Source organism: Hermetia illucens, chromosome 1 (genome assembly GCF_905115235.1).
Source record: "Hermetia illucens chromosome 1, iHerIll2.2.curated.20191125, whole genome shotgun sequence".
Taxonomy (NCBI): domain Eukaryota; kingdom Metazoa; phylum Arthropoda; class Insecta; order Diptera; family Stratiomyidae; genus Hermetia; species Hermetia illucens.
Genome location: NC_051849.1, coordinates 2,120,414 through 2,250,955, shown reverse-complemented (window position 1 = coordinate 2,250,955; position 130,542 = coordinate 2,120,414). Strand labels below are relative to the sequence as shown.

General features: G+C 42.0%; 5 protein-coding genes across 6 annotated transcripts; 3 read left to right on the top strand and 2 right to left on the bottom strand.

Annotated features, from left to right (window-relative positions):
* Window positions 1-14,748: 14,748 nt before the first annotated feature.
* On the bottom strand, window positions 14,749-35,627 carry LOC119647014 (augmin complex subunit dgt3). Its single transcript, XM_038047752.1, has 10 exons — window positions 35,472-35,627; window positions 35,273-35,412; window positions 23,511-23,699; window positions 23,281-23,458; window positions 23,110-23,220; window positions 17,334-17,407; window positions 17,154-17,270; window positions 16,549-17,094; window positions 16,283-16,460; window positions 14,749-14,957 (listed from the first exon to the last, which is right to left on the bottom strand). Exons 1-10 carry the CDS (start codon window positions 35,487-35,489, stop codon window positions 14,796-14,798), a joined length of 1,713 nt encoding a protein of 570 aa, XP_037903680.1. The 5' UTR covers window positions 35,490-35,627; the 3' UTR covers window positions 14,749-14,795.
* Window positions 35,628-35,887: 260 nt separating this feature from the next.
* On the top strand, window positions 35,888-36,783 carry LOC119657902 (vacuolar protein sorting-associated protein 55 homolog). 2 transcript variants are annotated; one of them, XM_038065062.1, is made up of 3 exons: window positions 35,888-36,008; window positions 36,150-36,402; window positions 36,467-36,783. In XM_038065062.1, the coding sequence occupies exons 2-3, from the start codon at window positions 36,184-36,186 to the stop codon at window positions 36,581-36,583; spliced, it is 336 nt and encodes a 111-aa protein (XP_037920990.1). In that variant the 5' UTR covers window positions 35,888-36,008; window positions 36,150-36,183; the 3' UTR covers window positions 36,584-36,783. The 2 variants fall into 2 exon arrangements, with proteins under 2 accessions (XP_037920990.1, XP_037920997.1); XM_038065069.1 differs by having other exon boundaries at window positions 35,975-36,088.
* Window positions 36,784-46,301: 9,518 nt separating this feature from the next.
* On the bottom strand, window positions 46,302-53,617 carry LOC119647069 (transmembrane protein 18). The gene is made up of 4 exons (XM_038047827.1): window positions 53,402-53,617; window positions 53,223-53,340; window positions 46,688-46,836; window positions 46,302-46,605 (listed from the first exon to the last, which is right to left on the bottom strand). Exons 1-4 carry the CDS (start codon window positions 53,462-53,464, stop codon window positions 46,489-46,491), a joined length of 447 nt encoding a protein of 148 aa, XP_037903755.1. The 5' UTR covers window positions 53,465-53,617; the 3' UTR covers window positions 46,302-46,488.
* A 124-nt stretch (window positions 53,618-53,741) lies between these two features.
* On the top strand, window positions 53,742-61,814 carry LOC119647068. The gene is made up of 2 exons (XM_038047825.1): window positions 53,742-54,383; window positions 61,213-61,814. Exons 1-2 carry the CDS (start codon window positions 54,036-54,038, stop codon window positions 61,711-61,713), a joined length of 849 nt encoding a protein of 282 aa, XP_037903753.1. The 5' UTR covers window positions 53,742-54,035; the 3' UTR covers window positions 61,714-61,814.
* Window positions 61,815-73,441: 11,627 nt separating this feature from the next.
* Window positions 73,442-125,718, top strand: LOC119647288 (ornithine decarboxylase antizyme). The gene is given in 5 exon segments (XM_038048191.1): window positions 73,442-73,693; window positions 123,421-123,565; window positions 123,567-123,618; window positions 123,690-123,913; window positions 124,073-125,718. Coding segments are annotated over 5 exon segments (735 nt in total). The 5' UTR covers window positions 73,442-73,667; the 3' UTR covers window positions 124,361-125,718.
* The last annotated feature ends 4,824 nt before the right edge of the window (window positions 125,719-130,542 follow it).

Sequence of the window (130,542 nt, the reverse complement as noted above, 5' to 3'; positions counted from 1 at the left end):
TTGGAAGTACCTGGTTTGCGCGGAAAGCGGTTCACAAACATACGTGGGCCTCTCCAGACGGGACCACTTTCAACCAAATTGACCACGTGTTGATCGAACGCCGCCACCTCTAAGCCTTGATGAATGTCAGAACATATAGGGGGGCCAATATAGACTCGGATCACTATCTCGTTGGCATGGTGTTCCGAGCTCGAATAACAATACCACCTAGAATTCCCTCTGACAATCAGGTGACAGTTAGCACTGAAGCCATCCACAACACAGCCCTCCGCGACACCTATAAGAGGGAAATGGATGCCGCAATAACCGCAGTCAACAGAGGACCTGGAGATGAAGCATCAACAGATGATCTTCACAATCACCTGAAGAACGTTATCATTGATACGGTCACAAAGATACTTGGCCCCAGCCGCAAAAAAAGTCGGAACGGCTGATTTGACGATGAATGTAAGCTAGCAACGGAACGGAAGAATACCGCATACCGAGTAATGTTGCATTCTCAAAGAACGCGGGCACACGCAGAGACTTACCACGAACTCCGTCGAGCGGAGAAGCGACTTCACAGACGGAAAAAGGAAGCCTGGGAGAACCAAGAAGTCTGTGAACTCGAAAAGTACAGGGAGCAACCGCACCAGAAGCGGAAGTTTTACCAACAAGTCAGCAGGATGAAGCCTTATAGGCAAATCTGATTTCCGACAGAATGGGCATATTGGAGCGATGGGTTGAGTACTTTGATGAGCTACTCGGCGAGTTGGAGGTCCCGCCAACTGAAGACGACGGACAAATACTGCCACCACCAAGTATAGGAGAAACGGTCCGTGCAATTCATCGGCTTAAAAATCATAAGTCGCCAGGAGCCGATGGAATTACAGCCGAATTGGTCAAATATGGAGGCGACCAATTACACCAAGTGATTCATCACCTTGTGCTCAAGGTTTTGGACAGCGAATCAATGCCTGACGATTGGTAACGAGGCATTATCTGTCTCATACATAAAAAGGGAGATATCACACAGTGCAGCAATTATAGAGGTATCACATTGCTGAGTATCATCTATAAGATATTCTCCACTATCTTGTTAGGCCGGATAGCCCCATACGCCCAAAACATCATTGGCCCATACCAAAGAGGCTTCACTCCAGGAAAATCAGCAACAAATCAGATTTTCTCTCTGCGGCAAGCGATGGAAAAACTGTTGGAATATGGACAACAGTACCACCATCTATTCATCGACTTTAAAGCCGCCTATGATAGCATAGCCAGGGTAAAACTGTACACGGCCATGAGAGAATTCGGTATCCCGACGAAATTAATAACACTGACTAGGCTGACCCTGACTAATGTGCGAGGCCAGATAAAAGCAGCAGGATCACTCTCAAGACCTTCGAGAAAGGGATCTGTGATGCTGAGGTAAATACAAGAGGTACGATCCTCTTTAAGTCCACCCAACTACTGGACTATGCTGACGATATCGACATCATGGGAAGAACCACCCGAGACGTACAAACTGCCTTCATCTGGATCAATAGGTTACGGTGGGCGGGTCACTTAATCCGTATGGATGAGGATGATCCAGCCCAGAAAGTCTATAAGGGCAATATCTATGGTAGAAAAAGAAGACGAGGCAGACCCTGTCTAAGATGGAGCGATGGCGTAGGCCAGGAGGCCAGACAGCTTTTAAGGATATTGAATTGGTGAACCTCGGCGCAAAACCGGGATGTCTGGAGTTCCCTATTAAGGCAGGCCTTGACCGGATACCGGTTGTTTTGCCGTTGATAATGATGATGATCTAAATCTGTAAATCGGTGGACGCCAGTACAAATTATATTGAAATAAGGGGCGGTCACTATTACATAATTAAGTCAAATACAATTCAACGAGATGGAAATTGACCATTTTTGCAAAGTACATAACAATCCACCTATGATTATATATCTTGCCGTGATAGGGGGCTAGCAAGGGACCTCTTTTAGGAAACCAATTTGAAGGGAAAATCGTAACTAAATGATAATCAAAATCCATCCCACAACATAATACACCCCGTATGTTGGATGAACTGCACCATGGTTAAATGTTGCCGCGAATGAACCTCTGGAGCAATACTCCACCCTGGGCAATCAGCCTTGTATACCTATAGAGGCCAATGACAATGAAATCCCAACCCCAGTCTAGGAGGACCTCGGCCAAATTAACTCTACCCATGAACCCATGAACTCTAACAAATTTGGTATAAGGAAACCAACCTGGACAGAAAACAAAGTTTCTAGAACCTAAAAACGAAAGAAAGTGATAGAATGAGCGAAGCTATAGAGGAGGGTCTGTCCAACGGCGTACAACTAAAATGGAGCGATTGGAGTCAAAAATACCACCGAGACTAGATCAAACTTCGAAAACTCTCTTTAAAAGATCAAGGAACGAAAACGTCTCTCAGACATCGACGTTTAAGGGAATCAACCTTAAGTTATCCGCAGCCATTTGCACCTTCGGACTAATTGATCCACGAGTATCTACCCTCTCCACCCACAAAGTTCTTCGTTTGACATTGTATTAGGTTAGAGTAATTTCAACGCGTGGGCCTTAGACTTGGGAAGTTAAGTGACGAACACCAGGGGCCAAATCCTGCTTGAAACCTTCGCGGAGCTGGGCATCGTACTAGCCAACGTTGGATGCGAGCCAACCTTCCGAGGCAAAGGACTAGGAAGTTCCACCACAGTAAGAAACCAAAAAACTACTAGTGGAAACAAGAAATCTCGCTGTTGAGAGCATCGTGTCTGCGAGCGAGGAGGCTTTACCAAAGGACCAGATTGAAGCCAGTCGGAGAAGGAATACCGCAATCTTCGAAGTAGCCTTAATAAGGCTATACGGAAAAGTAAGCGAAATTGCGACAAGCAGTTGTGCGTTGAGGCAAATACGAAACCGTGGGGCGCAACTTCGAGGGTGTAATGAACAAGATTCGTGGACAAAAATTACCTCAAGTGACGTGCCCGCGACTCTTGTTCAAAATAATTGCAAACCTTTTCCCTCAACACGAAGAAAGTGGACCTCATCCGATGCTTCAACATGACGTCTTCTCAATCCCCGGGGTGACCGAAGAGGAACTACGGGAGATCTGTGGACGAATAGGTGACAATGAAGCTCCAGCATTGAATGGGATTCCGAACAACGCCCTGAAGTTTGCTACTAAAATCAGGCCGACATAAGTCATAAGTTCGTTTGAATCGTGCATGGTGGAAGGAGTGTTTCCCGTCCAGTGGAAAAGGCAGAGGCTGGTTCTGCTACCGAAGTCCCAAAAACCACCTGGCGCACCCCACCACTGTTTTTTAGACGCTATGGTGAAGATGTTGGAGAGGGTGATATACAACACGCTGCTTCCGTTCGTCGAGCTCGCGTTTGGTGTATCCGAGCGGCAATATGGGTTTTGCAGAGCAGAGTCCACGGTTGATGCCATTGTAACCGTCGTAGACCTGGCTCGGGAGGCATCGGCCGCTGGTTAGTGCTGCGCGGTGGTGGCGGTGGATGTCAAGAACGCCTTTAACTCAACAAACTGGGGTTGAATTAAAGACACCCTGGCTAAACTAGGTGTCCCTGGTTACTTAACTTAGATAATCGAGAGTTATCTCTCGGAGAGAATTCGACGACGGCGGACGACGGACCGAAGGAATATATTGTAACACCAATTGTTCCCCAAGGATCCGTATTGGGGCCCCTGCTATGGAACATAATGTATGACGGAGTGTTCGGCCTTCGCGTACTAAGCGAGGCAACGTTGGTTGGTTTTGCAGACGGCCTGGCGGTGATGGTAGTTGTCAAACACCTGGAACTAGAACGAGCCCGGAAAGCACGACGGAGGTTACTTAGTTGTGCTGGTGTAAACAAGAGCTCTCCATGTGGGGTATCAAATGAAAGGTCTCGATTAGCAATTTTGATATTTAATGTACCCTTCTACCCACCCTTAAGTATGTCATGAAATTGGGAAATTTAACGTGAGTATAAACAATAATATGTAGCATAATCGCGCCATTAGTAACGCAGTTATAGCAGGCCTCAAACTCCCAAGACCGTGACTGCTGATATAAATGCAGGGAGGTAGAGTCCAGCCGGCTCGGATCTTCAGAGCCAGCCCGTAGCATTCACGAAAGAAAGCAGTTCTCCCACCCTGCGGCTAGAAATCTCTCTGTGATCCCCAAAGAATGGTTTATCCAGTGTCCGTAGCCTGACTCTAGCTGGAGCTGGACAATCGCAGAGAAAATGACCCCCCCCCCCCTTCTCCGCAGCTTCGGCAATGCGAATTATAGGGCATACCGAGCCTGGCAGCATGGTGCAGACCGCCGTAATCTTGAAAACATTTGCATGCGTCTGGCGTCTGGAGCTTTGGTGATCGAGCTATGTTTTAAACGGGGCAAATCCTTCTTAACTTGGCACAGCTGGTAAGCTTTCGCCATCTAAGGCCCGCGGCTGCTAAGTAGTGCGAGTAGACTCCGCCCTTGACACCCGAAAGCAAGATACCGACTGTCCCCGGCGAAGAGCTGCCAAGCGGAGAACTCGCCTGGCCAATCTGTCAGCCCGCTCATTCCCCTCTATGCTCCTATGCCCGGGAACACAAAGGCCGGTGACCTTGAGTGTGCCGCCCAGACTGTTCAGTGTATCACTGCGCTACCCCACCAGCCTGGAGGTCGTCGCTGAGTACAAGGCCTTGATGGCCTTTTGGCTGTCGGTCAGAATGATGATGTTACGCTTGAGGGTCGGATCATGCTACAGCCATCGACAGACTTCTAGTATCGCCAGTACTTCCGCTTGGAATACACCGCTCGGATATAGTGTGTGTATTCGAGAAGACCCCGACTCCACAGACCATCTTTGATCCATTGGTAAAGAGTACTGTGCCATTACCTTGCAACCCGCCACCGGTCTTCCACTTTGCCAGTGGTGGTCCACAGCGAAATTTCTCGTGAAATTCAGCTTGCATAATCCGTGGGGAATGCCCAGATTTCCCGCGGTACTTCGTTTAGGATTCTACTGTGACCAAAGGACTTCACTGCCCAGCATCCGGACTCACGTAGTCTGACGGCACTGCACGCTACAATGTATTTAATATGAAGGTTTATTCCATTCTATTGTATTTTTTGCTCAAAACCTGCCACCATACAATAAAGCCGTACGTTGGGATTGGATTGGATTGCGGTGTACTTTCAAAGAACCATCGCCGGTCGGAGACCCCATTTTTTTGCAAAGGTACCTTTCCACCTTTGGCAACGCTCCTTCCATGATGTCATAATGGACGGAAAAATCCGTAACACTCGTCTGCATAGGGCACTACCTTCACCCCGCTGCTGTCCAATATTCGTAAGATTTCGTCCATAGCTATTAGCCAGAGCCCTGGAAAGATGGCGCCACCCTAAGGCGTGCCTCTATTTACAGCTCTGGTCAACGGATTGCTTCCCAGATCCGACTGAAATATCCTGATACTTAGCATGGATATAATCCAATGTGTAAGATATCCTTTCAATCCAATACTGGTCAAGGCTTCCTTGATGGCGTTGGTATTAACGTTATTGAAAGCTCCCTCTATATCCAAGTAGACAGCTAGGGTATCCTGCTTGTACTGCAGTGAGCGCTTAACCGTGCTATGTACATACGGATATATGACGAAAACATTCTGACGTACTGGAAATTTTCAAAATTTATTGCTACGAAAACTTCAACAACACCTCGGATAGGGAGTGACCTCATGTCGAAGACCTTTAGCTACCGAAAACGGGCTATGATTAGTTTCTGGAATGTGTTCGACAACGGTTGCGGAGGTCCTCAGAATGCTTGCTTTCTCCAACACGTGATGGGTGATGTGAATATCAAGGTGGGCTTGGACAACATCTTGCTCGAACATGTGATAGGGAAACACGGTCTTGGTGACCATAATGATGATGGTGAAAGGTTTCTGGATTTTTTGCAATTTGCATCGCCTTATCATTGGTGGCACAAAAGTTCGAATTCGAGCACAGAGCCTTCCACCAAGTCAATTGGATTTCAACTGACTAACACCGTATCAGCAATTAGACTGGCCCTATTGAAATCAATAATCGATTTAGCAGTTCCAGCTGTCGCTTGACAGTGGGAGAGCTATCTTACTGATAAGACGGTAAATATACTCAGTAACTCGCCTAAGAATACGCATGAGTTTTGGGCCGCCACGAAAAATGCTCTTCCCTCGGATACTGCGCAGGTGGACGGCCACGTCCCGAAAGGCGTCATAAGATCTTACTAACTGTGCAATCGGGGAGACGGACCGATGAACAGATGGGGTTGAAAGCCTATTGATCAGGCCAAGTCATTCCGCGTTCAAACTTCGATGCTGAGCAAAATCCCAGGAAGTTCAGCGTAGTGTGCACCGTGACAAAATGGAATTTGCTATTGCGCTACTGAAGGAAGCAGACGATGCCGTAGAACGCAATGATTTCAGAAGCGTATACCGCATCACGGAAGAGCCTGCATGTGATTGCAAATTTTTCGATGGTCATGAGAAAGACGTTAACGGTCGACTTCCCTTCCACGTTGCTGAGTACCATCTATAAGATATTCTCCTCGATCTTGCTAGGCCGGATAAGCCCATACGCCCAGAACATCATTGGCCCATGCGAAAGTGGCTTCACTCTAGGCGAATCAGCAACAGGTCAGATTTTCTGCCTGCGGTAAACGATGGAAAAACTCCTGGAATATGGCCGCCAGTTGCACCATATTTTCATCGATTTAAGGCCACCTATGATACCATAGCGAGGGTAAAACTATATACAGCCATGAGAGAATTCGGTATCCCGACAAAACTAATAAGACTGACGAAGCTAACCCTGCCCAATGTGCAAGGACAAACAAAAGGATCAGAATCACTCTCGAGACCATTCAACTTCAACGACGGTCTAAAACAAGGGGATGCCTTGTCATTCGTCCTCTTTAAGCTGGCTCTGGAGAAAGTAATCCGTGATGCAGATGTGAATGCGAGAGGCACCATTCTCTTCAAGTGTACCCTACTACTGGCCTACGCTGACGATATCGACATTATGGAAAGAACAACTCGAGATGTACAGTCTACCTTCATCCAGATCGAGCATGCGTCGCGAGATCTCGGTCTGCACATTGATGAAGACAAGACGAAGTACATGGTGGCAACTTCAGCACCAAAACCTGAACAAACGAAAACATTAAAGAGAAAATTTTTCCTATCTAGGGTCGAAAATCACAGCCGATAACAGCTATAACGATGACATCCATGGTTGTTGGCTGCCAAGAGAGCCTATTTCAACTTACAAAAACTGTTTCGCTCGAAACGTCTCACCATAGGGTCAAAGCTCTTACTGTACAAGACTATATCTTGCCAATCTTTATGTATTCCTTGGAAACCTGGGTTCTTAGCAAAAAAAATTGCGAACTCTTGGCCGCGTTCAAGAGAAGAATCCTCCGAAGAATTTTTGGGCCCCTACATAGGGATGGACGATTCCGTAGTCTACTTAGCGACGAAATCTGTTAGCGATACCACGATCGTCTGGTTGTTGATAAAATCCGGCTCAACAGGTTGCGGTGGGCGGGTCACCTAATCCGTATGGATGAGGATAATCCAGCCCGGAAAGTATAGTATAGTATAAAAGTATAGTGGAAGTATAGTAGAAAAAGAAGACGAGGCAGACCCTACCTGAGATGCAGTGATGGCGTAGGTCACGGCGCCAGGCAGCTTTTAGGGATATCGAAGGCCTGCAAAATCCATAAAGACCGTATAAAAGCCTACCCGAATAAAAATTTATAAAGGATAAAGCAAAAGATACAGATCCAAAGCAAAGTCGGAAAATCTGAAATTATCACGGCACTTTACCTAGTTGGATCAGTAACTTACGCCTAAATAATTACACTACCAGCGACCGATAACCCATTAGTTCATTAGATTCTTGAGAGAATTTTTCTTGGGTAAAAGTATATTTCTAAAAATAGCAAAATTTTTATTTTTAATAAATATGAAACTTGAATAATGTTATTAGGTAGAAAAACTCCCACTCGACAAACTTATTTTATTATCGAAAAAAGCCGTCGTTCGTGCATACAATGCAGGCTTCTCTACAAGAAAAATTAGAAAAATTAAAGGTTTCTCGTGTAGGAATACTGCTCTTTTTAACCACAATAAAAATCTAAACCTGTGAGAACGCAACCACATCCAAGAATCAAATCTTTTCTAGCCAAATTGTGTCAAAACTGGAGTTTCCAGTAACGAGTCGTTGAGTGAGACAAACTTTACAGAAAAATAGGATGTTGGTTTTCAGGAAAATTTGAAAAGGTTACCTCTTAAACAATCCCATTTAAAAAATTCAAGCGATGACGGCTTTACGGTTGCTTACCAGGGCAGAGGCAAATCGTCAGACGCTGCCTCACCTCTACCCTGGGAGCAGCGTGACCGTAGCGGCTCGCAGATGTTGAGTGCTCCTTTATATAATTCGTAGAATACGACATGCCCACGAATTATATTGAGCGCAAATCCGCCTTATTGACCAGAGCTTGGCCAGAGCTGAAAATATTCGTTTTGAGAATGATGGGGTCCTAAGTCCGCATCAACTTAATGCTGGACCGGACCAAATGGGAGGCAACTTACTCGCTCTTTCCTGGTCCACGGACTCCTCGCTTAGGGCTTGCACCCAAACTTTTCAAAAAAGTCAAGCGATGACGGCTTCGTCGATCAGAGTCACGCTGCTCCCAGGGTTGAGGTGAGGCAGCGTCTGACGATTTGCCTCTGCCCTGGTAAGAAACCGTAAAGCCAACCTAAAATCCGAAAAAAATCAGGGTGGTGCGCTTAGATGAAATCTAGGCCTCAAAATATGTCCCATTCCGATATCTGCTCAAATTAACTTACTAATAGTATGTTACTAACTTTTAGAAATTTACTGGAAAACCCCCCTTAAATTCATCCTAGGACTTCCGAATTTTGCACCAGCATAAAGGCGGAAATGAAAGGTCTCAATTAGTACTTTTCGAAACTGGTTCAAGATTTGATGATGGGTGAAACATAGGGGAGTGAGGGCTCAAAATATGACCCCCAAAAAGTGTAACAGATCTCGTTCTCAGAATCTATCCAACCGTAAAATCTGAAAAAAATCACAGTGGTGCATCTCTACGAAATCTAGGCCTCAAAATATATCTGGTTCCGATATCTGCACAAATAAAGTTAATAATAGTATATTTCCACATTTTAGAAATTTACCCGGCACCCCCCTTATGTTCATCCCAGAAGTACAAAATTTGGCACGCGTATAATGAAGAACATAATGTACATGGTTTGAAGAAAATCCAACTATTATTAAACAAGTCGGGAAACCGGAAGCTCAGCGCTTCAGGTATGAAAGGTTTTGTGTATTTCCTTTATAAAGAGATTTGAATGTGCATTTGTCTCATTAGCATGTAGCACGTAAAATATGCATATATTATGTGAAAATTTCCACTTTCAAGTAATATTTACATTCATAGTCTTGAATTTGCAGAGAAGCGACAGTTTTGACCTAGTATAACTTTGTTAATAATAGTGTGATATTCACCAAATTTGGCAGGATCATGTTCTATGCTATAGCCTGCATTTCTGCAAAATTTCGTGATTCTAGAGTGAACTTAAGGGGGGTTTTCCTGTCAATTACTAAAAAATCTAGTAATGTATTATTATTAACTTTATTTTAACAGGTATGGGTATGGAGGGTATTTCGGAGCCTAGGCACCATACAGTGGCAGCCCCCTGATTTTTTTCAGATTTTTCGGTTGGGTAGTTTCTGAGCCCTACCCAATGTAGAAGATGCCAAATGTATGGGCATGGTTTCTTCCATTGTCATCTCCCCATTAAATGCATGATTTACAGTGGGGAACACCACTATACTCAGTGTTAAGTCCACGATAAGAAACTAGAGCGCATTAAATGTGCTAATTGTGGGTTAAATCATTTAGCGAACAATAAATAATGTAAAGGGTGCATGGATTACATTGAAATTAAACAAGTCGGGAAACCGGAAGCTGGACGCTTCAGGTACGAAAGGTTTTGTGTATTTCTTAGTACGTAGCACATAATATATCCATATATTATGTGAGAGTACTTTCCACTTTCGGGTGATATTGACATTCATAGTCTTCAATTGCTCAATTGCTGCAATGCTCTATATTATAGCCTATATTACTACAAAATTTCATGGTACTAGGATAAACTTAAGGGGGGTTTCTAACCAATTACAAAAAATTGTAGTAATATACTATTATTAACTTTATTTAAACAGATATCGGCATGGAAGGTATTTCGGAGCCCAGGCACCATATAGTGGCAGCCTCCTGATTTTTTTCAGATTTTTCGGTTTGGAAGTTTCTGAGAATGGCCCCCTTAAAGAAGTGATCACTTTCAACCCCCCGCGCTCCCCACCCTTCCAAGAAATGTCAAAACTAAGATCCGCTTCGAAAAGTACTAACCGAGACCTTTAATTTGATACCCCACATGACTATATTTGATGAAAAAAAAATTTACACCCCCCTTTTGCATGTATGGGGACCCCCCTTAAATTCGACGTAAACGGATGTAACTCACTGTATGCGTGAGCGTTCACAGTTCCCACCTTTCGACCAAATTTGGTGCCAATCGCTATAACCGTCTCCGAGAAAAATGCGTGTGACGGACAGACAGACAGACAGACAGTAAACCGATTTTAATAAGGTTTTGTGTTTACACAAATAGATAGATAATTCAAATAGATATAAGAAGTAAATCGGAAATATTGGTACGATCAATTTCTATACGTGCATTTATGTGTACAGTATTCGGAAATAGGCAGTTTGTTTGTTTAGGGTGAGCGTAATATATATGGCTGTAATATGTACGTATGTCTCGTAGTTTTGGAAAATATGAAAGATTATGTTGGATTTGTAGCTATATACGGATAGAAAAATGTGCGTTGAAATTTCTTACATAAGATGAACACAAGACCTTTATACACGAAGCGCGAGCTTCCGGTATTCCGACTTTTTTTATATTTGATGTAGGTTACATTCTTGGCATTTGCTAATAATATTAAACACAGAGTGTGAAGCGTATGAGGTTGACTATTATCAACGCAGGGCTTTCATCAAATGATTTATTTAAATCGCTTTCTAAAAAATAGGGGACATTGAATGTGACACGGAGCTATCGTACACTCGCCGCTCCTCACATCTTTTTCTTTTTCTTCAGCCTTTGTACCGTTCACAAGCGGGGTTGGCTCGTCGTGATCGTTTTCGTTATTTTTTTTTATCAAATGCCTGATCAGGATGTAATCGGGAGGCCTTTAAATCCCCATCCAGCGTATCAAGCCACCATTGTTTCGGCCGACTTTTTGGTTGCTTAACATTGACTTCGATGTTCAGACCAATATTAGTAAGTGAATTCTCGTTAGTGTGAATTACGTGACCACACCATCGAAAACGCCTCTCTAGCAGTTTTTCCACGATCGGTGCAAAACCCATATCGATCGGGGATATTCTCATTTCAGACGTGATCAAAACGTGTCACACCACCATTGCAATGCAACATCTTCGTCCCCATTACCGCAAGACGCCGTTCATTATCTTTTATAGTTGGCCAACACTCAGAACTATAAAGAGCCGCAGACGGACGACATTGTAGTAAATTTTAAATTTGGGACGTGCGCTGATACGTCGATCACAGAGAACACCAGTTGTGAAATGCCACTTCATCCAGGTAGCGTTAACCCATGAAGCAATTTCATTACGCAGTTCTCCATTGGCTGATAGCATTGACTCGAGAGATTTAAATCACTGAGTTTTGGCCAACGCAGTAACCTGCCCCTCCAGATATTTAAATCGCTCAGTTCTAGCAATGGCAGTAACCTTCCCAGAATTGAGCGATTTCAATATCTCTACGTTATGCTTCTCACATAGGGAAACACAAAACCTTTTATACCTGAAGCGTCAAGCTTCCGGTTTCCCGACTTGTTTGAATAATTTTTTCAATGTTTGAACAATAAAAAGAAAAAAATCTAATAAAATAGGTTTTTTCTTCAAAGTTCAATTTTTCTAAGCTCAGTTGCGTCATACTAAAGATTTTGTTCACCAAAATTTCACTACTTTCTCATTAAGAAGTCCATATTTAATATTTACAGCCAGCCATGTGGATATCATTGCATATATTTACCTGATTTTCATCGGTCTTGCACATTACCACACGTTTTTTGAAAAACCCCAAAAGTGAACTTTCGAAAAATTTAAAAAATTAATACAAAAAAAATTAAAATTTAAAAAAAAAAGTAATGATCCAGAAATTTAGTATTTTACTTCCTTTATATGATCAGTCATTTTATATTCGAAAATTTAATTTTTGGAGAATTTCCCTGAACAACGAAAAAAAGTGTTGCTCATCAACCCACTTCACTAGAGATTTCAAACATAATTTTTAAAACTATACCATTGCACAGCTACCTCAGTATTCTTCATAGTTTCATAAATCACTCTAAGTTTTAGAGAATCTTATTATCTACTCACTTTTAACGGAAGAATGTTAAAATATACAAACCTCAAGGTAAGGAAAAATACTCAAGTCCACAAGCCAAGGATCAAAAATATACCACAATATCGTTGCCTCCCTTCAAAGACTAAATCACATCAAGCACTGTTTCACCAAAGAACTCTTTTCTATTATAAGCACCACGAAAAAAAAAAAACAAGTTCGTATTCCTTTACTGTTTTTAACTTCCTCTCAGCTTCAAATCAATTCAAATATTGTCACAAACATCTTCAGCATATATAGGTATTCCAAAATACTTTAGGCCCATTCATCTCCATATAATGTACATATGTACACGCTCAGCTTTAACACATCTCCAAGAAAAACTTTGGATAACAGGAAACCATGGAAGAACAATTCAAAAGCCGCGAAGCCATAAGGACAGCATAGAAACCACCCACCGTATATTTTCACAATTGGGTATCACCACAACAAACTGTTGAATGGAAATACGACCAGTGTAGTCTGAACCGAAAAAAAAAACAAACTTTGAGAATCAGAAAGATTTCTATATCGAATACTGAACTATGGTAAAATCCTTTTTCAAAGATATCCTAATCCGGGTCACTGTTTGAACTTCACCGTTACGAATCTGAAATGCAAATGAACAATCTCCGGCAATCCACTCCGTATTTAATACTGTCGCGTCAAGAGGACACAATCACGGTCACTGTAATTGTAATCAATTTCAGAAGCATTCTATCCCATCAAGTCTTTGTCTTCTCACGTAGCCTCTTCTGCTTGCTCCTCGGTCCCCTCTACTTAAAATTTCGTAAGTGATTATCCTTGTTTTCCTGTTTCAGGAAACAAAGGATTCTATTTGGCGTTTCTTATGTTAAACCTTTAACTTCGAACCGCTTCAGACGAAGAGTTGAAATGTACTAAAGAAATACGTTATGTGCACGTCCTTAGCCGGCATCCAATTTGTTTACTGCTGAGTCTGAGGACGAACCGAAGCTTTGTTCACTGAAAGGATTAGGGAATACCGGCGGAATATTGGCTACTTATTTGATGTTACTTAATTTTTTCTATCATTGGTAATAGCAATGAAATGAGGATATCCGCGATTGTTATGGGATTGCACCGATCGTGGAAAAATTGTGAGAGAGGCGTCTTCGATGGTATGGTCACGCAATTCGTGCTAAGGAGAATTCACTTGCCAAGATTGGTCTGAATATCGAGGTCGATGGTAAACTACCAAAAGGCAGGCTTGATACGCTGAATGGGAACTTAAAAGCCTCGAGATTGCACCCAGATCAGGCATTCGATAGAGCCAAATGGCGAAACCGATCACGACGAGCCGACCCCGCTTGTAAACGGGTCAAAGGCTGAAGAAAAAGGAGATTGGTGATAGCATCTAATTATAAGAATTGAGACAAAGAGATCGTAATAATTACCCACATTTTCTCTCCTGAATTGAAAAAAATAAACTACTCAACCTTAGAATTTAAATGTTGACTATTTTAAATTACATGAATTTCATGTGCACTCCTCTCCCCTGTATAAAAATCCTTTTTAGCTAAGCGCAGGCTTTGAGCTTTCGAAGAACTTCTTGCTGAAACTTAAACATTTCAAGGATTCCCTTCAAATCAAAGTCAAGGTTCAGCTGTCGAAGAGGAAAGTTATATTTTCTGATAGTCTGACCGGCACGTCACATGTTAGCTCTAAATAATTTTGGTTCCTGAAACTCGTAACCACTTGTTGCTTCATTTACCTCCCTATGTCATCTCCCCTGACGCTATTGTCATCTTATCGATATCCCCCGCTTCCCTCTGCCAATGTTATGAATGAAAGCTACTCTGGAAATGTCCTTGCGAAAATTAATTTCGAGCATCCTGATGGGCTTTCACACAAAGAATTGTGCAAAGGTAATTGATGGAGGGAGAACTAATGTTATAGAAATTAGATAATTGATAGAAATACGTATGTGTATATTGAGGGTATAGATAAGATCTGTTCTGGAACGATAAATCATTGGCCAATAGAACGTAACGCGGCTACAATGGATTGGCAAAGGTCGACGATGGTTTTGTTATTAATGACAAGAAATTTATGTTTGCTTTGAAGGACGGGATCTACGGGTGGTATGGATTCATAGTATAACACATTTACTCTTCCAGTTGTACGCAATCTGAAGGAATAGCGAAGTTAAAATCCTTTTGTTAGTTTTAAAGGACACATTGAAATAAAGTAAATTCTTATTTGAAAAGAAGTTTTATTTTTATGTAAACACAACAATCGCTCAGCCCTCACTTTCTTTCCTCTTAATACCCGCCAGCATTTTCACACTTGATATTTTCGATGCCGCTTTTCTCGCCTCTTCAATAGCTTGAATCACTTTTTTCGGTTCTGTAAGAAACCATATCCAGAGTACTTGCTGGAATCGCCAAAACCGGTCAGAATGCTGCAAGACAAAATTATCGAGAAAAAGTATAAATTTTGTTATCTTATAACACATCGTTCAATAAGTCCCGGGACTAGCGTAGAGATGGCGCTAATAATGCCATTTATATACCAAGGTTCAGATAAGATGTGTCAAAATTTGATGTAATTCGAAACATAACCAAGAAAGCTATAGTGGTTAAAGTGACGCTACCTTTGCAATCATGAAAAAATGGGCCAAAACGAGTTTCGTGTGTTGATAAAACATTATTTTCTAATGGAAAAAAACACTGTTCAAGCGCAGCAATGGCTTGAAAAACGTTATCCGGACTCTACTCCGTCGAAAACAACCATTTGTCGGTGGTATGCTGACTTGAAACGCGGTCGTGCTGATACAAATGATGCAGAACGTTCGGGTCGGCCAAATGACGCAGTAACTCCCGAAAACACCAAGCAAGTATTGAAAATCGCGATGGGTGACCGCAAAATGGAAGTGCGCGAGATAGCTAAGATGGTGAACATATCAACTGGTAGTGCATTTACTATTTTGCACCAAAAATTGGCTATGAAAAAGGTTTTTTCCAAATGGGGGCCGCGTTTGCTCACAATGGAACAAAGGCAACAACGTATCAATGATTCGGAGAGCTGTTTGACACTGTTTACTCGCAATAAACAGGATTTTTTGCGTCGATATGTGACAGTGGACAAAACATGGATTCACCATTTCACTCCGGAGACTGGTGGAAGCCGCCCGAAGCGTCAAAAAACACAACAGTCGGCCGGCAAAGAGATGGCGTCCGTATTCTGGGATGCGAATGCTATAATTTTCATTGACTACCTCGAAAAAGGAAAAACCATCAATAGCGGCTACTACATGGTGTTATTGGATCGTTTGAAGGCCGTAATAGCGAAAAAACGACCACACATGAAGAAGAAGAAAGTCATCTTTCATCAAGACAACGCACCGTGCCACAAGTCAATCAAAACGATGACCAAATACAACGAATTAGGCTTCCAACTGCTTCCTCATCCTCCGTACTCGCCGGATCTGGCCCCCAGCGACTACTGGCTCTTTGCGGATCTCAAAAAGATGCCCCAGGGTAAAAGATTTGGCTCAAATGAGGAGGTGATCGCTGCTACTGAGGCTCATTTTGAGTCAAAAGACAAATCGTTCTACAAACATGGCATTGAAAAATTAGAGAAGCGTTGGAATGATTGTATTACACTTGAAGGAGATTATGTTGATGAATAATAAAGAATTTTGCCGATAAAATGTTGTTTTCATAGTTAATCCCGGGACTTATTGGACGATGTGTTATAATATCTAATAATAATTCTATAGCGTACCATTTTGTCCGTTATGTTTGCCTGTATATCACATCTGATCCGACGAATCATCTTCTCAATATCCTCTTTTGTTCTTCTCGCTTCATAGATAGGTTCTAGGAACTTTACATTCTCGAACATTGGTCCATCAATTGGCCCATCAAAAACATACGCCGAATATATTTTTTCTATAGATTTCCTACCGAAATCAAAATAATAGCGAAATTAATCCGAGAGGATAGGATCCTTCATACAAACTGTATAGAAAATACAATTTTCCTACTTACAAACTATCTAATAGTCTCAGCTCCGTACTGTAGTGCTTTTTCTCCACTATTCCTTTCAACTTATAGTTGGAGAGCCGACAGAAACGCTCATACTCATACAGACAAGCTTTTGCCGAACATGGTCTTTGGAGCTGTAGGGAAGCCACCAACTGATCGGCCATACGACTTACAAAAATCCCTGAATAAAAATTAGCGGGAATGGATTTATATTGTAACATGGATTCTATCCGTTTTGTGCATGCTTGGGCATCACTTGATACGTTCGTTTCATTGTCACAGAAGCTCTTAACCTTTTCCAGATCCAATTGCATCATAATCCATACCAGTTCATCGTAAGTTAAAGATTCAGATACGAAATTGGCAAGCGATTTCACCGTATCCAAACGCTTCCCAGCTCGTTCTAATTTTATTTTTGTATTCTCATAAAGGATATTTTCAATTTGCTGTTGCGACAAGCTTTGCAAAAGCGTTTCAAGCTCATTCATGAGCGCGTCGTAAGTAATACTCAAATGCTGATTGCTCAGATCCAGCTCTCGAATCTCATTCCTATAGAAATCATATTATCATAACTACCAACGAAAAATAATACAAAATTTATGTCTTACTTGAGTTGACCGGACGTCATAGTATGCACTTTACTAATGTCTAAATCCTCGGTCATCTTCTTGTACCCAGCAGTGCGTGTTCTCGCTTGCAATAATTTAAGTTCCGCGCCATGCAGCCTGAAATGTAAGCGTGATTTACATTCCCTTTCTCAAGTGGCAAGTGAAAAAGTGTACACTTACTGCTTTTCAAGAATCAGCAACTGATCAACGGTTTGATCCATTTTCTCTTCGTATTCTTCACTCTCGGAGCCAATCTGAAATCAAAATACGTTCTAACTGCATCCAAAAACATCAATTACAGTCTGTCAAGTAAGAGCGGGGTCGACTTCACCGACAGGTAATGCAAGATTTCGGTCTAATTCCTTCGCGAGCCGATAGAGGGAAGCTTTGTCCTTGATGCATTGTCAACAAAGATTCAGTTGTCGTTGATCTTTTGAAAGAGAATCACGTTAAACGCCATCTTTTTACTCATGATCTGAAATGGCGCAACACAATGACGAAGCCTCTGTTGACTGAAAAACATTTGACAAAGCGACTCGCTTGGGCGCATGAGAATATTGATAGAGATTTTGAAAATGTAATTTTTACTGATGTCACAAACGAGCAATCGCGACCACAACGATGGGTAGCAGGAAGTCGAGTTCGAGACGCCGACCGATATGGACCACAATATGTTCCGTGTTTAAAAACGTGAAATAAACAATTCTTGTAAATCAGTTAAAGACTTTGCTTTCTGTCTCGGCCCCTTTGACAGATCATAAGTGGGATATTCCTTTTCGGTTTCGGTGAATGCAAAATGCCGCGACAAAAATTCGCAATCGCAGATTTAACGTGCCCGGTATTACGGAAATTGCTGCGCGACCGGGAGTTGAGATCGGCCGGGAGTTGAGATCGGCCGGGCGAAAACCGGATTTAGTGAAGCGGTTGATCGACAGTGAAGGTAGCGATGAAATCAAATTGTCCGACAACGAAATCGAGGACAATGACGACGACCTTCGACAGACGGTTTCCGCTTTGGTGGAAAATGTGGCGTCAATAATGGCGGCCATTAAAAATGGCCAAGTCGGTGTACCACCCGTACCACCTGTTCCACCCGTTCCATCAGCTGTCCTACCCCAGGACGACGATGCTATTGCCGAAGCCCATCATCAACGCACACCATTCAATATTACCGCACCGACTCATTCAACGGCTTCCGGCGATATCGAGCCGACACTACGACGGCGCAACGAGACGATGACGTCAACTCGTCAACCGACCGCGGAATACGTATTTCAACCACGAGATGTTATCGGGATTCTACCAACATTTGACCCGCTCGACGATGTGTCCCCATCAGCCGAACAATTCATCGACCGAATTGAAAAATTGGCTCAGGTATATCACTGGGAGGAATACCTCGTTCTGTTTGCCGCTCAGGCTAAGTTGAAAGGTCCGGCTAAACGATGGATTGACGGATTGCAAACGACGTTTGCAACGTGGGAAGAATTCTCCAAAGCGCTAATTGCAGATTTCCCCAGTCGATTTACGACAGAAGATATGCGACAGCGGCTCGATAGCAGCCGTCGCGCACACAACGAAACAACCGAAGAATATTTTTTCCGCGTCTGCGCAATGGGACGACGGGCGAAGCTTGACGACGAAACGATCGTGTATTACATACGACGAGGGCTTTGTATGAAACCATTACAAACTGCCATAGCCACGATGCATTTCAACACGCCGAGCGAAATGCTAGTGGCCATACGACGATTTGTAGCGAACGATCCGGGAACGAACGATAGTTCCAATAGTGTTCGGGGTGAACGAACGAATATACTCCGATCGCCGCCGCTGCTGAATGCTGCAAATCAAAAACTCGAGGCTATGTTACAATTGTTTCGAAAGAGGGCATTTGTCGTTGAACTGTCCGAAGACGCAACGAAGACCACGATGCGTGAAATGCAAGAGAACTGGCCATGCGCAGAATGACTGCCCGACAGCCGCGCGAACAGAAGCCAACCGCCGAGAGACAATAAATCGTATAGCACAACACACAGACAACAAATTGCTAAAGAAGACAGTGGAAATAGGCGACGATGAATTTGAGTGTATTGTGGACTCAGCAAGTAGCTGTTCTTTGATCAGACAGTCTGAGGCTCAACGAATTGGACAGATTAAACAATTCGAGCCAGCACAACAACTTAAAGGGTTCGGTGGAGCTGTATACCTTTGCAATAAGAAAATAATTGCAACAATCAGAATTGACGACGTGATACTGGAGGGAGTTTTGTATATCGTGGACGACGAGCAGATGGATAAGCCGATACTCATTGGAACCGATATTCTACTGCAAGAAGGTAGGTGCTGCACAATTCGTGGTCGTGAATTTAAAATGAAATCGGAATTCGAGAACATACGAACCGGACCAATATCATCAATCGATAAAGAACAACTGTTTGAAGTATTGGAAAAATGGCATAAGTGTTTTTCTACTAATTTATCAACGATCGGTCGTTCAAATTCCACCGAAATGGAAATCGGTGTTACAACCAGCAAACCAGTCAGTCGACAGCCTTACAAGGTTCCGTTCCCGAAGCGATTGAAAGTGGAAGAAATGGTCGATGAGCTACTGAAAGCTGGAATAATTCGACCGAGCGAGTCGGAATATTCATCTCCGGTCATACTGGTCGCGAAATCAGATGGTACAGGCCGACTTTGTATCGATTATGGAGCATTAAACGCGATTACAGTGAAGGAACCATTCCCAGTTCCCAGTGTGGAAGAGCAAGTGGCACAATTGGCCGGAAATTCCTTCTTTACTACGCTGGATTTCATTTCAGGATATTACCAAACCCCGATTGCCGAATCATCGAAAAAGTATACGGTTTTCGCCACTCATATAGGCCAATATGAATTCAACGTAGCTCCATTTGGATTGACCAACGCTCCATTCAAATTCCAAAGAGAAATCCGAAAAATCACCTCGAGAATGAAACGACGAGTAGTATCTTATGTTGACGAAATCATCATACCGAGCAAAAATATCAAAGAAGGCTTGGAAGCGATGGATGAGTTCTTAGGAATATTAGCGGAAATCGGTATGACATTAAATATAAAGAAATGTACATTTTTAGCGACCGAAGTATCCTTTTTGGGACATCGAATCACTAAGGAAGGTCTTCTACCCGGTGAAGTGAAAACCGATGCAATCCAGAAATTCCCAACACCTAGTAATCGAACCGAGGTTCGACGGTTTCTTGGACTAACTAGTTTCTTTCGACGATTCGTTCAAGGATATGCTCAGATAGCTTTACCGTTAACTCGATTGCTGAAAACGAAGGATGCGGAACCATTTACATGGACATTTCTTGAGCAGGAAGCATTCGATACCTTACGAAGAGCTCTTTATCATCCACCGATTTTAGAGATCTACGACGTCAAGCGACAGCACGAAGTCCACACGGACGCGAGTTCGAATGGAATTGCTGGAGTGTTACTTCAAGAGAGCGACAACGGGTTAAAACCTGTCATGTACTTCAGTCGGAAGTGCTCGGAGACCGAAGCGAAATATCACAGTCATGAGCTAGAGGTTCTAGCCATAGTCGACAGCCTGGAACGGTTCAGAATGTTTTTGATCGGAAAGAGGTTTCGTCTCATTACTGATTGTGCTGCAATAACATCTACGAAAAATAAAACGCCGTTACATCCTCACATTGCTAGATGGTGGCTACGTCTGCAGGAATTCGATTGTGAATACATCCATCGAAGTGGTGACCGCATGCGACATGTAGACGCTCTGAGCAGAGCACCCGTAGAGCCTCCAAACCCAACCAAGACAGTCGCCGACCTCGTCCTTAAGGTGGAACTCGATGAACACGATTTCTTGACGACCATCCAGCTGCAGGATATGAAGTTAGCAAATATTGTCAAAGTTCTTCAAGGAATGAGCTCTGAACAAGCGACACAGATTCGACGCGAATACGTTTACAAAAATAACCGTTTGTACCGCAAAGTTGACGATCAGTTTAGATTCGTTGTACCGACGGCAATGCGATGGAGAGTAGTGTGTACGTACCACGATGACATGGGACACTTTGCTGTGGAGAAAACTTTAGATCGATTGAGGAAAGATTTTTGGTTCCCGAAAATGAGAAAATATGTCAAATTATATATATCAGCATGCATTGAATGCGTGTACAATAAGACGGTGACAGGGAAGGCCGAAGGGCAGCTATACATCGACACTGTGAAACCTATTCCCTTCATGCGATTGCACCTGGATTATGTAGGACCACTGCCGAAGACGTCACGAGGAAATCAATATATCCTGGGAATCACCGATCCTTTTACTAAATTTACAGTCTTAAAAGCCGTTCGTAGCGTAAACACCCAGCCAGTAATACGAGCGTTGAATGAATTGACTTCGTATTTTGGGCTACCAGCTATTGTCGTCACCGATCGAGGCACGGCTTTCACTTCTCACAACTTTGCCGAATACTGTAAATTAAACGGGATCCAACACATTCAAACAGCTGTTCGAACACCTCGAGCCAACGGCTCAATTGAAAGAATTAATCAAACGGTTTGCAAATGTCTTCGAGCCAGCTGTGTAAGCGATTCAGATTGGGACACAGCTATCCGCGACATCCAGTGGACTTTGAACAGCAATACAAATGCAACGACCAAATATAGTCCGAACGATTTTCGATTTTCGATTTTCGATTGCGGGACGTTGTTCATAACCGTCTCGTACAAGCCATCCACGATGAAGCGAACGATTCACAAGAAAGTATCGATATCCGACGGGAAAGGGCAACTAAAGCGATTGAAGCCGAGCAGGCAAAATGGAAGCAGCGATTCGATATGCAGCGCAAGAAGCCTTCTCAATATCAGGAGGGTGATCTGGTCGTGATTACCAACGTTGCTCCTTCGACGGGGTTTTCTCGAAAGCTGGAGCCGCGATATCGAGGGCCATATGTAATTTCGAAAGTCTTAAGGTTCGACCGATACGTCGTTGAAGATATCGAAGGTCTCCAACGTCGACAAAGGCGCTTTAATTCGGTGTTCCACGCCGAACATCTTAAACCGTGGTGCACAGCTGCACCTTTCCTCGACAACGATACCAATGGGAGCGACAACGAAGAAGACCCGGGGAACGTGCCCGGCCAGGAGTCCGATTTGTCAGGAGTGGCCGAACTGTCACAAACGAGCAATCGCGACCAGAACGATGGGTAGCAGGGAGTCGAGTTCGAGACGCCGACCGATATGGACCACAATATGTTCCGTGTTTAAAAACGTGAAATAAACAATTCTTGTAAATCAGTTAAAGACTTTGCTTTCTGTCTCGGCTCCTTTGACACTGATGAATGTTCTATATGGGCACGTACTGTCCTCACGCGAGCCTGGTCAACTTCCACCAATAGGCTTGTTCAGCGGACCGTAAAACATGGAATAAAGGTGCATCTTTGGGGCTGCTTCTCAAAGCAGCGATTCGGCACTTTGCAGCTCTTTACTGGCAACCTAAATGCCAAGAAAATGATAAAAATCTATAAAAACGCTTTACTGCCACCTGCCAAACGATGGTTCATTACAAGAAATGAAGATTGGATTCTGCAGGAGAACAACGATCCTAAACACCGCAGCAAGGTCTGTACTCAGTGGAAGACTCAATCTGGCATCGTTACATTGGATTGATCGTCGCAGTCGCCCGATGCAAACCCTATTGAAAACGTGTGGGCATATATTAAACGGAAGCTTCGTGAAAGACGCACATACACTTTCAAGCAGTTGTCTTACGAAATTCGTCGGATCTGGAGATCCTTGCCACTAGAATACGCCGTAAAATTAGTAGAAAGCATGCCTCGGAGATGCCAGGCAATTATCGACGCCGGTGGTGACTGGAGTTTCATCAAATAAATTTTTTTATAAATTAACACGACACCGCTCTTACTTGACAGACTGTATATCATTGTACCTTTGCTTTCAAATTTGTCTTCATATACATCTTCAGATATTGCTGGAAAAGGTCTGATTTTGTGAAATATTCATCTAAAGGCATTTCATGGATGAAGAGTGGTGGCATTTGCTAAACAAACAAAAAAATGAAGTTATCTCAGGTATTTCAGAAAAAAAAACAACTTCGTACCGTTTCCGTAAAACAACTTCGTAATTCAGCATTCAAATCCAAATTGTTTTTCTGTATTTCCTGCAGCTCTTTCGCCTTTTCCATAGCGCTGCATGTGGCTTGTTCTAAACGATTCTCAGTATCATGCACGGAAAGTTCAAGATCGCTAATTTCCCGATTCAGATTGGCTTTGGTTTTCCTAGAAGCGTTTGTTATAAAAAAAAATAGATTGTTCCCTTTCATCTACTTACTCTAATTTCTCATTAAGTTGCATGTAGCTCCTTTCCATGTCCTCCAACTCCCTAATTTCATTTTTCATATTATTGAGATCTTTATCAGTGTAAGACAAAATTCCGGGATGTCTCTCTTCAAGACTTTCAAGCATGTCTTCCAATTCTTCACCGTCAAACCATTGGGCACGTTCTTTCAAATTGTTTTCTCTAGAAAGGGAAATTAGAACTATATTCATGAAAAACAGGCGAATGATCAAGGCTGGTGTTATGTATGGGTTTCAACTAGTTTTAGGAAACAAAGGCAAATTAATTATATGGTTACAAAAAATCCCAGACCTAAGCGCACTTGAAAATTAACTTCAATTTTGGCAAAGACTTTCTAAGAAGTTTCCATCCCTCTTTCATTTATTTCGCCACATTTAGATAAATCGGCTTCATAGGATAATCGTTTAGGCAATTTCCAGGTAACCTTCAAACCTTCTTCTGGTGTGCCTTTAAGGAATATCATTTCTAGTTTTTTGTTGAAATTTTATTTTAATGCAAAACAGGATATTCTATGCTTTTTGTGTTTTTTTTTGTGTCTATTGAAGTGAATGTTATATACAGAAATAACCTTGAAAACCTGTCCTGGGAGACCCTGATCTAGTGACTGTAATAATGAACATAAAAATTTCTTAAATTTTTGCCAAATATGATTAGTAACTGACCATCCAGGTTCGAATTCGAATTTATAATAAAGTCAATATCCTGGACACAGCCTCATTTATAATTCTCAATAAGCACAGCTTTGAGACATGTGCAACATTTCATTCGCTTTATTCAGTGCCAGTCTGACGAAAGAGTGCATTTAATAATATGCAGCATTTCTTCTTTTTCTTACATTTTGGCACCCTTCTTTCAATTTCCCAATTCCCATCAATTCCCATCGCGCATTACATCAATGAGAGTCTTCCAGCTAAATTTAAACCATTGCCAAGCCACTCAGGACCTGCTATCTGTGTTTCTATTGTCTGTGAGCAGAGTCTCCATCAAGGCGTGTGGGAAACAGACGTAAGTGGAAGTATATTTGGCGAAATACTGAGTTTACTGGAATGGCTGTACATATGATGTCGCAGAAATATCAAGCATGCGAATCCTCCATTCCAGGATGAGCCTACTCAGAAGCGCAATCCTAACTATTGGTGGAACGATGACATAGCGAAATACCGTACGGAATGCCTGAAATGCAGAAGTCGTAGTCAATGCTGAAGAGACATTCCAGATTACGAACAACGATATCTTAAGTATAAAAATCCGCACAAAAGATCTAAGTGGGCCATAACAAAACGTGAAAAGTATTGTTTCGAGCGACTCTGCGATGAGGCAAATGCTGACCCATGTGAGAGTGCGTACAAAACGGTTATGCCGGCAATAAAAGATCAAAAGTTCCCTCCTAGTACGCGCCATAAATTGCTCTATGAGATAGTTTCGACATTGTTTCCCCTACATACGGAATTTACCTTCCTAGTGATACCAAAGAAGTAGCCGACCCTCTCATTCGCGCGATCCTTAAAAAATACGACAACATAACTACCGAAAGTAGTCTCTCGCAACCAGCTAATCATGATGTGCAGCATCACATCCGCACTAATGGCTCCCCTATCTTCTCGAAAGTGCGTCCATTACCGCCCCAGAAGCTCGCTGTTGCTAAGAAACAATTTGGTATATTTTTAGAGGAGAGTACTTTCAGACCATTAAACAGCTGCTTTTCTTCGCCATTACACATGGTTCGAAAGCCCAACAGCGGATCGAGACCATGTGGCGATTACAGACGTCTGAATGGTTAGATCATTCCAGACGGCTTTCCCATACCACTCATCCTCGACTTTGCGCACAACCTCGCTAACTACTGTATTTTCATGATTTTGAACTTAGCCAAGGTGTTCCACCGAATTTCTGGAGTTCCAGAAGATATTTTTTTTAAAATGGCAATATGCACACCCTTCGGGCTCTTCGAGTTTACACGAATGCCTTTTGCAACGGCCTCAGCTTTAGTCTGCCCCAGCAGAGTTGTTAGCCCTGATGAAGGGAACAAGTGGTTCCCGAAATATATATATATATATATATACCAGGCGTACCAGGTTTATCCTCACCTGAGTTGCAAACGCAGAGCTGCATGCGGTCCGGCGCGTGTCATGGGTTGCGGATAATGACATGACCTACCGGGTCAGCTACGAATATCGCAAGTTAATCTTGTAAATAAGTAGCCGCGAACAAGCAGAACGTTTCCCTTTGTGTTCGTCCTCCCTTACCGATTCTTCCCGATCAGGGGGAGTAAACCCGCTTAACAAATCCGTAATCCGGGGCGAGGGGATCGACGCGCCTATCGGATGAATTGCAGTGACGTTACACTGTATTTCAGCGGCTCCACTCCAAATACCTTCCCTACCTTTGGAGGTAACCATGGGACATTGCAACATTGGGGCTCTGTTGCAGGGCTGACTGGTTCCCCATTACTCGTGGGAATAAAATTGGGGACTTTGGTTTAAATTCTTTAAATGGGACCCCAGGGACACGAAGACAGTACCCAACACGGTTAAGGGTCGTTCAATAACATCAGAGCGGCTCTTCGCCCTTGGATGTTTTGGCGGTTATGCCGTCAACCACCAGGGACGGGAGACCTAGGCGTCGTATGGTTTGGACGAACCAACTCAACGAATTTATCGTCCGCGCCTATTACCGTGTCACGGATTTGGAACGGAATCCATCAGGGTACAGACATCGACTACATGACGCGTTCATAACCCGATTTCCGGAGCTAAGTCATGTTACGGAACAGAACGTCGTCAACCAGTACCGGGTGATAGTGAATAACAACCGAGTTGCCTTACCAACTAGGCAACAAATCTTCCAAGAGGTTTCACTTGAGCTCGGACTGGAGTCATCAAATTACCGGACTAGTCAAAGGAGTAACACAAGTACTCCACCTGTAAGGCACTCCATGAATCCAGTAGTCAGGAGAAGCTTAGTAACTGGGGATGTCGACCCAATTTATAATGAGGCTTTGACCGCATTCCAGGTCGCATTCACAGAGTATGCTGAGATTCTCCCAGACGCTAGGCCAAAGATCCCAAAACTGAAGTTTACTTCGACAACTACTAACATCATTGCTGCCGTTGACAGAATTTTGGCTGATCGTTTGGCTAGTGAGACTACTGCTACAGAGGTTCACAGCCTGATCTACGTTGCAGCTGCCACGGTTATTCGTCTCCATAACCAACATCTTAGAGCGAATAACAGAGGTATGCGCAGAGGGACTTTACCGTTCTGGGTGTTTCGACTAAACAAAAGAGTCGAAAAGTTGAGAAAGGAGATTGGTCGTGTGACGCAAGCACTCCTTGGAAATCCATCACCAAGAGTGCACAGATGCGTTGCGATCATCATTGGAAACTACCATCTGTCCAATGATATGCCAATCGAAGAAATCCTCGAGGTGCTGAAGCAGAAACTTGTGGTATGCTCCAATCGCATCCGTAGGTATCAGAAAAGCTTTCAGTGAAGGACAGACAACACCTTGTTCCTCCAGAACCAACGAGGATTCTACAAAAAACTCATTAACTCAGGTAGGGAAAGTAACCTCAATCTGGATCAGGCAGAAGACTTCTGGAGAAGTGTTTGGAGCGAATCCAGCCGTTGCAATTTAGAAGCAGCGTAGCTCCCACACCTTATGCGTTCATGCGAGGCCCTCCCCGAAATGACCATGCCTGACGTAACTGAAGTCGACGTTAAAGCAGCCCTTGACAAGGCAGGTAACTGGAAGGCGCCAGGAGTTGACAAGATTCACAACTTCTGGCTGAAGCGGTTCAAGAGCACTCACAGGATATTGGCAAATCAATTTAATCAGATGATTGCCGATCCTGATTTAGTTCCACCATTTTTCACCAAGGGGATAACTTTCCTCATCCCCAAGGAACAGGGTGCCTCTTGCCCTTCAAAATGTCGACCAATTACTTGTCTTCCTACCATCTACATGGTCTTCACTTCAGTTCTGTGCGCGAACATCTCAAAATATCTTAATGTTCATAAATTGATAGCTGAGGAGCAAAAAGGATGCGCAAAAGGCTCCCGAGGCTGCAAAGAACAGCTTATAATCGATACGGTAGTTGTAAAGCAGGCTGTCCACCAAAAACGAAACATCTCGACAGCCTACATCGATTATAAATCAGCCTTTGACTCCATGTCACATTCGTGGTTACTACAAGTGTTACGCTTGTATAAAATCAACCCGAATATCGTTCTTCTACTGAGAACAGTAATGAAGAATTGGAGCACGAAGCTATCGGTATCTTCGCAAACATCAGGAGAAATACCAATCAGGCGTGGCATTTTCCAAGGCGACTCTCTAAGCCCACTGTGGTTTTGTTTGGCTTTGAATCCGCTATCCCATCTTTTGCATGAAAGCAAATACGGGTTCCAAGTCAAGCATGGCATATTGTCGAAATGTAGATTAAGCCATTTAATGTACATTGACGACATCAAATTGTATGCCAAAGACGAGAACCAACTTCGCTCCTTGCTGGACATCACCATCCAGTTCAGCAGGGATATCGGCATGCAGTTGGGTTTGGAGAAATGTCGCATAAAAACAATTGTTCGGGGAAAACACACCGACAATGAAGGATACAGCCAAAATAACATCCAAAATGAGGGCATGGATTCGGACAACGTCTACAAATACCTCGGCATATTGCAAACAACAACACCTGCTGTGGCAATAATTAAATCTAAGTTGCTGGGGGAATTTGAGCGGCGTCTGGATCTTGTCCTTAAAACTGAGCTGTACGGGAAAAATAAAATCATGGCAATCAACACCTTCGCCATTCCCGTAATTCTATACACTTTCGGTGTGATACAGTGGAGTAATACTGATTTAGAATCTGTCAATAGACGGGTAAGGGTAGTTCTTGCAAACAACAACATGCACAATAGAGCTGCCGAAAAATTGAGGATCACTATCCCACGTCATCAGGGAGGAAGGGGGGTACTTGATTTAAAAACGTTGCACTACAATCAAGTGCATTCTCTTCGTGAGTTTTTCTATGAGAAACAATCCTCTAGCCAAATACATCAGGCTACCGTCATGGCAGATAATAAATTATCTCCTTTGAACTTGAGAAGCAGAGAATGGGATCCCATGTCGAATGTTACTTCAGTCCAACAGAAGATCGACATGTGGAAAGAGAAACCCATTCACGGAGGTCATATCAAAAATTTGTTGTTGTCAGGCATTGACATCGAGGCCTCCAACAAATGGTTGACAAATGGTGTACTTTTCTATGAGACCGAAGCATTCCTAACTTCAATTCAGGATGCTTCGCTCCCAACAAAAAATTATAAACGGTACATTCTTCACGACTCCTCAATCACCAACTCCAGTTGTAGGTTATGCAACTGTGAAGAGGAGACCATCCAGCACATAACATCTGCAGGATGTTGAGCGGTACCGAGTACACCAATCGTCATAACTCCGTCTGCAAGATTCTCCATCAAAACCTTGCGTTGAAGTATAACTTAGTGGCAACCTACCATCCTTACTATAAGTATACTCCGCAGAGAATCTTGGAAAATGATCGGGTCAAACTACTGTGGGACCACACTATTGCCACCGACCACAGTGTTAATCATAACAGACCCGATCTAGTTCTGCTTCTGAAGGAAGAACGAGCGTGCTTTATAATCGATGTAGCCGTACCGTTGGACCGGAACACTGTTGAAAAACAGCACGAAAAAATCCGGAACTACGGCCCCTTGGCAGATGATATGAAGCAGACTTGGAGACTACAAAAGATCCAAGTAGTCCCAGTAATAATTTCAGCGACGGGATTAGTCCCGCAGAACTTACATAAAGCGCTGAAAACGCTCGATCTTAGGGCTGGACTATACATGGAGATGCAAAAAGCGGTTATCCTTGCAACCTGTGCTATAGTCCGAAGAGTCCTGTCCGGTAGCAATCTGACCTAATGGGTTTCAGTCTTTATCCGCACTGTCTTCAATATAAGATCCATGTCTCTGTAGTGTAGAACCTCCGCGTCATTGGCTGAAGTGTTTGCGACAATCGGAATGTAGTAATACATTTTCGCATGGTCGCACACACTTTGCGTTAAAACGCATCATCGCTGTGATGCGGGTCTTTGGATGTTGCCTTCAGCCCATCCTTAGGTTGGTCGCCCCTCGGTCCGGTTGGGCGGGAAGAGGGTCCATGGGCTTTTTGAACTATATGGAAGATCAATAAATAACGAATAGAAAAGGCAAGACATCCAGCACATGTCCAGCAAAGACAATGTAGTTCCAGACGCTTTGTCATGCATTTGAGAGATCAAAATCCCTGGCACATTCGATTTTTCGGCAATCGCCGAGGCACAGAAGGATAACGCAGTGCTTCAGAGCCTCAGGAGCAACCCCAAATACAAATTTCGGGGGTGATAGACAGACAGACAGACAAACAGTCAGTGAATCTATTTTAATAAGACTTTGTTTTACACAAAACCTTAAAAATGAAGAAAATGAATTACAAACAGGTGCTACCCCGAATTATTGTTACCAAGGGATAACATGACAACATGATAACGAGGTTACACTTCGATAAAAAGTTTGAAATACGTTGGACTAACAAGGCAAACTGGGAGAGCGTGACTGTGACATACGACTTTAACCAACAACTGATTACTTGGTACACTGATGGGTCGCTCACAGTAGAGGGAGCGGGTACCGAGGACATTGGTCCAAGGAAAATGAACTTGACGTCAATGGGTAAGCACGCTAGCGTCTTCCAGGCGGAAATATACGCCATAGACAGATGTGTCCCCTTTAATCTCCAAAGGAACTACAGGAGGCAAAACATTGCTATCCTGATTGATAGCCAAGCGGCGATCAAAACCCTTAGATCCAATGAGGTGAAATGTAAACTGGTATGAGAATGCCTTGAGAGACTGAATACGCTCGGCTCGCTCAAAGAGGTCCGGATACTCCAGGTTCCAAGCCATGTTGGGTTGGAAGTCAATGAGGGAGCGAACGAACTAGCCAAGAAGGGAGCAGGGACGCCTTTACATGAGCCAGAACCCTTCTGTCGAATCAGAAACGAGTTCATGGCTATGGTATAAAAAATGAAGAGGAACAGCTGAGGGATTATACTGGGCGAATCTACCAGGAATGGAGCAGCCCACGGTGCTTATTGGGGGATACGAACCCAGGCGAACAAAGGACTGTTTAAACGTCACCAAGAAGCACCTCCGTGTCCGGATAGCTGAGTGGTTAGAGCACAAAGCTATCGTACGGAAGGCCACGGTTCAAATCTCACTGGTGGCAGTGGGATTTGTATCGTGATTTGACGTCAGATACCAGTCGACTCAGCTGTAAATGAGTACCTGAGTCAAATCAGGGTGATAATCTCGGGCGAGCGCAATGCTGACCACATCGCCTCCTAGTGTACCGTTATGGTCTTGAATGAAGTGCTCTAACACACTTGAAGGCCCTGATCCAATATGGATTGTTGCGCCAACGATTATTATTATTAAGAAGCACCTCCAAATCATAGTGGAAATTCTCACTGGTCATTGCCGACTAAACTATCACTTAGAGAAGCTGGGGATATCTGCGGACACTGCCTGCAGGTTCTGCGCAGAGTGTGTTGATACCTCTACACACATTCTGGGACAGTTTGGCATTTGTGCAAAGTTGGTCGAGACAACTGGGAGGACACTTAATACCAAATGCAAAGTTGAAAAATGTGTAAGTAGGGAATATACATAAATTCCTAGCGGTTATAGGCTTGCTGGAGATACTACAGTTAATGAGTACACCATAACCAGTAAAAGGGACACAATAATTCTTTAAGGATGCAGGGCGACATCCGCTCAATAGAATAATAACAATCCTCTCCAATTAATAAGGGAGCGCCTTTCGATTGTCACTTAATTTAAAATGAATTGTTAATCCCCAATTCAAAGGGAAGTCATTATAGCAGTGCAGTAGGCCTTCGACTCAGTCCCTGAAACGCCTTCACAGGGCTTCAGACAATAGCGACTCGTTCCGCCTCCGTTCTTAAACCGACATGGGGCCGTCTTTAACTGATAAAGGTCGGAACCTAGTGTGGAATACAAGATTCTTGCTAATAAAGCGAAAGTTAAGACGATTTAGGCATATGGCATTCAGCTATAGAGGATTATCACCACCAGGATGCATTACGAATAAAAAAAAATCCATCAATACTCCAAGATGCTTCTTTGGAAGACGAGATACTCGAACTCGTGAAAAAAATATTTGATTAAATTGAAAACCCATCCAAACATACTAGCCAAAATCCTTTAAAAAACAATTAAAAAAGGCACAATATTCTGTGAGCGAAAATGCTCTAAATATGCCTCACTCCGAGTACTGTCGTTCCGTGGTGTCTACAATAGTGTCGGGAGATTTTATAACTTATTGTTAGCTCTTTCAAGCAGATTCAATAAATAATACATGTAGTGCGGAGGAATCTTACTAACTCCGCCATGCTATTAACATAGTATGCTGGTCCCAAGCCCAGGTAAAGGAGGAGGGTTTGAGGCAACGTTCTCTGTACTATTCTCAGTAAAACAAAAAAAAAATGCTGAGATCAGGGAAAGAGATAAATAGAGTATAGTTGGAGTTATTCTACTATGCTAAATCCTACCTGATCTCTCTTGGTGACAGGCCCCGCGACAGGTCGACCAAGAAAATGCATAGAATATCGTTACAAACATGATGATCGGATTGAGTCACACGCCTCGGAGAAATGCTAGGGCGTCCACCTCAGTCGACGCGGCAGGACGGGCCCCGGTCCTGTCGAGAAATGGGCAAGGGTTCTTGACGCATGGACGGCGTCAGGACGTAAGCAAGTTAGTCCGCACACAACAAACAAAACAAATACGTGTCTGCACGCTAAATGTTGGTAACCTAACTGGAAAGACGGAGGAACTCGCAAGAGCCCTTCGGAAAAGGTGCATTGACATCTGCGCTCTGCAAGAAACCCGATGGTCTGGTGCCAAAAGCTGCGACATTGAACGCGAACGCGGTAAAAATGGCTACAAACTTCTCTATTTTGGTAACCCACACACTCAATATGGTGTTGGCATTGCCATCTCAGAGGGTTTCCGTGATGCCATTAAAGAAGTCGAACGATTTGATGATCGGCTGATGAAGCTCACCATTATATCAGCTGATCGCACTATTCATTTCTTCACCGCGTACGCACTACAGACAGGTCCACCTGATGCCGAGAAAGATGCCTTCCGGCAACTTCTCGATGAAAAGACTTGTCACGTGCCTGCTGACGATTATATAATCATTGCCGGCGACCTTAATGGTCATGTGGGTGAAAAGGCAGACGGTAACAGGTGCCATGAGGGAAAGGGGTTCAGAGTGCGCAATGAGGGTGGCGAGCGTATAATCGATTTTGCGGACACCCATGACCTTGTACTTATGAATACATGGTTCATCAAACAATTGTCTCATCTTGCTACATTTTATAGTGGGAACAGTGAAACGCAAATCGACTATATCCTCGTAAGACGCCAAGATTTTACCACTGTCACTGACTGTAAAGTCGTTTCCTATGAGACCATCGCACCTCAACATCGGTCGTTGATTGCCGTCCTGCGAATTAAGCCACCGATAAAACCAGCGTGAGGAATGCACTGGCCCGCCGCGCATTAAATGGTGGCGATTTGGTGAGAAGAAAGAAGAAACGCTCTCACTCATACGATTGCCGACCATTACGAATGTGGAAGAATCATGGAACCAAATGAAAGACACGATCCACAAAGCGGCCTCTGCAACGCTCGGGGTCACCAAGCCGGGTAAGCGGTACATCAACCGAGATACTTGGCTTTGGAATGATGATGTTGAAATGAAGGTCCGTGAAAAGAAACGCCTCTACCACAAATTTCTTGACGAAAAAAATGCCTGCTAATTGGCAAATTTATAAGAATGCCAATCAGGAAGCAAAGAAAGCGGTCGCTGTCACCCGAGCGAACCATTTCAAAAATCTTTACGATAAACTGGACACTCGGGATGGCGAGAGAGATCTGTATCGACTTGCTAAAAGCCGTAATGAACGCACACAGGATATCGAACACTTCTGTTGTGTTAATGACAAGAACGGTACTTTGCTTACCAACCGTCGAGCCGCAACGGATAGATGGCGAGAATACTTCGAGCAGATTTCAACTGAAGAATTTGCTCATCCTCCACTTCCACAATCATTGCCGACATTTGGAGCAGTTCCACCAGTCAACGCAACTGAAGTCGAGGTGGCAATAAAACGAATGATATCGGGGAAAGCCACAGGACCTGACGACATCTCATCTGAGCTCTGGAAAGCGAAGAGCTGGGACCCAACACTGTGGCTCAGTGAATTCTTTAACCGGGTTATTCAGGAAGGAAGAACACCATCTGACTGGCAAGAAAGTACCACTGTTCCAATATGGAAAAAGAAAGGTAGCCCAGCAGAATGTTCAAATTACCGTCCGATCCGGTTACTTTCCCATACCATGAAGATTTTTGAACACATTCTTGACAACCGTATTCGCGAAATCGTTGAAATAACCGTGAATCAAGCCGGATTTGTCAAGAACTGCGGAATTACTGACGCAATACACGCTGCGTGGTTACTCATGGAAAAACACCGTGAGGAGCATCACCCTCTTTACATTGCCTTTCTGGATCTAGAGAAAGCATTTGACCGTGTACCACACGAACTCATCTGGTATGCTTTACGACAACACTTCGTGCCAGAAGAACTCGTGCGCTGGGTTCAATTGCTCTACCACGATCCGAAAAGTAAAGTTCGAAGTATGGCGGGTGTATCAAAACCGCTTCGTGTCTCTGTTGGAGTTCATCAAGGAAGTGCCCTCTCACCACTCCTCTTTGTCCTTGTTATGGACACCGTCATACGGGATATTCAACGTCCAGCGCCCTACACACCGCTTTATGCAGATGATGTTTTCCTAGCATCTGATAGCAAAAATGATCTCGAGCAACTTGTTCAAAAACGGAATGATCGCCTCATGCAACAGGGTCTCAGATTGAATTTAAACAAAACTGAATTTTTGACGACCGATCCCCATGAAACAGGCACAATCACTGTCAGCGGCAGTGATCTGCCCAGAACTGAGCGATTTAAATACCTCGGGTCAACGCTATCAGCCAATGGAGAACTGCGTTATGAAATTGCTTCACGCATTAACGCAACCTGGATGAAGTGGCGTTCCACAACTAGTGTCCTTTGTGATCGACGTATCAACGAACGTCTCAAATCTAAAATTTACCGCAATATCGTCTGTCCTGTCGCTCTCCATGGTTCTGAGTGTTGACCGACTATAAAAGACAACGAACGACGTCTTACGGTAATGGAAATGAAGATGCTACGTTGGACTAGTGACGTCACACGTTTAGATCATATCCGAAATGAGGATATCCGCGATCGTTATGGGGTTGCACCGATCGTGGAAAAGTAGGCGTCTTCGATGGTATGGTCACGCAATTCGTGCAAACGAGAATTCACTTGCCAAGATTGGTCTGAGCATCAAAGTCGATGGTAAACGACCAAAAGGCAGACCTAAGCAACGGTGGCTGGATACGCTGGATGGGGATTTGAAAGCCTCGAGATTGCAACCAGATCAGGCATTCGATAGAGTCAAATGGCGAAGCCGATCACAACGAGCCGACCCCGCTTGTGAACGGGACAAAAGCTGAAGAAAAAGAAGAGTGCGGAAGAATCTTACTCATATATTTCAGCATCGGCCGGGATATTACTTTCGGTTATGTTGTTTGCCATCCAATTGAAGAAATTTTGCATGCCATCCGCATACAATATCCATTGATTACTTTCATCGAAACCAAGTTTTGTGAATATTGGGTTGCTCTGTTAATAAAAAATGCTTTGTAAATCCTCAGAAATTGCCACAAATGCAAGCAAATTACCTTCAGAAGATCACCCATTTGAAATGTTTATTTTTTGACCTACAGAATTGACAATTATTAACGGACAGCAACTGAATTCCTATGACACCGGATCCTTCGCAACCTATCGTGATCTATGGAAATTAAATTTTCTCCTTTTTCCTATCTCGCATTTACAAACAATATTCAACACTTTCCCAAGACGGGTTAGCAGCTAAATTTCAAACTTCAAAAATTCAAAACACTGTTAGCATTACCATATGCAAACTCTTAGGCGTAATCTACTTCTATTCTTCTACCGCTGCAGTGTATATCTGTGTTATAAATTGTCAGCAAAGCGCTTCTATGAGCTCAAATTAACTCAAATATCCTTATCAAATCAACTATATTTTGATTAACAAGATTTAAAGAGTTTATATTCAATTCACTGCATTCAAACGCCTATACAACACCAAGCAAACACTGCTACCAACTTAAGAATAAGACAACTGTCAATTATAACAATAACAAAAGAGATCAGTGTTTTGCACGGAGAATTAGTCATGGCAGGACTCAGAGGTAATTTCTAATTTTCCTTTAATATTAGACTTATCATCTTATATTTTTCAATTTGAATTTCCACGCTTCTTCGCCACAGTGTAAGTATTTTAGACTGAATATATTTGTACCATTGGACATCTCTAATAACTCACATTTTAGTATTTTGTTGTCGGCATTCCTAACATGTCTGGGAATGACATTTATAATATTGGCTTGCGCCCTGCCAAAAGTTTGGTGGCCGTTCTTCGTAGTTTTGTTCTATGCAGTGTCAGTACTGCCCATGACCATCGCTCGACGCCGTAGCCAGGATCTATCAGGCACTTCGCCGTGTTCCGAGTTCGCGTTGTTTCTCACCGCAGGAATCGTTCTGAGCACTTTCGCGTACCCAATTGTTCTCGCTAAGAGCCAAGTGGTAAGTAACATTTGGTAATTCCTACGCGGAAATCTTTAATGTTAATTATTACCTCCCATTGCAGATAAGGTGGATGGCTTGCAATCTGACGCTAGCTGGGAACGTTATCATGTATCTCACAATCATAATGTTTGCATTGCGGGAGAATAATGCCGAGGGTGCCTACGGAGGAATGTTTTAGATGGAGTTCATCAGTAGTTGCATTCGGGAAGTGTAAATAAAGCATCGAACCCATAGTAATCTCGTGCTTGTGCGTGATGTGGAGGGCAGTTAGGCGATGTAAGCAAACACTAACCACATAAACCTTATCTTTAGACGTAAGATTCATACATTTTTATTGTTTGATAAAGTGGCTAATAAATATACTATTTAAAGGAGAAATCCAGGCATTCTTTTTATTCATTTTGTATGTGACCTTTCGGTAGCGTGAGCCACCCACGCGTCTGGACCATTCCCAGCATTTTTCGTAGGCTTGGCCCGAGGAGAGTTAAATCTTATCTAGCGTCGTAAGACCTTCCTGTTGTGATCATCCTTTGGCTCGTTTTCAATTTATGTGTTCAAACCAATTTAGCCAGCGAATTATCGCATTTGGCACGACCATACTCTTGAAGATGCTTTTCCACGATTAATATCACACAATATCGCTCATGAATGTCATTATCTACCACAAAATTTTCGTCTTCCTGACGAGCAGAAGGCGAAACCCATCGCTCTAAAACGCAACCGATCTCAAGACGAGGTCGAACAAGATAAGAAGCGGAGCAGAGTGGGCAAAAGCGCAGATGCCAAGCAACATACGAAGGAAATTGTACAGTAACCGTCAGCCGGCGGGAAACGTACTGCGAAGCCCTTCAGCGACGTGGCCAGGAGTCACTTACGTGTGGCGATGGCGGATGGCAATTCTGCTAGCGGCAAACTAACGCTGGAGGTGTGGACCAGTGTTGAGGCTAGGCTGTCGGGAATGGTCTATGAACATCTCGTGGAGACCGGAGGCAAACACCCGGGACTCACTCTCCACTTTGATTCATCTCAGGTGGTCCGTGGTTTCCACGTAATAGCTTGCATGGACCAGTTCTGTAAGGAATTACTCGGTTCGTGTGTCGCTAAAATCAGCCACGCCTGGGAGGGCATTAAGCTCAAGATCATCCTTTACGACGCGATTCCCAGGAGACCGGTCGCTCACATCTGATTGCCGAAGATCCGCATGGAGAAGGACAAGATCGTCCATTTCCTGCGCCTTCACAACCCCGGGATTCCCATGGACGACTGGGTTGTTATAAAGGAGGAGGAACCTCAGATAAACAGCCAGCCCGTACTACTCCGCATAAACGAGGAGTGCCTGGAGGCACTAAAAAAGGCTGATTATAAAGTGTGGTTTGGAGTCAGGAATGCCAAAGTAGAAATGTTCCGCTCTGCAAAACCGGACGACGACCTTGACCCAATCGACGCCACCAACGAGCTGTTGGAGGAGATGACGATCGACAGTCCGACGGGGGCTGACAAACCCCCCACGCAAGCAGATCATGCTGAGGGTAACGCAGATAAATCTGCAGCACTCGAAGTGCGCCTCGGCTAATCTGCTTGTCTTCCTCTTAGAGGAAGACATCGACATCGCATTAATACAGGAGCCCTGGGTCGGAAGCGAGCGAACCATCAAAGGGCTCCAAAGCAAATATTTTAATTTATTCCACAGCACAGGAGACGCTGATCAGGCTAAACCTAGAGCATGTATTCTTGCGAGGAAGAGTCTGCACGCTTTTTTGTGCCCGGACCTGAGTTCCAGTGACCTAGTTGTGGTCAAGCTGGAGCAGGTGGGGGCAGAGAACGTGTATATTTCTTCGGCGTACATGGCTCACGACCGATCAGCTCCGCCAGAAGAACTACAACATGTGACGAATACCATAACACCAAAGAAAGCCAACCTGCTGATAGGCTGCGACGCGAATGCAAGGCATACGCTTTGGAGCAGCTCCGAAATCAATGAAAGAAATGAATCATTCTTTGATTTTATTATTACTTCAAATCTATCGGTGTGTAACAGGGGCAGTACATCAACTTTTCATTTCCCCTGCTCGGAGAACTGTGACGGTTGAGAGGAGGTCCTTGATATCACCCTAATAACCGACAACGGGATTCTTAGGGTGGAGGACTGGAGAGTGTCTGACCAGAGATCCTTCTCTGACCACAGTTGGATACTCTTCAGTCTAGATGTCGCCGCAGAGGTCTCCAAGCCCTTTGGAGACCCCAGGAGGATCGACTAGAGAAAGTTTGCTCAGGTAATTAAGAACAAGCTCTCCGGTGCGCAAATTGGTAGGATTGGCACGACAGACGAACTGGAGTCAAAGGTGGGGGTCTGGAGAAGGCATTTGATACCGCCTTCAAAGTCTCGTGCCCTGCTAAGTACAGCAAAAAGACCCTGCCACCGTGGTGGAACGAAGATCTCTCTAGTCTCAGGAAGCTGACCAGAGAAATCTTCAACATCTGCTACAGGCAAAAATACTGGCAGCCATACAAGGACTGCCTGAAGAAGTACAAGTCGGCCATCAGGACCGCCAAGAGGTGGTCTTGGCTAGACTATTGTCAGAACATTGAAAGCACTAGTGAATCCGCGAGGCTCAGTAAGATTCTGTCCAAGGAACATAAGAGTCCATCCTTCCTTAAAAAGTCGGAAGGCTCCTGGACGGAATCTTCTAGCGAAACCTTGGAGCTGCTAGTGCAAACGCACTTTCCCTCCAGCGAAGAGGACTGTGAGTCAGAACCTCGTTTGGAGAGTTTGCGGCAACCCCAGCTGTGCGAGACTATCAAATCGGTAATTACCGGGGATAGGATCGGCTGGGCTATAAACAGCTTCTCCGCATACAAATCTCCAGGCCCAGATGGCATAATGCCAGTCATGCTACAGAAGCAGCAGGAAAGGGTTGTGCCGTGGCTTGTTGAGATTTACCGGAGCTGCATCACTTTAGGATACGTACCGCAGTCCTGGAGGCGCGCACGGGTGGTTTTCATACCGAAAGCGGGCAGTCGCGGTCATGAGTCCGCGAAGGACTTTCGGCCAATCAGCCTGACCTCTTTCGTGCTGAAGACCCTAGAACGCGTCCTGGACATTCACTTAAGGATGATTATGGAGAGAACGCCTTTCTCTAAGTCCCAGCATGCCTACCTTAAAGGAAAATCTACAGAAATCGCCCTCCACGAGGTAATTGGCACGGTTGAGCGGTCGCTGCAGCACAAGCAGTATACCCTTGCTGCCTTCTTGGATATAGAGGGAGCTTTTAACAACATCAGTACCAACGCCATCAAGGAAGCCTTGACCGGTATTGGATTGGAGGGGTATCTCACGCATTGGATTATATCCATGCTGAGTACCAGGATAATCCAGTCCGATCTGGGAGGCAACCCCTTGACCAGAGCTGTGAACAGAGGCACGCCCCAGGGTGGTGCCATCTCACCGGTGCTCTGGTTAATAGTAATGGACAAAATTTTACGTACATTGGACAGCAGCGGGGTGAAGGTGGTGGCGTATGCCGACGACTTGGTGATATTAGTATCAGGGATGTTTCTGTCCATTATGAGCGACATCATGGAATGAGCGTTGCGAAAGGTTTGCCTGTGGGCCGCAAGATGCGGACTCAGCATAAACCCAACCAAAACGCAACTGATGCTGTTCACCACCAAGACAAGGATACCTGAATTCCATCTACCATGGCTGAATGAACAAAGATTGGTTCTTTCCTCTAATGTAAAGTATCTGGGTATTACACCCTGGATCCTAAGCTAAATTGGAGGTTGAACATAGAACTGAGGGTTAAGAAGGCCTGTATAGCCTTCTATGCCTGTAAGAGAACCTTTGCAAAGAAATGGGGTCTCCGGCCGAGGATGGTTCTCTGGATGTACACCGCTATAGTGCGTCCGATCCTGACGTACGGCTATATTGTATGGTGGCAGATTTTGAAGAAGAAATACAATAGAACGAAGCTTAATAGGATTCAAAGAACCGCGTGTGCAGGTGCTACAGGGGCTCTGCAGTCCTGCCCGGCAGATGCTCTCAATGTACTCCTGCATCTTCTCCCCCTAGACCTCCACATCAAATATGTTGCAGCGTGCAGTGCCGTCAGACTACGTGAGTCCGGATGCTGGGCAGCGAAGTTCTACGGCCACAGCAACATCCTAGATGAAATACCTCGAGAAATCTGGGCATCCCCCACGGACTATGTCACACGCAAGCTGAACTTCACGAGAAACTTTGCTGTGGACCTTCCAACCCCGGCAAAGTGGAAGACCGGCGGCGTGTTGCAAGACTATGACACGGTATTCTTTACGGACGGATCAAAGATGGCCTATGGAGTCGGCGCGGGGGTTTTCTCGAATACACACGGTGTATGCAAGTCGTAAGGTCTCCCAGGTTTCACCAGTGTATTCCAGGCGGAAGTACTGACGATATTGGAAGTCTGTCGATGGCTGGAGCGTGATTCGAGCCACAAGCGTAACATAGCCATTCTAACAGACAGCCAAGCGGCTATCAAGGCCTTGTACTCAACGACGACATCTTCCCGGTTGGTGGGGCAGTGCAGAGACACGCTCAACCATCTGGGCGGCACACTCAAGATCACTCTCCTCTGAGTTCCCGGGCATAGGAACATAGAGGGGAATGAGCGGGCTGACGAATTGGCCAGGCAAAGCTCTGCTCTTGGCAGTCCTTCGGGGAATACAGTCGGTGTTCCGCTGGCGACTGTCGGGGGCCGAGTCTACTCGCACTACCTAGCAGCCGCGGGCCTGAGATGGCAAAGGCTTACAAGCTGTGCCAAATCAAGGAGAATTTGGTCCGCTTATAACATAGCCCGATCACGAGAGCTCCTGTGCCAGACGCGTGCAAATGCATTCAAGATTACGGCGGTCTGCACGGGGCACTGCCCCATAGGGGACCATGCCGCTAGGCTCGGTTTACCCTACAACTCGCATTGCCGAAGCTGCGGAGAAGGAAGGGAAACCCTCATGCACTTTCTCTGCGATTGCCCAGCTCTGGCTCGAGTCAGGCACACTGGGTAAACCATTCTTTGGGGACCAAAGCGCTAATTGGGCTCCTAGGAGCGGCCACTGATACCTACCCTACCCCCCTGACCAGGAGGCGGTGTGAATATTATGCGGGCCCCCTCATTACATTTTTTACTAGAAATTGCTATTTTGTCGTTCATCATTTTTTATGGCTGCCTAGCATTGGGAACCATAGAAAGCAACATTATGGACAGCGCTGCGGTAGATAATGATAAGCTCACAATTGGCTGAGCGCATCAGTCTAAAGTACTGAAATCGTCTTGTTCTGGGCAGTTCGCTGTCACTCACAACAATCGATTTGTTGGGGTTGGTGTTCAGAAATTCTGTTTTCCTCAGATTACATCATATACCGTGGTACATAAGGGGATTATTCTACATTTGCACGAGTTGCTCGAGATCAACTTCGTTTTGAGACGCTTCTAAAACATCATAAAGTAGATTAAAGCTATATGGATAAAACTGGATATTGACTAGATCACGTGACAGTATCCATGACAAGAAAAAAGAAGAATACCGAGAGGCACGCAGCGGTTTTGATTTACCTACTATAATTCAAACTAGCTCTTTGGTTCGCTGCAGAACAGTATCGAGTGAAATAATTTTTTTCTAGGGCTAGTGTATGTCAGATGATGAGTTTATACATCATACGATCAAAGGTTTTCTCTAGATTCAGAAAAGTAACATAGAAAGAACGATACTCTTCGATAGGAATTTCGGACTGAAAAATTCGAAGCAAATCTTGGCGCAATTTTTATTGATCCCCGCTCGACCTCAGAGTACCTTCATATATTGTTGCTATTTACCCCTTGGTGGGGTATAAGTCGTCAACCACACTTACGAGCCATCGTTCAAGATTACCTGAAATGAGCTTCAGAGAGAGACGGCGCCCTTCTCTACTGTTTTGTGTCAAGTGCCCTTTGGGGCGTCCCACTCGTCGGCCTTCTTGGGAGAGTGGATTCCACTGTATAGCGTAGTCTGCAATGCAATTGCCGCACCTCCTTAAAGTGTGACCTATCCACTGAGACTTCCGCTTTCCAATTACAGTGCGTACGAGTGCCAGGCCTATGTGCTAACCAAGCTCTTCGTTTGGGTAGCTTACTTCGGCGCAGAAACACCTTTTCGCGAAGGCTTGGGGCTTTTGAATAATAGTGGAGTTCACTTCCCATGTACTACTCCCATATTGCCCTGAGAATGCCAAGGAAGGAAGGGAACCATCTGAGGCAGAGGAAGCAATGATTGAGACTGCGATCCGTAGTGGATCTTGTCTCTCGATTGCGGAGAATTAAAGCTCCACCCGCGCGTTATTTTTATTTTTTTATTTTCGGATTTTAGCTCGCGTATTGGTTATTTCGTTAGACTTTCGTCAATTCCCTTTGTTTGTGTATTTTCAAGATTCCATGTGAACCCATGCATCGGTATAGACACGTGAGTTTTTGTATAATGATACGTCAGGGATCGAAGCGCATAAAGCCGCCCCACCTCCGGCTTACATTCCCGAGCCTGGCTAGCACAGAAGCGAGCTAACACGTGTCGGCGGAGCACTTTGATGAAGCTTTGGTATTTGGGGGCAGGCCATCACAACACAACTTCGCCAATTTCTTTTCCTTCCCCCCAGGATGGTTGCTTGATCAACATAATCCTCTAAACATCATCACACGCCGCCAATGGGTCGGGAAACATCAGTTTGCTGCCACCGTCGGCAGAAACCACACGTCCTAGATTATAATCGACCACTTCGATGCTATGCCTATCAATGCAGATAGAGGGAGTGCGATGACCCACCAGACTGAGAATTTTGATTTTGCTGCTGTTTATCTTCAGTCCATCTCTAACTGCTCTTCTTTCCAATTCACATACATTTGGCCAAGATCCATGACCATGTGAGAAAGTAAATAGATGTCATCAGCGTAGTTCTTTAATGTGTCCCAGGATTATTCTATTCCCTTTGTCTTTGCTACAGCAAGGAACACACAGATACCCCTCCAGACCGTCAAGCCCAACGACTACTCCGTTTGAGTGCATTGATGGCCGAAATGGTTTCTTTTCTGCTTGGAGTAACAGTCCATACCCGCATGTTACGGTGACTAGCCTTTTCATACACAAGAGGGGGAACTTCATATACGGTTAAGAGCCATGGTGAAATGTTCTTTCCACCTCTTCTATTGCTCGTTATCGTGGATGAGAAGTCAGCCATTAACGTCCTTCACAAGACTATCGAAAAGTTTGAGACCACATGCAAGTTGTTTCTTGATGCACTCCGTCTCCCTCACCAGGCACGGAGCACAATACGTTGAACTTCCCGGAATTTCGCTTATTAAAGCGCATTATCCCCGTCTGCGTACAATATATCTGCAAAATAGCTCTCCAACTATCGATCGACAGCTGAGTCATACTTGCAGTCGATGTTGAACTTGGGGGGTCGCCGCTTTCCACCCCTACGAGAAATAGCGGACTCTTGTTGCGCATATCCATTAGACAACACCTAAATCTACTGCTGATCGGCACACGGTGTCGGTCAGTCCAAACTTCTGAGTTGAGATCACCCACCACCATCAAAACTTTAGGAACCCTCCTCTAAACTACGTGTAATTGCTCGTAGAAAACATCCTTCTCCACTATATTGGAAATCTCCGTTGGTACATAGCACTGTACAACTGTGATACTCCTTAACCTGGATCGGATTCGCGTCTACTAACATAGAGTAACTTGGAGGAGCCTTAAATGAGGCATTTTTCCCCAAACCAAATCAAAGAAATGGTCATGAAATCTCACGCGGTGCCTTGTTTCTAGTAGATGTTAAGTAGTAGAATGGTAGAAATAAATTGAATGTAGGAGCTTCTGTGATATCAATGGAAAGTCTAACTTTATCAGATCTTGTTCGGACGGTCTTAGATGAACAAATAGCAGCATACGAGGTCAAGCTTTAGGTTTAGTCCCACTCAACTTGTAGAGTCTGAATCCAGCATGATTCTTAAATATGAATGAAAGGGCGACTTGACGATTTTTTTTCTGATTTTTCAACTGGGTATTCCTAAAAATGGGCCCTTGACTTAAGTGTTTAATTTTTAGCCCCTACTCCTCTTTTTTAAAATTGTAGCCAATACTAAAACCTGTATGGTGATTCCGAAAATTCATTCTCTTTTTTGCGATGATTGTGATAGTTAAAAATTGCGTAAGTGAAATCATTTTCTCTCCTTTCCCGCGAAACATCGATTCGCGAGGAAAGCGTGTACACCTCACCGCTGGTATTATGCCCAGGATACCAACCAATAGCCGATGTTAAGGAGCAGTGACTTCGTAAATTTGTGAAAAGCTAACCATCAGGCAGGCAGTCTACAGGTTTTTACATCAAGCGTTTCTCTTCACCATGGGGTCGAGTTATCTGTTTGGCGCAAGTAATGTAAAGTAAAGAAATGTTGTGATGATCATCATGTTGGTTCTTGAATCGCTAGGCTTTTTCACGATGTCGAGGAAACCCTTAGAAATAGCAATGCCAGAATTATATTGAGCGCGTACACTGCTCAGGTAGAAAACTTGTCGCCGTTCTTGTTCCATGCCCTAGGTCTTGACCCCACAATATCGAGTTTCTTGCAGACTACCCTTTCCAAATAATCTTGCAGAATTCTTATTCTTATCAATGGCCGTTTCAACATTAAGCATGAACACATGGATCTATAATTGGAATAGTTTGCTTACGACCTGACGCCGTGATTGCAACAAAAACTCTCACTGAATCCCCAACAGTGTACCGCTTTATACTGTCAATTGTAAGGGACACTTTAGTGTTTTTCCGGCGCATTCAACGTATTTGGTCAATCCGGTCAGTCTCTTGTGAGACCTGTAATCAGATGAAATTAGGTAGGATTTAGCGGCGTTCCATATTTTATCTCTTATCCTGATTTCAACATTTTTATTTTACTTAACGTTATTAATTATACAGAGTGCGGCAGCATAACTTCCTTTTTTAAAATGCGCGCCACTCAGTTAGTTGATGTCATAGCGGAGCGCTAGTGGTCTCGTTCAAGAAGGGATACTCTAAAGTTTTGTCCCGACACGGTTCAGTCGCCATCATGCGTTGGAATAGTGAGGAGCGTACCTTTGCCGTTGAGGTTTACTTTTCGAGCGGATGTTCGGTTATTGCAACACAGCGTGCATTTCGGAATCGCTTTAATTTAGCCCCGTTGGCTCCCGTCCCAGACCGCAAATCAATTGTTACATGGGTCACTACATTCAGACAAACTGCAAGTGCGACAAAAGGAAGAACTGGAGTCCCTCGGCCCGTTAGATCACCTGAGAACATTGAAGCAGTGAGCGCGTCAATGTTGCGATCGTCACGGCGTTCTGCGCGCAAACACGCATCTGTCCTTGGACTATTCGATCATTCTGTGAGAAGAATTCTTCGTGATGATCTTCATTTTCATCCCTATAAGATGGCGATAGTGCAGGAACTTTCAGAACGTGACTTCAATTCTCGGATGAACGCATGTGAGCTTCTGCTTGATGTCGTTCCCGAGGGTGCTATTGTTTTTTTTAGCGATGAAGCCCATTTTCATTTGTGTGGATCGGTTAACAAACAAAATATGCCCTCCTGGGCTGACACCAACTCTCGAGAATTGCATCAAAAGCCTTTGCATTCACCCAAAGTCACAGTGTGGTGTGCAATTTCCTCAGCTGGAATTATTGGTCCCTGGTTTTTTGAGGAAAATGAGGTTACAGTGACAGTGAATTCGGACCGGTATGTAAACATCCTACAGAATTTTTGCTGCCGCACCCTGTACTTCAGAGTTCAACGTATTCAGCTTCTATTCCTCCAATTAATGAAAAGCAATCAGAAACAACATCAGAAATAAAAACAATAGTTTTAATGATGTTTTTACTTACAAGTTGTATAAAACACCTACCGTATATTATCCGCAAAAAATGATAATTACAACACACACTTTATAGTACAAATATCTCACAACTAGACAGTCTATTTATAATCCGCAAAGACAAAACAATTATTAAAAATGGAGATTTATAACAGATTTGCAATCAATCGGCTTTCTCATGGCTCATGGAATTGATGCTGCTTTCCTGCCTCAGTTTTTGTTTCAATTGCGCTACCTTCAATTTTGCCATGATTTGTGTTGAATTGTAAAGCCAGGTGCCCTAAGAGTCGCAATGGTTATTTATTTCAGATAAATTAATTAATGAAAAACAGAATATAATGCAAATTTCAATAAATACTTACAATCAAGAGCATACAATTTAGCAGAATCGGCACTGAAAACACAGTTGATATGAAGAGTCCATTACTGTCGAAGTATTGCTGACGAGAGAACAGTCGCCAATTCGCTGCAGCATATTCATTTATGCTTTCCGAAAAGTACACAAGAGATACTACGTAGGAGAATTGAAAATTTTACGTAAAATTGACAGTACAAGATTCGAAAAAAAAAAACAATTTATAAAAACCGAAAATTTGGCTAAAATTAATATTACATGTGTGTGTGTGGGTGTGTGTATGGTGGGGGAAAAGCTACAGCTTCTGAGCACTCAGGCCGTGTTGGCCCATTGTACTCGCCTCCCCCGTCTAACGGAATATTCCGGATTCGTTAACGTATCGCAGGATTTCCGTTAGTGGATGTTATGCTACCCGTCGCAATTGGAGAACATCGACATCAAAGATCTGATGCCTGATGCGTCCATAGGCGGGGCATTCACATAGGAAATGCTCCGTGGATTCCGCTTCCTCATTACAGGAGGGACACGTATCATCTTCGGTAATTCCTATTCTGAACATATGCCCAGCTAGTGAATTATGGCCTGTCAGAATGCCCACAATACACCTGCAAGTCCTCCTGCTTTTCGACAGGATAAACTTTGCGGTACGTATGTTCGGTTCTGGCAGCAAAAGTTTGGTGTGTCGAGCAGCATTTAGGCTCTGTCACCTGTCATTATGGGAAACTTGTTCCCAGTTTTTGAAAACAGATTTAGCCAATGCCACTGATACTCCAATTGCTGGCTCCGGTCCCGGCATAGGGGAGATTGACCCCTCTTTCGCTAAAGCGTCCGAGATTTCATTTCCCTCTATGCCACAGTGGCCAGGTACCCAGAGTAGTTCCACCGTATTGAATCTAGACATAAAGTTCAAACGGTTTCTGCATTCCTGAACGATTTTCGAGGTGATCAAAGGACTGCTCAATGCCCTCAGTGCAGCTTGACTGTCACTGCAGATTGCGATGCGCCCGCCCTTCAACCGCTCGTCAATCACCCAGTTTGCCACCCTTAGGATCGCATAAACTCCGGCTTGAAAAACCGTTGCATATTGTCCCAAAGGAAAAGCCCACTTCTCGTTTTTATTCGAGAGGTAGACTCCGGCTCCATAACCCTCTTCTGTTTTTGAGTCATCGGTGTAGAAGACTTCCGTATATCCCGCCACGCATTCCTCTGGGTCTTCCCAGTCCTCTCTACGCTTCAGGGTAACTTCACATCTTCTACCAAACAGATGTATGGGGACACGAGAATCGGAAGGCATTGTAAGAACTGGATTCAGTCCTCCCAGTAACTCTTCCAATGCTCTGTGCCCCCCACATCCGTTGTTTTCCCATAGATCTAATCGAATTAGTTTATGAGCTGCTCTCATTGCAGTGCTTTGAATAAATATATCCAGAGGCTGCAAATTGAGTAGTGCATTCAGAGCTGCGCCGGATGTCGTGCTCATGACACCAGTGATACCCAGACAAACAGTTCTTTGCAGTGCGGCTAGTTTACGGTGAAAACCTTTTTGTCTCACCTTAGCCACCACATTACGGATGCATATACGAAAATCGGCCTAATGATGCCAACGTATATCCACATTACCACATGAGGCCTGAGTCCCCATGTCGAGGCAAAGGTCCGTCTGAACAGCCCATAAGCTGTGAGAGCTCGTTACATCTTTACCTCTACATGTTTGTTCCAAAGAAGTTTTTTATCTAGAGTGACTCCCAGATATTTCACTTCTTCGGAGAGTCGGAGGGTAGTACCCCTTATCTCAGGGAGACAAAGTCCATCCAGTTTTCTCCTTTTTGTGAATAAAACCATTGTGGTTTTATTTGGATTAACTGACAAACCATGTCTAAGGCATCAGCTGTCTATCAAATCAACGGCACGCTGTATATTCCTACACACCGTTCCAAGATCCCGATCAACAGCAAGTACAGCCACGTCATCAGCATAAGCTTGGGCGTGTAATGGCATATTCCACAGAAGCGGCGAAAGCACACCTACTTGGGGGCAGCCCTTCGTTGCTTCCGTTGTCAGGTAGCGATCGACCCCTACCTCAGCGCACAACAATCTTTGCGTTAGCATAGCATGGATCCACTTAATTAAAGCATCATCAACACCATGCGCTCTGGCGGCATCACAAAGTTTTTGAAAAGGCGCACAGTCAAAAGCCCCTTCAATGTCTACGAATACCCCCATCGCGTACTCACCATTCAAAGTTGCATCCTCCATCTTTGTGACCAAAGAATGAAGAGCAGACTCACAGGACTTTCCACGTTGGTAAGCATGTTGGTTTTCACTAAGTGGGTGTGACCTAAGTGCGTTTCCGCGAATGTGACGCTCCACCAGTCTCTCCAAACCTTTCAGCAAGAATGAAGTCAAGCTGATCTATCTGAAGTTCTTTGGATTAGAATAGTCATCTTTCCCAGGTTTCGGTATGAAAACTACCTTAACCTGTTGCCAAGAAGAAGGCACGTAGCCCAGAGCAAGACATCCTCGAAAAATATTTCTTAGAGGTCGCTCTAAATGCTCCATACCCTCTTTTAGCATTGTCGGATAGATGCCGTCCATGCCAGGTGCTTTGAAATGTTCAAAGGATAGTATGGAAGCTCTCACCTTTTGATGGGTAACAACCGCTTTCGCAGTGTTCCAGTTCCCCTTGCAACGCTTGCGTGTTGAAGGGGTTGCAAGAACCGTCAACTCTCTCCCTACCACTTCTCTCACCCGTTCTCCCGGGTGGTGTACTTTCAGGAGGGTCTATCTGAAAGATACCTTCTGGCAACTTCTCGATGAAAAGACTTGTCACGTGCCTGCTGACGACTATATAATCATCGCCGGCGACCTTAATGGTCATGTGGGTGAAAAGGCAGACGGTAACAGGTGCCATGGTGAAAGGGGTTCGGAGCGCCCAATGAGGGTAGCGAGCGTATAATCGATTTTGCGGACACCCATGACCTTGTACTTATGAATACATGGTTCATCAAGCGATTGTCTCATCTTCCTACATTTTATAGTGGGGACAGTAAAACGCAAATCGACTATATCCTCGTAAGACACCAACATTTTACCACTGTCACTGATTGCAAAGTCGTTCCCTATGAGACCATCGCACCTCAACATCGGCCGTTGATTGCCGTCCTGCGAATTAAGCCCCCGATAAAACAGCGTGAGGAACGCACTGGCCCGTCGCGCATTAAATGGTGGCGATTTGATGAGAAGAAAGAAGAAACGGTCTCACTCATACGATTGCCAACCATTACGAATGTGGAAGAATCATGGAACCAAATGATAGACACGATCCACAAAGCGGCCTCTGCAACCCTCGGGGTCACCAAGCCTTTGGCTTTGGAATGATGATGTTGAAATGAAGGTCCGTGAAAAGAAACGCCTCTACCACAAATTTCTCGACGGTAAAACGCCTGCTAATTGGCAAATTTATAAGAATGCCAACCGGGAAGCAAAGAAAGCAGTGGCTGTCACCCGAGCGAACCAATTCAAAAATCTTTCCGACAAACTGGAGACTCGGGATGGCGAGAGAGATCTGTATCGACTTGCTAAAGCCATAATGCACGCACACAGGATATCGAACACTTCTGTTGCGTTAATGACAAGAACGGTACTTTGCTTACCAACCGTCGAACCGCAACGGATAGATGGCTAGAATACTTCGAGCAGATTTCAACTGAAGAATTTGCTCATCCTCCACTTCCACAATCATTGCCGACATTTGGACCAGTTCCACCAATCAGCGCAACTGAAGTCGAGGAGGCAATAAAACAAATGAAATCGGGGCAAGCAACAGGACCTGACGACATCGCATCTGAGCTCTGGAAAGCGAAGAGCTGGGACCCAACACTGTGGCTCAGTGAATTCTTTAACCGGGATATTCAGGAAGGAAGAACACCATCTGACTGGCAAGAAAGTACCACTGTTCCAATATGGAAAAAGAAAGGTAGCCCAGCAGAATGTTCAAATTACCGTCCGATCCGGTTACTTTCCCATATCATGAAGATTTTTGAACGCATTCTTGACAACCGTATTCGTGAAATCGTTGAAATAACCGTGAATCAAGCCGGATTTGTCAAGAACTGTGGAACTACTGACGCAATACACGCTGCGCGGTTACTCATGGAAAAACACCGTGAGAAGCATCGCCCTCTTTACATTGCATTTCTGGATCTAGAGAAAGCGTTTGACCGTGTACCACACGAACTCATCTGGTATGCTTTACGACAACACTTCGTGCCAGAAGAACTCGTGCGCTGGGTTCAATTGCTCTACCACGATCCGAAAAGTAAAGTTCGAAGTATGACGGGTGTATCAAAACCGCTTCATGTCTTTGTTGGTGCTCATCAAGGAAGCGCCCTCCCACCACTCCTCTTTGTTCTTGTTATGGACACCGTCACACGGGATATCCAACGTCCAGCGCCCTACACACTGCTTTATGCAGATGATGTTTTCCTAGCAGCTGATAGCAAACATCATCTCGAGCAATTTGTTCAAAAATGGAATGATTTCCTCATGCAACACGGTCTCAGATTGAATTTAAACAAAACTGAATTTTTGACGATCGATCCCCATGAAACAGGCACAATTACTGTCAGCGGCAGTGATCTGCCCAGAACTGAACGATTTAAATACCTCGGGTCAACGCTATCAGCCAATGGAGAACTGCGTTATGAAATTGCTTCACGCAAAAAACGCAACCTGGATGAAGTGGCGTTCTTTGTGATCGACGTATCAACGAACGTCTCAAATTTAAAATTTACCGCAATATCGTCCGTCCAGTCGCTCTCTGTGGTTCTGAGTGTTGGCCGACCATAAAAGACAATGAACGGCATTTTGCGGTAATGGAGACGAAGATGTTACGTTGGACTAGTGGCGTCACACGTTTAAATCACATACGAAATGAGGATATCCGCGATCGTTATGGGATTGCACCGATCGTGGAAAAGTTGCGAGAGAGGCGTCTTCGATGGTATGGTCACGCAATTCGTGCAAACGAGAATTCACTTGGCAAGATTGGTCTGAACAGCGAAGTCGATGGTAAACGACCAAAAGGCAGACCTAAACAACGGTGGCTTGATACGCTAGATGGGGATTTGAAAGCCTCGAGATTGCACCCAGATCAGGCATTCGATAGAGGCAAATGGCGAAGCCGATCACGACGAGCTGACCCCGCTTGTGAACGCTTAACGCAACCTGGATGAAGTGGCGTTGCAAAACTGATGTTCTTTGTGATCGACGTATCAACGAACGTCTCAAATCTAAAATTTACCGCAATGTTGTCCGTCCAGTCGCTCTCTATGGTTCTGAGTGTTGGCCGACCATAAAAGACAATGAACGGCGTCTTGCGGTAATGGAGACGAAGATGCTACGTTGGACTAGTGGCGTTACACGTTTAGATCACATCCGAAATGAGGATATCCGCGATCGTTATGGGGTTGCACCGATCGTGGAAAAGTTGCGAGAAAGGCGTCTTCGATGGTATGGTCACGCAATTCGTGCAAACGAGAATTCACTTCCCAAGATTTGTCTGAACATCGAAGTCGATGGTAAACGACCAAAAGGCAGACCTAAACAACGGTGGCTTGATACGCTAGATGGGGATTTGAAAGCCTCGAGATTTCACCCAGATCAGGCATTCGATAGAGCCAAATGGCGAAGCCGATCACGACGAGCTGACCCTGCTTTTGAACGGGACAAAGGCTCAAGAAAAAGAAGAAAGAACGGCGCAACAACCGGTATCCGGTTTAGGCCTGCCTTAATAAGGAACTCCAGACATCCCGGTTTTGCGCCGAGGTCCACCAATTCGATATCCCTAAAAGCTGTCTGGCGTTCTGACCTACTCCATCGCTCCATCTCAGGCCTCGTCTTCTTTCTACCATAGATATTCCCCTATAGACTTTCCGGGTGGGATCATCCTCATCCATACGGATTAAGTGACCCGTTGATTTTATCCTCTACCGGTCGTGGTATCGCTCATAGATTTCGTCATTATATAGCCTACGGAATCATTCATCCTCTTCTAGGGGGCAAAAAATTCTTCGGGGGATTCTTCTCTCGAACGCGGCCAAGAGTTCGCAATTTTTCTTGCTAAGAGCCCAAGTCTCCGAGGAATACATGAGGACTGGCAAGATCATTGCCTTGTACAGTAAGAACTTTGACCCTATGGTGAGACGTTTCATGCGGAACAGTTTTTGTAAGTTGAAATAGGCTCTGTTGGCAGCCAACAACCGTGCGCAGATTTCATCGTCATAGTTGTTATCGGTCGTGATTTTCGATCCTAGATAGGAGGAATTTTCAACGGCCTCAAAGTTGTAATCTCCAATCTTCATTGTTTCCGTTTGACCAGTGCGATTCGATGTTGTTCGTTCTTTTGGTTTTGGCGTTGATGTTGTTTATATATTGTCGGAAAGCGTGAGGATTTGAGGGTTAAGATAATATATGAATATATCTAGGTTTAATTATGGACGTTTGAAAGCATTCATTGTCCTCTCAAGTGTAAGCCAACTCACATAATACCAGAAACAAAACTATTTGGAATGTTCCATGATTCCTTGTTAGCACGGCAGTCGCGGTGGTGAGTAAGTGCATCGAAACCAGGACTATTAGCCACGGGTCCTTCCACTCGATCTGAAAACATCAAAACAATAGACAATCGTATTCCACCCCTTGATATTGACCAGCCACTTACACTCGCCAGGTACGTACTGAAATCTTTGATTTCATTGACTTCGATAAAGTTAGGATCTACCATTTTAGAAGCTAAATATGAACTAGAAGGAAGATGGCACTGACTTTTACGAGGAACTTTTCGCTACTTTTGCGTAGAGTTTACAGGCGGTCGCGGAATATTTACGTGGGATCGTCTGACAGGTCGCGTTCACAGCTTACAAGCGAGTTTGTTTGTTGTCACGTTGACGGTCGCATGATGCCGGCTGTTCGGGCCATAATTGCATGATTCTCAGCTGATCAGTGCCTCCATGCATGCGAGCAATAAGACGTTTGTGGTTTTCCAGGAGCAAATCATCCATGTTTTCATTCAAAACCGTTCGAATTTATTAAAAAATCATTCAGCGGACATAGATCATTCATAAAAGAAGGAATTGTGTGGTTGAATTTGCTCAGTAACTTATTTACGCATGCAACATATTGCCCGACATACTTTATCGCATGTCGTACGGCGTGTAAATCTCTCACTATTGTGAATAAAATCTTATTACACGATATCATGACATTTGCGTATGTCAATTCAGAAGTGCTCGCCATTTTATTGCTTGAAATAAAGAATATTTCGTGTTACTTAATTCCGTTGGGATTTTCCAACCATGTCAGCCAAAAACTCGCCAATCTGGACCCCTGAGAAGGTTTCCGAACTCATAAGCTTGTACGAGGCGAACGAATGTCTGTGGAATTTCAAGACAGCCGAATATAAAAATCGGATGAAACGAGACGAAGCGATTCGGAAAGTATGCGGAACATTAAACATTACCAAGGAACAGTTCGCCAAGAAAATTCACAACTTGCGGAATCAATTTAATTTTGAACTGAAGAAACGCGAGAGACGTAGCAAGGATGTTAAGGACAGTGGCTATGCCGTCAGGTGGGAACATTTCGATCGATTGTTGTTTCTGAGGAAGTTTATTTCGCACCGAGCTGGCTACGGAAACGACACGGTAAGTGTTAACAAATGAGAAGAATCACAAACTCTAAAAAAGGACTCGTTGAAGTGCACCTAGTAAATTATCTCATCAACCTAGCGAGTGGGGAGGTAAAAGACCATCTGACTGCTTAGAAAATACCATAGTTCCAATCCGGTTGATGTCCCATCAGCATCATCAACGGCGCAACAATCGGTATCCGGCTAGACCTGGCTTAATAAGGAACTCCAGACATCCCGGTTTTGCGCCGAGGTCCACCAATTCGACATCCTCAAAAGCTGCCTGGCGTCCTGGCCTACGCCATCGCTCCATCTTAGGCAAGGTCTGCCTCGTCTTCTTTTTCTACCATAGATATTGCCCTTATAGATTTTCCGGGTGGGATCATCCTCATCCATACGGATTAAGTGACCCGCCCACCGTAACCTATTGAGCTGGATTTAATCCACAACCTGACGGTCATGGTATCGCTCATAGATTTCATCGTTATGTAGGCTACGGAATCGTCCATCCTCATGTAGGGGGCCAAAAATTCTTCGGAGGATTCTTCTCTCGAACGCGGCCAAGAGTTCGCAATTTTTCTTGCTAAGAACCCAAGTTTCCGAGGAATACATGAGGACTGGCAAGATCATAGTCTTGTACAGGAAGAGCTTTGACCCTATGGTGAGACGTTTCGAGCGGAACAGTCTTTGTAAGCTGAAATAGGTCCTGTTGGCTGACAACAACCGTGCTTGGATTTCATCATCGTAGCTGTTATCGGTTGTGATTTTCGACCCTAGATAGGAGAAATTGTCAACGGTCTCAAAGTTGTATTCTCCTATCCTTATTCTTCCCGTTTGACCAGTGCGGTTTGATGTTGTTGGTTGGTTCGTCTTCGGTGCTGACGTTGCCACCATATATTTTGTCTTGCCTTCATTGATGTGCAGCCCAAGATCTCGCCTTGATGGCCGCCTGCTCGATCTGGATGAAGGCAGTTTGTACGTCTCGGGTGGTTCTTCCCATGATGTCGATATCGTCAGCATAGGCCAGTAGTTGGGTGGACTTGAAGAGGACCGTAACTCTTGCATTTACCTCAGCATCACGGATCACTTTCTCCAGGGCCAGGTTAAAGAGGACGCATGATAGCGCATCCCCTTGCCGTAGACCGTTTTTGATGTCGAATGGTCTTGAGAGTGATCCTGTTGCTTTTATCTGGCCTCGCACATTGGTCAGGGTCAGCCTAGTCAGTCTTATAAGTTTCGTCGGGATACCGAATTCTCTCATGGCCGGGTACAGTTTTACCCTGGCTATGGTATCATAGGCGGCTTTAAAGTCGATGAATAGAAGTTGCAGCTGTTGTCCATATTCCAACAGTTTTTCCATCGCTTGCCACAGAGAGAAAATCTGATCTGTTGCTGATTTGCCTGGAGTGAAGCATCTTTCTTGTGGGCCAATGATGTTCTGGACGTATGGGGTTATCCGGCCTAGCAAGATAGCGGAGAATGTCTTACAGATGGTACTCAGCAACATGACACCTCTTATAAATGCTGCACTGTGTGATATCTCCCTTTTTATGTATGAGACAGATAATGCCTCGTTGCCAATCGTCAGGAATTGATTCACTGCCCCATACCTTGAGCATAAGTTGATGAACCACTTGGTATAACTGGTCGCCTCCATATTTAACCAATTCGACTGTAATTCCATCGGCTCCTGGCGACTTATGATTTTTTAGCCGATGAATTGCACGGACTGTTTCTCCTAAACTTGGTGGTGGCAGTATTTGCCCGTTCGTCTTCAGTTGGCGGGGCCTCCAACTCGCCGATGTTCTGGTTGTTCAGTAGCTCATCAAAGTACTCAACTCATCGCTCTAATATTCCTATTCTGTCGGAAATCAGATTTCCCTCTTTGTCTCGGCAGGACGAGCATCGAGGTGTATAAGGCTTCATCCTGCTGACTTGTTGGTAAAACTTCCGTGCCTGCTGCGGTTGCTCCCTGTACTTTTCTAATTCACAGACCTGTTGGTTCTCCAACGGAGGGCGGAGTTCGTGATAAGTCTCCGCGCGTGCCCGCGTTCTTTGAGAATGCAACATTACTCAGTATGCGGCATTCTTCCGTTCCGCTGCTAGTTTACATTCATCGTCAAACCAGCCGTTCCGACTCCTTTTGCGGCTGCGGCTAAGTATGTTTGTGGGCGTATCAATAATAACGTTCTTCAGGTGGTTGTGGAGATCATTTGTTGATGCTTCATCTCCAGGTACTCTGTTGACTGCGGTTATTGCAGCATCCATTTCCCTCTTATAGGTGTCGCGGAGGGTTGTGTTGTGGATGGCTTCAGTGTTCACTCTCACCTGATTGTCAGAGGGGATTCTAGTTGGTATTGTTGTTCGAGCTCGGAGCACCATGCCAACGAGATAGTGATCCGAGTCTATATTGGCCCCCTATATATTCTGACATTCATCAAGGCTGAGAGGTGGCGGCGTTCGATCAACACATGGTCAATTTGGTTGAAAGTGGTCCCGTCTGGAGAGGCCCACGTATGTTTGTGGACCGCTTTCCGCGCAAACCAGGTACTTCCAACAACAATTTCGTGTGACCCTGCTAATTGAATAGTCCGCAGTCCGTTATCATTTGTATTTTCGTGTAAGCTATGGGAGCCAACGTATCGCCTGAATACGGGCTCCTTCCCTACTTGGCTGTTAAAATCCCCAAGTATGATTTTGATATCATATCTGGGACAGGCTTTGAGGGTTCGTTCTACTGCCTCGTAGAAGGTATCCTTCTCCGACTCTGCAGTCTCCTCTGTAGGGGCGTGAACGTTGATGAGGCTTATATTTCTAAACTTGCCTCGCAAGCGCAGAGTGCATAGCCGTTCGCTTATGTTTTCAAAGCCGATAACAAAAGATTTCATTTTTTGGCTGATTAAGAAACCTACTCCGAGCACATGGTTTACTGGATGACCGCTATATGCTCTTCTCCAGGAAACCGGTCCCTGTCCATCGCATCTCTTGCAACGCTGTTATATCAGCCCGATATTGGGACAGGGTATCGGCTAGCTGCTCGTCAGCTTCATCTCTGTACAGGGAGCGCACGTTCCATGAGAAAATGCGCAAATCGTTATTCCGTGTTCTTTGCCGGGTCCGTCGTTTTAAAATCCGTCCTGTCCGAGGCTCCTGTTGTGGCTTCGTAACAAGTTGTTTTCCGTGTAGGGTTGTTAGCCCTACCCAACCCCCAACCTGGAGGACCAGTTGGTACAATTTGTCCCGTTTTTAGGCGCGGGAGACTCGCCTTCATCCTTCTCCGTCTGCAGCTTTTCGTTAAGAAAGAGCTCCCAGCGATCACCACGTGGAGGTGGAGATAGGGTTTGGTAGTACAGCTGTTGGTGTTGGTTCAGCAGGCATTTCCCAGGTTTTATGTTCCATCGTGGGTACCAATCCACGTTTCGCCCTGGGACCTATACTACTCTTTGACCACTTTGGCAGGTTACTGCCATTGCCAAAACTGAGCGATTTAAGTATCTCGAAGGGCAGGTTACAGACATTGCCATGCAACACATGCAACACGGTCTCAGATTAAATCTGAATAAAACTGAGTTTTTGACGACCGATCCTCATGAGACAAGCACAATCACTGTCAGCGACAGTGACCTGCCCAGAACTGAGTGATTTAAATATCTCGGGTCAATGCTATCAGCCAATGGAAAACTGCATTATGCTTCACGTATTAGCGCAACCTGAATGAAGTGGCGCACTGCAACTGGTCGGCTTTGTGATCGACGTATCAATGAACATCTCAAATTTAAAATGTACAGCTTTGTCCGCCCTGTTGCCGTCTATGGTTCTAAGTATTAGCCGACTATAAGAGACAATGAACGGCATCCTGCGGTAATATAGACGAAGATGTTGCATTGGACTAGTTACATCTGAAAAAAAGATATCCGCGATAGATATTGCGAGATAGGTGTCTTCGATGGTATGGCCACGTAATTCGCGCTAACGAGAATTCACTAGCCAAGATTGATCAGAACATCGAACTCGATAGTAAGCGACTAAAAGGACGGCCGAAACATCGGTAGCTTGATACACTGGATGGTGACTTGAAAGCCTGGCGATCGCATTTAGATCAGGACTCCATTGAGTTGGCAGAGGTTTATTTTTGTTTCATAATTTATGATTCGTAAATATTGCCCTCCGTCTGTGTCCAAAATTGATATTATTTTGTAAATTTTAAACGAACAGTACGCATTTTAGCCGTTAGTGTCGGCTTTTTTCGTGGTCGTCTTGTTTGAAGACCTATTTCTTGTGGGCGTCTACGTACACTTCTCGACCTGATATTTATTTGATGACATTGCGAAAGTTCACTGCTTATTTGGTTGAATATAACTAGCCGGTTTTTAGACAAATTTCCTTTGAAACGCCCCGTTGTTATTCGATTCGCTTCTCCACTTCCAGAAGCTCTCTCCAAAGATTTACTGTTTTTATATCTGCGGAAAAACCTCAAAACTGCCACATGACTTCATACTACTTCCTTCCCGAGGGCGGTAAACTTTGTTGCGAAAAGTATGGAAGGATGTCATTGTTGTCTACGTTTTATAAAACTCGAACTAAAACTCTCGGAAAGAAAATCAAATCATCTGTTGAAGGATATGGAGGTTGACTACGGACCAAGTTTTCTTAGTACAACTCGCGCTGGAGAAGGGGTAGGAATACAACATTGATGTACACAAGATATTTACGGATTTGGAACAATTGTATGATATAACAGAAAAATATTGTATAATATTACGTTGAAGTCTGAAATATCACCGAAACACCTCCAAATTGTGAAAGTGGCATGACTACGACCGACTTTTAATCATGAATTAACTGACAACTTCCGACAAGTCTGGCTCCAACGCTCTTCAAGTTAGCACTTGGATATGTTGTGTGAAAAATCTGTTAGCACCGAAGTGATGTTATTCCTCAAATCAACAGATCGCAGGACATCAATATACTTGCTTAATCTTTAGGAACCCAGAATTAAATCTTGATCGACTAAACTGGGAAGTGATAGGTCTACGTATCACTGAAAATAAAACAAAATCTATGATATCGACATATCGCATTCAAAAAGTTGGTGCTACCCTTGTTAGCATCACCAATTTTCAAGGTTTTGTATAAAATAAAAGCTTGTTAAAATCGATTCACTGTCTATCGGTCATACGCACTTTTTCTTCAAAACGGCTACACCGATTTAAACGAAATTTTGTAAACATTCGGGCAGTATGAAAATCCACGCCCAGAGTGAGTCACATAAATTCACGAGGAGCTTAAGGGAGGGCGGCACATGCAAGGGGAGGATGTTGATTTTAGTTTTTACGTAAATTGTAAAGTACAGGGTGCGGCAGCATAACTTCCTTTTTTCAAAACTCAATAAAAACTATTGTATGCATCGGAAAATATTTATTTATTTTTTATAATGTAGGTACATGTCTAAAGTTTTTATTTACTTTGTTTTGAAGATCAAATCTGTTAGGTGACGTCCCCCATTCTCCATACATTGCGTAAACCCATTTCTAGCGTTTGTCATGACTCTTGTTAGCATAGCAGGTGTTATGTTGGCAATTTCTTCTTGGATGTTGGTCTTCAAATCTTGTAGGGTTCTTGGACGGTTCACATAAACACGGGATTTCAAAAAAAAACCCTATAGAAAAAAATCACAAGGGGACAGATCGGGAGAGCGTGCCGGCCATTCCAAATTGCCTCTAATTGAGATAAGGCGCTCTGGAAAGTGTTCCCTCAAAACAGCCATCGATGCTCTTGAAGTGTGTGCTGTTGCGCCGTCTTGTTGGAACCAAGTGTCCCCCAAATCCAAATTTTCGAGCCGTGGGGAAAAACAAATTCTGTAGCATGTTTACGTACCGGTCCGAATTCACTGTCACTGTAACCTCATTTTCCTCTAAAAACCAGGGACCAATAATTCCAGCTGAGGAAATTGCACACCACACTGTGACTTTGGGTGAATGCAAAGGCTTTTGATGCAATTCTCGAGGGTTGGTGTTAGCCCAGTAGCGCATGTTTTGTTTGTTAACCGACCCACACAAATGAAAATGGGCTTCATCGCTAAAAAAAAAACAATAGCACCCTCGGGAACGACATCAAGAAGAAGCTGACACACGTTCATCCGAGAATTGAAGTCACGTTCTGAAAGTTCCTGCACTATCGCCATCTTATAGGGATGAAAATGAAGATCATCACGAAGAATTCTTCTCACAGAAGGATCTGATAGTCCAAGGGCAGATGCGTGTTTGCACGCAGAACGCCGTGGCGATCGCAACATTGACGCTCTCACTGCTTCAATGTTCTCAGGTGATCTAACGGGCCGAGGGACTCCAGTTCTTCCTTTTGTCGCACTTGCAGTTTGTCTGAATGTAGTGACCCATGTAACAATTGATTTGCGGTCTGGGACGGGAGCCAACGGGGCTAAATTAAAGCGATTCCGAAATGCACGCTGTGTTGCAATAACCGAACACCCGCTTGAAAAGTAAACCTCAGCGGCAAAGGCACGCTCCTCACTATTCCAACGCATGATGGCGACTGAACCGTGTCGGGACAAAACTTTACAGTATCCCCTCTCGAACGAGACCACTAGCGCTCCGCTATGACATCAACTAACTGAGTGGCGCGCATTTAAAAAAAGGAAGTTATGCTGCCGCACCCTGTACTTAGCAGATTTGGTGTATGAATAAAAAAAAAGTTGTTTTTCCAATAATCCCTCTGAGAAAGTATGGTATCAAGTTTAGAAACGGTGAATTTACCTTTAAATTAACCATTATTTAAACACTAACTTTAAAACATTTCTGCTCAACGTCATTTCTCGAATTTTTCAGAATACCTTTCCCGATTCGCCAACGCCTTGCGAACATACAAATATTGAATCTGAAGAATGCGTTGAGGCAGCTGAAACCACATCATTCTTGAAACAGGAGTCTACTCAACAAGCAAACACGCAGGTGTATGAAACACAGGAAGCAGAACCCCAACAGAATCAAACAATTGAAATGCCTACAGCTTTGAACCTGATCGTCGAGGAAGATCATCAATATGTAGAGCACCCCCTTCAAGCGTCTACTCCGAAAGTGAGTGCAAGCCCCTTTGAGGCAAGTAACAGTACTATCATCCACCAAACGGTTGCGAAAAAGCCAAGACTTTCAAGAGATTCTAATTCAACACGCGACGAGTGTGACACTTTTGCAGAATTTGTAGCCAATGAGCTACGAAACCTGAGTAGTGATTTCTCAAGGAAAAAGATGAAGAGAAAAATCATGCAAGCAATGTTGGAAGTATGGAATGAAGAAGATGAAGTTAATATTAATATCTGTTTGAATTGAAATATGTAAGTGGGTTAAATTGTAAATATGTGTGATTTTATATACGATACGATATATGATATATGTACGATGTAACAGAAGGTGTCCGAAAATAAACCTAACTCCATCCAAAGAGTTATCTATTCTGGTCAATTCAGGATGATTTTCAAAAGAATCGCTCCGTGCCACTCTGGCACCTTGAGAGATGCTTTCTTCCAGTCGATTATTGGTATTTAACATAGACCGATACTTCAACATTAAGTTGGAAAGGCGCTGATCGATCTTTCTTCTTTTTTACTTTTGAAACTTTCGCAGATGATGATGAGTCCTAGATAACAACTCATAAGACAGGCCAGAACCGCCCGTGTTGCTACCTCTATTAGTTGATAAAGTATCAATTCCTTATCATAGAATCCTTAATTACTTTTTTGTTCAGGTTGAGACAACATTTTGGAACATCCAAAGAGGCAGCTACTGCAAAGTACGGGTCTACTAGACTACTAGTCTAGCTAGCAAAAAACATGCGCAACCAGAGGATTTTGCTATCAGCACTCTGAGAAGCGAAGTTGCCAACGCAGATTTGTGTCAGCATCTTCTTACACTTGGTGAAAAAACCTTAAAGGAAGTGGCACACAGCAATGGATATAGAAAAGCTGCAGCAAATGGTTTTCCATAATATAGATACCCAAACCCCGGTTATTTCGGTGCACCACTACTGACTTTGTTACCAAACAATACTCAGCAAACAACCAATGCATATTTGAATCTTACAAGTACTCACTTGGATACTAGCTTATCACCAGGAAACGGTCAAACAAAAGCTAACAGTAGTGTGCGAACAGGCTCAAAAGGAGCAATGTTTCTATTGTAGAGAAAAGGCACACGCGTACGATGAATGTTTTAAACGGAAAAACAATAAACTGTACACATTCAGGTAGGAAACAAGGATGTTATTTTTGTGGACCAACAGGACACATAACAAAAGATTGTCAATTTAAGGTAAAGTGGGGAAACTCGTCAACAGGGGGACGCTCAAAGTTCGAGCTAAAATCCCCAAAAACGACCAATATAGATAGCAACTTAGGGTATAATAAAACATCTCGAGTAACAGTCTCATTCGTCCGTGTGCCACTGGATATAGCGACACGGAAGGAGGTGAAATTTGTCGTAGACAATGATGCGGAAGTAAGTCTTATCAAGGAGACTCCTTAAAAAAGGAACAAAAGTATATCATGCAGAGGTATGCATACTACAAACCCCCTTTTAAGAAAAGAAATTCAATAGGCAAATGCGGGGCACAGTGCAGCTACATACGGAGATACCGTGTGAGTTCCAGTTATTAAGGGACATGCCTGGTATAGTACAATGAAATGACTTTTTGTCTAAACATTACATTCCCAAAAACCACGACCAATACCTTTGGGAAATTTAGGACTAGGATATAGCACTCAGTGTCCGGATAGCTGAATGGTTAGAGCACAAGGCTGTCGTGCGTAGGGTCGCGGTTCAAATCTCACTGGTGACAGTGGAATTTGTATCGTGATTTGACGTCGGATACCAGTCGACTCAGCTGTGAATGAGTACCTGAGTCAAATCAGGGTAATAATCTCGGGCGAGCGCAATGCTGACCACATTGCCTCCTACAGTATACTGTAGTGTACCGTTACGGTCTTGAATGAAGTGCTCTAACACACTTCAAGGCCTAGATCCAATATGGATTGTTGCGCCAACGATTATTATTATTATTATTGAGCACTCAGGAGGTGGCGTTAAACAGATCCGAAAACACCATTCAGGAGCAGCACTCATCAGAGATCGAATATCTGGCTAACGATTAGATGGCATTTGGAGTAGGAAAGACGACAGAGGGGTCACTCGTTCTCATGGCAGAGCGATCAGAGGAGTACACTTTTTGCCGAGACTAACCAACAAGTGAATTCCACGAGAGGTAGAGAGGGAAATCAGTGACAAAAGTAGTTATTTAACAGGCGAATGGAAAAAGCTAATTCAAAAGTTTAGTGAAAAAAAAGATCTACTAATAGAAGTAGAACAAACAATAAGGGTACCACCACGCATTCAAGCGTGGGTAGGGATATGAGTGCAACTGAACCACTAGAAAGCTACAATATATATATAGTTACCCTTGAAAATGAGGAAAATGTAGAGGTAAACGATCCGACAGTCTACCTTGGTCAAATCTTCCCAGCCGATGGTACGACTATTAGTGCTGAACAAGCGAGGTCAGGCCAGTTGAGGAAAGAGTTGGATGTGGGGGATCGATTTAAAAAGGGTAAGGTATACACACTAGATATCAATTATCGAATCCATCTGATACAAAATCAGGCACCTATTTATAAAAAACGGTATATAGTAAGTTATCAAAAATTTATAGGCAGGTTATAGATGACTAGTTACGTGAAATGTTAAGAGATGGCCATCCAAGTAAGAGCCCACGGAATTCACCTTTTTTGGTAGTTCCGAAAAAACCTGGACCAGATGGTTAAAAAAAAGATAGAGTTGTTGTTGATTTCCACAACTTAAATGGGAAGATTATTGGAGGCTCCTTTCCACTGCCTCGAATAGAGCATATAGTGGATCAGTTGGGGCATTCAAAGCACATTTCAACATTATATTTAGCAAGTGGTTATCATTAGGTGTTGGTACATCCTGAGATCGGGTCAAAAGCAGCACAGACTATGGGCTTTACGAGTTCAGACGTATCTTTAGTATCAAATTCACACATCAACACTGCTTTAATGGATACTGTGCTCGTTATGTTACGTTTTCTTATTTCTCGGTCAAGGTACTCCCCCAAATGCTCAATTAAGATCAGGCGGCTGTGGAGGGTGATCCAACTGCTTTGACATTCTATAAAGGAGCCATCCCTTAACATCTTTAGCCGTGCACTTCGAATTACTGGAAGATCCAAATTGAATCTAGGCACAACTTCAAACACTCTTATGCAGATTCACTTTTAAAATGTTGAGGTAGTCTTTTTTATTCATTATATTCTAAATAAATATCAAACTTCCAACACCATGTGCCACCATATACCCCACACCATAACTAAGGCACCCCCGTGCTTCACAGTTACGGCGATGTTTTGTTCAACAACACCTTGTCCTTTGGATCTCTACATTTTTAATGGTGTTTTCTCGCCAAATATTTCAGATTTAGTTTTATCACTGAAAGCAACATCTTTCCAGAATGAGAAATTCATATTTTCGTACTTTCTAACAACGTTGAGGCAGCGCGTTTGATTCTTCCGGCATAGTAAATGCTTTTTTCTCGGCGTTAAAACAACAATTTTTATTTACAAAAAGAGCATCATAATAAACTTATAGCTAACTAAAAAAGGACTGGGATAGGATGGGTGGGATGCGGGGGAGGGATGGGAATTAAAAGCTAGGAGGGGCGCTAATGATGGGAAGGTTTACAAAATTGGGAGTCGGAGAAGTTGCCCGTGTAGAAGACTACTCTACCTAGGGGGGAGGATCTGGGGAAACAGATGAGTTAGAAGAAGGTTATCTTCAACGATCTCGATCTGCATGGCTTTGGCGATAAGGGGATTGGGATGGGATTGGCACTTGACCAGGAAGTTGAGGGCAAGACAGGCAAGAAAGGCGTCGATGCGTGGGGTTTGGCAGGACTCATAGAGGATCTGGTTGGAAATGTACTTGGAGCGGTCTTCGTTCTTAAATATATTGGCACAGTGGCGAAGGATCCTGCGCTCTCTGAGGCGGAGTCGCTCCATTTGGGATGGGGAGCAATCGGACCAGAAAATAAAGCCGAAGATGAGGAGTGGGCGAATAAGCTGCTTATAACAAAACAGCTTAACCATTTTTGGAGTCGGGAGATTGTATTTAAGGACAGGATACAGGGACCAGAAGGCACCAGTTGCATGGCCTAGTGCCTTCGTTATATGAGGTACGTGGGAGAGGCGGGAGTCCATTGTCACCCCGAGGTAAGTGGCTTCTTTAACAGTGGGAATGGGCTCGTCGTGGATTCATCTTCGGCGTCATTCTCATGTCTCCATGGAAGACGATGGTCTCACACTTGTCGGGATTTATAGAAAGTTTCCAACGGGTGAAATAGTGGTAAAGTTCGTCCAAATAAGCATTCAGACGCGCTTCACCACGGGAGATGTCTTTGGTGGCCGTATAGATGATTAGGTCATCCGCGTATTGGAGGATCTGGATGGGACACGGGTGTGGAGGTGGTTTGGGGATGTCTGGGGTGGGTTTAAGACAGGACTGAACCCTGGGGAATGCCGGCGGGGCAAGTATAGGACGAGGAAAGGTGCTGCTGGATGTTGACTAAGGATTTCCGCCCATATAGAAAGCTAAGAATTAGCTTACAGAGGCGCGGATGGAAATTGAGGATTTCAAAAGGCTTGTACGTGAGTCCGTATTGCCATACGGAGTCGAAAGCTTTCCTTAGGTCAAGGAGACAGGCTATGGTGGGTGTCCTCCGATTGATACCCAGGAAGATATCAGTCTTGAGGACCAGCAGTGCGTGCTCAACCGAGTGTTTAGTTTGGTTGGCGAATTGAAACTCGGGCAGAGTGTTATTGGAAGTACAATGCTCGTCTATGAGGGATTTGATAATCCGCTCGAAGATTTTGGTGGAGAAAGAAAGGATGGAGATAGGCCTGTAGCTATCAGGATTAAGTGGATTAAGGTTCTTTTTTGGGATGGGGACTATGCGAGCATTTTTCTATTCGGTGGGGAAGTGAGTGTTGAGGATGCAGTGGTTAATGATCGAGGAGAGTGTGGTGGAAATGTTGGGGGCGCACTTTTTTAAAACTATGGAAGGGATTTTGTCGAGACCCACTGATTTTTTGTTCTTGGAGGCTGCAATTGCAGTTTCCACTGAACTTGGGCTGACAAAGTGGATGGGAGAAACATCATTATGTTCATCGGGATGGATAACGGGTTGAGCGAAAAGGTTTAGGTTGGGACTGGATTGGTAAAAAGTTGGTGTGGATTGAAGTTTTTCTATGGTTTCGCTCACAACACTTTCGAAGTGTTGATCGCGAATGTGGAGGGTGCAATGGTGCGCTTGAAGGAAGTGCTTGGCTAGGATGTTCACCTTTTCGGGAGTTGAGATATTTTGTGGAAGGATGGTGGTTTGTTGGGAGGAGTTGCCTAGACGGGGACAAGTTTTTCTGAGTTGCCTGAAGGTATCAGGGTTTAGCTCAATGTTGGAGAGGCGTTTGTGGAGGTGGTTGATGTAGAGGGTTAAAATTTTATTGCGGATTGACCTGCCAAGGGAAAGGATTTCGTTACGGAGAGGAGAGGATTGCGGAGAGTATCTGTTTCTAAATAGCCTCCGCCTTAGGATACGCTTGTATCTGATATCTTCGAGGATATCGTCTGGGAGAGAAATAAGATTGCGGTAGTTGAGGGACCGAGAAGGTATCAGTTCGTCACATATTTGCTGATTTACTTCAGTGTACTGACGAACTGTCCAATCTATAGTGTCGTTGGAAACTGTTTCGTTGGTAGGGAGGAGGAGAGGTTCAAGTCTGGATTTAAGGGTGCGGTTGATGAGTTTCCAGTTCGCCTTCTGGAAGTCAGGGACTAAAGTAGGAGAGGGCCTGGTGGCTCTGTCGGGGAGTGAAATCTCTAAGACCACGGCATCATGGTCACTGATACCGGGGGCTGTTTCTAGGAAGGGATAAGTATTGGGGTTGGGTTTGAGGGTGAGGTTGCTGCTGATTAGGAAGTGGTCGAGGTAGGAATGGTAATACCCTTTGTTAAATGACGGGAGGGCAGGGCTGAAGTGGGAGAGGTTGATATTGGGATTAGAGGTGGTTAGGAAATGGTGGAGAGTTTCCCCGTTCTGCCTGGCGTTGAGGTCCCCCCCATTTTTTTTTCTCGGCGTTCTATCATGTAACCCATTTTCATGTAAAGCCCGGCGAATAGTACTAGTACTTACACTTACACTTTTACGATCCTTCATCTCACGTGTTATTTTCACTGCACTTTCTAAAGCGGTTTTTTTAACTCTTCGCATTCTCTTTTATCAGTGCATGAAAGACTTTGTGGTCTTCCAGAACGAGGAAAATCCTCCAATTGTCTAAACTTTTTATATTTATCCAAGATTTTTTTAATGTGCAATGGCTTCTATTGATAATAACGCCAATTTCACGCAAATATTTACCTCCATTAGATAATTTTATAGTTTGTTCACGAATTTCAATAGAAGTTTGTCTGCCTATGGTAATCAATTTTAAAACTTCCTTAAATGTTAAATATGTTTTTCTGTTAACACTCACCAAACGATTAAATACCAAGAACGTTAATGCGAAATATGAACAGCAACTAACGAAACCTCCTACGGTACGGTTACTCCCAGGTGTTTGCCCATTATGAATAAAGTGTATACTTTCTTTTGACGCGTGAATTTAGTGGCTTCTGCATATTTTTTCGATTATTTATTTATTATTATTTTTTCGATATTATCAGGAATTGTGTGCATTAATTTTTATGTTTCGAAAAGAGAACGCAGCAAAACATTCAGAATTACAAAATTTTTCTGTTTACTAGCAACCTTAATATAGATATGACTATTGAAAAGTGCTTGGTGGAACTGTTCACTTTTTTTGACGCTGAATGTATACGCAATCTTATTTATAGAATTTGTAGCAAAATTCGATGTTTGCATTATGGTGTATAGGTCCCAGGGCGAAACGTGGATTGGTACCCACGATGGAGCATAAAACCTGGGAAATGCCTGCTGAACCAGCACCAACAGCTCTACTACCAAACCCTATCTCCACCTCCACGTGGTGACCGCTTAACGAAAAGCTGCAGACGGAGAAGGATGAAGGCGAGTCTCCCGCGCCTAAAAACGGGACAAATTGTACCAACTGGTCCTCCAGGTTGGGGGTTGGGTAGGGCTGACAAACATACACGGAAAACAACTCGTTACGAGGCCACAACAGGAGCCTCGGACAGGACGGATTTTAAAACGACGGACCCGGCAACGAACACGGAATAAAGATTTGCGCATTTTCTCATGGAACGTGCGCTCCCTGTACAGAGATGAAGCTGACCAGCAGCTAGCCGATACCCTGTCCCAATATAGGGCTGATATAACAGCGTTGCAAGAGATGCGATGGACAGGGACCGGTTTCCTGGAGAAGAGCCACTACACCATATATTATAGCGGTCATCCAGTAAACCATGTGCTCGGAGTAGGTTTCTTAGTCAGCCAAAAAATAAAACCTGCTGTTTCGGCTTTCAAAACATAAGCGAACGGCTATGTACTCTGCGCTTGCGAGGCAAGTTTAGAAATATAAGCCTCATAAATGTTCACGCCCCTACAGAGGAGACTTCAGAGTCGGAGAAGGATACCTTCTACGAGGCAGTAGAACGAACCCTCGAAGCCTGTCCCAGATATGATATCAAAATCATACTTGGGGATTTTAACAGCCAAGTAGGGAAGGTACCCGTATTCAGGCGTTACGTTGGCTCCCATAGCTTACACGAAAAAACAAATGATAACGGACTGCGGACTATTCAATTAGCAGGGTCACACGAAATGGTTGTTGGAAGTACCTGGTTTGCGCGGAAAGCGGTCCACAAACATACGTGGGCCTCTCCAGACGGGACCACTTTCAACCAAATTGACCACGTGTTGATCGAACGCCGCCACCTCTCAGCCTTGATGAATGTCAGAACATATAGGAGGGCCAACATAGACTCGGATCACTATCTCGTTGGCATGGTGCTCCGAGCTCGAATAACAATACCACCTAGAATCCTCTCTGACAATCAGGTGAGAGTGAACACTGAAGCCATCCACAACACAACCCTCCGCGACACCTATAAGAGGGAAATGGAAGCCGCAATAACTGCGGTCAACAGAGGACCTGGAGATGAAGCATCAACAAATGATCTTCACAATCACCTGAAGAACGTTATCATGGATACGGCCACAAACATACTTGGCCCCAGCCGCAAAAGGAGTCGGAACGGCTGGTTCGACGATGAATGTAAGCTAGCAACGGAACGAAAGAATACCGCACACCGAGTAATGTTGCATTCTCGAAGAACGCGGGCACGTGTAGAGAGTTATCATGAACTCCGACGAGCGGAGAAGCGACTTCACAGACGGAAAAAGGAAGCCTGGGAGAACCAACAAGTCTGTGAACTAGAAAAATACAAGGAGCAACCGCACCAGGTGCGGAAGTTTTACCAACAAGTCAGCAGGATGAAGCCTTATATACCTCGATGCTCATCCTGCCGAGACAAAGAGGGAAATCTGATTTCCGACAGAATGGGCATATTAGAGCGATGGGTTGAGTACTTTGATGAGCTACTGAACAACCAGAACATCGGCGAGTTGGAGGTCCTGCCGACTGAAGACGACGGACAAATACTGCCACCACCAAGTTTAGGAGAAACAGTCCGTGCAATTCATCGGCTAAAAAATCATAAGTCGCCAGGAGCCGATGGAATTACAGCCGAATTGGTTAAATATGGAGGCGACTAGTTACACCAAGTGGTTCATCAACTTGTGCTCAAGGTATGGGACAGCGAATCAATGCCTGACGATTGGCAACGATGCATTATCTGTCTCATACATAAAAAGGGAGATATCACACAGTGCAGCAATTATAGAAGTATCACGTTGCTGAGTACCATCTACAAGATATTCTCCACTATCTTGCTAGGGCGGATAGCCCCATACGCCCACAACATCATTGGCTCATACCAAAGAGGCTTCACTCCAGGCAAATCAGCAACAGATCAGATTTTCTCTCTGCGGCAAGCGATGGAAAAACTGTTGGAATATGGACAACAGTTGCACCATCTGTTCATCGACTTTAAAGCCGCCTACGATAGCATAGCCAGGGTAAAACTGTACCTGGTTATGAGAGAATTCGGTATCCCGATTAAAATAATAAGACTGACTAGGCTGACTCTGAGGCCAGATAAAAGCAGCAAGATCACTCTCAAGCCCATTCGACATCAACAACGGTCTACGACAAGGGGATGCCCTATCATGCGTCCTCTTTAACCTGGCCCTCGAGAAAGTGATCCGTTATGCTGAGGTAAATGCAAGTGGTACGATCCTCTTCAAGTCCACCCAACTACTGGCCTATGCTGACGATATCGACATCATGGGAAGAACCACCCGAGACGTACAAACTGTCTTCATCCAGATCGAGCAGGCGGCGATTGGCGCGAGATCTTGGGCTGCACATCAATGAAGGCAAGACAAAATATATGGTGGCAACGTCAGGACCAAAGACGAATCAACCAATAACATCAAACCGCACTGGTCAAACACAAACACGAAGAAGAATAAGAATAGGAGAATACAACTTTGAGACCGTTGACAATCTCTCCTATCTAGGGTCGAAAATCACAACCGATAACAGCTACGATGATAAAATCCGCGCACGGTTGTTGTCAGCCAACAGAGCCTATTTCAGCTTACAAAGACTGTTCCGCTCGAAACGTCTCACCATAGGGTCAAAGCTCTTATTGTACAAGACTATGATCTTGCCAGTCCTCATGTATTCCTCGGAAACTTGAGTTCTTAGCAAGAAAAATTGCGAACTCTTGGCCGCGTTCGAGAGAAGAATCCTCCGAAGAATTTTTGGCCCCCTACATGAGGATGGACAATTCAATGACGAAATCTATGAGCGATACCATGACCGTCCGGTTGTGGATAAAATCCGGCTCAATAAGTTACGGTGGGCGGGTCACTTAATCCGTATGGATGAAGATGATCCCACCCGGAAAGTCTATAAGGGCAATATCTATGGTAGGAAAAGAAGACGAGGCAGACCCTGCCTAAGATGGAGCGATGGCGTAGGTCAGGACGCCAGACAGCTTTTAGGGATATAGAATTGATGGACCTCGTCGCAAAACCGGGATGTCTGGAGTTCCTTTTTAAGGCAGGCCTAGACCGGATACCGGTTGTTGCGCCGTTGATGATGATGAATAAACAAGTGTTATTGTGTTGTGTACAAGAACACTTTCGAACTAATATGTAAACACGGAAGGGTCAAAGATAGGTGAATTAAAGAATGACATTACTTTTAATTTTTAGTATTCAAGAAGTCTCTGAACATAGCTAAAGTGTTCTAATCGAGAACACTTTATTACGCGCGGTCACTCTTTAATTCGCTTATTAGGTTTATTTAGAAATTGTCAAAAGTAGAATATTGTTGTTTTTTGGAAATAAAAGTTTTTAGAAGTGGAAACGCGAGTGTTCTTAATAAATCCAAGTGTATAAGAGTTGAGAATCAACTTAAGTATAGTATTAACTCTTTAGCCTTTTCTTTTTCAGAAGTTTTGAATACCCCATCGTTCCGCAGTTAAGTTTCGGCAGCCCGGAACGAGAGCAACCGCGGCCATCAAATTTAAATCCTGGGGCTAGTGCGCGAGCTTGGCCAACGCCCAAGCAGAATAGCCCATGGATTAGGCCGTCTAGGAGATCGCCAAAACAAGCTCTAAGCAATATTCATTTATTAATTCTTAGCTCTAAGAAATATTCAATGAGATGTCTAGTTGTTAAGTTCTTCAAAAGTGAAAATTCGAATATGTCCACTTATAAAAACCAACACTAAATAGTTGTTGGATTAAGATACAAAAAGAATGGTAGTACTACCATGACGAGGGAGTGTTTAAAAACCGTTTATTAATTTCCTTAATAGATAAATCTAACCGAAAACAAGTAGATAACATTGAATATTGTTTACTGGGAAGAAGGGAACTAATATATTGATTTTAATTTCTTTCGGGGAGAATATGTATGATTAAAGTAATTATAAATTGAATCCCGCCCTCCTTAGGAAGATGTGACTCCTCCTGGCTTAATTAGGGTTCCCCCTATTATATTTAAAGCGTCAGGAGACGAACGTTCAGCTGTGGTGGACAGCCGCAAGGCCATCATATCATCTAACTCCCCATGAAGAAGAAAGGAAGACCAGAGAGATCATGAGTTTTTCAAATGGCATAATATTTTGTATTGTGTAAACATTCCTGATTCTTGTAAGAACTAACGAAGCCGGGGTCGTAGATGTAAAATTGATCGACCATCTGAAACTCCAAGAACAAGGAATTGAGCATAGCGGCTTCCCATGCAGAAGCTATTGCAAATGAATTGCTTAGCCCCACTAAGCCGTAAACTTGCCTGCAAAAGCTGACAGGCGGCAACTTAAAATATATGATTTCTTCATATTCTAATCTTTGTGATTTACTTTCCTCATTTTATCCATTATAAAGTCTTTGGATAAATACATGTGCATAGCTAATCTTATATGAAAGTCTTTCGAAATTTAATCGCGGACTTTACATTGGTAATTTTCAAAAACTCTTGGAAATTAGAAATTATATGAAATTAGTATTGGCCATTGGATATTATTTCTAATTCTCGAGCTGTATTTTTTTACGTAAAAATATTATTTATAGAATGAAAAAATCCATTTAGCCGGAACTTAAAAAAAATACTAATACGTCAGTGATTAATCTTTTGGGATATTTTTTTTTTCATGCGTGAGTGTATATGCATTTTTACTTATAGAATTTGTAACAAAATCATAATATTTGCATTATTTGTAGTTTCCACTTCTCAGCATGAAATATATTCAAAAATTAAAAATTGAATTCTTCTTCTCCTACTTCCATTCACAATAATTCAATTCAATCGGGCAATTCACCCGAAACATGCGTTGACATCCGTCGGATGATGTGTCTTTCGATCCTCGTTAAAATTTGCTGCAATTGGCAGCGCCAGTTCAGTGCGAATTTGTTCGAGAAATCAAGCACACGTAGAGTACCTCCAGGCGTTCAAGTGCGAGTGACAAAGATAGAGAATTCGAGTGAAAATTTTCGCAGTGAAGTGAAAAGTTCCAATTAGATTTTTCTTGCGTGAAAATCAACAAAAGCAGAAGTTGCATTTATTCCTTAGAAAAGTCTCCCCGTAAGCTGCAACCATTGAGAAATACCAATATGCCGTCGATAATGAATAGTAATCGGTAAGTACGGAGGATTGGGCAGAGGAAATGATGGAGTGCGTGAGGATGAGAAAAAACAGCAGCGGGTTTGGTAACGGTGTCGATAGGATGAGCGTGTTACAGGCGAAAACAAAGAAAAAGTACGGCTCGAGTGGTCTGGAAGGGGGCGGGCTGAGCGGGGTCGTATTCGCGCAATGTATCGCCTTGGAATGTTTTTCTTTCGTTTTGCGTTCGCGCTCCATTCGTAAACATTTTCCGTGGACGGGTCGACGTGCGCTACGCTACCTCGTACGCAACTTGCACTGGCTTAGGTGGCTCCCACGGCCGACCCGTCTCATTTTCTGCAGGCCCCCGTCCCCACGCGGAAAGTCGCAACATTCCCAATCGATTCTGTAACATAAAAATACAGTTATCTCTAGAAAAAAATTCTGTTTTTTTGGTGCGAAACCCGCAATCGGGAAGTCTTGAGCTTTTTTTCTCTTGGATTTTGAAGCTACACCGAGAAATCGTCCGATGAGTGCGTCATGTAACCATGATGATTGCGTTATTTTTGGATATTGAGCCTCGCATGGCCCTTGCCGCATTGGGCATGTAATGGCTGCTGTTCTCGCCGTGAACAGCTGATAATGTTATTGATCCGTGGAAGAGGTGGATACAGCTGGGAAGGTGTGCTGCGAGTCACGTTTCTATGAGGTAAATAGATGCCTACTTGAGGAACTGCGCTCTGCATGTTAGCAACGGGTGTGTAGTGGGAAGCTTACTTGCCCTTTGAGTGGCCACCAACGTCCTCAGTGGCTTACAGCAAAGTGGACTTCAAGAGTCACTTCAGTTTATTCCTAGTTCAGTCTTTGCCGAATGGGTTTCCCAGTCATTACTCTCATAATGGGACCTATCTGATACCGGCCAGAAGTTGTCCCTTCTCCGCTCCTTTACACCAAAGGATTCTTATTTTAAAATCGCCAACCGTACTCAAGGATACACTGGATGGGGATTTAAAGGGGTCATCCCTTGTGAAGGCCGTTTTTTTGCCTTTATTTGAAAAATTATTTTGGAGGACTGGATAAAGATAGGAACGTGATATGTGTTTCTTGATATCTCTAGTATATGTGATAAATTTTTCAGCTTGATATCGTAGCTAGTTTTCGGAACACGTGTCAATTTATGCACCCATCTCCAAAAAAAGGTGTTTTTCTGCTGCCACGCTGGAGGGCGCTGTGTTCATCTGAGGGGAAAAAACTAAACGGCATTTTAATGTGGAGAATATTCCACGGTCCGCAAAATAGGATAATTAGAAAATATTAAAAGTTATTTTTTGGATTTTGGTGTTTTTTTACGGCTTTTTTTATGAATAAAAAAAAAACGGCCGGTCCGATTGCAATTATCCTAGTTTGTGGACCGTAGAAATGTGTGTTAAAGAAATCATGAAAATTTCAAAGAATTTGGTTGGATAGATTTTGAGCTATGGTGGCAGCCGATTTTCAAGATCCAGTTTCGAGAAAAACGCATTTAAAAATTTAAATATGATTATCAGCAGTAAAATTTTAACTCACCATGAATCTGCTATACCTGGTCCATAGAGAGCACCCTCCGTTTAAAAAAGTCTTGTAAGGCCGATTGTTGCTCTCTGGTTTCAATTCTGGCTCTTTTAGCGAGGTCAGTCGATCGTCGTTCGGACCGCCAAATTCGCACTTCATTACGGCGGTTGGCATAAACCTGACCTATGTGACCAACTTGACATCCCATTGTCACTAGGATTTTGAGAATGCCATTGAATCCTTCATTGAAAATAATTACAACCAGAAAAGTGGGTATTTCTACGATCTTGGCCCCAGAATGAAGGTGTTTAGGAGCGAAAGTCCAGATCAATGCATTTAACGAATCATTGTTATTCTGGGTCTCTGCTCCCAAACATCTGTTCAAGAGATCATCTCGTGACAAACCTTCGTAGATTGGTTTGATTACTGTTTGAACTTCTTCAGTCAAAGGTGTCTTCTCGTGGTGGAAACTCTCCAGTTTTCCTTTAGCTTCCGTTTTCCACCAACTGTCCTCGCCTGCCGGACAATTTTGATGCTGAGGATTTCCGTCTGTAGAACATTTATGGAAGAAAGTTGCCCAAATTTCTTGCTTCATTCCTTCTATCGAATTTGCGTGCCGACGAATAGCTAGCCCAAAAAATGTAGTGAGGTCGTTAATAACCTTATCAGTAAGTTTTCCAGCCCCTTTTCCACCAATGCCTTTGTGATTCTTCTTTGCATTTCTAAGCCGCGTTCCCATTCTTTTCTCGACATGTCCTACGCATTCCTTTTTTACTATTACGTACATTTTATTATTTGCAGAAATTTGCAGAATTACCTTAGAAAACTCCAGCAAAATCCAATATACAAAACTTGTCGCAATTGGAACATCCATGTTCATGCTTGCTAAAAGTTTCTTTGCTGATGTTGATTCGAAGTCCTTTTTCTTCTCTGACAAGTATCGATTCCCATACTCGTTTTTAAGGTTTTGTGTAAACACAAAACCTTATTAAAATCGGTTTACTGTCTGTTTTTTTTTTTTTTCGGCGTTGGAAGGTGGAAAGGTTCAAAACCTACTGCTGGCTCCTGCCACGCAGTTATGTGAGACTTCTACTCACTAAAACCACCTCCTTCTCATTCCACTCTCCCCACCGAACTCCTATCAAGTATTGCGTCGCGAGGCTGGATCAGCTTTTAACTGCGGCTCATTATGGTTCTCTCCCTTCCTTGTTTTCGTCGTAGTTCTTCCTGCCTAAGCTGTTGGTGAAAAGCTTGCAATTCCCTTACAACCTGGTTTCAGGCATCCGTTGACTCCAGCATAAACTCCACAATGTTTTCGGGTGTTAAACGCCTGTCTGCGACCGCTTCCATTCTTGTTCGGTGCGCGGTGAACCTGGGGCAATCAAATATGACATGCTTCGCATTCTCAGCCACGTTACCACATCTTGGGCAGCATGGTGATTCGTCGTGACCAAATCGATGTAAATAAGCACGATAACCTGCATGTCCACTTAAGAATTGTGTTAACTCGTAGCTTAATTCCCCATGGTTTCGTTCAAACCATCTCCGAATATCCGGAATGATGCGGTATGTCCAACGACCAGTTTGGGACTCGTCTCATCGCTGTTGCCACCGTTCGATAGATTCCCACCGTGCCAGCTGCCGTTGAAATGCGCTAGATTCTGCAGCTGCATACGTTTTGTCGTAGAGTCGCCGACTTTCTTTCGCCAAGATGTCTATGGGGAGCATCCCTGCTAGTACATATGCTGCTTCTCCTGATGTTGTCCGATATGCACTGCATGCCCGGAGTGCACTTAACCGATACGCCATTTCCAATTTTCGGCAGTTCACTTTGTTATTCAGAGCAGTTGCCCAAACAAGAGCTGCGTAGAGTAGCACGGAGCTGACTACCCTGGAGAGCAGAAGACGTCGACTTTGTCTTGGCCCACCAATGTTCGGTAGTATCCTCGAGATCGTTGTAGCGATGGAAGACGCTTTAGTTGCGGCGTACTCAATGTGTCTTTTGAAGTTGAGTCTTCTGTCAATAATTACTCCCAAGTATTTGAGCGATGGTTGGGAGTAAATTGTTTTTCCGCCAACTTTGATTTTCACAGTTGTGTTCTTTCTTCTCTTGCTAATGAGAACTATAATGCTTCTGTTTTATGCTCGGCAAGTGAAAGGCCAGAATTTCTCAACCAGGAATTGATCTCCCATATCGCTTCATTTGCATAGATCTCAATCTCGTCTTGGTGCTTTGCAACCACCGTTATTCCGATATCATCGGCGAAGCCAATAGTTGTCACGTTGTCCGGTAGGCGTAGCGTCAACACTCCATCGTACATAACTAACCACAGCAAGGGACCCAGGACAAAACCCTGTGGCACTCCGGAAGTTGTCGGGAATATTTTTAGCCCATCGTCCGAGTCGCAGTAAAGTCTTCTCCCAAGGAGAAACTCGACCACAATGCGTACAATGTACTTCGGGGCCTGTATCTGTCTGGCTGTCCGTCACACGTATTTTTCTCGGAGACGGTTATAGCGATTGACACCAAATTTGGTAGAAAGGTGGGAATTGTGAATGCTCACGCATACAGTGAATTACATCCATTTACATCGAATTTAAGGGGGGATCCCCATACATGCAAAAGGGGGGTGTAAATTTTTTTTTCATCAAAAGTTTTTCAACACACAAACAGCGCAATACTTACAACAAAACATAACTGAGTATAGCTTGAAAACATTTCAGTGCTCACTCGAGACTGGATTATCCTTTTCATTCCAAACAGCAAATAAGTTTAGACAATTGATTGGTTTTCCATCTTTTTATATTTATACCTGTGTTCGAATTTATAAGGCTCAGGTAAAAAACTAACAGGTAAAAAAAGATTCGATGCTCTTTCTCATCGAGTACTCTAGCCGCGGCTGCAAACTCCTTACTTATTTAACACTGTAATTTCTGAACGACTCGGAATATCGGAAAATCCCTTTGCCCACATATTCTCCACTATATATAGATACAATTCATGCAAAAAAAAATCGATTTCTCCAACCCGACACACGGGATGACCCCCTTAAAAGCCTGGCAATTGCTTCCAGATCAGACATTTGATAGAACCAAGCCAAACAAGCGAAACCGGTCACGACCAGCTGACCCTGCTTGTGAACCGGATAAAGACTGAAGAAAAAGAAGAAGATTCAAGGAAATCTTGGTTCTGGTTGCGGTGGTCGCTTATGGTTTGGAACGAAATGAATATCGTGAGGCTCTCCTGCTATAGCTAAGCGTTACCTTTCCACCCTGCGAGTTTGCAATATTAGTTGAAAGCGGTTGCAATACAGAGGGGGAATCAACAGAGCATAATTGGGAGCAATTTCCTGTTGCCTTTGTACGACTTGAGATAATTTTCTTTTTCAAAATCGACAAATTTTAAATAGTTCTGAATATTTTTTGTTGAGGATGCAGAGAATCCTGAGTCCGCATCCACTTGGTGGCGGACCGGTCCTGAATAGTTATACAATATCATTGAGGAGCTTTAAGGGGGTCATCCCATCTGTCGGATCCAAGGAATCGATTTTTTGTTTTGGCATCAATTGTATCTAGATTTAGTGTACAATATATGGGCAAAGTGATTTTTTGATATTCGGAGTGGTTCAGAAATTATTGTGTTAAACACGTGATAAGTCAGATGCCAGATTTATGCCGATCGCCGTAATAAAGCGCGTATTTATCGGTCCGGACAAGAATTAAAGCCATGGCCGTACATGTGTTTCTTCAAGAAACCTAAGGTTTATTGATTAGGTATAGCAGATTAATGGTCAGTTAAGGTTTTACGGCTAAAAATCGCATTCTACTTTTTAAATGCGCTTTTCTCGAAACCGCATGTTGAAAATTGGCTGCCACCATAGCGCAAAATCTATCCAACGAAATGCTTTGAAATTTTCAGGACTTATTCAGAACATATTTCTACGGACCGCAAAACTAGGATAATTGCGATTAGTTCAGTAGTTTTTTTTTATTCATTGAAGAAGCCGTGAAACAACACCAAAATTCACAAAAGTTTAACATGGCACCAACAATTTAGCTTTCAATATTTTTTAATAATCCTAGTTTGCGGACTGTAGTTAAGTCTGGACGTTAAAATTCCGTTTACTTTTTTTCTTTAAGATGATCACAGAGTCCTCTAGCCTGGCAGCAGAAAAGCACTTTTTTTCGAGATGGGTGTATAAATTGCTCTGTATTTCAATTATGAACTTTGCGATCGGGCTGGAAAAATTACTATGCACGCTCAAGATATTACTAAATCCATGGTGAAAAATTCGTATTTGTATCTTTCTCCAGTTCTTCACAAAAAATTTCTAAACTGCCTTCACAAGGGATGACCCCCTTAAGAAAGCGTAATAAGGAGCTCTGCGATGAATTCGTTCGTTTCTTTGCGAGCAGCGTCACACTTGAAAAACTTTCTTTAAAAATATTGTATAATATTTTATCGATTCCTAGCAAAGATCCATTCACGTTTCATTGTCATTCATTCCATTAGTTAGGCGCCATTTTCTCTGAATAGCACTCTAGCGTTAATCTGGTCGAAGCTTAATTATTCCGCTGATAGCAAAACTAACGATTTGAGATTTCTCGGTCGTGCGTAGGAATAATTTTTTTTTTTTCGGTCAAATTTTGAAAATGTGACATTTTCAGCAAAAACAAGTCGGGAAACCGGAAGCTGGATGCTTCAGGTACGAAAGGTTTTGTGTATTTCTTAGTACGTAGCACGTAATATATCCATATATTATGTGAGAGTATCCACTTTCGGGTGTTATTGACATTCATAGTCTTCAATTTTCAAAGAAGCAACAAATTTGAGGTATTATAACTTTGTTAGTAATAGTGCGATTTCCACCAAACTTGGTAAGATCATACTCCATATTATAGCCTATATCACTGCAAAATTTCATAATAGAATGAACTTAAGGGGGTTTCTAATCAATTACGAAAAATTGTAGTAATATACTATTATTAACTTTATTTAAACAGATATCGGCATGGAAGATATTTCGGAGCCCAGGCACCATATAGTGGCAGCCTCCTGATTTTCTTCAGATTTTTCGGTTAGGTAGTTTCTGAGAAAGGCCCCTTTAAAGAAGTGATCACTTTGAACCCCCCGCGCTCCCCACCCTTCCAACGTATGTCAAAACTAAGATCGGATTTGAAAAGTGCTAATGGAGACCTTTAATTTGATATCCCACATGACTATATTTGATGAAAAAAAAATTTACACCCCCCTTTTGCATGTATGCCCTCCCCTTTAAATTCGGCGTTAAAGGATGTAATTCACTGTATGCGTGAGCGTTCACAGTTCCCACCTTTCTACCAAATTTGGTGTCAATCGCTATAACCGTCTCCGAGAAAAATGCGTGTGACGGACAGACAGACAGTAAACCGATTTTAATAAGGTTTTGTGTTTACACAAAAAACAAAAAATCTGACAAAGGCCGCTCAATTTTTTGAGCATGTTTACAACTCGCATTGCCGAAGCTGCGGAGAAGGAAGGGAAACCCTCATGCACTTTCTCTGCGATTGCCCAGCTGTGGCTAGAGTCAGGCTGCGAACACTGGGTAAATCATTCTTTTTCTTTAGATTTCTAGCTGCAGGATGGGAAAGCTGCTTTCCTTCGTGAATGCTACGGACTGGCTCTGAAGATCCGAGCCGGCTGGACTCTGCCTCCCTGCTCCCATAACAACAATCACGGTCTTAGGAGTTTGTGGCATCAAAACGGCGCACCAAAGCGTTAATTGGGCTCCTCGGAGCGGCCACTGATACCTACCCTACTTGTGTTAGATTGTGATTTTTTTTTCAAAATATATTTGCTGTTTTTAGATAATGAATAAACCTTTCAAGAGGTATAATATTTTTATCAAACATAAAATCCGGCTCAACAGGTTGCGGTGGGCGGGTCACTTAATCCGTATGAATGAGGATGATCCACACCGGAAAGTCTATAAGGGCAACATCTATGGTAGAAAAAGAAGACCCTGCCTGAGATGGAGCGATGGCATAAGTCAGGACGCCAGACAGCTTTTGGAGATATTGAATTGGTGGATCTCGGCGCAAAATCTGGGTGTCTGGAGTCCCTTATTGAGGCAGGCTTAAATCGGATACCGGTTGATTCGCCGTTGATGATGATGTTAAAACAAAAACAACAAATAAGCAAAAAATGTTATCAAACGAATAATCGGACAATGTTATCAAAGCAGTTATTTTAATATTTTAAAGCATATCCTTTTGCTTTTATTGCTGCTTCTAAGCGTCCGGGTAACGAACGAACTAGATTTCTGCAGAATTCTGGCGAAATATTTTTCCACTTCCGTCCAATGGCCTCCTTCAACCCCTCTACATTCTTTAAATTAAAATTACCCAATTTCCGACTCAATTCTTCCTTCTTAGCAATACGCGAAGTGTACTTAAAATCGTTGTCCTGATAAAAGGCAAATGTGTCCAATATGTTAAGATTTTCAGCACTTTGCTTCAGGATGTTCAAAAATTGGAACCTATCCATTTTTTCATCTATAAAATGGTTTTTTTTTTTTGTTGAGGATGCTAGGAATCTTGAGTTCGCACCCACTTGGTGACGGCCCAGACCACTTGGGAAGCAACTTACTTCCTTGTTTGTAATCCACGGACTCCCCTTTTTTGGGTTGAACACCCAAGTTTTCAAAAAAGAACGAAAAAGTCAACTGACGGTTTCGTCTGTGGTCCGGTCCATCACCAAGTGGACTCAGGACTCCCAGCATCCTCAACAACAAAATTTACTTCGACTTGGTTTAGGTATGGACTTATGACGAATTTGACTTGAATATAAATCCGTACCCATTACGTGTTTGCGATTATATTTAAATGCAGCGATTACCATTTGTCGTTACTTTCGATCACGCTGCTCCCAGGGCAGAGGTGAGGCAGCGTCTGATGGGTTACCTCTGCCCTGGACGAAACCTTCAGTCAATTTTTTTGTTCTTTTTTATAAAATGAATGTTCCCTATTCTCCCGCACTGGAAACGCATCCCCATACCGTGGCCCGAGTATTGGGCTTTCAGCATACATACGGCTTACCATCTGGGCCATGCGAATTAAATTTGCTTTCATCAGTGAATAATATCTGCAATATAAGAGAAAAGGTTAAAAATGAATTAAATTTTAAAAAATTCGTGTAATTATCACTTTCCAAAAGTCAATATCATTCTTCAGATATTCCTTACAGAACTTAACCCGCAAAAATCTATCCTTCTCACTGATGTAAGGCTTTATTCTAACTATTTGGCCATAGAAATTATGGTTTCTGAGTACATTTCAAACCGTTTCAGCACGAAAATCTTTTCTCAAATCGGTCTGGACTATATTTTTTAATTCATTTGCGGTTAAAAAGGATTTATTCGTGGCCCCTTTAAAAATACGTCGCTAATCATGGTTATTGAGTTTTGTCCCCTGACCAATTCTGCGCTTATTTTGAATTCGATAATGTTCTTGATACCGTTTTATAATATCATGAACAGTGAAGTGACTTCGAGCAGCGACTTCTGCGGTACTTCGAAGAGTTTCACCCTCTCCATTAGGTTGCGTAATTTAGCTGTGTTTTTGTTTGTTTTGATTTCATAACTCTTTATTTAAAATTTCAACCCTTGCAATATTTTCTCTTAACGTTAAACAGGTTCGGGAAGAAATTACGGTTTTTTCTCCGAAATACTGCTTGTTCGATTATTCTTTTGACTTGAATTCTGGAAAAAATGTCAGACGATGACGGCTTTACGGTTTCTTACCAGGGCAGAGGCAAATCATCAGACGCTGCCTCACCTCTGTCCTGGGAACTCCTATATATATCTCGCAGAACACAACATGACTACGAATTATATTGGTCGCAAATCCACCAATTCTACTGGCCAAAGCTTGGCCACAGCTGAAAATATTTTTTGAGAATTGTGGGGTCCTAAGTCCGCATCAACTTAATGCCGGACCGGACCGAATGGGGAGCAACTTGTTCCCTCTTTTCTTGGTCCACGGTCCCCTCGTTTAGGGCTTAAAACCCAAAAAATGTCAGGCGATGACGGGTTTACGGTTTCTTACAAGGACCTCACCGTAAAGCCGTCATCGCCTGACATTTTTTAAAGTTTGGGTGCTACGCCCTAAACGAGGGGTCCGTGGACCAAGAAAAGGAGTAAAGGGAAAATCGAAGAAGGAGATCGCATAGTAGCTAAGTGAAAAATTCAGTAAATCATCCATAAACCTCTGAATTGAGTTCCACAGAAAAAAGGAAAATCTAGAAGCCAACCCTCATTTACCTCCCAAGCAACACAAATAATCCAGAAGGAATATATTTATACGTGTGTAATGAGTCATACATGGCATTGAGACATAAAAAGCAGTTGCTTGGTTAATTATTTTGAACGAACCAACTTATATTATGACTGCACAATCTGCTCTCGTCGAAGTTGATAAGCAGCGCATCAGACGAGAACTTTGCCTCTGATTCTGCCTCGTACTTATTTTGTTCGTGTTCGATTAACATCAAGATATGCCTTCGTGATGTCCACAGGCTGCCTCAATGTTCCCGTGGGCACGAAGAGAACACATGAGTGGAAAATTCCACTAATGGCTTTGCTGCGATCGTTTTTATTGCTTAAGGCAATTGTCGGTGTAGAATTATACACTTACCATGAAACTCAATGCCTTTTGTACCTTTGAAATGTTCTTTTTCTTGGTAAAGCGATGCATATTTCTTTGTAGATATTTATGTTCATATGGATGGATATGAAGCCTCCCCTACACATTTTTATACCTGGATGGATGTAATCATTAAGGGATACTAGGCAAATTATAGCAAATGAATGGGACTTGAATTCTCATTATTGGAAGGCTTGAAGTTTGTGGAAATTCGAGATGCTTCTAGATTGTTTCTAGAGATACATTTGAGGCTCAGATCTGCATCATTTCACTCAGTAATTCACTACAAGTTATTCGGGATTAACTTGATCACTGTTATTCAATGTGGGAACCGTCGCTCATACCATAAATAGAGGCTAGAGCCTCGTGCTTAATATTGCGTCTATTTAATTCCTAGTCATCTAAATATCTTATTGCTGTAAATATAGAAAATGCTATCTGCTCCTTCAACCGGATTCATATCATTCCTTTCCTAGTAACTCTAACCATTTTACGACAAGGTCAAGTAATTAACAAAGTTCAATATCCGCATTGAAATTATACCTGTTTTTCCCATAGACCTAAGTGGGAGTGACTAAGCAATCGTTGATAACGAAGAGCACGTGATTTAACACGTGGTTATTTCCACAATTATATGATAAAATATTCGTTTGATTGACATACATATTCATTGATAACGTAAGAGGCCCTTTAGAGACACTAGAATGGTTCGAAGCAGAAGAAATCCCAAGAAAACAGGTTCATATCGCAAAATAACGAGAACTAATTATTCCAAGAATCAAGATTAAATACCCAAGTAATATAATGGTGCCAGGAGGTACAGTACAGTGTTGAGCAGAAATCTTCCTACGGTTTGGTGAAATGCAAATGAAAAGTTAACAAGTCGGGAAATCGGAAGCTAGACACTTCAGGTATGAAAGGTTTTGTGTATTTCTTTTATAAAGAGATTTAAGTGTGCATTTGTCCCATTAGCATGTAGCACGTAAAATATGCATATATTATGTGAAAATATCCACTTTCAAGTGATATTGACATTCATAGACTTGAATTCGCAGAGGAGAGACAGTTTGAACCTAGTATAACTTTGTTGGTAATAGTGCGATTTTCACCAAATTTGGCAGGATCATGCTCTATTCTGTAGCCTACATTGCTGCAAAATTTTGTGATTCTAGGGTGAACTTAAGGGGGGTTTCCTGTCAAGTACTAAAAATTATAGTAATGTACTATTATTAACTTTATTTGAACAGGTACCATAGTGGCAGTGGCAGTGGAATATAGTGGCAGCCCCCTGATTTTTTCAGATTTTTCGGATGGGAAGTTTCTGAGAATGGGTTCGTTAAAAAAATGATCACTTCGAACCCCCCGCACTCCCCATCTTTCTAACCAATGTCAAAATTAAGACCGGCTTCAAAAAGTACTAACAGAGACCTTTAATTTGATACCCCACATGACTATATTTGATGAAAAAAAATGCACACCCCCCTTTTGCATGTATGCCCTCCCCTTTAATTTCGGTGTAAAAGGATGTAACTCACTATATGCGTAAGCGTTCACAGTTCCCACCTTTCTACCAAATTTGGTACCAATCGCTACAACCGTCTCCGAGAAAAATACGTATGACGGACAGACAGATAGTAAACCGATTTTAATAAGGTTTTGTGTTTACACAAAGCCTTAAAAAGAGTTGTAGAAAATAAAATAGAAATAGACCAAGTAGATAGAAATTGGGATTCAACCAAAAAAGTCAAGGTCGAATTTTCAATTCATCTCCTTTGCAAAGGTATGAAGCATCGCAGTGAGAATATTGTCGCGGAATAGCCATCACTTGTTAGTATTGACATAGTAGCATTTCAAGAAGCAAGGAAAATCGATTTAGCGTTGTTGATAAGTCACCAAGTTTAGTACCGTCGTCGGTAGAAACAACGCTTTCTAAATGCAGAAATTGTTTGACGCCCTCGATGTTCTCGCAATGAGTGCAATGACCAGGCATACTGAGGATCTTCATTTTCCTGATACTTTGCTTGTCTTCTCTCAAAATCCAATGCTATTTGACCAAGGTGTTTAGCACATGCATTCGAGGCGTTTAAGGAAAGATGACATCGCCCATTGAATCTCTCGGCATTCTCCAGGCAAGGCAGCATGAAGAACATCATTAAATTAAGGTAAACTGATCGATTGTGGCAATAACACATGGATATCTATCAGTTTGACTGGACTGATTATAGGCTGAGTGTAAGGCAGTTGTGGTGTTAGTCGAAATATAACTTGCGAATAGTTCGGATGTTTAAATCTATCCAATGAAAACTCTTTTTTGTCATCTTGTTTATACTGAGACCTACCCTACACGACCAGTATTTCATCAGTTCTCCATAAGTCAATTCATTGAAAATTGATTGATGGGAAACTGATGGTCTGATGACTAATGTTTTCTTTTATGTTGCTATATCTTCTTCTTTTTCTTCAGCCTTTGTCCCGTTCACAAGCGGGGTCTGCTCGTCGTGATCGACTTCGCCATTTGGCTCTATCGAATGCCTGATCTGGGTGCAATCTCGAGGCTTTCAAATCTCCATCCAGCGTATCAAGCCACCGTTTCTTAGGTCTGCCTTTTGGTCGTTTACCATCGACTTCGATGTTCAGACCAATCTTGACAAGTGAATTCTCGTTTGCACGAATTGCGTGACCATACCATCGAAGACGCCTCTCTCGCAACTTTTCCACGATCGGTGCAACCCCATAACGATCGCGGATATCCTCATTTCGGATGTGATCTAAACGTGTGACGCCACTAGTCCAACGTAGCATCTTCGTCTCCATTACCGCGAGACGCCGTTCATTGTCTTTTATGGCCGGCCAACACTCAGAACCATAAAGAGCGGCTGGACGGACAACATTGCGGTAAATTTTAGATTTGAGACGTTCGTTGATACGTCGATCACAAAGGACACCAGTTGTGGAACGCCACTTCATCCAGGTTGCGTTAATGCGTGAAGCAATTTCATAACGCAGCTCTCCATTGGCTGATAGCGTTGACCCGAGGTATTTAAATCGCTCAGTTCTGGGCAGATCACTGCCGCTGACAGTGATTGTGCCTGTTTCATGGGGATCGGTAGTCAAAAATTCAGTTTTGTTTAAATTCAATCTGAGACCGTGTTGCATGAGGCGATCAATCCATTTTTGAACAAGTTGCTCGAGATCATTTTTGCTATCAGATGCTAGGAAAACATCATCTGCATGAAGCAGTGTGTAGGGCGCTGCACGTTGGATATCCCGTCTGACGGTGTCCATAACAAGGACAAAGAGGAGTGGTGAGAGGGCACTTCCTTGATGAACTCCAACAGAGACACGAAGCGGTTTTGATACACCCGCCATACTTCGAACTTTACTTTTCGGATCGTGGTAGAGCAATTGAACCCAGCGCACGAGTTCTTCTGGCACGAAGTGTTGTCGTAAAGCATACCAGATGAGTTCCTGTGGTACACGGTCAAACGCTTTTTCTAGATCCAGAAAGGCAATGTAAAGAGAGCGATGCTTCTCACGGTGTTTCTCCATGAGTAACCGCGCAGCGTGTATTGCGTCAGTAGTTCCGCAGTTCTTGACAAATTCGGCTTGATTCACGGTTATTTCAACGATTTCGCGAATACGGTTGTCAAGAATGCGTTCAAAAATCTTCATGGTATGGGAAAGTAATCGGATCGGACGGTAATTTGAACATTCTGCTGGGCTACCTTTCTTTTTCCATATTGGAACAGTGATACTTTCTTGCTAGTCAGATGGTGTTCTTCCTTCCTGAATAACCCGGTTAAAGAATTCACTGAGCCACAGTGTTGGGTCCCAGCTCTTCGCTTTCCAGAGCTCAGATGTGATGTCGTCAGGTCCTGTTGCTTTCCCCGATTTCATTTGTTTTATTGCCTCCTCGACTTCAGTTGCGCTGACTGGTGGAACTGGTCCAAATGTCGGCAATGATTGTGGAAGTGGAGGATGAGCAAATTCTTCAGTGAAATCTGCTCGAAGTATTCTCGCCATCTATCCGTTGCGGCTCGACAGTTGGTAAGCAAAGTACCGTTCTTGTCATTAACACAACAGAAGTGTTCGATATCCTGTGTGCGTTCATCACGGCTTTTAGCAAGTCGATACAAGTCTCTCTCGCCATCCCGAGTCTCCAGTTTATCGTAAAGATTTTTGAGATGGTTCGCTCGGGTGACAGCGACCGCTTTCTTTGATTCCCGGTTGGCATTCTTATAAATTTGCCAATTAGCAGGCGTTTTATCGTCGAGAAATTTGTGGTAGAGGCGCTTCTTTTCATGGACCTTCATTTCAACATCATCATTCCAAAGCCAAGTATCTCGGTTGATGTACCGCGCTTACCCGGCTTGGTGACCCCGAGGGTTGCAGAGGCCGCTTTGTGGATCGTGTCTTTCATTTGGTTCCATGATTCTTCCACATTCGTAATGGTTGGCAATCGTATGAGTGAGACCGTTTCTTCGTTCTTCTCACCAAATCGCCACCATTTAATGCGCGGCGGGCCAGTGCATTCAAAAATAATACTGTGAATCAGTATAAAGGTAATATCATGTTAATAAGACAAAGCTTCATAAAACTGCAGTCGGGATGTTTTGGACTTGAAGATTTTTGACAATGAAGCCGTTGTCAAAAGAAATGGACAGATTTGTTGTAAGAAATATACATTTCTGAGAACGACGATTTTAAGGAATTGTGTGACCGAAAACGGAAGATTATCGCCATGGATGATCGGAAATTTTTCGTAGAAACTATTTTTATTGCACTGCATCCTTAAAGAACTATTGTGTCCCTTTTACTGGTTATAGTGAAAAACTCTCCTTATTTTAACTATATTGAGAAATGCGTCAGCCATTTCAATGATTATTCACATCTAAAGACCACGTTCCGTTCAGAAACGGGGTTAGCTCGTCTTGGTCGATTGTGCCACTTTGTTCATATGCATGGCCTGGATGGATTCGAGAGGCTCTCAAATCACCATCTAGCGTATCAAGCTAACCTTGTTTTGGCTGGCTTTTTGGTCTTTCCCCATCGACTTCGAGGTTCAGACCAATCTTGGCCAGTGAGTTTGCATCAACGTAAATTACATGTCCATGCCATCGATCGCGGATGTCTTCATTTCTGATTTGATCATAGCGTGTTACACCACTGGCCCTTCGCAATATGTTCGCCTCCATTATCGCGCGGCGCCATTCATTGTCATTGCTAACAACAAGAATCTTAGAAGGCGGTAAATTTTGGATTTGAGAAAAGAAGGCCAGTTGTGGAATGCCACTCTATCAAAACTGCGTTGATACGTGAAGCAAATTTTGTAAGACAGTTCGCCATTGGTTGATAGCATTGATCAGAGATATTTAAATGGCTCTGTTCTGAGCAGGTCACTGACAGTGATAGTGCCTGTTACAACGAGGTCGGTCGTCAGAAATTCTATTTGATTTAGATTCAGTCTCAGATTTTTTTCCATGAGGTGATCATCGCACTTTTGAGCAGGTTGCTCGATATGAGCTTTGCTATGAAATGCTTGGGAAAACATCACCTGCCTAGCGCACTGTATAAGGCGCTGGACGTTGGATGTCTCGTGTGACAGGATGGTAAGGGGGAGTTTCCTCGATGAACGCTGACAGAGACACGAAACAGTTTTGACATAATCGCCACATTTCAAACTTCACTTTTCGGATCCTGGTAGAGCAATTTAACCCAGCGCGCAAGGTCTTTGGCACAAGGTGTTGCCGCAGATCATACCAGACGAGTTTATGTGGCTCTTCAAACTCGTTTTCTGGGATGTTTTTTAATTTCTGCAAAAATCATTTCATTTTTAGCCACTGATGCTATATTCAATATACGGATTATTTTAGGAACATACCGTTTCCATTCTCGCTGTCAACTCGAATTTGTTTATATCCCGTTCCTTTGAAGTATAGGACATCCACACAGACAGATTATGCTTCAGTTTTTCGGATATAGGGATCAATCCCTTTTCCAAATTTATGTATTCATCGCGCCAACCTCCTTTCATATTTTTCTATCACATTCGCAACAATAATTATAGTGAGCGTGTGATAGAGTAACAGACAGACTCAGTGTCAATTTTAAGCAGGTGTTATTTATCGTCCAATGGTGGTATGATCAATCCAAACAGTTGTTCCATATTAATCAATGAAATAAGGGATATTGTATAGACTGTCATAAAGGAATCAGTCTGAAAGGGGTTCGTATTGGTTTCAATTCAATATTATATGACAGTCCACGTTCTTGCTGTTGAATGTTATGCAACGTTTATGATTATTTAACAACGTTATAAAGTTTAATTGGAGTATTGTCTCTTTGACGTGTGCATGATAGTCACTTAGAGGCCAATTAGTTTTAAGATGCATTAATGACCGCAATTTTTGTATGGTTGCCTGGTTTCTCGTTAATCGAATTGAATTTAGTTTTAGTTAACATTCAATGGAAAAAAAGATATTCTACAAATCTTCCAAAATATTAAATTACAGTTACCAAGTGGGCTGAAAAATTCGTAGGCTAAAATAGAAAAAAAACATTTTTTCTTTGAGAAAATTTGGTTTTATTTTTCATTATAATTGCCTTTGAGTTTGCCTCAAAATATGCCTCTGTTTCGGCAATTACCTCTTTACCGGCGGTAAATTTCTTCCCAGCGAGCATTCTCCTGAAACCTGAGAACAGAAAAAAGTCGCCGAGGGTCAGATCTGGAGAATAAACTGGATGCGGAAGCAATTTGAAGCCGAATTCATGTAATTTTGCCATCGTTTTCATTCATTTGTGACACGATGCATTGTCTTGATAAAACAGCACTTTCTTTTTCTTCAAATGGGACCGTTTTTCTGCGATTTCATCCTCCAAAGACTCCAATAATTCTATGTAATAGTCGATGTTGATGGTTGTTTGCATCTTAAGATAGTCTATGAATATTATACCATGCACATCCCAAAATACTGATGCTATAGCCTTGCCAGCTGACTGTTGTGTCTTTGCACGCTTTGGAGTCGTTTCACCACGTGCAGTCCACTCAGATGACGATCGTTTTGATTCTGATGTGAAATAGTGGAGCCATGTTCCGTCCATTGTCACATATCGAAGCATAAATTCGGGTTTTTATGGAGGAAGAGATTCGAACACTACTCAAAATTGTCAACTCGTTTTTGGTCGTATTCCTCGGTATTTATGGTCGATTGTGAGCTCGCGGGGCACCCGCTTTGAACAGAACTTTCCCATATCCAAACATTCATGCACGACGCATGCAACACGTTTCTTTGATATCTTCAGAGCCTTAACTAACATGATCAGTTTCACTTCGCGGTCATCCAAACTTATTTTGCCGACTATTTTGATGTTTTCGTCGGTGACAGCCTCTTTGGGGCGTCCACTGTCTGCATCGTCCTCGGTGCTCATTTCGTCTTATTAAATTTAGCGAATCCCTTCTCAACGATTGATTTTCCTGGTGCAAAGTTCGAATAATGTTTATCAAGCCAAGCCTTGGCTTCAACAGTATTTTTTTCTCTAAAAGCAGTCCATTTACCATACATATCGATATTAGTGTTTATATTTGAAGAACTGTTGCTCTACTCAGCTTAAAAGTACTTCGTTCCAGAAGTTATCGTCGGCATTGAGGATGTTAGAGAAGAGTTCTCAAGAAATATTTGCGATTGCTGACCTAAGCAAATCATATATATTAGGTTGTTGCAAATGAAATGTCGGATTTTTCAATGAAGTGAAGTTAGTTATGATTTTAATGTTTAAAATTGCCGCAAGGTGACTCTGGTGGTATGGGATAATTGAGTATAAATAGTCGTTCGTTCGATCAAGGAGTCATTTCAGTTTCAATCGTCATTGAAGTTCCAAGTAAAACTCAAAGAAAAAAGCATGGAAGGGAGTCAAAAACTCAACGAGCAAAACATGGCGCTGCGAATGGAAATATCCAGTTCTCTACTCAACCGCAACAGGAACAATCCCTTTTTGCGCAGAATAGTGACATGTGATGAAAAGTGGATATTGTACGACAACCGTCGCAGATCAGCGCAATGGCTAGATACCGATCAGCCTCCACAACACATGCCAAAACCGAGCCTTCACCCGAAGAAGGTAATGGTAACTGTTTGGTGGTCTGCATCTGGAATTATTCATTATTCGTTTTTGGAGCGTGGTGAAACAATTAATGCAGAGAAATATTGTGCCCAACTTGATGAAATGCACGAGAAATTACGTGTTCAGCGGCCTAGATTGGTCAACAGAGATGGAGTGATACTGCTCCATGATAACGCCCGACCTCATGTTTCCATTATGACGGTCCAAAAATTAAATGAATTACGATATGAGACTCTTCCTCATCCACCATATTCACCCGACCTCTCGCCAACCGACTACCACTTTTTTAAGCAGTTGGATCACTTTTTGGCGGGGAAACAATTCAGCAATGAAGTAGCTGTCAAAAGTGCCTTTGAAGAATTTCTTAGCTCTAGAAACCCAGACTTTTACGAAACTGGAATAAATGCCCTTGTATCTCGTTGGGAGAAGTGCATTGAAGCTGCTGGTTTTTATTTTGACTAATAAAATTAATTTTCATAAAAGTTATAGTTTTTTGAAATTTTACTCAAATATCCGACATTTCATTTGCAACAACCTAATATTAATCAAGGGCTTCTGTGCAACAAGCTCAATATTATTGGATTAAGTTTTTGTATAAAAGAAAATTTTATTAAAATCGGGTTGAAGTCTGACTGTCTGCCACAGACGATCTACTTGGAAACGGTAGTACTTGTAGATGATAAATTTGATGAAGGTATCGAAACAAACTATAAATCTCGTGCATGCCATGTTAATGCTGAGTTTAAAAGGATTTTTTTGTACGCAAGAAATGGGTGTACATTTGTTTCACTAAATGTATTCATGGGGGTATCGAATGAAAGGTCCTGACTAAAGTACTAGTCAAAAATCAAATTTATTTATTAAGTTAAAATTGTCCCTTTTCCACAATTTACTGTAACCTAAGACACAGAATGTTAATACAGTGGAATCCCGATAATTCGTACATCGGTTAGTTCGGGCAAATTTATAAGTCTCATTCATTCTCATTCTCTTTATTTTTAACTCCCGATAATTGGTATTTCCGATATTCCATATCAAATCGTCATTCCTCTGTCCATTTGAATTATCGACATTCTACTTACAGTAATGTAAATAGTGTGGCACAATAAATGCATATACATTACGACCTACATGAAAAGTTAGGTTCTCAAATATTCCCTTCCCTTCCCCCTTCACACCAAAATAAAACGCGGAAAACAACTGAAAGACTGATATTTTGAGGAAAAGTGAGTACAAAATATTGCCTCGGGTCTATCGTAATTGTCGCAGTTGATGCAGTGAGGCGTTGACTCTCAATTCTTGCAGATTGTGTGGTATACGAATGAATATCTTGTCCTTCATGACAATCCCAGAAGTAAAAATATATGGAGGTCAGGTCGGAGGAACGGAGGAATGCCCCCACGCTGACCGATAACATGTCTCTGGAATACGTCATCTAAGAAGCGATGGAACATGACTGCATAATGCGGTGGCGAACCGTCTTGCTGGAACTACAGGTCATCAAATTTGGGAAATTGCCGTACTCCAAGGAGGAAATAATCTTGCAACACCTCCAGGTAACTGTGAGCGTCGACATTGCCATCAAAGAAATAAGGGCCGTAAACAATTGGTTTCGAAATTCAAACCATCACAGTGAATCCTGGCTGGTTTATTGAGAGGAGGTAGATATGACGATTCATGTGTCCCGATAACTTAAACTGAGCTTCGTCGGACCATAGGATACTCGAAAAGAATGTAGGATTGACTGTCAACGGATTCTTCATGAGCTCACAATACTACAGTCTTCGGTCCGGATCATCTTCACTGAGGCCGTATATCAAACGTGGCCGATAACATTTAAACTTTAATTTGCGTCTAGCTCATACGAACGATGATCGCAACATGTCTGTCTGCAAATAGCCTTTACGCGACGACGTTTCAGGAGACTCTTCCTACCTCTACTGATATGTACATCACTAAAAAAAGCAAAAAAATGTCCACCTGTACCTCACGGTGCATATATGTTCACTTTATATGGTGATGACGTCATACACGTCTTAGAGCGCAATTTATTTATCTGCAATGCGAAATTATCACCTTCTATAACTTTATTAATGTTGGATTGCGTTCAAACTTTTAAGAATTATAATAATAATCGTTGGCGCAACAATCCATATTGAATCAGGGCCTTGAAGTGTGGTAGAGCACTTCATTCAAGACCGCAACGGTACACTACAGGATTACAAAACCCTGTTAGAGGCAATGTTGTCAGCATTGCGCTCGACCGAGATTATTATCCCGATTTGACTCAGGTACTCATTCACAGCTGAGTCGACTGGTATCCGACGTCGAATCACGATACAAATCCCACTGCCATCAGTGATATTTGAACCCCGATCTTCCCTACGATAGCCTTATGCTCTAACCACTCAGCCATCCGGACCTAGAATTATCTTATACCTGTGGAAAAAAAATTACACCCCTTTTCGCGTATATGGGGAGCTCCCCTTCAAACTCAACACAAAACGGCGCCACTCGTTGCATCTAAAGGGACACACAGACCACACATTCTCACTAAATTGTGTGACAATCGGTTCAGCCCTTTCCAAGTAAATCGGGTGTGACAGATAGACATTGAACCTTAAAAATGATTTAAATCTATTAGAAAAATCAAACTGAGGAGCACAAACATGGTGGATTCAAATCATCTTTCACATCAGAAATAAAGAAATTTGTTTTCAATTATATCGCAACCAAATTGGCAGCTTAATTGTGTTCAAGTTCTATTAATTAAATATAAACAATTCAACACGAATATACCCTAATCAGCTAATGGCATATCTGTTATTTACTTTAAAGATTTATTGAGGAAATTATGCAATGTTTGATAAATTATGGAATGATTACAAAATCAACAATAAAGGAATATATTTGAAGTGGAAATTTATTTCAATTTTACGACTATTGCCTAGAATCTCATTCATGAACAACGTAATTTTGAAATTGCGCAGAGAAAATAATGACATTGCTATGAATTATCTGATAGTTATACCTATTAAAGGTGAAAATGAAATTTAATGTTTATATGATTCATCAATTCTAATATAGACGATGAATGAATTATTCTTCACGCCTGGACAATAGTTCATGTATATATGATATGCTTGAACATATTTCCTATAGTAATGGAGGAAATAGACGAATTGTTTTTTAGCAAAATGAAAATATATTTTTTTGTACGTTATGCAAATTTTAAACACGGAAGATTGCGTGCATTCCTCCTTTGAAAATTATATATTTTTCAATAACTATTTGGAGTTTAAATAATCTCTGAATGGATAATATTTTGAGGACCGTAATTGGTTGGTTATAGCTCCAATTACTAAGTATTTTGATAGCGATAACAACTATGGTGTAATACGAATTAAATATTACACGCGCAGTTTTCTTTTGATAATTATTGTTATTTTAATCACTTAATATCATTTTGATAACCTTCGAATGGCATCAGCTCAGACTGATAAGAATCGTGCAGCTATAAAAAAGCTGGGATAGAAAAAAAGACCTCATCCCTAAGGCTTATAGTGGCTGACAGTAAACTTGAAACCTGAACCTTGGGTTTTTGATAGCATCAGTAAATTTAGTATAATATGCTAAGGTAATAATTATCTCTATCTTGAATTGATTCCAGTAGATCTTGTAATGAGACGGCACGATGAGTGTGATAGATGAATCAAAGTCTCTCGACCCGCCGCACTGAGGTTGAATCATAATTCATGTCATAGATGTCTGTGCTTGCCCAGTTGTTGTAGGCTTATACCAGCTCGGCCTTAGATGTTGTGATCATCAAATTGAAGCATACCTTCACTAACAACAATATATGAATCCCCTTTACCTTACAATGGAATGAACTGAAACCCTTATGGAAGATATGGCTCCCCCGGTAGATGGTGATAATACCGCATCATCAAACTAGTCCGTCCAATCTACTGATAACATTTCGTGGCTACAAGCTGAATCAGAAGCACATATTTTTCAATAGAATTCACGAACACATCATCATCATAGCCTTAACCAAGTATATTTCTAATCTATACTATTCTATTTCATTGACACACGAAAACCTGATTTTCGTCGTATGGCAAGCTACTAACAGAAATTCAGATGAGAATCAGAGTTGACCGTTAGAAATTGGGGAATTATTATTAAAAAAATCAAGGAAATTAGGCGTCAGTTCAAAGTCTTCAAAGCAATCAATTGTGCTTAATGGAAATGATAAAATTGCAATTGCAGTTTATTGGATCGAATCTTCCATTCACATGTGTTTGTTACCAATATGAATTGGAATATAGGACAATGATTGATAACAGAATATTTGGGGTAATTTTTATGTGCTTTATGCTCGCAGAGTTTCTTTTCGTTTTCTTTCAGTTCTCATAAATTTCGCAATATAAATATGAATAGTGTTGAAATGTTTTATGGCTGTAATCTTATCGCTAAACAAAATATAAAGTCATTTTGCGTTTCAAATGAACGCAACGCAAAATGATATTAGATCTAAATATGGATTCTTAAGTTAAATATAATATTGTAATGTTTTGGGAAAACCTGTTGTGGCTACAAAAGTCTAGGATTAACGAACATGTTCCAGCTAATTTTGTGATCGAAACAGGTTTCCACACTAGTACTATATTAAAATACAGCTGCTGTTGTTGGATTCTGTTGATGTGTCGATCACGGAAAATGTCATGGTTGCTTATGTTTATTTTGATATTTTCTTATGACTCGCAATGTAACAAATCCAGTGCCCTGAAAAAAAGCGTTGAGTTCAGTTCCAGTTTTCCACAATTGATAATAATTCAAAAGACACAGCTTGTGTTTAGTGTTGAAGGCCACTAGCTATTTCGTTAGGGTACTTATGAAGGGATTGCATAATCGGAAATTGAAATTGAATTATAAGAAAGCGAAATAATGAAATGAATCTTCTTTACGGTCATCTTACACAATTTACCTGGAAGTCAAGTACAAAATATCCATTGAAATGATATTTCGGTTATGTGGCCGAAGTACGTACGTTCAGTGCGTAAAAGCAATGGTATACGGCGAAATCTTCTTCTTTTTCTTCAGCCTTTGTCCCGTTCGTCGTGATCGGCTTCGCCATTTGGCTCTATCGATTGCCTGATCTGGGTGCAATCTCAAGGCTTTCAAATCCCCATCCAACGTATCAAGCCACCGTTGTTTAGGTCGGCCTTTTGGTCGTTTACCATCGACTTCGATGTTCAGACCAATCTTGGCAAGTGAATTCTCGTTTGCACGAATTGCGTGACCATACCATCAAAGACGCCTCTCTCGCAACTTTTCCACGATCGGTGCAACCCCATAACGATCGCGGATATCCTCATTTCGGATGTGATCTAAACGTGTGACGCCACTAGTCCAACGTAGCATCTTCGTCTCCATGTCTCCATTACCGCAAGACGCCGTTCATTGTCTTTTAAGGTCGGCCAATACTCAGAACCATAGAGAGCGACTGGACGGACGACATTGTGGTAAATTTTAGATTTGAGACGTACGTTGATACGTCGATCACAAAGGACACCAGTTGTGGAACGTCACTTCATCGAGGTTGCGTTAATGCGTGAAGCAATTTCATAACGCAGTTCTCCATTGGCTGAATATAGCATAAAGTACCGTTCTTGTCATTAACACAACAGAAGTGTTCGATATCCTGTGTGCGTTCATTACGGCTTTTAGCAAGTCGATACAGATCTCTCTCGCCATCTCGAGTATCCAGTTTATCGTAAAGATTTTTGAAATGATTCGCTCGGGTGACAGCGACCGCTTTCTTTGCTTCCCGGTTGGCATTCTTATAAATTTGCCAATTAGCAGGCGTTTTATCGTCGAGAAATTTGTGGTAGAGGCGTTTCTTTTCACGGACCTTCATTTCAACATCATCATTCCAAAGCTAAGTATCACGGTTGATGTACCGCTTACCCGGCTTGGTGACCCCGAGGGTTGCAGAGGCCGCTTTGTGGATCGTGTCTTTCATTTGGTTCCATGATTCTTCCACATTCGTAATGGTTGGCAATCGTATGAGTGAGTGTTTCTTCTTTCTTCTCACCAAATCGCCACCATTTAATGCGTGGTGGGCCAGTGCATTCCTCACGCTGTTTTATCGGTGGCTTAATTCGCAGGACGGCAATCAACGGCCGATGTTGAGGTGCGATGGTCTCATAGGGAACGACTTTGCAATCAGTGACAGTGGTAAAATGTTGGCGTCTTATGAGAATATAGTCGATTTGCATTTTATTGTTCCCACTATAAAATGTGGGAAGATGAGACAATCGTTTGATGAACCATGTATTCATAAGTACAAGGTCATGGGTGTCCGCAAAATCGATTATACGCTCGCTACCTTCATTGCGCGCTCCGAACCCCTTTCCCCCATGGCACTTGTTACCGTCTGCCTTTTCACCCACATGACCATTAAGGTCGCCGGCAATGATTATATAATCGTCGGCAGGCACATGACAAGTCTTTTCATCGAGAAGTTGCCAGAAGGCATCTTTCTCGGCATCAGGTCGACCTGTCTGTGGGGCATACGCGGTGAAAAAGTGAATAGTGCGATCAGCTGATATAATGGTGAGCTTCATCAGCCGATCATCAAATCGTTCGACTTCTTTAATGGCATCACGGAAACCCTCTGAGATGGCAATGCCAACACCATATTGAGTGTGTGGGTTACCAAAATAGAGGAGTTTGTAGCCATTTTTACCGCGTTCGCATTCAATGTCGCAGCTTTTGGCACCAGACCATCGGGTTTCTTGCAGAGCGCAGATATCAATGCGCCTTTTCCGAAGGGCTCTTGCGAGTTCGTCGGTCTTTCCAGTTAGGGTACCAACATTTAGCGTGCAGACACGTATTTGTTTTGTTCGCTGTGTGCGGACTAACTTGCTTACGTCCTGACGCTGTCCATGCGTCAAGAACCCTTGCCCATTTCTCGACAGGACCGGGGCCCGTCCAGCCGCATCGACTGAGGTGGACGCCCTAGCATTTCTCCGAGGCTTGTGACTCAATTCGATCATCATGTTTGTAACGACATTGTATGCATTTTCTTGGTCGACCTGTCGCGGGGCCTGTCACCAAGAGAGATCAGGTAGGATTTAGCATAGTAGAATAACTCCAACTATACTCTATTTATCTCTTTCCCTGATCTCAGCATTTTATTTTTGTTTTACTGAGGATAGTACAGAGTACGTTGCATCAAACCCTCCTCCTTTACCTGGGCTTGGGACCAGCATACTATGTTAATAGCATGGCGGAGTTGGTATACGGCGAAATATCGTTCTAAAATATATGGGATAATACAATAGCATGTCGGGAAACCGGAAGCCGGACGCTTCAGGTATCAGAGGATTTTTGTATTTCTTTTATAGAAACATTTGAGTTGGCATTTGTCCCATAGAACCTAACACGTAACGTATGCATATATGCATGGAATATCTACCTTCGCGTAATACTGAATTCAAATCTTGAACTTGCATAGAAACGAGAGGTTTGACCTACTAAAACTTTGTTAGTAATAGCGCGATTTCCACCAAATTTGGTAGAATTATTCTCTATGTTACAGTCTACATTGCTTTAAAATGATCCTAGGACGAACTTAAGGGGGGTTTTGCAGTTAATTACTACAAATTATAGTAATATACTATTATTAACTTTATTTGAGCAGATACCTTCTGTTCAAAATTGAACCGGACTGTATCATTTAAATTAACCGTTGTTGACGTATTGTTTAAATTTTTTTTTATGAAGAGATCTAAGACTGCAATGATTTTAGTTGTCAATTTTTAGTGTGATCTGCAACGTCATTTCTTTGTAATCGCTTAGCAAAAAGTAGGCGGCGAAATATTTTTGCGAATTTCATTATGGATAAAAAACTTGAACAAAGAGTGTGTTTAAAAAATTGTTTTATAAACGGAATGTCTTGTCCAGACGCATTAAAAATGCTGCAAAATACCTATGGTGGATCTGCTCTATCGCGTACGCAGGTATTTAGCTGGTATAAATCGTTTAGAGAGGGCCGTACATCTATTGAGAACTTGGCCCATGCTTCCCGTCCAGCGACATCGGTAAATGACGAGAACATCGAAAAAGTAAAGAAAATTGTATCCGAAAATCGTCGAGTGACCGTAAGGGAAATAGCTAGTGAACTTGGCATATCGATTGGATCGGCGTACAGCATTTTACATGATATTTTGGGGATGCGTTGGGTTACCGCGCGGCTTGTGCCAAAATTGCTGGATTCTCTTCAAAAACAACGTCGGAAAACTGTGGCTGAAGAGATGCTTTCTATGGATGATAGGGACATTCAGCACATCATTACTGGTGACGAGACTTGGGTGTACGAGTATGATGTTGAAACTACTCAACAATCTTCGGAGTGGCGCTATCCAGATGAGCCGAAACCCAAGAGACCACGCCAAAGTCGGTCGAAGGTTAAAGTGATGTTAACTGTTTTTTTCGATAGTCAAGGTGTCTTGCACTCGGAGTTTCTTCCCGAAGGTCAATCAGTAAATGCACAATATTATTTGAGTGTTCTGAAGCGTTTACGGGAAAATATTCGCCGAAAGAGGCCAGAATTATGGAAGGACAATTCGTGGTTTCTGCATCACGACAATGCACCGGCCCACACATCAGCGCTTGTATGTGACTATTTGAAAAAAAATAACGTCAATGTCGTCCCACAAGCACCATACTCGCCCGATATGGCTCCTTGCGACTTTTTCCTATTTCCCAAACTTAAATTGGCGCTTCGTGGAAAACATTTTGAGACAGTTGAAGTTATAAAAGAAAATTCGCAGAGGGAGCTAAAGGCCATTACAAAATCAGCATACAAAAAGTGTTTTGAAGATTGGAAAAGACGTTGGAAAATGTGTATTAATTCCGATGGTGATTATTTTGAAGGGGATAAAATAAATATTGAAGAATAATTAATTGTTGTCGTTTTATTTGCACAGTCCGGTTCAATTTTGAACAGAAGGTATGGGAAGGAGGGGAGAGTATTTTGGAACCTAGGCACCATATAGTGTCAGCCTCGATCTTTTTCAGATTTTTCGGTTGGGTAGTTTCTGAGAATGGGTTGGTGAAAAAATTAATCAATTTCGATCCTCCGCACTCTCTACCTTTCCAACAAATGTCAAAACTAAGACCGGCTTCGAAAAGTACTAACCGAGACCTTTCATTTAATATCCCACATGACTATATTTGGTGAAAAAGTTTACACCCCCCTTTTGAATGTTGTTAATCAAAACATGACTTCCAAATAAATTCGGATGTTGAAATGCATGCAAAAAAAATCGTCAATTTTGGTACTGATTTATGACACACTGATGAAAATACCGAGCGTGTAGGGTACGTCATGTGAAAGGTCATGGAGATATTGGTGAAGATTTTCTAATTCTTTCAGTAATATTTCGTATTCAATTTCTGCAATGTAATTCTTTTTTTTAAGTAATTTATTGAGCAGATTTGCACGGTCACTTAAAGTTCTTCGAAGTAGTGTCCTTGGGCATTTAAACATTTTTTTCCAGCGACTCTGCCACAGCCGATATGCGCCCTCAAAAGCGTCTTCGGAGACCTCTGGCCAAGTCTTCGTTACGGCTGATTGTATCTCTTCTATAATTGAAAATTGAGCTCTTTTCAGGGCTGCCTTCCCTTTTACTGTTGAAAAAGACAATGAGCATTGTTTTCAATTTTGATTTGCCGATTCTTGTCTTTTTCGGCTTGGGGGCTAATCGGTGTGTCATTCAGCTTTATCGTTTTGTTTCTTGGTCATACTGAAAAGCCCAGGTTTCATCAACAGTAGAGAATCAGTTCAGTTCAGTCTTGATACTCATTCGACTTTCAGAGTCCAACAATTATTCAACACGAACCACATTGTTTTTGGTTTTGCTGCTTGACGACCGCCCAGAGCGTTGTTCGAGGTGAACCTCTTCCCGGCCCTCTTTAAAGGCCTTTAATAACCTCGAGTTGGACGGAGCAGATTCTCTGTACGCTTCACGTATCTTTTTGTTTGTTTCTTCCATGGATTTTTTCAACTTTACTGCATAACGTTGCTCGATCGTCGATTCAATTTTTTTGTGGCATGGTCGACGAACAACTGACATTTTGACGCGTCCACATATAGAGTAAGAAAATGAGATTTTTAAGGAAAAATATCGAGCTGATAAAAAAAGTATATGTAAGAGTTTTTTTGTATTGATATTTTACACTAAAAATAGTTTTTGGAGAAAGAAAAACCTATGTAAAATTTTTCAGGATGGACTTTTATTCAAAATTAGTCTACTTTACGAAAAATAGGTAAATTTGGTTTATGTTTCATATCAATCACAAAACTCGTATCACAATATTTTTCTTGTTTTGTTTACTTAACTAAACAATAAACTCAAATGTTTAATTAGTATATCGTTGCACCTCCTTTTGCCTTAATTACGGCTCTAAACTTTGCTGGCATTGATGAAATAAGATTCTGCAGAATCTGAAGGTCAACTTCATCATTTCACGTTCTTAAGAGGATTAAATCAACCTCATGTTGTGTTTTCGGCTTCTATTTAGCTACCTTTCTTTTCATTACGCACAAGTTTTCTATGGGGTTAAATCTGAGCTGTTCCCAGCCGTGTCAGTTGCTTTATTGAGTTTTCGGTCAGGAAGTTGCGCATCTCCAAAGCAAAAATCGTTCTGAAAGATGATTCCGCCTGAATACTGATATTACTCTTTAATGCAAGGTATCAGATGCTTCTCCAGGATTTGTTTATAGGCTTCACCGCTGACTCTTCCTTCAATTAATGGAAGTCCTTTCACACCATCAAGCGAAAAGCAGCCCCAGATCATCCTACTCATCGGCTGCCGTACTGTGGCCTGAATACACCCCCCACTAAATCGCTCATCTGATCTTCTCTATAGGTAGTGGATCTCATCCGACCCAAAAATATTAAATTGGGATTTATCGGAGAATATTACGATTTGCCACTGTTCCAGGGTCCGATTTTCGTGATTATTTACACATAAATAGCGTTGCTTCCACATTCATCCATTTAAAAAAGTATTCTTTGCGGAACACTAATATTTTAATACAAAAAAATCATATTCATATTTGGAAATATTAATCCAACAGAATTCATATTCGTACTCGTGAATACGAATACACTTTCGGACGTGAGGATATAACCGTATTCATATTCACTTGTGTAAATACGAAAATATTCACTTTTTCGAATACGAATATATTCGTATTCATAGAAAATCTTCGTACGAATACAAATAGGCCCAACACTGATCATAACCACGTACATACAATATATAATATTTTGCAAATATTGCGTATTATTTCCATGAAATCGGTGAAAAATTGACGTAATTAACCAAATACACTGCTTATACTCAGGAAGTCATCATGAAGCCTTCATCAGTTTATATACAAAGGAAAGCAAAAAAAATCATTCGAATAGGCATATTTATATTTAGCTAATATGATACGAATAGCTCATTTCGTGAAAAGAGTAAATAAATTTACTGAAAAAACGCCAGTGTATTATCTTATCTAAGACACTTGAAATTTCGGATAAGAAAAAATTTACAGTCCGTAGGCCGGAATACTTGAAAATAAACATAATACGCAATAGCGATAATTTACGGATGGTTTATTATATTGACTATGATGTAAACAAGGTGACTTATTTTCTTCAGTCTTACCTTTCGATGGAACAGGATATTTTGCCTTTTACAACAATCTACAGATAAATTTCGACTGTACCAAATGAAACAATTTGGCTAGTATTGATTGCAGGTCATATGTTTGAGTAGAGCGTTTTGGAAACACATCACAATAGCAGTTGTGAAAAGCGAATTTCTGACAGAAAACATACATTGTTTTAATAATTATAGAAAAATTTCAAATGTTCTTTTAATCGAATCTAGCCAATGCAAAGATTGGTCTGAACATCGAAGTCGATGGTAAACGACCAAAAGGCCGACCTAAACAACGGTGGCTTGATACGCTGGATGGGGATTTGAAAGCCTCGAGATTGCACCCAGATCAGGCATTCAATAGAGCCAAATGGCGAAGCCGATCACGACGAGCCGACCCCGCTTGTGAACGGGACAAAGGCTGAAGAAAAAGAAAGATCGAATCTATCGAATGCAAGGTCCCCAAATGGAGAGTCTCGGTTAGTACTTTTCAAAGCAGGTCTAACTTTGGAAAAAAATTATGTTGGTACTTATATACGAGGTACGAGTATCTATCCCAATATCTACTCAAATGAAATTAATAATATTATAATTTATATTATAAATTTATTGGGGGTCGAAAAAATGATGAGACTTTGTCGTAATATACGCCATAATATGGTGCACTATAATGAAAAGTTTGGTGGAAATTTCACTATCATTATCAAAGCTATAATAGGTCTTTCTTTTTTAATGTTTTGAAGGGCAGAGCGAGTGGTTCAAATGTCGACCAATAGGTAGTAATCTTTAGACATTTCTTTATTTAAAGTATTTAAAATTTGAACTAGCCTGGTTTTGCCACATATGCTCCTTTAAATTTCAGGAACCATTCATAAAATATCCAATAAAAATCATCGTTTGCACATTCAATTAGCTACTTAAACGTCATCATCGCACAACACAGTTAATTTATTTATTTAACACTCTTCTGTTATTTATTATCAAAATGGCAAATTCTTGATGCTGCCTTTGCACATCTGCAATACTTGATTGGCATATTCCAGAAGATACTTGATGCCTAATATTTGAATAATGCTGATGTAGTATCGTGCACAATAAAGATACATTTGTTGATTACTATGACCTCTAGTCGTAAGGTAAAAACATCACGTCCCATTTATCTTATAAGGAATTAAGACTTTACTCGCGTTCTTTATTGTGCTTTGCTCTTCTCACTTTATTTTGACGGTTCTTTCTTGTGCACATACTAGTATATATTTGCAGCCATATCTTCATTCGCATGATTCCGTTTTTATCGTTAGTTTCTTACACAACAATAATACTTTTGGAATTGTGATATGTGGTACTCATAACGATATAGTATGTTTTGTCATCTGCTGACTGCACAAATGTCTTATATAAATATTTAAAGAGAAGGTAGAATATATGGTATACACTAAATATGGATGATACAATGATTCTACAATGTTTGTACATGGGATAGTGGGAGCCAATGGGGGTAATATTGACCTTTACGGGGTAAATGTTAGCGGTCAATTCAAAAGTGACAGAGGGAGAATTGTATAATTGGATTTGTGGGAGGAATTTAAACAATTTCTGTTTTATGTAATTACTAATTACATTATTTCAGTGCTACTTATTTATAACTTGACCGGGGAAATCGGAGGTATTTATACCTCTGGTTCGAATATAATTATTGTCCTTTTTATCAAGTTTTATTGAGACAGCAGGAGAAAGTAAGTGCTATTATTTACATCTTCTATTTACTCTTGGAGCTGATTCGCAAATTTGTTGCCATCGGTAAAGTAATCTATCAGCCTGAATAAATGATAATTACTTTGAGCCAAGCCTGAGCTATATGATTAATTAATTTTTTCAATCCAATTGATGAATTTTTTTCTCGGTTTAAAGTGCCGCACGCTTTTTCGCGTTATCTTGGCGAAAAAAAAAATCGTCTGGTCAATTTTTTATAAATATTGTCAATTTGCTAGCAGAAATGTTATGAAGGGGGGAACAACCTTCACTAATCCGTCATTGGACTCGAACCTTCTTTTGATACAGCTCTGGTTGTAACTTTATGACATTCCGGCAAATCGTCATAGAATGGTATGTTTTGAAGTTATCCAATAATTCTGCGGTAGTTTATACGAGGTTAGTATGACTTACGCAGTGCAGAGGTGCCTAGTTAATGGCGGTGATCTTTTTGTAATTACTGATGAAATCGGAGATAGCCACTGAAGTCATTTGGGTTGACTGGAGTCTACCATTAAGATAGAGCTATTCTATTGTATTATATCAGGTAGTTTCACACCAAATTTCAGATTTTAAAAGGTTAAGAAAAGTTCGATTATTTTTAATCGAAATATGTTTATTCCTCAAAATATTCAATGTTGATATCTATGGTTCGTTGCCAACGTGTTTTGTAAATCAATAATTCCTTTTTTTGAAAAAAATATAATATTTTTTGTTCCCAAAATTTTTATGGAAACAGTTTCCGAGACTCCAAAAAAGGTCTGTTGTCTCTTGGTGACAGTTCTGGAGAATATGGGGGTAAGCCAAAACTTTGTACTGTAATTCCTGTATCTTTTGCAGGCTCAAACGGGATACGTAATTGTGTAACAGAATTGTTCCATACCTATTCACCAGAGAAGGCTGTTTTAAACGCAATTTCGCGTGCATTTCGTCCAATTGTGAACAATAGGACTCCGTACTTATCGTTTCGCCGGGATTTAGGAAAAAATAGTGAATAACACCTTCAGAAATCCACCAAATAGTCGCCATGACCTTCTTAGGGTCTAGTTCCGCTCTTGCTTGATGCCTAGGAGCTTCTCCGCCATCCAACCACTGTCCTGAATGCCTCCTATTATCGCAAAGAATCCATTTTTCATCACAAGTCACAATCCTCTTCAAAAAACGGTTCCTTATTATGTCGTATCAGCAATGATGAGGTTACCTCAACTCTGCGCATTTTGTTTCTTTCGGGTAATTCATGTGGAATCCATCGATTGAGTCTTTTTACTTTTCCAATTTCTTTGAGGCAGTGACTAATGGTTGTCATCAGCACTGCTTGCCAACAAGATGTTGGCCACGTGGTTCATTGTCCAAGCCAAAATTGTTTCCTTCAAAATTGACAAACCATCGTTGCACTGTGCGTTCGATGCAGGTATCTGGTCCCAGAAGGTGATTAATTGAATAATCAATAAATAAATAAAAAACAGGTAAAGGACACGAATATCTCTTGTTGTAAACATATCCATAAGAGTGACAATGATAGAAATAGTGAACCGTGCAGATAATAAATTGGGCACTAAAAGAGAAGTATTTATCTCTATTTGCAAACACGAAATTTATTTTGAATTTTACCAAACACATATGTTCACCATGGAAGCAATTTAAAGACTGACAGGAAATCCGACATTTGGAATAAAAGTACCTGATAAACACCAGGTAAATTGACCATGCAGATTTGCCAACGTCCAGGACCAGCTTCATTGAAATGTCTTTATTAGATAAATTATTAGATGAGTTAACTTTGAAGAGAAACTATAGAGAACTATTAGCCTAAACTACATCCTGAAAAGCCATAGAACCTACGAACATGGATCTAAATAACAAAAAGAGAAGAAGAAGGAAGTAAAATATGGGAGTTCAGATCCTACATCCAAAAACAAGGTGAAACCTGAAACTTCAACAAAATGGATGAGATTCAGGTGGCAAAGTGCTACATCATCCCCAAACTGATTACCAAATGTCGGAGAGGTTTTGCGAAAAGCGAGGTGGTTCTCGTCATAAAGTGAATGGACAGAAATATGCAAAACTCCGAATAGGGACGCGAACGCAGAATTCTAACATCTTCCTGCAAATGTTGGATACTCATCTGCTCCTTTTTCCCTACAAAGAATAGACGATATACATAAAATTACGACGACATAAAAAAATCAAAAATTGAAAAAATCAAAAATGACTGACGGTTTCGTCCAGGGAAGAGGCAACTCATCAGACGCTGCCTCACCTCTGCCCTGGGAGAAAGTGCCAACAGGTGGAAAGACGCTCCCTTTTATCATCGCTATTGGACTTAAAACGCCAGTCGTTGTAGTCTAAGCTAGACTAAGACTAAAGCTAGGTTGTTGTTTAGGATCTGCGGGATCCTAAGTCCCCATGCACATAATGGAGGACCGGACTAAATGAGGAGCAACTTACTCCCACGTTTTTTAGTCCATGGATCCCTAGTTTGGAGCGTAGCATCCCAAGCATTAAAAATTGAAAAAATCAGAAATGACTGACGGTTTCGTCCAGGGCAGAGGCAACTCATCAGACGCTGCCTCACCTCTGCCCTGGGAGCAGCGTGACCGAAAATCAATTGCGTGACAATTCAACGATGTGGGTCTATCGTATCAAAGCACTTCATTGAACACTACAGGACTATGGTACCTTGTAGGAGACAATGTGGTCAACATTGCACTTGTCCGTGATTATTACGCTGATTTGACTCAGGTATTCATTCATAGCTGAGTCAATTGGTATCCGACATCCAGTCACAGTTTTTATTCACTGAAAATACGCTAAAACATCCCTAGATTCATAATCTATAACAATATTTTATAAAAACAACTTAGCCACTCACTTTTCAATATGGCAAAGAGACTAGGCTCAACACTATAGCACCTAGAAAGAGCTGTAAGAGCAAAAAAAAATATCGTTGCGGAGGGCAATTGTGTGATGGTGGGATAAATAAAGTGCAACGACATCCATTCCAAAATCAGTATGGTTTTTATGAATGATACTTTCCAATGCATCTATGTTACATTTTAATTATAAAATGGGGATTCGCCTAGAAGAAAATTGGTATGTAAAATTTCAAATTGTATACTTCTTAGTAGACTAAAACCACCAATTTGAACAGGTCGTTACGTGCACTGCAAAGAAGACTAGTTGAAGCAGGAATGAGGAGTTATTTTTCCAAAAAGGAGCCTCTACTGTGTGGAGCCAAACGACTCTCATTTGCGAAGAAAATATATTAACATGGCTGAATCGTTTTGTAATATATAATAATTTGGTCGGATGAATCAAAATTTAAGTGAAATTCCAAAAAAATGTAATCGAGTTTGGTGTGAGCCTTCCCAGAGACTAAAAACCAAAAATATTACAGCCACGGTAAAACACGGTGGCGGTTCCCTAATGGAATGGGGATGCTTCTCTACCGCAGGAGTCTGACAGCATTCGAAAATTAATTCAAAAATGACTGGAGCGCATAATGTAAATATTTTAAAAGAAAACTTCGTGAAAAGTGCAGATGACTTATGCTTGGGTGATTATATTTTCCAACAAGCGAATGATCCCTAGCGCACGAGTAAAATTGTAAAATAGCTTTTTATAGAAAGTGACATTGAACAATTAAAGTGGTCGGCTCAGCCGCCAGATTTGAATCCGATTAAGCATCTGTGGACCATTCTAGATAACAGAATTTCATTAGAGGCTCATGTGAATTTGGACTCCTTCTGGAGAAGTATACAAGAAGGGTGGACAAAAATAACTAGAAATACCCTAAAAAACTTAGCAGTGTTCCAAAAAGAATATAAGAGGTGATAAAAAATAAAGGAGCACATACCAAATATTAAATATGAGGTTTTTTGCCACTTTTTTTTATTTGAAGTAATTATTGAACTTGTTTCTTATTTTGCACTTTATTTTGTCCACCTTGAAATACAGAGTCCACATCGTTTATTGCGTTTTTATAAAACTTTGAAGATTGAATAATATAGTTCTTGCTAATTACGCAACGTTTTGAGTTTGTCAAACCGATCTAGACTGCCTTGGGGGACTGAGAAACAAGAGAACATTTTATGGTCTGATGCGTGCAAAATTGCTTTGTATGATAGCAGAGACGCCCGCCTCATTTGCGTTTTGACCTGCGTGGGTTTGCTTTTCATTCTATGGTAGAGGTTCTATACATTGGATCAAAATAATCATGGTTCCAAATGTTTTTATTAATATATATCAAAACATTATCCTGTCTTTTGCCAGTGCGGAAATGCCAATAAAATAGGTCTTCCAGCAAAATAATGAGCAAAAATGCAAGAAGTGGTTTGAAGAAAATAGAGCGAAGTTGTTGAAGAGCCCAGAGCAATCATCAGATCTCAATCCTACTAAAAACTAATGGGTAGATGTTGAGGATGCCGCTAATGTTATAAAATCTAAAAACAACAAAGACCTTCGTGGTGCAAGAATCATGGTGTGCCATTCCTGCAGAGCGGTGTCAACTCAATAAACACTCGATATAAGGGCGTAATTCAAAATAACGATCATGCAACGAAGTTATCTACATTTTTTAACCTTTTTTTTTCTCCTTCGAATATAACCGAATTAAGGTTTTTTGAGCGGTCATTTATCGCACGTTGGACACTTTGTTTGATTTTATTTATTTATATCGCTTGAATACTGTTATTTGAACATTTTCGTGTTATTTGAAAGAAAAAAAGGGAAGAAATATCATTCATATACATGAATGCAAAAGCAATTCTCACAAGCTCGCTAAAGAGGCTAAAACCTTTCAGTTTAAAGCCTAAATGCCCCCCTGCGGGGGCACCCTCACGAGACCTAATCCATTAGAAGAGACGAGATACTCCTCGGAATGGGATAGAAATGAGACAAAAGAACGTGAAAGAGGAGTGATGAAAGTTTGAAGGGATTTAAAGAATCCAACTCATGTTTCCATGCCTGGTTAGAACTGAAACATATGCAAACGTATTGTCGTTCTGCAATCGTGGTTGACTTTAGTCGTTGGTCATCTTCAACTTCAGTAGTCGTTACATCTGCGAGATGCTCTCTTCCTTTGGTGATCGATTAAAATTGTCCACCTGCCATATTCTGGTAGTTGTAGCACCAACATTTTCATTCATATTTTTTTTTTGTCACACAATTCAACCATGATTCTATCAAGGATTTGTTTGCGAAACCTTATTAAAGTCAGTTCAATGTCTGTTTGTCTGTCACATGCACTTTTCTCAGAAACGGCTCTACCGATTGCCACGAAATTTGGTGAAAAGGTGGGAACTGTAAACGGGTAGACATACGCTGAGTTATATCTTTCTATGTTGGGATTAAGGGAGGTTCTCATACATGCAAAAGGGGAATGTACAATCTTCTTTCACCGAATATATTCATGTTGGATATCAAGTTGGAAAATTGACTAGAAACCCCCCTTAACTTTATCTTAGATTTATAAGAATTTGCAGTAATGTAAATTATAGTATGACGGATGTTACCTCCACCCCAATTTTATCAAAATCGTACTATTACTAACAAAGCTAGGGCGGCTCAAAGTTATTTTTGCCGTGTAAAGTTACTGCAACCCATTCTTCGTTCATAACTACGCATAGCCTTCATATTTCTCAAACAACAAAATAAAAGACCTTTGCATATGGAGCCAGAAAGAATATACTTGTGAAAGGAACTGGGGCCTTGCAAAATTAACTCTCTGTAGTGTGAACTCGCCAATAAATGAAAAAAGATAAAGAACAAAGAATGTCTCATTTGATGTGGCAATCATCATTTCCGCTCAAATTAGTAGATTTCTGTAGTTTTATTGAAGCCCCCCAAGGCGCAAAGAAGTACGAAATTTGGACTGATAATAGTTGAGAAAACAACAGGCGTTTCTACAAAAATCTGATTTGACTCATTCTGAGTCAATTCATATCATAAGTTCCTCTGTTACCAGTGAGACTTGAACCGTCACCTTCTGCAATATAAGGACTACCACTTCTAGCTATATCTTATCATTCTGTTCGGTTTTTCCTCAAAAGTTTAACAATTCAATTGAATTGTTTGATTAGAAACGAATATGGAGATATTTTTAAAGAGACTTCCGAGGTTTCACTGTGCTGATAAGGTTACTCTTATATTGATAAGATCACTAATAAAAGAAAAATTTGTTGCGTACCCTATATTAGTGTAAAAATATATAAGATTAAAAATATCTGGTGAGTTCGCAAATGGTACCGTCTAGTTACGTCTTGGGATTTATGTTTAAGAATTCAATGAGCCACTCTCACTCATCTGGCCCCTGGTTGCCGCTTTCCATTCAAGGTCATGATATTAAATTTTAGTAAAATTATATTTAAAAAATTGATCTAAATTCAAAATTACAATTGAGATCAGGAAAGAAACCTCGTAAATTAAGAACAGAGAATTCCTTGACCATTTCGTCCACCTTTGCATTAAAGAACACGAGATTATCATGGAATACTGCGTCGCAATTTTATTGTTTATTTTCCTAAATAAAACCCATGCCAACAACATTTTCTTGCCAACTGCGTCACGAAAACTTTCGAAATGAACTTTTCTTCGAAATATTTATAAATAACGTGAGAAAACATATAAACATTCAAATATGAGAACATATATTCAAGTAATTTCAATGAATTCCTGAAATACTTGAAAGGAGGAAGACAAAATTTAAGAAATAAAAATCTGACTTGGTGGGTAAGACGCCAACTAACAATAATTATTATAACAAATCCATTAGGATGGACAGCATGTATGAATTTGTCAACAGGAAGTTCAGGAACAGAAAGAAACCGGGCAAGCTGATCTAGCGAACTTTTATCTGAACCGCTTAGGTGATGAAATTATTCTAATCTTCTAGCGGTAGTTAAAGCCAAAACGAGACTATGAGACTAAGATTTTACAGCATTTATCGCATTTGTATTGCTAAGTTCAACTAGTCAGAGGTATAACTATTTTTAGAACAAGAATAGAGAAATAATTAAAAATTTGGATGTCGTCCAAACGACAGTAGATAGTTCCCCGAAAATTGCATGGGTCATTATATAACGAGTATTTTGATCGGGCTGAGTTTTTGTAATGAGTTTACAATCGGTCTAGTCGTTTTGTCTCGAAAGCCTGTTCTCGTTTTATATCAGAATTGAAAGAACCCCATAATTTGCATATCTCATCTGAAACCGACTTGTTGATGGTTCTCTGTTTTGTATTTGTTGCTATTACCCCACTCCTGTCTTTGATAGACGTAAAGAGGCTGGTGGTGTAGTGAATGAGGAATCTTACTTCAGATATATTGTATATGGTGGCAAATATAAATATACGCGGCTAGTCTGAACAGTTTAGTTTGAAACTGATGACTACTCGGTGTAAACGTAAACACAAACACTGACCGTTGGCCGGATTGGCTTTTAAGATAAAACAATTATTTTCTGATAATAGAAGAAAAATTCTATAATTTATGTGAAATCTATTTCGGGGACCGGTTTACCTTTAGGGTTTTTCGATCTGTGATATTTTAAGATAACTGTGTAGAAAGAATTAAAGAACTTTCCAAATATTCTGTGATATTGTTAATATTTAATTAGTGATTTGAGAAAAACGATAAACGTGTTTTCAAAGAACGTAGAAGCCTTTGGTGAGTGCTTGAGAATATAACTTTATATAGCATATATTATGTAGCTTTATAATATTGGGAATAACTCCCCAATAATCCGCATTTTGCTGATGGAACTCTTTGTCGAATGTAATTACAACTTAATTCAAATAACGAGTGCAGTCATTTGTAAATCATAGAACTAGGGGGAACCCCTAGAATTGCTTTTTGTGATAAAATTAGAATCACTTGGCATATGAAGCAATGCAATTTACTATTGGATGTTTTGGTGCCTCATTTTCTAATAGAGCGCGTAATATATGCATATATTATGTGAAATTATTCACTTTCGCGTGATATTGACATTCAAAGTCTTGAATTTGACCTGTCATAATTTAGTTATTAATAGTGCGACTTCCACCAAATTTAGCAAGATCATGCTCCGTATTATAGCCTGCAATGCTGCGTGGCTCTAGGATCAACCTAAGAGGGTTTTACAGCCAATTACTAAAAATTATTACCTTAGATATTGGTATGGAGGGTATTTTGGAGCCGGAGCCTGTATAGTGGCAGCCTCTTGATTTTTTTCAGTTGGTTAGTTTCTGAGAATGGCTCCGTTAAAGTAAAATAATCACTTTCAACCCCCTGCACTCCCTACCTTTCCAGCAAACGTCAAAACTAAGTCCGTCTTCGGAAAGTACTAACCGCGACTACTACACATTGATGAAAAAAAATTGCACCTTTCTTTTGCGTATTTGGGGACCTCCCCCTAAAATTCAACGTGGAATTTTGTAACTCACCGCATGCGTGAGCGTTCAGTTTCCACCAAATTTGGTGTCAATCGCTACAATCGTCTCCGACGAAAATGCATGTGACAGACAGACAGTAAACCGATTTTAATAAGATTTTGTTTTAAACAAAGTTTTAAAAACCAAGATTCTAAGAAATTTCAAAATTGACATGATTGGATGACATTGATCGAAATGCCATTTGTTTGTATTTTCACTTTAACGTAAAATTTCGTAAAAAAATGGAAATTCAAGAAAGTATGCGGCCGAAGCAACAGGACTTGACGCCATTGTAGCTGAGCTCTGGGCAACGAAGAGCTGTGGCCCAACCCTCTGGCTCAACAAGCTCTTCCGTCGCGTCATTAAAGTTCATTATCTTCAATTCTAAAATAGAAAAAGAAAGGCAGTCCATGTTAAAATTATCGTCCGATGTCGTTGGTTGTTATCTCTACCATAAAATTTCTGAACGCATTCATAACAGTCGCATTTATGATATACACTAGGCGACATAATTCATCGTATAATAAGAACCATGATATGACCATGCTTGTTTGTAATGTTTACTTGGCATCCCTTTTGAGTAATAGCGGCAAAAATACAAATATGCATCTCATCTCAAATAGCTGGAGGACGAATATTTTAACCGTTCCCCACTTCCTTTATTTTGAATAAACTGCATAGAAATGCGATCAGTCTCAACGCAGTGTTCGCGAAGGAGTTCGAAGTGTAAATGTGGAATGCCGTCTAGAAAAGTAAAAGAAAGCAAACATCGACCGATTTTAGACAAGTTGGGATTAATTTGCGGAAAAAACTTAAAAAAACTTAAAAGTAAAGAATCAGCTTTTCTACATAAAGACGAGGACATATCGTTTTAGAAACAAGTTGTGTTTACAGATGGAAGTCATTACACGATATTTGGTCACAATGGTCTACCAAGAGTTTGGCGGGAAAAAGGGTAATGCATTAGAGGCAATCTCAGTAATCTAGTGTTTATTGATGGTAAACTGGATCAGCATTTATTCTTAAATATTTAAAAAAATAATTTACAAGAATCTGTCAATAAAGTGGGTTTAGGTCCGAATTATATTTTCCAATAGGACAACGACCCTAAACATACAGCTCCTAAAGTACGTGAGTGGTTACTGTATAATGTTCCAAAGCAGAGTCCAGACGTAAATCCAATTGAGCGTTTGTGGGATTATGACGAAAAGTAGTTGCACAAACACCATATTACTTCAGAGAGTTCTCTAAAAAAGGCTCTACAGGAGGAATGGAATATTGTACCTCAAAGTATTACGTAGAAACTTGTGCCATCTATGCCATCGCGCAGTCTTGGAAGCCAAAGGAGGCCCAAAAAAGTATTGATATTTAAAGAATATCTCAGAATAACAATAGTCGTACGATCACTTTTGTCGCTTAGAGTTCCCTTTTTGAAGGTTTTGTGTTAAACAAAACCTCTTTAAAATCGGTTTACTGTCTGTCTACCTGTCCGTCACACGCATTTCTCGGTTATAGCGATTGACACCAAATTTGGTGAGAAGGTGAGAAGTGTGAACGCATACAGCAAGTTACATCCTTTTACGTTGGATTTAAAGGGGGGGAGGGGGGGGTGTACATTTTTTTTTCACCAAACATAGTCATGTGGGGTATCAAATGAAAGATCTCGGTTAGTACTTTCCGAAGCCGGTCTTAGTTTTGACATTTGTTGGAAAGGTGGGGAGTGCAGGGAGTTAAAATTGATCATTTCTTTAACGGGCCCAGAACTACCCAACCGAAAACTCGGAAAAAAACAAAGAGACTGCAACTATATGGTACCTGGGCTCCGAAATACCTTCCATGCCGATATCCTTTAAAATAAAGTTAATCGTGTATTCTATATTTTTTGCAGTTGGCCCTCCCTTAAGGTCATCCTATGACCACGAAATGCAGTAATGTAGGTTATAACATAGAGCATGATTCCACTAAGTTTGATGGAAATCGCACTATTACTGACAAAGTTTTAATAGGTCAAAGTTGTCGTTTCCTTGCAAAGTCAATATCACGGAAAAGTGGATACTCTCACATAATATATGCATATATTAAGTGCTACGTATTAATGCACACTCAAATGTGTGTAAGAAATACACGAAATCTTTCATACCCGAATCGTCCAGCTCCGGTTTCCGAACTTGTTATTTATTAATTGTGGCAAAAACTGAAAGGAACTGGAAATGAATCCAAAGTTTGAGGTGCCTATTTGTTATGTTTCACTTTTTGTACTGTTTATTCTGAGTTAATTCGAATAAATGCAGTTTATAACATATTAAAATGTCGTACAATGAATTATGTCGCCTAGTGTATACTATCTATGGTAGCAAATCTAAGAGGCTGGTGGTGTAGTGAATGAGGAATCTTACTTCAGATATATTGTATATGGTGGCGAATATAAATATACGCGGCTACAGTTTGAACTGTTTAGTTTGAAACTGATCACTACACGGTGTAAACGTAAACACAAACACTGATCGTTGGCCGGATGGACTTTTAAAATAAAACAATTATTTTCTGAAAATAGAAGAAAAATTAATAGTTTATGTGAAATAATTTCCGGGGACCGGTATACCTGTAGGGTTTTTCGATTTGTGATATTTTAAAATAACTGTGTAGAAAGAATTAAAAAAAAATTACAAGTATTCTGTAATATTGATAATAGTTAATTAGTGATTTGAGGGAAACTATAAACGTGTTTTCAAAAAAAGTAGAAGCCTTTGGTGAGTTTGAGTTTTATATTTCAGAGGAGCAAATTGTTAAACCTAAAATTTCAATTTCGAAAAGTGTCCTGGTTTTTGAATCGATCTGGTCAACATATTCAGTAAAGATTTGTAAAAGGGTGGAACCTCCGAAAGTCGTTTTGACATTGATCTGATTAGTTTGGATGTTTCTTCTTGGCTAATTTTGGCCCATTCCTCCTCAATAACGCTTTTAAACATTTCTAAACCATAACACCACCTCCTCCGTGCTTAACCTTTGGAACAAGGTTTTCTTTGTTAACACCACCTCCTCCGTGCTTAACCTTTGGAACAAGGTTTTCTTTGTTAACACCACCTCCTCCGTGCTTAACCTTTGGAACAAGGTTTTCTTTGTTAAGCACTGTTCCCTTCTTCCACCAAACTAACTTCTTTCCTTTTATTCCAAAGATGCAGAACTTACTTTCGTCGGAAAATAGGTCTCGTTTCCAAAATTCTGGAGCCATTTTGTTCTGTTTTGTCATTCTATGTAACTTTGACGCACATTTACGTTGGCTGCATTTTTCCGCTGAAAAAAATTATGAAAGCGCAGGGCTAGGAAAATATACCAAAAAAAAACATTCCGATAAATCCGTGGTATTGGAAAAGTAAAAACTATTTTATTTATTTATTTTTTTTTAATTTTATTTATTTTATTTAAATTAATTTTTTTTTTTTTTTAAATGAACTTTAAAATTGAACATTGAAGTGTACCAATAGTTATTCTGGCAAGTGTACATGGAAAAATAAAGCTTTACATAGCATGCATTACGTAGTTTTCTAATATTGCAGTTATCCCCAATAAGCTGCATTTTGCTGATGGAACTCTTTATCGAATGTAATTACGACTTAATGCAATTAACTAGTGCAGTCATTTGTAAATCATAGAACTAGGGGAAACCCCTAGAATTGTTTTTTGTGATAAAAATAGAATCGCTTGGTATATGAAACAATGCAATTTGCTATGGTGTGTTTTTATGCCTCATATTTTTAATAGCTCAAATCTTAGAGTTGTTTTGGAGCTACATTTTGTTGACTCCAAGGAATTGAGAAACATAAACAACTTCAAATGTTTATTATACAGGGTGCGGCAGCATAACTTCCTTTTTTCAAAATTCAATAAAAACTATTGTATGCATCGGAAAATATTTATTTATTTTTTATAATGTAGGTACATGTCTAAAGTTTTTATTTACATTGTTTTGAAGATCAAATCTGTTAGGTGACGTCCCCCATTCTCCATACATTGCGTAAACCGATTTCTGGCGTTTGTCATGACTCTTGTTAGCATATCAGATGTTATGTTGGCAATTTCTTCTTGGATGTTGGTCTTCAAATCTTGTAGGCTTCTTGGACGGTTCACATAAACACGGGACGGGAATCACAAGGGGACGACGGGAGCCAACGGGGCTAACTTAAAGCGATTCCGAAATGCACGCTGTGTTGCAATAACCGAACATCCGCTTGAAAAATAAACCTCAACGGCAAAGGCACGCTCCTCACTATTCCAACGCATGATGGCGACTGAACCGTGTCGGGATAAAACTTTACAGTATCCCCTCTTGAACGAGACCACTAGCGCTCCGCTATGACATCAACTAACTGAGTGGCGTGCATTTTAAAAAAGGAAGTTATGCTGCCGCACCCTGTATATTGGCAGCTACCCCAAAGAAATAATATGAATGTTAGATCTCTTCTAGGATACAAGCAGTGTGATGTTTTGTAAATTGAAGAAGTTCCATTCTCTCGCATTCTTCTGTAGGTGCAGTTTTTAGCTGTCTTTTATTGGATATTTCGTGTTGTCGAACGCATTTTTCTAAATCATCCCAATAATGTTCTGTGGTATTGCCATCGCGAGACTATAGTGGAGTGCTTAGGGTGTGAAGGATATTACACAGAACCCACATTTGAACGTCCCAAGCCATATGCTTGGGATCGTTCTCATGTTGGAAATAGTATCATTCCCAAGACCTAGTTTTGAATTTTTCTTGAGAATATTACGATAAAGAGTCTTGTCCATATTTTGGTCGATAAAAGCAAGCTTCCCAACACCACCACCCCCGACTAATACTCCATCTCCACCATGCTTTGTCGTTGCCGGGTCCGTCGTTTTAACATCCGTCCTATCCGAGGCTCCTGTTGTGGCTTCGTAACAGGTTGTTTTCCGTGTAGGGTTGTCAGCCCTACCCAACCCCCAACCTGGAGGACCAGTTGGTACAATTTGTCCCGTTTTTAGGCGCGGGAGACTCGCCTTCATCCTTCTCCGTCTGCAGCTTTTCGTCAAGAAAGAGCTCCCAGCGGTCACCACGTGGAGGTGGAGATAGGGTTTGGTAGTAGAGCTGTTGGTGTTGGTTCAGCAGGCATTTCCCAGGTTTTATGCTCCATCGTGGGTACCAATCCACGTTTCGCCCCGGGACCTATACTACCCTTTGATCCCCCCACCATGCTTTACTGTGCTTAAAATATTTTTAAACTCTAATTCGGTACGGGGCTTTCCCGAAACACGTGCACGTCTATCGCATTGAAAAATGTTGTATTTGGTCTCGTCTGAGAACAAAACTTGACACTGTGTATTTTTCATTTGGTACTGCTTTACTAATGCATGACTTTTTCTTGCTTCATGCAGCATATTCCGGATTCTTCTAGAGATCTGTTTTCACGCACTCTTGGTAATTTTGTTGATTATATCGTTGGCTCTATTTTTATCAATTTTCGGTCTTCGCGGGGAGTGAAATTGCATGGACGCCCATTCATTGAACCACTTTCCAAGCTTTGATCATCATGATACCTATTTTCTTATTCATTGGATGATTTTCCACTTTTACGAAGACTTATTACCTTTTGTCGCCATTCCCCGCTGTTTTTTTTTCACTTTATGGCAGATTTTCTTCAAATTTTTAATTGAAGGCAGCCGATCTTTAATGTGGTCTCACAATTTGCCAAAGATTGTTATGTGGAATCTTCGTCTCTAAATTGTTTCAAAATTCGAAACACAGTATCCCTCGGCTTATCCAATGTGGACATTATTTCTCGAGTGTGCATGCGTTTTTGATCCAAAGATAGCATCCCCTTCACCCACTTGGTATTCTTTTCAACAGTACGGCTTTAAGGATCTCAACTTCTTGATTATTTCGGTGTTTGGAAAGAATTCGATGCACTTCATTAACAATTTTTCTTTGATAGCGGTACTACGTCTTCCGATACCTTTAGCGCTATGGGTAATCGTATCCTCCAACGCAAAATTTTTCATCTATTTTAAAGGCCCTGTGGGGAACTATCAAAATCGGTTTACTATCTGTTATCAGCACTTTTCTCATAAACGTTATTGCCAACTAACACGAAATGGGAAGAGAAGGATGGAATCGTGATTCCATGCGCATATAGGGGCGATTGTAAAGTTTTTTTTCCCAAATATATGTAGTCATGTGCATCAAAGAGAAGGTTTTAGTTTTAACATTGGTTACAAGAGAGGAGATTAGAAAGAGGTCACTTTAAATTCAGAGGCCATTTTGAAAACTACTTAGCCGAATACTCGGAATATTCTCATAAAAAAATCCATAAAAACTTTCATGCCTCTCTTATTTACTGTTGTTAAAGAGTCGCCATTTGATCTATCAAAGTTTTTCTTGCCATCTTTTGAATTTTTTTTTTACAAAAATAATAGAATTTTTTAAGGATTGTGTGGCTCTACTCCTTCTTTTTTTGGGCGAAGTTGTTGGTAAGTTGTTCCCCATTTGATCCGGTCCGACATCAAATGGTTGCGGACTTAGGACCCCACAATCCTTAAAAAATATGTTCAGCTTTGGCCAAGCTGTGTCCCAAAGTATGAGGCGGATTTACGCTCAATATAATTAGCAATCATGTCGTGTTCTGCGAATTATAAAGAGGAGCCCTTAACATCTGCGAGCCGCTTCGGTCACGCTGCTCCCAGGTGAGGCAACGTCTGATGATTTGCCTATGCTTTGGTAAGAAACCGTAAATCCGTTTTCGCCTAATATTTTTTCAAATATTATTGTGAGCATACAAAATTTATTTACTTCCATTTCGCACATTATATTCCGATTTGCTTGTTAAATTACGACCCTTCGAAAACACTACGCATTCAGTTGATATGAATTTTGATATTTAAGGTAATGAGCTATCGAATTGGCAACAAGGTTTACGTGGACGCCATACCTTCTGTTGATTCAACCAAGGTCTCAAAGAGTGTACCCAGTAAACCACGTCTCCATTGTAAGCCTGTTGTCGAGATACTTTTTATTTAGTGTTGTTCATATAACCTTACATACCTTCCGGAATGTAGCATTACCCCATAATTTAAAATAGTAGGGATCTCTGTTCATTATATCGGAAAATTGTGAATTTGTTGACCTGACCTGACCGAGTAATTATGATTGAAGTTTGTTTGGCATTGAAGTGGGAATTTCATTTGCCATTGGAGAAGTTTTGTGGGTTTGGTACCTAACATATGTCGTTGAAATTAGTTATATACTACTTCAACTTATGTAACGTCATCTATATTATTTTCGTCGTTATTTACTTTTCTTAATTTTTCCATATTAATTGATCCTTTTCCTGGATTGATTGTCCGTTAGTTTACAATGTTTTCCAGTAACACATCAAATCTGAGCTGTTGCAGTGAATAAACTATTGCACATTTCCCATTTATGTTATTAAATAAGAATAAACATCTAAAATTTGGTTTATAGCTATGTATAAGCCTTTTTTTTATGGATGGAGGTGGAAATCTTAGAAAGACGCTGCTGCGTCAGGTTGCAGCAGTGTGTGGGATTCATACCCACTAAAACCATTCCCACTCTTCCCCTCCTCCCCGTGGGACCACCGTGAAGTATTACTTCGCGGGGGGGGCTCTGGTTCGCTATACCAGCTCGTCCATGTCACGTCTCCGTCGCGCCACCTTCCGAGCTCGATCCAACTCCAGGAGTTTTGTCTGCACCACGGCTACTGCCTCATTTACCGCCATCCAGTTTTCCTCCGACTTCAACATCTCTTCCACCAGGTTGGAGGGCTCGATGTCCGCCCCTAAGATGCTGTTCAACCTCCTTTTCTGCTGCAGAAATCTGGGACAATGGAACATAACGTGCTCCGGGTCCTCGAGTGTAGCACCGCATTCAGGACAGTTGGGAGACTCGTCCAACTCGAAGCGATGCAAGTACTTCCTATAGCCACCGTGTCAGGTGGTAATTCAATTCTCCGTGCTTTCGGTTGACCCATTTCTCGATACACGGGATCAATGTATGGGTCCACCTGCCCTTGTCGGAGTTATCCCATCGTTGTTGTCACTTGCCACACAACTCTCTCCTGATGGCTTTTCGGAAATCCGCATTCACCTCGGCTGGATTTGCCTTTCGTTTTTCGTAGAGCCAGTGTGCCTCGCTCGCTAGAAGATCTATAGGGATCATTCCTGCGATAACACACACTGCCTCCGTCGACGCCGTCCTAAATGCGCTGCACACCCTTAGCACAATTGGCCGGTATGCCGAACATATCTTCCTCCGGTTGACAGCGTGGTTCAACGCTCCCGCCCAGACAGGGGCCGCGTATAGCAGGATCGACCTCACCACTTCCGCGATGAGTAGCCTGCGACTATACTTCGGCCCTCTCACGTTAGGCATCATCCTTGCAAGGGATGAGCTGGCATTTGCTGCCTTCTCTCGCGCATAATCCAAGTGTCCCTTGAAACTCAGCTTGGCATCGATCATCACCCCCAGGTATTCGACAACCGATTTTGAGACGATCTCACGATGACCAACCTGGATGGTAACCGTGTTGTTCTTCCTATGGTTGATAATGAGGACCGCTTCCGTCTTTTCGTCCGCCAGGTCCAGCTTGGCCATTCGTAACCATGACTTGATGGTATGAATGGGTTCATTTGCATAAAGCTCCACGTCCTCGGGATGCTTTGCAGTTCCAACTACCGCCAGGTCGTCCGCAAAACCAATCAGCGTTGTCTCCTCCGGCACGCGAAGGCCAAGCACTCCGTCGTACATTATGTTCCACAGCAGCGGTCCCAATACAGAACCTTGCGGCACACCTGCTGTCACAATGTATTCCTTCGGCCCGTCATCCGCCTCGTACCAGAGAAGTCTGTCCGAAAAGTGACTCTCGATGAGCCGAGCCAAGTAGCTAGGAACACCCAGTTTGGCCAAAGCGCCCTTAATCCAGCCCCAGTTGGCTGAGTTAAAAGCATTTTTGACGTCCAGCGTCACCAGAGCACAGAATTTGCCCATGGCCATTGCATTTCGAGCCAATTCCACGACCTTTGCTACTGTATCGACCGTAGAACGGGCTCGCCGAAACCCATATTGCCGCTCTGAAAGAGCACCCGCAAGCTCGATGAACGGGAGCAGCCTGTTGTATATCACCCTCTCCAACATCTTCCCCATGGTGTCTAAGAGACAAATAAGGCGATATGAAGAGGGCACGCCGGGTGGTTTTCGGGGCTTCGGTAGCAAGACCAGCTTCTGCCTCTTCCACTGGGCGGGAAACACTCCTTCCGCCATGCACGATTCGAATGTGCTTGCGAATCACCTTAGTCTGGCCTTCACCGCCACCTTCAGAGCCCTGTTCGGAATTCCGTCCAATCCCGGAGCTTTGCTGTCCCCAATACGTCTGCAGATTTCCCAAAGTTCCTCTTCGGTAACATCAGGGATCGAGAAGACGTCCTGCTGAGCTGCCTATGTATAAGCCTAAGATTGTTATTTCATAAACTAACCCGGCTTTCCTTTCTTTACAGGGAACCAATGTTTAGTAGTAGTAGTAGTAGTAGAAGTAGTAGTAGCGTCAATAAACGCACTATGTCTACCTCTTCCAACGCTACCACTATGTCGACTGAATCCTCCTACTGTATCTCTCTCGGTGTTGGGCCTCTGTGGTGGTCCTGATGTCCCTGCCCACCACAGAACAGATCACGATAGGGCGTCACTTTTAAATGGTAAGTTTTTTTTTGCTGATGATATTATTAAAATGACACATTCGAGTAACGTTTGTAATTGGATCTTTCAGATTACAATCGAAAAACTTCTGTAGCTTCAGCTTCAGGCTCGAGTAGTAATTCGGATGACTACTCTGATACTGAATTTTCTGAATCAGCATTTGATGATGTTCTTTCGACACGCTCCGATGACGATTGCCATGAAGTAGTCAACAAGATCGTTCAGCAAAAAACACCTACTCGCGTTCTTATCAACTTGCATGTAACTGAGAATGCGAAGACCACCTGGGATACGGTAAGTTGTATTGATTGTAGATTGAATTTTCACGCAAAGATATTTCGTTATTGCATTCGGTTATTTACTAAACATTTATATCTGACCAACTGTTGGCGTTTCGATTTCATTTCAACTGACCTAAACAATATCTCGTTAATATTTTGATTTGGTTTTTAGGTCTTGAATCCAATCAACAACATCTTATATGTTGATTTACCGGAGGTACTACCGCAGGAGGGATCAAGACAATCATTCATCTCCTTACTAGAATTCGCTGAAGAGAAATTGGAAGTGGATGCGGTCGTACTTTGCATGGCTAAAGATCGTCAGGATCGTTCGAAACTCGTCAAAACATTTTTATTCCTCGGCTTCCAACCGCTGAGCTCCAAGTCGCCATTAGCTCCACCACGCGACGAACACCACGACGAGAAAAACTTGTTCCTCATCTATAATATCGAGGACTAAATCATCTTGCTGATTCCATTTATCAATAAACACAATTTCGTGTGGAAGTAGATTTTTGTCAAGTCCTTTTTCCTTTCATTTCGTTGATGAGTTTTCCACACAAATATGATTTTTTTCCATCAAAAAGAAATAATAATTTAGACCCCGAACACATGTAAAGGGTAAAAGGACACTTTTTTGCTTTTTTTCCATTTATGTAAGTCTTTGATTCATTTGGCTCTGCGTTCAAATTAATCCCATAAACTTTCACTTTACTAACAATTTACTATAAAATTCAATGTCAGCTGAGTATCTAAGCATTACTACATCACATATTTCGTATCGGCTGACAAACCCCTTAAAATTAACATCTGGATTAAGCTATGTCTTTTCAATGTAATCATTTAGGAGAAATGCTGTATCGTATTTTAAAAATATAAAAAATACAAAAAAAAATTTAAAAAATGAGAAAATGTAAAAAAAAAATAAAAAAACAATGGAAAATTACAAAAACATAAATTAGCATAAGAGACAGATATGGATAGAGTGCACTACACTATTGTTTATAGAGAAATTTTCATACTAAATTTTTGTAATAGCAACACCAAAATTGAGCCTGTACGCGTTTCTGTCTAAACATAAAACTAGTGGTTTTCAAATTGAAATTTCTCTTCCGGTAAAACGGGCTCAATTTTCCGATTTCAATTTCATGCTACTTTATTCGTTCCGAAAATATAACTTATTGATCAACCACAATAGGGCAAGAGGCGTTAAAAAGTGTGATAATGTATAATTGTACAAATTTGTGCAAATTATTGTTTAATTGTTTGAATCAATTCAAATGGTTTTTTATAAAAACGCGTTACAAGCACAGTATTTTTTATAAGAGCAATTTAGAACCACCACGTATTACTTGAAAGATCCCAACTAACAACTTCAAGAGCAAAAGTGTGCTGCTGTGTTTCAAATAGAAAACAAAACAACAATTGAGAATCCCTTTTTGTAACCTTTTCATCCTATTGGATTGTGTTTTGTCGTCTCTTTCATCGAACCACTGTAGAGTTTTAAGCAAATATTGCTAGGTCTGTTTTGATATGGACATTTCTTAATCATAATCATTGTATACATAAAAAGTACATTCAATTCAAGTAGTTTTTTCTGTTATTTTTAGAGATTTTTATTCAATGTCTTACTTTATAAATGCATATTTATTCTGTAAACGAGCAGAAAGTGAATATCGATAAGTGTTCCTTTTGTTTCGGACTATTTTGTTATATATTTTTAAATACGATATGGTTTAAATAATGAAATACATGTATTCTCTTTATCACACATTTGCTAAAATTTATATATGTTCAAAATAAAGTACGTGAAAATAATATTTTGGAAATCATCCATTGGCTGGCATCAATGGACGACTGGATAGAAGGTTCTGCTCATAACACATCGTTCAATAAGTCCCGGGACTAACTATGAAAACAACATTTTATCGGAAAAATTCTTTATTATTCATCAACATAATCTCCTTCAAGTGTAATACAATCATTCCAACGCTTCTCTAACTTTTCAATGCCATGTTTGTAGAACGATTTGTCTTTTGACTCAAAATGAGCCTCAGTAGCAGCGATCACCTCCTCATTTGAGCCAAATCTTTTTCCCTGGAGCATCTTTTTGAGATCCGCAAAGAGCCAGTAGTCGCTGGGGGCCAGATCCGGCGAGTACGGAGGATGAGGAAGCAGTTGGAAGCCTAATTCGTTGAATTTGGTCATCGTTTTGATTGACTTGTGGCACGGTGCGTTGTCTTGATGAAAGATGACTTTCTTCTTCCTCGTGTGTGGGCGTTTTTTCGCTATTTCGGCCTTCAAACGATCCAATAACACCATGTAGTAGTCGCTATTGATGGTTTTTCCTTTATCGAGGTCAATGAAAATTATACCATTCGCATCCCAGAATACGGACGCCATCACTTTGGTGGCCGACTGTTGTGTTTTTGCACGCTTCGGGCGGCTTTCACCGGTCGTACGCCATTCAGCTGACTGCCGAATTGACTCCGGAGTGAAATGGTGAATCCATGTTTCGTCCACCGTCACATCGACGCAAAAAATCCTGTTTATTGCGAGTAAACAGTGCCAAACTGCTCTCCGAATCATTGATACGTTGTTGCTTTTGTTCCATTGTGAGCAAACGCGGCACCCATTTGGAAAAAGCCTTTTTCATAGCCAATTTTTGGTGCAAAATAGTAAATGCACTACCAGTTGATATGTTCATCATCTTAGCTACCTCGCGCACTTTCATTTTGCGGTCACCCATCACGATTTTCAATACTTGCTTGGTGTTTTCGGGAGTTACTGCCTCATTTGGCCGACCAGAACGTTCCGCATCATTTGTATCAGCACGACCGCGTTTCAAGTCAGGTTACCACCGACAAATGGTTGTTTTCGACGGAGTAGAGTCCGGATAACGTTTTTCAAGCCATTGCTGAGCTTGAACAGTGTTTTTTCCCATTAGAAAACAATGTTTTATCAACACATGAAACTCGTTTTGGTCCATTTTTTTCACGATTGCAAAGGTAGCGTCACTTTAACCACTATAGCTTTCTTGGTTATGTTTCGAATTACATCAAATTTTGACACATCTTATCTGAAGGTTGATACTTCTGAACCTTGGTATATAAATGGCATTATTAGCGCCATCTCTACGCTAGTCCCGGGACTTATTGAACGATGTGTTATCAAGAAGAAATCGGAAAGTTGTTTTCTCCACATTTTCTTGGTTTTAGCCGATATTTTTTTTTCATTAAAATTTCTATGCCGCCTTTCTTCCACCCTTCCCCAAGCAGAGTTGATTCAGATTTATTTATTGAGCAAAGAAGAGAAATACATGCGCGTTACACCCAAAGCGGGAGGGGTGAAGAAGACTGTGGAATTGCGGAGCATGTATTGTCGAGCCTAATTGGTAGGAGAAGTTAGTGATTACAGACATCATATATTGTACAGGCTAATTAATGTTGATTGTCTTAATCTAGACTGCGCGGGGATTGATTGCCGGAACATTGACCCTACGCGGTTAGCCTCTGTGAAAGTCCGAGGAGAAGCTTTGATAAAAGGAGAGGATGAAGGAGGGACGGGAGGCGTGATGGTTGAGAGGAGAATTGCTGTCCGAGAGGAGAGCCAGCCCTGACACGTGGTACCTCGGCTCGCGTAACAATGCATTGCGCTTAGCGAGATTTTTTATCAACGGGTTGGACAGCCACTTTTTCAGTCCGACGCGCGACAGCTTGATCATGTGCGGAATTATGGGGCAAACCCCGGATAGGTCGTACAGGAGAGAGTTTTTGTGAAATTTTAGGTTTGGCCTTTTGTATTTGGCCGTGGATTTGCTGAGTATCGTCCTTTCGAAACTTTGCAGGACTTCTGCTACGATCGGTGACATGATAGCCCATGCTGGAAAACCATAGGTCAGGATTGGACGAATAAGGGTTTTGTATAAATGGATGTTGGTGGCAGAGGGGATTTTAAGGCAGCTGAGGCCTTAGAGGAATTGGCAATAGCAGATCTGACGTGAGGGTTGGATGTAAGTCTACTGTTGAGGGAGATTCATCATCATCATCAGCGGTGCAACAACCGGTGTCCGGTCTAGGCCTGCCTTAATAAGAAACTCCAAACGTCCCGGTTTTGTGCCGAGGTCCACCAATTGGATATTTCTAAAAGCTGTCTGGCGTCCTGACCTACGCCATCACTCCATCTCAGGCAGGGTCTGCCTCGTTTTCTTTTTCTACCATAGATATTGCCCATATAGACTTTCCGGGCGGGATCAACCTCATCCATCGCAACCTATTGAGCCAGATTTTATCCACAACCAGACTCTTGTGGTATCGCTCATAGATTTCATTGTTATGTTGGCTACGGAATCGTCCATCCTCATATAGAGGCCAAAAATTCTTCGGAGGATTCTTCTCTCGAACGCGGCCAAGAGTTCGCAAATTTTCTTGCTAAGAACCCAAGTCTTCGAGGAATACATAAGGACTGGCAAGATCATTGTCTTGTACAGTAAAAGCTTTGGTCCTATGGTGAGACGTTTCGAGCGGAACATTTTTTGTAAGCTGGAATAGGCTCTGTTGGCTGCCAACAATCGTGCACGGATTTCTTCGTCATAGCTGTTATCGGTTGTGATTTTCGACCCTAGATAGGAGAAATTATCAACGGTCTCAAAGTTGTAGTCTCCTATCCTTATTCTTCCCGTTTGACCAGTGCGGTTTGATGTTGTTGGTTGGTTTGTTTTTGGTGCTGACGTTACCACCATATATTTTGTCTTGCCTTCATTGATGTGCAGCTCAAGATCTCGCGCCGCCTGCTCGATCTGGATGAAGCCAGTTTGTACGTCTCGGGTTGTTCTTCCCATGATGTCGATATCGTCAGCATACGCCAGTAGTTGGGTGGACTTTAAGAGGATCGTACCCCTTGCATTTACCTCAGCATCACGGATCACTTTCTCGAGTGCCAGGTTCAAGAGGACGCACTATATTAATTAATATGCGATAAAGAACATATTGAATTCTCCGTTTTGACACCTTTTTGTTTAGATACGTGCTTTGCAGAATTTGCTATATAATTGGTTAGTTTTACTGTGGAAAAGTTAGATAAATTGAAGAATTATCCTTTCACGCAACAATTTTCCGCTTTTCTATTAAAAACTGACAAAACACAAACAATTTTCCGTTCTGGCCTAGGCCTGGCTTTCTTTTTTTCGTCCACGAGTTGTTCGCTTTGAAGAAATCACAGATAATTTCTTTCATTTTTTTTTTTAGATCTGGATCACTACATAAGGTGAAACTCCCTCAAGACGAGAAATTTCCCTTATTCAGAATCCGGATTTGTTGAGAACTGCGGAGCAAATCAATACATCGCCCTCTTGACATTGGATTTCTGGATCCAGAGAAATCGTTTGACCGTGTGCCACACGAACTCATCTGGCATGCTCTACGACAACACTTAGTTCCAAAAGAGTTACTTAGTTTAGTTTACTGGGGGGAGCCGCAGCTCCGCGCAATTAGGCCCATTGTACTATCCCCGTAAATTGCCTATTCAATGGCTTCTCGGGCTTTAGCGAATCTGAGAATATTCTCCAGCCGCAGAGGCACTCTCTTCATTGAAAACTGACTTCATTGAAGAAAACTTTACCAAGGGGTTTTCGTCTGAGATCTGAGGGGGCCGGGCAGCTGCATATAAAATGTAGGGCCGCTTCCTCCTCCTCCTCACATTGATTTAGGATAGAGTCAAGTGCCGCAGTCGGCGTAGTACTCATTGCTCCAGTAATACTTAAGCAACCGAGCCTCTGAATCAGCATCCTTCTGTTTGCAAAGTACAGTGTCGGCCACCAGACGATACATGTATACATCAAAATGGGTTTTATCCAATGTATCCGTTTTGGTGAAAGTCCCCAGGTCTTACCTATTGCATCAGAACAATCCAGGATTTCTGATATAGTTCTTGCATGTGGTGCTTCCACGTTAACTTGGAGTGGAAATGTACTCCTAAATACTTGACTGTTTGTGCTAGCTGGATTTCCGCCCCTTCTAAGGTGGATAGTGTCTAGCCCTCCCACCTGACGTTCTTAGTGAACATAACTAAGCCAGTCTTCCTAGCGTTCAAGGTACGGAGGCACCAACTGTGGATTTTAGCCAGAATTGCATTGAAATGTCCGCAAACTTGCCAGTAATTATTACGGCTAGATCCTCCGCAAATGCTTATGCGTAGACTTTTTTGCCCATTACTAGAAGCCATAACAGAGGAAAGAGAGCCCCTCCCTGTGGGCAGTCCCTAAGACATTCTGTTTCAATAGACTTTTGGATTTTTCTCCACTCTAGCATGTGAAGGATCCAACTGATTAACAGCGGTTCGATTACATGCTGTCTTGCTGCATAACAAATTGCCACGAGTGAGGCATAATTGAAGGCACTTTTGATGCCCATGAATGGGTCTAAGGCGTATTCTTTTTCGGACATCGCCCTTTCAATTTTTGGCGTGAGTTTATAGAGTACTGCCTCGAGCAGGCGTGTTGCCTATGGTGAAGTGACCACTGAACACACGCATGCACCGATGTACTAGTCCTTCTAGTCCAGTTCCAGAAGAACTCGTGCGCTGTGTCCAACTGGCCTACCATGATCCGAAAAGCAAAGTTCGAAGTTTTATCACTCTTCTTTG

What these genes read in the sequence shown, in the direction of transcription:
- LOC119647068 (XM_038047825.1), top strand. Translation starts at nt 54,036, where the DNA reads ATGTCAGCCAAAAACTCGCCAATCTGGACCCCTGAGAAGGTTTCCGAA. An exon ending in CTGGCTACGGAAACGACACG is followed by an intron (nt 54,384 to 61,212) that starts GTAAGTGTTAAC and finishes CGAATTTTTCAG; the next exon opens with AATACCTTTCCCGATTCGCC.
- LOC119657902 (XM_038065062.1), top strand. Translation starts at nt 36,184, where the DNA reads ATGACATTTATAATATTGGCTTGCGCCCTGCCAAAAGTTTGGTGGCCG. An exon ending in TTCTCGCTAAGAGCCAAGTG is followed by an intron (nt 36,403 to 36,466) that starts GTAAGTAACATT and finishes CTCCCATTGCAG; the next exon opens with ATAAGGTGGATGGCTTGCAA.
- LOC119647069 (XM_038047827.1), bottom strand. Translation starts at nt 53,464, where the DNA reads ATGGTAGATCCTAACTTTATCGAAGTCAATGAAATCAAAGATTTCAGT. An exon ending in TCAGTACGTACCTGGCGAGT is followed by an intron (nt 53,341 to 53,401) that starts GTAAGTGGCTGG and finishes TGATGTTTTCAG; the next exon opens with ATCGAGTGGAAGGACCCGTG. An exon ending in AGTTTTGTTTCTGGTATTAT is followed by an intron (nt 46,837 to 53,222) that starts GTGAGTTGGCTT and finishes TCTCCTACGTAG; the next exon opens with TATCTCTTGTGTACTTTTCG.
- LOC119647014 (XM_038047752.1), bottom strand. An exon ending in GCCGATGCTGAAATATATGA is followed by an intron (nt 23,700 to 35,272) that starts GTAAGATTCTTC and finishes TTCCCTTTCTAG; the next exon opens with AGAAAACAATTTGAAAGAAC. An exon ending in CTGAGACTATTAGATAGTTT is followed by an intron (nt 16,461 to 16,548) that starts GTAAGTAGGAAA and finishes TGATTTCGGTAG; the next exon opens with GAAATCTATAGAAAAAATAT.